A 144,179-nucleotide genomic window follows, 5' to 3' on the forward strand; every position below is an offset into this window, starting at 1 on the left:
CAGGGCTTTGTCAAGCCTGACCTTAAAAATTTCTAGGGAAGGAGATTCCACCACCTCCCTAGGTAACCGCATTCCAGTGTTTCACCACCCTCCTAGTGAGAAAGTTTTTCCTAATATCCAACCTAAATCTCCCCCGCTGCAACTTGAGACCATTACTCCTTGTTCTGTCATCTGCTACCACTGAGAACAGTCTAGAGCCATCCTCTTTGGAACCCCCTTTCAGGTAGTTGAAAGCAGCTATCAAATCCCCCCTCATTCTTCTCTTCCGTAAACTAAACATCCCCAGTTCCTTCAGCCTCTCCTCATAACTCATGTGTTCCAGTCCCGTAATCATTTTTTTTTGCCCTCTGCTGGACTCTTTCCAATTTTTCCACATCCTTCTTGTAGTGTGGAGCCCAAAACTGGACACAGTACTCCAGATGAGGCCTCACCAGTGTCGAATAGAGGGGAACGATCACATCCCTCGATCTGCTGGCAATGCCCCTACTTATACATCCCAAAATGCCATTGGCCTTCTTGGCAATAAGGGCACACTGTTGACTAATATCCAGCTTCTCGTCCACTGTAACCCCTAGGTCCTTTTCTGCAGAACTGCTGCCAAGTTGCTTCCAGCCTAACTTCCCACCTTCCCTGTTCCACTGGTGTCCCATCGAGAACAGTTCCTCTAGGAAACATGGGCCCTCTGACTGCAGTTCCACTGATCATGATACAGTAACCACCCTCCAAGCTCCATCACCCATTTGTGTGAACTGGTTGCTTATTCACAGTTTTCTCACAGTGCCCTGGGCAGAAGATACTGCAGCTCCAGAACAGTAGTAGCTCCTGTCTGGGAGGAAGAGAGGCAGGAAAAAAGAAGACCAAGACCAGGATCCATCCTCCATTCTCTTCACTACAGATCTTTAGGAATAAGGTATTTCCCTTTGCATGATTTCTTAATGTATGGAGTAAGTATTACTATGCATTTACTGCAATAATATTTTCCACTTGGTCAGAACTCCTTATGCTTCATTCTTTTTATTTATTTTATTCTAAGAATGATTTGCAAAATGATTATTATTATTTTATTATAAATAATAACAGTAATACTTAATAATAACACACACACCCCAAGCCCACCAGATCTACTGTAGTAAACAGAACAATTTCCCAAAGGGACAAACAATAGAATTTTAAGGCCCAAACATTCTAAAAGCATTTAGTGACCGTTACAGGTTACAAAACTGGATCTTCCATCGTAAATCACTTGCTGTCACATACAGTGCTCTGTTTTATAATTAAATCAGTCATATAAAGGTTATTGCAACTTGAAAACTTAACTCATGCAACATTATGGGAGCATAGCTATCCATTCCAAACTAGCTGTAAATTCACCATATGCTGTGATACAATAAAGGTTAAATTCTTCCCTTGAATAGCATTCACAGTGGACAGCCTATGGCTCTACGTGTTACTTCGTCAAATACATTTCATTCATTTTTATACTACATATAATCTCATAGAAATCAAGATATTTTATTTTATCCTCTAAATGGTTTCATGAAATGCTGCAGGGTTAAATGTTGATGTAAATTTTATCACAATATTATTAAGCCAAATATTTGAGGCTTCCTGCTCAGTATGCCTCGTCAAAGCCTTAAAATTTGATAATTCATGGATTTCCTATCTCAAAATCCCAAATGAATTTACATTTAATCTACCTTTTAATAAAAGTTTGGAAATTATGGGTTAGATCCGCAGCTAGCGTAAATTGGCATAGCTCCATTGACTTCAATTGACTTGAAGTTATGAGAGTTACATCAATTTACACCAGCTAATGAGCTGGTGCTTCATGTTTACATATAGTTATCATTTTATACATAGAACATACATTCCATGTGGCAATTTGCCAATAGTTCTCTAATATTCTTCATTCTGCAATTTGCTAGATTCATTCATGAAACCCAAACTTAGTTTCTCTGATGCTGGATTCTCGGAATATTTCATTTTGCATCCCATCAGGAAGAGCTCTGAGAAGTATAGCCCAAGAATTTGTGTGACACAGCATGGTACATCAAAGAGGACTGGGCCAGCAGATCCAAAGTCCACATCATTGGCTGATATAAGACATAAGACTTTTTCAACCATAGATCCCAAAGCACTCAGAAAAGGTGGAAAAACTGAATTGTTACCACTTTAAAGATGGGAAAACTGAGACACAGAGAGATAAAGCTAATATTTTCACATTTGGATGCCTAAAATCAGGCCTCTCTATATATATTTCAATACCTAAATTTGTAGTCCGATTTTCAAAGGTTTTCAAAGATTTTCACCTTCACCTTTCACTGAAGAAAATGGGCCTACTCATGAGGCTAAACAGCACTCATGATAGTGAGTGTATGCATGACCTAAATGCCGGGATTCAAAATAGGATTATACATGTAGATAGATAAGGAGAACTTTAGTTTCATTAGATAGGATTATAAAAATCAAATTGTAGTTGCTTCCAACCTCCAAATGAACTGGACTTCAAGAAATCTTTCCTGTGTATTGAGCGTGTCACTCCATAATAGGTGAGAGCCAGGTTTCTGACAGCTTGCAGTGAGCCATCTATGTCGAGCATCAGAGGAAGGCACTAGTTTAAAAGGACCACTGGATTAATCTAGAATGATATTATTTATATTCCTGAGCAAATGTCTAGCAGTTGCACCCTAGCCTCTCTGAGAGAGGTGTTGATGGTCTCCACTGATCCTGGACTCTATCAGATTGAATTGCCCATTATACCAGTGAATATTGAGAGTAACTCCATGGAAGCCTATCACAAAACCAATATAAGTGAGAGGAGATTCTGGCCCATTATGGCTGTTAGATTTCATTAAGCAAGAGAAAGAAGTGTCTAGTTTGTGAGTGATGAAGTGAAGTTTCTCAAACCCCACATCTGGAACAGAAGTCAAGGCTAGCACTCAGAAGATCTCATGTTTGTGCTTCTGCCCCAGAAATGATTCTGCTGCCGAGGGAATAAATTTAAAAAAAATCATATTTGAATAACAAAAGTTTAAATTAGAGGAAAGAAAATGTTGCAAACTTTTACTAGCTCTAAAACCAGAAAATCTATTTGAAGAGGCTCATGAAATCTCCAAGTTTGCAAGCTTTGCCTATATCTATTTTGCAAGTCAATGTTTAAGTTTTTTTTGCGGAAATGTGTGGTAGAAAACCAAAGAAAAGAAAGAATAAAGAAGAGAATACAGACTAAAGAGATGGTTTATGTTAAAGCAGTATATTTCCAACTGAAGTGTTCTGCTGAAAACAGACATAAATTTATTAAGCCCCGGAATTAAATATCCCATCTGAAAAGTTAATCACAATGTGAAGCTAATCCTGGATATCAGGATTTTCCCACCAATAATCTCTATGCTATAAAATATAGACCCTACTGTAGCACATCTATGCTTTACATGCTCATACTTGAACCCATATAAATCACCTTAAGGTTTAAAAAAAAAGAAGCAAGCAAGAAAGAAAAGGAAAGAAAAGAAAAGAAACACAATAATCAGCATTTAACCTAACACAGGAGCATGAAAGGATCTATATAATCACCTACTTAGTGGAAGCTGCTTGTAAAGTAATTCTCAGTAAGCACTGGCTCCAGAGGTCTCTCATAAAGCCATGAACATTTCTCATAGATGAGAAAACTATTTCCCATGGTCAGCAAATAAAAAGTTGCAAACATAGCCATAATTATTGTTAATAATTTTGAAAAAAAATCCTTCAGTTAAAAATATCTATGCTTTTCATAGGCAAATTATAATGATGCAGATTCTTCCTGAATGCTTGTTTTACTATAGAGATTCCAAACCCTTATCTCCTTTATAAACATACTGTATTAAAATTCAAAAACGCCATGGCCAATCTTCTCTCCACTCCAGGAAGATCTTGGGATGCTCTCGCCATGCAAAGCAGCTCCAGCATAACACAGGAGCGGGACCAATATTTTCAGTAGTCTTTCTGTGGCATATTGGGCTATAACTTAAGAATACTATACCCATACAAATGCAGAAGGTGAATAAATTAAAATCAAACAATTTAATGGGCCTATTCGCTGGTCAAGGAACTCACAGTCTTCTATCTGCAGTTATGTTATTGCTCTGTGTTTCTTTCTTGGTCAACATTAGGCTTAGCAAGCCACACTAGCAATAAGTAACTTCATGGTCAAAGCAACTAGAATTTTAAAATATCTCCAATGTGACTTTATTTGATTTTTAACACCACTTCTAAGATATATGTTTTCTTTTTTCCTGATCCTTTATGTGGTTATTCAGTATTGGTCGTTGAGGCTTCACTGCAATGATTTTCTAGGAATATTTTTTTTCCTCTTGAGCTTTGATGGGTGCTTGTCTGCTCACAAGCTCTAGAAACTACTGCAGATTGACAATTTCATCTTTCTCTAATATCAGTTTTGCAGGCTATGCCATGTAGCAGTTTAGGGATCTGAAAATAGAGTTTAAAGGGTAGTTTTTTTTTTTCATTGCTCTTATTTTGTAAATGATGGGGTTAAGTGTGCACTGGGGATTTGGTGTACCAGGTTCAGGTATTAGGGGTTTAGAACATGTGTTGTAAATTGGATAATTAGCTTTTTGATGAGGAAGCATGGAGGATAAAAAGGAGGCATCTGGGAGCACAAAGAGGAAGTTTCTGAAAGTTGTAATGTCAATTGGAGCTGGACTGTTGCCTGGAACGTGTCCCTGTTCAATGATTAGTTTATGAACTAAAAGGGGGGAAGGGGAGATTACAAAATCATTTCTAGATAGGGCAACCAAAACCTGGCATTTAAAAATTAATACATTTTTGAGAGTGTGGAAGGTGAGTGAAGGGCACTGGCTACTAGTGCAAGGTACTCAGAGGGGAGAGAAATAGGGCATTTATGCATTGTAGCCAACTCTCCGAAGGGATGTGTGGAAATAGAGTATTTCTAGTATGCCTACCTTTAAATTATTAGCAGAACTATACAAAGGCCAGTGGATTTGTTTCTCAGGGGCGTCGCAAAAATATTTTTCTTTGGTTTTGAACCTCATAGGCCCACACCTTCTGTCTCCTTGCTATTTCCATTCCTCTCTTTGAATTTCAACTTGAAATGAACTCAAAACTCAGTCAAATTATTCACTTTCACTATGCTTTTCAGTGGATTGCAAATTAATGGTTTCACAGTAAAACCACGCAAAATATACTCAGCTTCACTCTAAAATTTGGCCATGTTTGTGAACTTTTGATGAACTGCTCTAAGTGTTAAGTTTCTAATAAATTATGAATTCAGGTAAATTTTGGATGGTTTCAAGTCTTGATCTAACGGTTATCATTTTTGCATAGCAAAGAATTGTTGGATATTACAGAAATAGTAGGGATTTAAGAAATAAGGGTTTATATGCTCTCCCTCTCTTAATATATGAACTACAATGCAAGAAGCAAACTTGCTTGCCTCTCCCCCAAATCTGGCTAAAAAAATATCCTTTGCCTTGGGCTCAGATTCTACAAGCAGCCTTTTAGGTAGCCAGATGGCTTCTGCTAGTTAATAGCATGCACGTTTCTTTCCCCTTAGCTAGAACCATTTTAGATATAATTAATATACAAGATCACTCATTTCCAGCCCTTAAAAATATATTGCCCATTTAGTTACTAAAACAGCTTTCCTATTTGGGGAGCCTTGACACACAGATAATATGCATAATGGACAAACTTTTTTTTCTGTTGTATTGCTGCAATTCTGTTAACTCAGATAGTAATATCTTCCCTCCTCTGATTTTTTTCTCCATATAATTCCTTCCAGTATTCATCGATTTTTGCAGCCAAAAGGAACCATTATGATCCTCTGCTCTGATCGCCTGCATGCAATGGAATAGTGTTAATCTAGAGGCTCTCTTTCTGGTTCTGTATGACATTCCTATCTTTGCCTGTAGGGAAGGACATGGTTAAAGAACAGGCAAGGCTACTAGGCACTCCTGAGTTCTAGTCCTACTATTAATGATTATCTTTGTTGCCAAAGTCAAGTAATTTGATCTCTCTGCTTTAATTTCCACCTCTGTAAAATTCTAAGAATACCTATTTTTGGGAGGAAGGTGGTAAACACTAATTAATTAAAGTTTACAGAACTTTTAAAAGGCTGTTTACAGTAAGGGCTAAGCATTATTTCATGCAGCTTCTATACTTTTTAAAGGATGGAGAGTGAGACTTTCAGTTGAGGAATAGGTGAAATTTCATTCATTGGGCTGGAGTACCAGTGGTCCACATCTCAACTTCAGTAGTAGTCCACACTTACAAACACAAGGCTGGAAATTGCACACAGCTAGAAGTCTGGTGTTGATAACACAGTTTCACTCAGTTGGGTTTGGATTAAGAAGAGAATTCAAAGTGAACTCAGTTATAGGAAAATCTATGGCGCTCCAAATAGAATGAACCTATGTTTTTAGTGAAGTTGCTCTGAGAAAAAAGTGACTGCACTATGGGGTTCAGTGAATGACAAAGGTGTTTCCTAAGTGCACCATACTATATGTGCTTTGTGTTTTTTGCACCAGATCAAAGCTTTCCCATGTTGTATCTATGGACTCCACTATTTGACCTGGCTAGTGTTCTCCCTCCATATATTTCTTAACAGTCTACTGACCATGTAGGTTTATATGTAACTACTTATATGTTCCTCACCACCACAGTACCAGATCCTCTTATAGCCGTGAATAGCCTTCTTTTGATGGGAAATGCAGTTGCACTTTTATAGTATAGGGTGGCTGGACGCTTTTTACTTGTTTATCATTTAATGCCCGCAGTGGGTTTTTATACACGGTGAACTCTGTCATTAGACTTTTGCTTTTCTTATTTAGCCAATTGTCCTGACTAGCCTTTCCTAACAGTTTTTCAAGAATCTGATGTTACTGTGTCAGAAGGATATTGAGTCCTGCATTTAAAACAATAGCTCTTCTTATATTTGTCAGTATATATATGAACGGCATCTTGTGCCTTGCAAAGGGAAAATGAAGTTCCATGTTATTTATTCATTAGACTTTAAGCAGTTGAGCAGTCAGGCAGATCCAGCTCTGAGTGTGTTTGACAGTGTGGGCTGCAATGGTATATAGACCTAGCCAAAGTCTCAAATAGCTTGTTGAGTTTATTTTCTTACTGGTCATGCTTCATGGGAATTTACTGTTCGGAAAAAAAAAAAAAGATTTTCTTCCTGAACAGCATGAGGGACTCATCAGTGGAAATGCTCTGACCAAAAAGTGCACACCTGGTAAAATTGTTCAGGCCAGTAGATCAATAAGTAGGTATAACTTGAAAAGCTGAAACTGTTGGGATAGTCTCTGGAGAGAGAGCCTAAAAATTGTAATATTAATGAGTGAATCTCAGGAGCAGTAGATCAGTGGTTCCCAAACTTGTTCTGCCACTTGTGCAGGGAAAGCCCCTCGTGGGCTGGCAGGTTTGTTTACCTGCTGCGTCCACAGGTTCGGCCAATCACAGCTCCCAGTGGCCGCAGGTCACTGCTCCAGGCCAATGGGAGCTGCTGGAAACAGCAGCTCCCATTGGCCTGGGAGCCGCGATCGGCCGAACCTGCGGATGAGGCAGGTAAACAAACTGGCCCGGCCCACCAGGGGCTTTCCCTGTACAAGCAGCGGAACAAGTTTGGGAACCACTGCAGTAGATTCATGCCCTACATACTGCAAAAGAAAATCAGAGAGCTGGATGGGCTAATCAGTATCAAGAAATATTATTCCTTTTTATTTAGATCACATCTTGTGCCCGACCTAATACATTATTTCAAAAATGTTTGCAAGGACCCATTTAACCTACAAAGGATGGAATATGATACTAGATTGTTCTCATTTTGCATTAGCTGTTACACTGAAATCTATACACTCTCTCAGTAATGACTTACTTTCTGATGTTCTTTTTATGTATAACAGAAAACACTACGGAAAACTTCAAATTCATCTCTATGTTTGTGAGTTCTTTGTCTAACTTATTTGTGAATTCTTAGATCGCCACTAGTGTCCCTGAACATATTTGCGTACCCTGAAAGTTTTGTCATTCTCCTGATAAAGTTTGTCCTCCGATCGAGGAGCAGCTATTCAAATATTGAAAAACAAACGGTTGAAATCAACAGTTTGTGAAAAATCAGCACTCTGAAAATTATTCATCTGATCTCTTTGGTGGATACTTACAAATAGCAGATATTTGTAATTGGAGAATATTCAACTCGGGTGAGAGGGGTTTCAAACTAAAATTTTGGTGACCGCTCAAGTGATTTAACTTTGAAATCCTGCATGTTGTCTGGCTCAAAGGAGAACTAAGAACCTAACTTCTTTGGATCCTGTGTCATCTCTAGGGAGGGCTAATCTCTCTGTGTTGTTCAGTGGGTCCCCCTTCCCCATGCTGACACAGGTCATATAGGAGTCATGCTGCCACCTACTCCTTCATTTGCAAGTGACCATTCACCAAAGTGTCCTGGAAGCTGCAGAAGGGAGTTACAGTGGAGTGGAACACCATTAATTACCATCTGAATTTCCTCTTGGAATTTTTCCTGGTTGCTGAGAGAGAATGACATGGGGGGACTTGGTGGGGAAGGGGCTCAGCTCTTTTCCTTTCATCACATTCCATCACACCTCTTCCCACAAACTTTTGAACCCCAAGCACATGGAGGAGTTTCATCGATGATTAGAATTTATCACCACACCTACTTTGAGACTTAACCCACATTTGAGTGGACTTTCTGCTTTGATCCCTTTTGCAACAGGGAACCCAAAAAGCTCTAAGAAAAGGTACACACAGTTAATGGAGAATAAAAAGATCATCCTCAAAAATGCTGATGGTGCTCTTTATTTCTAACATACAGCCTTGCTCCTATACTGTGCCCTTAACTTGCACTTGTTTGTATTTCAAAAAGCTATTCATATGCCCTCATGGTCTAGTTCCTGTGGGGAAAAAATCATCATCAACAAAAGCAAGCAGTTGCATTACTTTGACCTGACTTTACAGTGATCACATGAGAAAAAATGTTCAGTGTGACCTACAGAAACAGAGAGGAGACCTAGTCAGCTCAGATGAAAACAGCGTTTTTAGTTTAATAGCTGTATTCCCCTGAGGTGCTAAGGAATTATGCCTAGAGCTACAAAAATTAACTGAAATGTTCCAATAATGCATCAAAACCAAAATATGTATGTATGTAAAATAAGTGAGAAAGGCACTGGACTAGAAATCAGAAGACTTGGGTTGTATTTCCAGCTCAGATGCTGAACTGCTGTGTGACTTGGAGCAAGTCATTTCCCATCCTTTGTCTGTCTAGTGTATTTGGATTGTACAGCCTTCAGGACTGGGACTGCCCCCATACAGTGTGTTTTCACAGTGCATTTCAACTGAGACAACTGGTCTTTAGTGGGGCTTCTAAATGCAACAGTAATACAACAAAACAATCATGAGATCAAGATTGTCAGATAAGTGTGGTAGAGAGAGATGTTTATGAAATGAGTTTTAATTGCTAAAATAAACCATAGAATTTGTTTGTTGTAATTTTTCTGTTTTTTCTCAAAAAAAAAAAGTTTGAACACTAGCCCTCGAAATAGGCCTCAAATGTAAAAATAAAAGCATGCTTGGTTAGTTCCTCCCTAATAAGAATTATTAAACCTTGTTAAATGAACTGGCTGTGTGGATGAGGGGAAAGCGGTGGACGTGTTGTTCCTTTACTTTAGCAAAGCTTTTGACACGGTCTCCCACAGTATTCTTGCCAGCAAGTTAAAGAAGTATGGGGTGGATGAATGGACTATAAGGTGGATAGAAAGCTGCCTAGATTGTCGGGCTCAACGGGTAGTGATCAATGGCTCCATGTCTAGTTGGCAGCCGTTATCAAGTGGAGTGCCCGAAGGGTCGGTCCTGGGGCCGGTTTTGTTCAATGTCTTCATTAATGATCTGGAGGATGGCGTGGATTGCACCCTCAGCAAGTCTGCAGATGACACTAAACTGGGACGAGAGGTAGATGTGCTGGAGGGTAGGCATAGGATACAGAGGGACCTAGACAAATTAGAGGATTGGGACAAAATAATCTGATGAGGTTCCACAAGGACAAGTGCAGAGTCCTGCACTTAGGACGGAAGAATCCCATGCATCGCTACAGGGACCGAATGGCTAGGCAACAGTTCTGCAGAAAAGGACCTTGGGGTTACAGTGGATGAGAAGCTGGATATGGGTCAACAGTGTGCCCTTGTTGCCAAGAAGGCCAATGGCATTTTAGGTATGCATAAGTAGGGGCCTTGCCAGCAGATCGAGGGACATGATCGTTCCCCTCTATTTGACATTGGTGAGGCCTCATCTGGAGTACTGTGTCCAGTTTTGGGCCCCACACTACAAGAAGGATGTGAAAAAATTAAAAAGCGTCTAGCAGAGGGCAACAAAAATGATTACGGGACTGGAACACATGTCTTATGAGGAGAGGCTGAGGGAACTGGGATTGTTTAGTCTGCAGAAGAGAAGAATGAGGGGGGGATTTGATAGCTGCTTTTAACTACCTAAAAGGGGGTTCCAAAGAAGATGGATCTAGACTGTTCTCAGTGGTAGCAGATGACAGAACAAGGAGTAATGGTCTAGTTGCAGTGAGGGAGGTTTAGGTTGGATATTAGGAAAAACTTTTTCACTAGGAGGGTGGTGAAACAATGGAATGTGTTACCTAGGGAGGTGGTGGAATCTCCTTTCGTTGAGGTTTTTAAGGTCAGGCTTGACAAAGCCCTGGCTGGGATGATTTAGTTGGGGAGTGGTCCTCCTTTGAGCAGGGGGTTGGACTAGATGACCTCCTTAGGTGCCTTCCAACCTTGATATTCTATGATTCTATGAAGACAAAATCCTCCTTTTATGCTAAGAGCTTGAAGATCTGGACTGGGCATATGAGTGGTTCTAGGGAAGAAAGAATCTTCCTTTTCAGCTCATGCAATGTCAATGGAACTATATTATAGTCACATGTCCCCTTCTGAAGAGAGTGGGGAATAGCTGGTGGATTTGTGTAGTTGTGCATTGATTGTCCACCCCACCCTAAAAAACACGTTTGCTGTTGTTAAAGGAAAGTACATGGGGGTTGGGGATGGCATGAGATCCCTACATCCTTCTCCCACTCCACACAACAGAGGGAGAGCAGACTTGGTTTTGGTTTTGGGGTGATTTTCATTACAAAATCATATTATCTGATGGTGAAAAGAGAATTTGGTCCACAATGTGATGGTGTTTAAAGAAGGGCCTCTTCACTGTGAATCCTCCAGGGTAGCACTGGGTGTGGACTAGCTGCATAGGGGCCCTCTGCACATCCTTTGTATCTGAAGTGGGTCTCCGAATCAGCCAGCATGCAGAAGGCCCCTGGAAGTAGATTGCAGATGCGCTTACTGCAATTAAATACTATCCTGTCACCTGGAACCTTTGTTTATTAATGCAGAGGGGCTGTAACAGATGTTAGGTTAGAATAACTGTTGCTGAGGTCCAAAATTCCCTTTGCAAAATGTGTCTGTGCTTTGTGTGGGGATGGGGTGAATTTACTCCTAAAAAACTGTACTTTGTGATTATTCCATATTTCTTCTCATACCAATTTCATTAGAACTTACATAGGAGTAAACAACATTAGTTTATGTATTGGCCTGTATTGACCTGTATATTCACCGCTATATTATAAAAGAAAACAATACAGTTTTGAAACACAATGTAAAAGTTTCAACATTCAGATAGCACAGATTATTCTGTTGTGACATCTACTATTGTAGATCACTGTTGATGGCTGTTAACGTTCTCTAAAGTAGAATGTCCTCTCACTATTAATGCTTCCCCTTTTTTTCAGGTGCTCTTCATGCCTGCCAATGCCTGTAGATTTGGATTTGAACCTCATACATGGTCTTGATCGTTGTTATATCCCTTTACATCTTTATGGGTAGAATTCACCCCTGTGCCAAGGGCCAGCACACAACCAGTGCACCATTTAATTTCCCCTGACCTCTTGCACCCTATGTGTTGAAACTGAGAGGAGAATGTGAAGGATTAATCTTTTTTTGATATGTGAATATGAGATGTAAATTACTACTGTGAAAAGGAGTCTAACCTTACATAAATAATACCAGACCATATTTTTATGTATACATGCTTTTACTGGCATGTCAAACAATTATGTGTTCTATTCTCATGATTTGTGAGCCAAGGGTAAAACTCATTCTTTGCCATATGTAATATCATATAAACTCTCTTAACTCCCACTTCTAGAGTGGAATTTTCAGAGAAAAAGTGTGCATTAAAACTACTTTAAGACATAATAATATATACTGTCTGTTGAGTCCTATCTTCCTCTTATTTGACATGGTTACCCTGTACGATTAAGTACGCATGCTAAAACAACTGTATTTCCAATGCAAATTTAGCAAGCAAAGCTAGTATAAGAATGACAGTATTTATGGCAGGAGATGTGGATACATTATGTGAATTAAAGATTATCTCTAAAATGTTGGAAAATATAATCTCAACTATACACACGGAATTATGGGGGTCTACATTAGCTGTTAGCACTCAAGAATTATATCTTGAAATCATTGTGTATAGTTACATAAAGTCATCTGCTCAGTGTGCAATGGCAGTCAAAAAAGTTAAGAGAATATTAGGGACTATTGAGAAAGAGAGAGATAAAAAGACAGAAAACATCACAATGCCAATATATAAATCCCAAATATGCCCTCATCTTGAATACTACATGCAGTTCCGGTTGCTCCATCTCAAAAAAAGACGTATTTGAATTGGAAAAAAATATAGAGAAGGGCAACAAAAATGATTAGGAGTATGGAACAGCTTCCATATGAGGAGAGATTAAAAAGACTGGGACTGTTCATCTTTAAAAAAAGAGACAACTAAGGGGAATATGATAATGGTCTATAAAATCATGAGTGGCATGGAGAAAGTAAATAGGGAAGTATTATTTATCCCGTCATAGACACAAGAATTAAGGGTCACACAATTAATTAATAGGCAGCAGGCTGAAAACAAATATAAGGAAATACTTCTTCACACAATGCAGTCAGCCTGTGAAACTCATTCTGAGGGGATGTTGTGAAGGCCAAAAATATAACTTGGTTCAAAAAAGAATTAGAAAAGTTCATGGAGGATAGGTCCATCAATAGCAATTAGCCAAGAATGTCAGGGATGCAACCCCATGCTCTGGGTGTTCCTAAAACTCTGACTGTCAAAAGTTGGGACTGGGTAACAGGGGAGGAATCACTTGATAATTGCACGGTTCTGTACATTCCCTCTGAAGCACATGGCACCAGCTACTGTCAGAAGACAGAATACTGGTCTAGATGGACCATTGGTCTGACCCAAAATAATATTCTTGAGATTATTTTTAGCAGCAACCAAGAGTTTCTCAGTGTTCTGATCATAAAAATACAATTTGAAATGCAAACGAAGGCAAATGACACATTTTTTGGGAAGTGAATGAGCAAGACTTTTTCTCCCCTTGAATCATAACAATGACTCATAAGTCACAATGTGTTAACACATAACTTTTGCTTCACATTGCTTTGTTATACCAAATTTATAATAAGTTTACAGATAGCCTGTATTTCCTTATATTCAAAATATAAGAGTATTCCTTATATACCAAAGTGTGAAATCACTACAATATCAGAAGTTAGATGTGGAAAAGACCTATCATTAGGTCCTCTAGTTCAGCAGTTCTCAAACTTTTCCAAATTGTTACCCTATGTTACAAAAGAATATGTCCCTTAGAGACATGAAGAATGGGAAAGTGGTCATGATTCTTCTGAAAAATGTTTATAATCTTCCCATGAGTCACGAACTCCAGACTAGGAATTAATGACCCCCTGCCACTGAAGTATTGTTTGTTATGCACCTATTCAACTGAATTGTCCAGTCTGATTTTAGATGACCTAAGTAATGGAGGTTTTCCTTAGGAGGACTATTCCAGGTGGTGTTTTGATGACTAAGTTGGAATTGCAAACTATTGCTTTGAGTGGGGGTGATTTCCTGTTCATGCTTGCAGGATAGGGGGCTCTGTAAGAAAGCATGCAATCAGACTGATTATGGAAAGAGACAGCCTAGAAAATGATGGGGTGAGTTGTCCATCTCTGCTTTAGGGGGAAGCCTGCTCTGTCTCTTTTGTGTTTTCATGTGTTATCATTCTGGATTATAAGAAATAGGGTTAAGCTGCAACTTTTCCATCAAGAGTATTTATGTTTTTATCTAACTGCTCTTTGTTTATGCTGTGAACGTAACATTCCATAGCGTAAGAGATCTCACAATGAGGAATTATTTCCTGGTATTCGGCCTACACTTTCTCTTTATTAGTTTCATCCCATTATCCTTATTATATATCCCTTTAATCTATTTAAGTAATTCCTGTCTCTTCTTGGTGTTTACATTCTTATATTTGTAGACTTCTAATAATATCCCTCTTTGGTCATTGCTTGGCCAAACTAAACATGGTTTACTTATATAATGTTTGATCATGTCAATATAGGAACACAGGATTTGTTACAATTGATCAGACCAGTGATTTGCTGATTTTTTTTTAATCATATATAAATATGTGTCCACATGATTGACCCTGGGCCTCATTATCAGAAATCTTGTTGAAATCCACTCCAGTGCCAACTTACAATGACGGCTGCTTACTGTGGAATTTAACTGCAGGACCCTCATGACTAGAAGCATGGTCCTCTATCACTTGAGCTAAAGGAGTAATTTCTTTAGCTGGTAACAGTAGTAGTCTCTTACCCTTTTATGTGAAGCAGCTACCAGAACAGGGATGGCCAACTTGTGGCTCCAGAGCCACACGCGGCTCTTCAGTAGTTAATACGCGTCTCCTTGTCCAGGCACCGACTCCGGGGCTGGAGCTACAGGCGCCAACTTTCCAGTGTGTCTGGGGGTGCTCGCTGCTCAACCCCTGGCTCTGCCACAGGCCCTGCCCCCACTCCACCCCTTCCCGCCCCCTACCCTGAGCCTGCAGTGCCCTCGCTCCTCCCACCCATCCCTGAGAGTCTCCTGCACACCACAAAACACCTGATCGTGAGGTGCGGGGAGGGAAGGGGAAGTGCTCATTGGCAGGGCTGCTGGTGGGTGGGAGGCGCTGGGAGCAGGGTAGGGGAGCTGATGTGGGGCTGCTGACATATTACTGTGGCTCTTTGGCAATATACATTGGTAAATTCTGGCTCCTTCTCAGGCTTAGGTTGGCCGCTCCTGTACTAGAAGGAGATATATAACACAATGAACCAATAGGACACAGTTAAATAATTTTGTAATTATTACATGAATATACACTCAAACTGGATGATATATGGAACACAACTTCAAGCAGGATGAAAGGCAATATCAGCATAATCATGGATTGTATCCTAGTCCCCTGTCTGAACAATTGAACAGTGATCATTTTCTCACAATCCATGTTGAGATGCAGAGGCTGACATCCTTCTTCATAATGAATGCTATTCCATTCCACAAGGGGTTCAATTAAAGACAATGGGACCAATTGTGGAGTATGGTACCTCTTACGGTTTCAGAATCTGGATGTTGATATGTACTCCCTGTAAAAGATCTCCCTTATGTTTTTCTCCCAGATGGTGGAAGACACTCACTACACCCACTTATTTACACTGGATGGTTCATGCAGAGGGCCCAGTTTTTTACTTCTTGCAAGGGGACTCTCCCCTTTGTGGACCTTCTTAAGTGCCTTCTGATAGAGGATTCTAAGGAAAGTTAAATGCTCCAGCATACCCCAAAATAACTTTTTACTAGGGCCATTCAAATGGAAAAAGTCCAAAAGTACAGCATCTGTGCAATGGTTTTCAAGGAGTCCCTCTGGCGGGGCTCCTGAATTAGGCTCATGCTGTCATGCTTGCCCTGGGAGTTTGCTGGACTCTTCATAGGGTCACAGTGGAGATCTTCTGGATGGGAGTTCCCCCCTGTGGAGCTGCTCCAGCAGTTTCCTGCTAAGGGTGATCTCTCCTCTCAGCTGACTGCAGTTTATTCCTTTTTAAAGGTCACCTCCCTCCAATACATGGTTGGCAGGACCAAGGGGTGGAACTAGCCCCACACAGAGGGACTCTGGCACTTTTCTCATCTGTGTGGGTTGTATATACCCCGTCACACTCCCATCCCACAAAACAAACAAATACAAGCTCATGTGTTGTCTCATTCCCATTCTTTTCCATGGAGCTAATGATTGATATGCACAATATTATCTAACTAGAAACCTTTTTGTCACATCTGTCTGCGTCCCATACAAGCATTTGATCTATTATTGCAATGCTTAACTGACATACATCTTTTAAAGTTACTCTGTGACAAATCTTCTATGGAGGAACTTAGCATTGTTCTCACAAAAAAAAAACAAAACCCTCAACTTTTCCCCATTATACATGTGCTGGTTCATCGGCTGCTAGTCACATGCTTGATAATATTGTTTCAAGAACAAATAGCATCCATAGTTTTTTTTCTCTGGACTCATACCCCTTTGTGTCCTAATTCCCTTACTTTCTCATGTGTTTTATTTTTAACTTGCAGGTATTTAAAGTGTTTCTGTACTGGCATTTCTGCTTAGACTACATCCCTTGTTTTTCTTTAATAAACAAACAATTGTACAAGCTCTGTGATGTTTGCTATGCTTCATGCATTTTCATTTCTTGTATAAGATATGCCTAGCTTTCTGTAATTCAGTGGAGCTTACCTGAGAGCTTAAACAAAAAAGCTAATTGCTTTTCCTCTTCCTGATGCCAGCTTTCAGCTGTTGAAATGTTTCAATTGATTACATGTTGCAGATGCTGTAAAATAAACAACTAATGGAAAAAATGGTGAATAAATATAAGGCAGACCCTTCCTCTCTTAGTCAGCATTTGAATATATTTGATGGTTTTTAGAACACTAAATTTCTGTTGATCCACCATACAGATAAGTGAAAGGGAATAGTTCTGAGACAATTTAATACTCCCGACAGACTGTGTAAAAAATACAGTGGGAAATTAATTTTGAAGTCTGACTCGATTCCTTCAGTATGATGTGGGATCATTTTCTGAAGAACCGGATTAACATTAAAGTGTTTTATTTTCTTATTATCTAATGTTATACATCAAGTTTTATATACATCAGCTTAGCATTTTAAAGATCTTTAATACTGTTACAATAAAATTGAGTACTGACGCTAATTTTATATTCCATAATAAAAAATATCTGTGCTGGGAAATCAGTCATCTTTTAAGCTCTTATAAAAGGGGAAAAGCCCAAATATGAATTGTATTTGATGCTATGCACAGTAAAATGTAACATGGTTGATACTACTCTATATAAGTTGAATATTGATTCAAACTTGAACCTAATACTTTTTGTCTTTTATAATTTTTGAATGCATTAACTGAGAAATTAATTAAGAATTTAACACACTTTCCAGCAGTTTAATAAAAATTCAAATTTAATAGTGAATAAATGTTGACTGTAACAGGCCTTTATTTCTACACAGCTAAAAATGGTATTTGCTTTAATTTTATGCTAAAAAAATAAATAGAGGACTTTGTAAGTGTTTATGGCAATCATTTAAAATATTTCTGGTGTCTACATTTTTTACACAATAGAATTTATATTACCAAACATAATACAAATATGCAAGCTTTAACTTTGGTTAATTAATATAAACAAAAAAACCCTACAAGTCAGCCTTAATTTTGAAAATAGTTGTAAAGCCTAAGCTAGGTCGAGTATTTCCAGGAACCATAGTTTTTTTGTTTTTTTTTTCCTGTACTTGTGGGACCTGTTTTAAGCACCCACCATTGGAACTAGATTTTCAAAGAAGTGCAGCTTGTATGCAAGCAACTGAATAAAATCTGACTTTCAAAATTGCTGAGCATTCAACACTTCTCAGAGTGATGCTCACGGGCAGATTTTCAAAAGGTTCTCAGCATCCACTATCCTTTTGAACTGCTCTTCTTGAAAATCTGGCCACTTTTTTTGATGCTTAAATTGGTCTCATTTTCAAATCCAGACTTGATTTTGATTTGAGTACTTTTGAAAATGTGGCCCCTAGTGGCTGCTAATCCGTTGCACTCTTAATGGGGTCATACATGCATGCTAGTTGTTTAAAGTCTGGCCCCCGCTCAGTAAGATAATCAAAATTCTCATCCACATCTGACATGCTTGATCCTAAAGAACTGAGGGATCCAGCCAGTGAGCCAGTCCCCTCAAATGCATATGTCTGAAGGGAATCGTATGGTGGAACAGTAGGATCTGTATTAGCTTCTTTAAGCTTTTCTAAAATGAATTCCCTGAACACAGCACTGTCAGGACCAACTTGCAGAGATTGTCTGTAAAGGCTTTGGATTTCTGTTGTGATGTTTCTTCTAGACTTGTGCTCTCTCATAACAGTACGAGTCCTGAGTGCTGAAATATCAAAAGCCTCTGTGTCCTCCTCTCCACCTCCTTCATCATCATACCTGACAATGTTCTCTCTGAACTCTTCAGGCTTGTCAGGAAATAGGGACTGCTTCCTCCGTTGCCTTAAAACCAGCATTGCCAAAAAAAACACTGACACAAAAAAAAAAAGAAAAAAGAAAAGAATCAGAGACTTTTTATGTGTTTGGAAAGTCTTAAGGGTAATAAAACTTCCTAATGTTGAAGCATATGCAAACTCAAGCAATCTAGGTGGATTTGTAGAGCTGTGATTTTTGTGGATTTATGGTTGCAAGATGTAGTATTTTTGGTGGGGAAATGGCTACAAAGGGATTTATAAAATGGGTTAAGGAAATGGAGCAATTTGTTTGGCCAATGAGAGTTTGGAGCAGTGAGGGAATCATGGGTTACTTGTGCTGTTTGAAACTCGTTTGTTTTATTACATAATATATCAATGCTCCATTCAAAATTTCATTTCCTTCTCCCAGATCAAAACCACTGGAAGGGCTGGGAAATAAAAAAGTAACATTATTGGGTTAGATCCTCTTCAGTTGGTGTCAATTGCTTCAACTCCATTGACTTCAATGAACCTAAGCTAAGCAGGTGAGCATCTGATCCAATAGTTTCTAGTAGCAGGTCTTGCACATTTGAGAAATAAGATTTTGGGGATGTTGTACCTCATATCTGTGCACCAGCAAGCTCTGTCTGTAAGAATGCCTTCTTTGTAACTGACATAAAAGCTTGAATTGTAGAATGACTGGCTCAGATAGAAAAGATTTTCCATTTGTTTATTTTTTTAAAATAAGCATTCATTTCCCCCCTGCCACCCTCCCTGCACCAAATCCTGGCTCACTTCATCCCAAACTGAAGGGTCCATTTCAAATACACAATGGGATCCAAAATGATGCATGATTTCAATTTGTAACTAATTAGAGCTGAAAACTGAATTCAGTTTTAAGCTTAAAAAATAAACCAAACAAATTTGATTGACAATTCTGGAAACAGCAATTCTTTATCCAAAACACAATATTGCACAGTACACTTGTGGTACTTAGAAACGTGGCAGTTTTACCTCATTTAAATAGATAAGGTTACTGCAATATTCTTTGTACTTCCATATAATTGCTAGAGATAATACTTTGAATACTGCAGATATTAATTGATACTAATAGATATTAATATTATTAATTAATAGCAGATCATAAGCCCCAGTCCATTTATCTAAGGCAAATAGCAAGAAGGTCAGACTGAGAGTCAGAAAATGTCACAGTACAGGTAGGGTGGCTTAGATCCAACTGCTGTGAATTGGACCCAGGAGATTGAAGCTGAGATCAGAGTAAGGCCCATAGTCTTCATTTTCAAGCCTCACAGCTCTCCTGTGATTAGTGATATCCCACTCTTTGTTGTACAAAATAGGCTAGCAGAGGTTTTATTTTGTAATGAGGGTAAAATAAAGTGTTTATTTTCTCATGATATGCTTCACTTGAAAATATGTAGGGCTTCCTTAAGATGACTTTGTATTCACTTTCAACAATTTAAAACAAAGTTCTAAGACAAGAAGAAATAGTTCCCATTTATTTTGACCTCTTTAGCTAAACTCGGGCAATTAAGAAAATATTTATCCATAAAGGTTTGGGTTGTTATTTTAAAAAATATATTGGAACATTTTTAAAATTATTTTTCTCGTTTCTGATGCTACATCTTTGGGGATAGTTTTCTTAGGAAGCATTCTGAAGGGTTGAAGAACAAGTACAATTCATGCCATAGCTGCACGATTTAGAAAGGTAACACCTCTTCGTTATCATGCCCTTTGTAACAGTGGAATCAATTTTAAATTGAGATTCTACTCATTTTTTTAATTAAAATTTCACTTCCAGTGAAACAATTATGTTTGCCTAACTTATGACTTTTAAATCACACCATCTGTGAAATAACTCTAGTGCTGGTGAGTTTATATAGTTCTGATAGTAGCTGATAAGAAGGCACTGAAAAAGTTGTCCTTGCTTTTGATGACCCACATCTTTGGATGATGGATGGTGTTTTGCCCATGTCATGCTATCAGAAATTGTAGCATGTCAAATGATGTGCTATGCCAATGTTACCATAGGAAACACGTTCTTTAACAAGCTCACAGGGGTTGATGCATCCATCTAAGGGAATGCTAAATGAACACTCTAGTGCTAGCAGGGATTACTGTGCATTACATTTAGATGGAAGTGCAGTGTCTGAGTGGTTACTGCAGGGTTTCATAAATTATTTGCCTGCGTGAGCCTATTTTGAGGCTTATTGTGTCCTTTGACTTAAGATAGCAACAAAGCACCACAGCAGCCAAGGAATCCAAGGAATTTACGCATTAAGTATGTTACTTAATGCTCTTTGTGATGCATGGGCTTGCATATTGTGACACAGCTTCTTCATGTCCAGCAGTGAGGTAGAAATTGCACATCTAATCTCTGATGTGACATCAATGGTAGATCGATACTGAGACTTGACGGACACGAATGCTGAATCCAGCTTCACAGAAATACATGCTCGTGAATGGCACTATCAGTTCTGAGGTACTTCTTGACCATACATAAGAACATAAGAATGGCCATACTGGGTCAGCCCAGCATCACATCTTCTGATAGTGGCCAGTGCCAGGTGCTTCAGAGGGAATGAACAGAACAGGTAATCATCAACTGATCTATCGCCTGGAACCCATTCCCAGCTTCTGGCAAACAGAGGATAGGGACATGGTTTTGTATCACTGTCTACCATGGCTCGTAGCCGTTGACCAACCTAGCCTCCATGATTTATCAAGTTCTTTAACCCTTTTGTAGTCTTGGTCTTCACAACATCCTCTGGAAAAGAGTTCCACAGTTTGACTGTGTTGTGTGATGAAATACATCCTTCTGTTTGTTTTAAACCTGCAGCCTATTAGTTTCATTGGGTAACCCCTAGTTCTTGTGTTATGGAAAGGAGTAAATAACACTTCCTTATTTACTTTCTCCATACCAGTAATGATTTTGTAGACCTGTATCATATCACCCTGTATCATATCTCTAAGCTGAAAAGTCCCAGTCTTATTAATGTCTCCTCATACGGAAGCTGTTCAATACCACTAATAATTTTTGTTGTCCTTTTCTGAACCTTTTCCAAAGCCAATATATCTTTTTTTTTTGAGATGGGGAGACCACATCTGCACTCAGTATTCAAGACACAATATGATATTTTCTATTTTATCATCTATCCCTTTCCCAGTGATTCCCAACATTCTGGTAGATTTTTTGACTGCAGTTGCACATTGAGTGGATGTTTTCAGGGAACTATCCACAATGATCTCTTTCTCTTTAGGTCCCATAATTTTGTCTGTAAAGTTGGGATTATGTTTTCCAATGTGCATTACTTTGTATTTATCAAGATTGAATTTCATCTGCCATTTTGTTGCCCAGTCACCCAGTTTTGAGAGATCCTTTTGTAGCTCTTTGCAGTCTGCCTGGGACCTAACTATCTTGAGTAGCTTTGTATCATTTGCAAATTTTGTGACCCCACTGTCTACCCCTTTTTCCAGATCATTTATGAATATGTTGAATAGGACTGGACCCAGTACAGACCCATAGGGGACACCACTATTTACCTCTCCATTCTGAAAACTGACAATTTATTCCCACTCTTTGTTTCCTATCTTTTAACCAGTCCAGTTACAGTTCTATGAGAGGACCTTCCCTTTTATCTCATGACAGTGACTCAGAACTCTGGGAAAGAATATTGAGTATATGTTCCTTGCAGGAATCGATAACAGGAAATTTCTGTGCTGTTTGATTTCAGCTGCTGGCAAACCAATGGCATCAGCCTTGCTTTGAAAGGGGCTTCATATCTAATCATACTTTGTCATGTCCAAGTTGGAGAAAAACGATACAAACTGGTCCTTCAGCCATCTGAGATACTCAGCCATCACCTGTGTGTCAGCCAGGAACTTGCAAAGCTTGAGGAAGGATTCACAGTTTATGTTCAGCAAATTATTCTTCCTGAAAACAATTTTCTTTGTGAATCCTGTGTTGTGATCACTCAGCTGAAAGATGTGGTGTTCTTTCCTTGCAGACATGTATTCAATTAATTCAGCTGTCGTCCCCTAATGCTCCTACTCTACTTGTGCTACATTGATGACATCTTCATCATCTGGACCCATGGAAAAGAAGCCCTAGAGGAATTCCACCATGATTTCAACAATTTCCATCCCACCATCAACCTCAGCCTGGACCAGTCCACACAAGAGATCCACTTCCTGGACACTACAGTGCTAATAAGTGATGGTCACATAAACACCACCCTATACCGGAAACCTACTGACTACTATTCCTACCTACATGCCTCCAGTTTTCATCCAGACCACACCACACGATCCATTGTCTATAGCCAAGCTCTACAATACAACCGAATTTGCTCCAACCCCTCAGACAGAGACAAACACCTACAAGATCTCTAACAAGCATTCTTACAACTACAATACCCTCCTGCTGAAGTGAAGAAACAGATTGACAGAGCCAGAAGAGTACCCAGAAGTTACCTACTACAGGACAGACCCAACAAAGAAAATAACAGAACACCACTAGCCATCACCTTTAGCCCCCAACTAAAACCTCTCCAGCGCATCATCAAGGATCTACAACCTATCCTGAAGGATGACCCATCACTCTCACAGATCTTGGGAGACAGGCCAGTCCTTTCTTATAGACAGCCCCCTGACCTGAAGCAAATACTCACTAGCAACCACACACCACACAACAAAACCACTAGCCCAGGAACCTATCCTTGCAACAAAGCCCATTGCCAACTGTGTCCACATATCTATTCAGGGGACACCATCATAGGGCCTCATCACATCAGCCACACTATCAGAGGCTCGTTCACCTGCACATCTACCAATGTGATATATGCCATCATGTGCCAGCAATGTCCCTCTGCCATGTACTTTGGCCAAACTGGACAGTCTCTACGTAAAAGAATAAATGGACACAAATCAGATGTCAAGAATTATAACATTCAAAAAACAGTTGGAGAACACTTCAATCTCTTTGGTCACTTGATTATAGACCTAAAAGTGGCAATTCTTTAACAAAAAAACTTCAAAAACAGAATCCAACAAGAGACTGCTGAATTGGAATTAATTTGCAAACTGGATACAATTAACTTAGGCTTGAATAAAGACTGGGAGTGGATGTGTCATTACACAAAGTAAAACTATTTCCCCATGTTTATCCCTCCCACACACTGTTCCTTAGATGTTCTTGTCAACTGCTGGAAATGGCCCAACTTGATTATCACTACAAAAGGTTTCTCCCCCCCCCGACCCTCCCCCCACTTTCCTGCTGGTAATAGCTCACCTTATCTGATCCCTCTTGTTACAGTGTGTATGGTAACACCCATTGTTTCATGTTCTCTGTGTATATAAATCTCCCCACTATATTTTCCACTGCATGCATCTGACGAAGTGAGCTGTAGCTCACAAAAGCTTATGCTCAAATAAATTTTTTAGTCTCTAAGGTGCCACAAGTACTCCTTTTCTTTTTGCGGATACAGACTAACACGGCTGCTACTCTGAAACCTGTCAATTAATTCAGTTTCCCAGATATGTCTGTTACATAGGACAGAAGGCATATCTTCCTTTGGTCACCCAGAAAAAATCAATGAACTCAGTATTTTTTGCAATCCATTACATAGGCATGCAGCTTGTCTCTCAATTCAAAAAATCATCCCAGTACTTTCCCTCTCAAGAGCCAAAAACCTTCACTGTCAAAGAACAACACATCATGATTGGATTCCATTTCTTCACACAGGTTTACAAAGAGGCACACGTGAAGAGGCTGAGTCTTGATGTAGTTCACAATAGATGAGACCTGCTGCAAAACTTCACATAGCTCTGGACTCAGAGCTTTAGATGCTAGTTTTTCTCTTTGAATCATACAATGAGTTCACACAGCAAAGGAGCTACTTTCTCTACCAAGGCATGCACACCTGCTTTGTGGCTTGCCATAAACAGAGCTCCATCTGTGCAAAAGCCCACCATGCAATCACACCATAATTTTTTGTTTTGCATGTAGCCATGTAGCACATTGAACCATCTTGCACCATCTTGTGTCCTGGAAGAGGAAGAACAGAATGTCTTCAGAAACTACCATCTCATGTGTATTTCACAAAAGCCAAGAAATTTGCATCACAACCCTCAGTGCTCACATCAACTTGAAGAGCAAAAGAATCTGTGTTTTTCAGATACTCCATCAGTATGTTTTCTTGATCTGCGGCTGTCACTTTGATCCTTTGCTTCACTGTGTTGTTGGAGAGTGGTATGGATTTGAGCTTGTTTGCTTCAGTTTCCCCAAACATTATGTTAATCACATCAGTTGCAGCTGGCAAAATCAAAGTTTCTCCAATTGTATGAAGCTGCTTGGCCTGTGCAACGTGGTAACTCACCTCAAATGATGCCTTTTGAGCATGATCAGAGATGAACATGACTCTTTTGAATTGCAATTGTTGACGTGAAAGTTTGTCTTTCTGACACTGGAAAAATATCCTTAGTTTGTCTGTGTGTTCCATGTGAAGGGTTTTTAAGTGTTGTTTAAGCTTCTTAAGCTTTATGCTTTCTCTAAGTGACACTGTGTTCTGGCAGGCATTTTGGCCTTTCTTCTTTCTTGATCAAATCACTGGTGAAGTCATAATCAAAGAAAGCCTCATTATATTTTTCAAGCATGTTTCTTGGACTCTTTTTTTTGTTCATAACTGCACCATTAGATTCACTGCTGGAGGCTGAAGCAGATACTCTGGGTAAAAAAATGAGTCCTCTGTGTTTCTTATCACAAATCTGAAAGAGGAATTCACTATTCAGCAAATGAGGCCAGGACTTAGGAAGGCCCTGTGTGGTGATACTAGGGCAGCAAAATGATTCTTTATCCTCAAGTGACAAGGGTACTCAGGGTGGCATGAAAGAAGATACGGACCCCACCCTAGTGCAGATTCCCATCTCAGAAAAGCTTAGCACAGGTTCCTACTAGCTCAAGCAGAGAGGAGGCTCTCTTGTTGAGGCTGCTACCCACAGATAAGGATTTTCTGCATTCAAGTCCCTCAGATGGATACTTGCACAGCTGCATGGTGCAAATGGCCAAACTGGTGTCTGCACAGCAATCTCTACACAGACAACATGTCTGAACCTGCTTCACAAATGCCGCAACAAGAGCCCAATGTTATACTCTACAAAATGGTGGTCTCCACAAAATGTGACCTCACATGCATCATATATGCTAGGTTATGCTGCAAGGTTGCCATTGTGATCTAGAAAATGACAACTTCTGCACAGCATGACCTCGCACGCACTGTATGTATGAGGTTATGCTATGTGAAGACCTCCATTTTGTAGATCAAAATGGGGGCTTCCTGATGCAGTGTTTGTGGAGCAGGTCCAGACATGTTTGGGGGCAGATGCATCACAGTTTGGCAACTTGTGAGTTAAGGCACTTGATTACAGTCCTGAAGGTCTGTATTTGAGTCTCGCTCAAACTCACACTGAAAGTTTGGACGGACCAGATCACTGCCCCTTGTGCTCTAGATCTACTCTGAATGGGGGTGGGCTGAGAAAAGAGCAGAAACAAACAGTTTCTGCACTCAGAGTGCAAGGAGTGCAGGGCCTGCTACTGTGAGCAGTCCTTTCACAGCAGGGCAAAAGGGGAAGCTTCTTGCTTGAACCTTCATCCCTGTGCAGGCATAAGGGGTTAACACACTCTATCCCTATATTTATAGGGAATATATCTCAAACTAGTAGAATCTGTCTAAATGGAGGAAACATTTTAGTGCACAGACTGCATATGTCACATCAGGCCTAGCACTCTGCTTCCTAAATGTGTATCAACAGACGCGGGGGTAGGGAAGAAAGGGGAAGAGTAACATAAGAATGGTTGTATTTGAAGAAGAGACTATGTAAATATGTCACTTTATTATTCAACAGATCAACTCTGTATTCAGAGTCATAGCAGCCTCCTTTATGACAAAAATAAATAAAAAGAAACAGTAAAAAATTATCTTAGCTCTACAGAACCACACAGTTATGGTGGAGAGAATTGGATTCTATTCCTTCTCATGCATCATCAGTAGAACTGTCAGCTAAATTTCAACTGTAAGGCTAAATTCTGCTTTAGTTTTATGTGTGCTAAGACAAGATTTTAGCCTTCCACATCTTTACGACAGCTGATGATAGATGTGCATACAGGAACACACCTACACTTTGGCCAGATTTTCAGGGCTGGCAGTTACAAAGACTTTTTTTTTTTTTTTTACTTGTAAACTGAACCAATTTGATTTGTAATCAGTGAAACACAATAAACACAACAGCATAATTAGCTCAGCCAAACCAAGGAACCTCTATTCAAATTATCAAGTCTTGCATATAGCAGAAGAGGGCAGTGGGACACATATATAAATACTAAAGCCATCTCACTTATTTTTTCTTACCTAATATTATTAGTATGCAAGCCGAAACTGCAACTAAGGTTTCTATGCTGAGACCCATGGAAAACATGAAAGCTCCAAATCGACAAGACTCGGCACTGGCTTCAGTATCACAATCACAGACGCTGACAGTTAGGGTGTTTGTGCTGGTAAGTGAGGGGGTTCCATTGTCCACAATTAGGACTGGCAGGAAGAAAGCAAACTGCTCTTGTCGACTGAAGCCATTTTTTGCTGTAAGAATTCCAGCTGTGTTATCTAGAAGATGAAGTATTTGTATCAGATATTTGTCACTTTAACAAAAATAAATAAATAAAAAAATCTGGCTAATAACTTATCCTTATTTGCAATGAATGACATTCTGAAAAGGTCAGACTGAGAGTCAGAAAATGTCACAGTAAAGGTAGGGTGGCTTAGATCCAACTGCTGTGAGTTGGACCCAGGAGATTGAAGCTGAGATCAGAGTAAGGCCCATAGTCTTTCATTTACACAGGAAAGCGAAGTGTGGGGAGGACTTTACTGATTTAAATGCTTTTATAAATCACCAAAACCAGGTAAAATGCAGGATGTTCTAAGCAAGATGAGATATTTCAATTTTGATAGATTAACAAAGCATCAGTTATAATGCACCATGCAAATCAGCTTCCAGGGACAACTCATTACTGTTTTATACAGTAATTTTCTTTAGTAAATTAATATAAAAATGGGCCTAATACAGAGCCATTTATCCAAACCTTCTGTACTTTGCAATATAAATATGGCTGATCAGAACAACCCCCAGGCTTTGTTTTGTAAAACCAGCTTTTCAACAAAGTATGCAAAACAAATGAACAAATATAAACATTCAGTTTTGTTTGCCTGCATATCTGTGGTTGTTGGTAACCTAATGTGTGGAGGGCAAACTCTGCTCTGTGTTACATCAGTAGATCCAGAGTAACTCCATTTACTTCAATGCAAGTATTCCAGAAGTGATGGCAGAATTTGACCAAGAACTTTGTATTAATGTTCAAACCCAAAAGTGGGGAAAAATACCTACCCCATATTCAAACTGATGAACTGATTTTTTGAAATGGACCCATGCAACCAGCTACCATCCTGTCCAGCTGTTTGTAGAGCATATTGTATAAGTGGCTAATCAAAAGGTTCAACATTCAAAGGATGGCTTTCTGATAGGTGGGGGGGGGGGCAGACAAACTTGGTTGTGAGCATCCACAACCTCAAAACAGGGGCCAAGTGTGCTCCTGCTACTTTGGCCAGGGACTTCAGCTTAGAAACACTTTAACTATGTAGCTTGTTGGAAAAATATGCAGGGCAGGTGGCAGGGTTGTTTGGTTTTGTGTGATTAGAAAGTTAGCGACCCTACGTAGGATTCCACCTCCTAGCAGTGGGTCAGAGGTAAATGAAAACCAGAAATTTAAATATGTATTAAAACATTGCCTTTCCTTTTGGAGACATTAAGAAAACTAGTTTTCCTATAGAATGAACTTTCCAAAAGTTAGTCCCATTGATTTATTCACCTAGCCAGACATTCAAATAATTAGCAAAATCAATATAAGTAATGTGTATTTTAGTTGAGTTTGAAAGAAGCTCTTCTTCTAAGTCTCAGAAGACTGACTTTAACTGGTCATCTTTCCTGTAATATCACCAGCTGTTAAACTTAAGTTTTCCCTTCAGATTAGTTTCGATTGGTGACCCCCTAGACCATTCTTTTGAAGCATCTGGATCAATACCAAAATGGTACAGCATTAGGATATGCAGAGAAGTCATTCATATCATGTCATCAGTAATCAATGCATACAGTTTTAAATGTAACAGGATGCAAAGTTACATAATTGTGAATTGTGCTTCTGTTTATAATTCTATTTTTGCTGAACTGAGTAAAAGAGTGAACCCCTATTAACAGCATCTCTCTAATATTCTTTTTTTAACACCAATATGTGACAATTTAGGAGTTAAAATTATGCTCCATAACGTATACTATATTTAACTATCTATTAAGTAATATAAATCTATTTTTCTTGATTTTGTGCTAAGTATTTTTCTCTCTTCTATAATACTATCTTTTGTTGATTAAAGTTATTTAGATTCTAAAAGGACTATTTATTCTACATGAGGTTATTGGATTATATTATTATTAAAGTTTGCTCATGATAACTCTTTTGCCCTATTTCAAACTTAACACCAAACATTTCTCTGTATGGCTGGATGTGATGGTGATGTGAGCACTATTAAAGCATGAATATTTCATGAAGGGATTTTTAAAAAGCTACATGAATGACACTACCTTGATTATCTCTGACAGTAAAATTTGAGTTGTTTGTGGCCTCCCGAGCCAGATCGAAGTAAAAATGATGGCCTTCTACTGAATCATCTTTATCCACTGCACTGATGGTCTGGATTAGCTGCGAATAAACATGACTGTTTAAGAATAAACACTATTTACTTTCTTTTAACACAATAAATGTCAGCCATTATAATGAATTGCTGAGGCTACAAATTCTGCAGCAAATAAATGTATATAATTGTAACCTTGTTGGGGTTATCGGTTTTCTAATGTATTTTTAGTGTCCTGCCATTATGCCATTTGATTTTGTGTTGATTTGAGGGAGATAAGCATTAAATGCCTAGGATAATGTAAATGGCTTCCAGAATCAAAATGCAAAGTGTAAATAAAGTTTTCATATGCAAACAAGAATCATATATAAAATATTTTGCCCTTTCCTTTTTCCCACAAGGTGAAAAATATATCATTCTCCATTTGAACCAACCCTCTAGTGCAAAAGCTATTTCCTTCCAGCCCATAAACATAGCAGCATCATTCAACTGATGTATTATAGTGGCAGTAAGTGAAAGATGGTGACAAACCCATGTGCTGAATTGTTGGTTCTGGAAATTATGATAGACTGATTATGGAAGTTTTTGTTTTGGTTTTCAATAAAACAAAACAGGCCTTAGTTACAAATGTGTCAAAGCAGATTGTCATTTGCAAGAGAACAAAGTCAAAATTAACATCTTAGCCCTGAAAATAATATCTTCCATCTACATGAATAAACAACCAAGATGAACTCAATATAATGAGCAATATTTCTGCTTGCAAAGAGCAAGTATTTATCACTATTATCAGTTGCTATTCAGTGAATTATGCATCATCAAGTACATCATTCAATGAAGATCTTCACAGATCACTACAAAAGCCAATTTGTTTCTTTCATTAGCAGAGACTGGTTTCTTAAAAGTATGTTTTAATTAGATAAGGACCCAAACCAAAAATCCAGACCTGAATCTTTGATACTTAGGAAAATGTCATGTCCATTTCGAATAACGTGACTCTATTTTATCAGTCACTGTGTCTTCATTTTGTATATGGATTTGAGCGTCCAGGACTCTGAGTACACTCAACTCCCATTGAACACAGTGAAGCTGAGAGACCGTCACTCTTTTGGGTGCTACAGTGGAGATTTTCAAAGGCACTTAGCCAATGGGAGCCCAGCACCTAACTGCAATTTGTCTTCGAAAATCTCCCCCAATTACAAATATTTTCCATTCAAAGTTCTAAGTAAACATAAAATTCCATTTCCTTTTAGGCAAGATAATAATCATGGGAGTATCATGATATCTGTCTTTTCTGCCATGATACTTAAGGAATGTACGAGGCAAGTGTGAAAGCAACAGGATATGCTGTTGTTGTGGGTGCCCCATATTCCTGGCACTCCGTCTTGTTCATGTGACCAAGCCATCTTTCATCTGTGTAAAGATCCCATGGAGAAACAGAAGTCCTATGTAGCCTTATCTTGGCAGTGCTAGAACACTGATTGCTACTGCATGGGATGTCTCCCACATCAGACAAAAGGGTGTCTTCTACATAACTGTTAGGAATAATGGGATGTTTCCTCTTCTCCCAGAACTAGAGAGTATCTAGGGTGATTCAACTATGCAGAAAGGGGGGAGAGCGAACTAGCCCCAATCATAGCAGGGAAAGCTGCTCTCTCAACACTATTGTGAGAATAGATGCAAGATTATCTTTTGAAAAGTGAATGTAATTGTCACAGATAGTGCAATATTGACAGAACTAGAGAATGAAGCCCTTTGCTTATGCATGTATCCAGTACAGAACTGGAAGCCATGGTCCAGCTTCCTCATGCTATTCTATCATGTACTCAACAAACTAATGTGGCTATCTCAGCAGGTTTGATGGTAATAATCTCCATGCCTATAGCTGACAAACTGTATGGCTGTGTGTATTCCACAAATATTTGCTTAAATTCAAAAGCAAATTACAATTTGGTTGTGTTCATGGCAGTTTCATGGTCATTTTCCATCAATTTTTGAACTTTACTAATGTGAGTTTCAGGAAAAATGAAAGTTGAGCCTCAATGTTTGACTATTTGATTGTAAAATTTGTACCTCATAATTAGCAATTTGTGCTTTATTGGTTAGTTATGTCATGTGACATTCTTTCAATTCCATGATTGGCTAACTATATAGCTAACCAAGATACTGATGCAGTGGTGAGCTCCATACAGACAATGTAGTCTGGTCACATGGAGCTCATTGAAGATTGACATTATCACAGAAACTATTAATTATTTATTTGATTCTGATACTCTCAATTTACAATTGCATTGTGCTGATTAGTAACATAGCCATCTAGTCAGGAAACAAATCATTACAAATCCATCATGTTTGGAATTCTCAAAATATCTGCAGTTTCAAGTCAACAGAGCTGGTCTGCTATTTCACTATTAATTCATTGTGACAAAGTTCCTCCTCTGCCTTGGTGGTTCCTGCACTTATTGGCGGATTTCCTTGCCTCATTGACTCACAGCAGCCCTCTGTTTGGTCACTTTTGCTAGTGGCTCAAACCTGCCATTCACTCAGCTAACCTCATCACTGGCCAGCATGGGGAAAAGAAAGGAGAACAATTCCCACAGTCTCTGCTGGTCCACCGAGTGGATCGGGGGACAGGCCAGGGACCTTCCCCTCTAATGGGACCCACAGTCCAGGTCAGCTCATCCTGTATCCAATAGGGAGTTGGGGGGATGGGCAGAACCCGGGCCCACCCTCTACTCCATGTTCCAGCCCAGGGCCCTGTACATCACAGCTGTCTATAGTGTTTTGTGTAACACCTGTGTGACAGCTACAACTCCCTGGGCTACTTCCCCATGGCCTCCTTCCAACACCTTCTGTATCCTCACCACAGGACCTTCCTCCGGATGCCAGATAGTGTTTGCACTCCTCAGTCCTCCAGCAGCACATCCTCTCACTCTCAGCTCCTTGTGCGCTCTGCACTGACTGAAGTGAGGTCTTTTTTAAACCAGGTGCCCTGTTTAACCTGTCTTAATTGATTCTAGCAGCTTCTTAATTGGCTCCAGGTGTCCTAATTAGTCTGTTTGCCTTAATTGGTTCCAGCAAGTTCTTGATTGTTCTGGAACTGCCCCTGTTATCTTACCCAGGGGAAAGGGTCTGCTTAACCTGGGGCTAATATATCTGCCTTCTATCACTCTCCTGTAGGCATCTGGCCTGACCCTGTCACATCATGTATAGCTAGCTAGCTAAATAAATAATATATAAATAAATGTGGGCATCTGTATATATATTTTTCCATGCAGTATCAGTTATAACTAAGCAAAATGAATACTTCTTTGACAAGTTCATTTTCAGTCTGGAATAATAACAAGCTGACTTTTTCCTTGTTTATGTCTTTGCTATTTAAAAAAAAAAGAGAGGAAAAAATAAGGGAGGGGGGAATGGGAAACCTGCCTCTTTCTGACTATTCTAAGCATATGCATGTATCTTGTGAGCTTCATCCTAGAATTGAAGGAATACTGTCAACATATAGGTAGGGAAATGTCTTAATCTTTATTTCTTATTGGATCATTTTTACTAGGAATCAACATAAACCATATAAGTCTATAAATGATTAAGTGCAACAGAAAGCTCTGATTTTTCTAAGTGTGAAGTAAAAATGATCCAGAAAGAAAGAAAAAGATATATTTTTCCAGTCTCCCTAGTCTTGTTTGCATCTAACCTGGGACAGGCTGGCACCTCAGTGCAGTGCAGTGAAGGCAGCATCACAGTTTGAGAAGTTCTGCACTAACTGCTTGTGAATCAAGATCTACAAATCCTATGTGCGTGATGTCGGGAAAAAAGATAAGGAGGTTAGGTATTGCTTTCATACAGTTGTATAAGATGATTGGATTTAAATCTAATTGCCATGAATTGTGTTACTTTGAAGCTCATTAATCTGGAAGCTCTAATAATCTATGAGCCAATTTGAAAACGTGCATTTGTTTTTAAACTGAAATGTATCCATTATTTCTTCCCCTAGAGATGTGGTTTGGAGTTTTCCTTGGAGTGGTCAAGTCCACTGATTCTTTACACGAAAGTTCAGCTCTTTTTGCCAGATTTATCAGAGGTAGATGGAGCTGTCAGTCTGGATAAACCATGGGCCTGCCAGAAGTGTACTAAATGTTCACAACCTGTTATCCACGGTATTCATTGTTTGAAATTATTCACAAGTTGCCTCCTTAAAATTCATTGAAATTATTTCCACTTTTGGACAACTCTTGTATGAGCACACTCTACCAGATCAGCCTCAACTATGTGGTCAGGAAAAGCTCATGCTTTAGCTAACCATAATTACAATACGGCAACTTGGTCCATAGTTACATACCCTCTCAAAATACCAGAAGCTGGATTCCCATGCATCAGCAGATTCAGTTAGGGCAAGAGGAGGTTTAAATCCCTACACACTACTTCCGTTTTCTTTTATTGTCTATGGAGATATCCCCATTTCTCGTCCTCCCTGTTTTCTTATCACTCCTCTTTATGTGCTACTTGTACATGATCAATAGACATACCAAGGTAAAATAATAAATGTTGTCTTACCCATCAATTTCTCTCTCCTGATTTCAAAAATTCTTTCAAAACATGACTTGTTAGGAATGGTCTATTTTTGCAAACTGCTCATTTTCAACCTGAATCATGTACAGACAGTTCTATATACAACTTGGTATTCTTTGTGAGGGTTTTGTGTGTGTGTGTGTGTGTGTGTGTCTGTGTGCTACAATTCATTTTATAGGAAGCTAATATCACATAAATTCTCTTCACTTGCACTATAACTACTGGCTATTTTATTATATGCTAAGTAGTTGGGTAAATGCATGGCTTTTTCTGATCTCTAACTCAAAGTGCAGATTACGTAGTCTCTGCTTTTGGATCTAATAAGTAAAATTACAAAGTAAACTACAACATCAAAGTCAGTTCATGTGTGATCATCAAATTAGAAGAATTCATGCAAAACAAATATACATTAGAGAAGACAGCACTCATTCAAAATGTAGGTGAACTCAGTGCAGCTTGTCTTCAGCTGAAATCTGCTTCTTGCCTGATATGAAGAAAGACTAGGAGCCACAAGGGGGTTGAAATTACTATACATATAACTGGACACATTCTGGATGCTCAACTCACTTACCCTATCCCAGAAAGTCATTTGATGTAGTACATTTAAATCTCTCAAGCTGCAGTTTTGAGCTAGAGTCAATTCATTAATGCCCAGTGAGTAAGTCTTGCTGGGCTAAATTCATTCTTGCTATGACATCTGTGGTCTTACACCAGGGATGTATTTGGTCCATTTTGCTTACTGGCCATTTTTATAGATTTTGGTATAGAATTCAACGGAGTTTGTAACTACTGTAATAAAAGCAATAAAGAAAAACTGTCACACTGTGGTCAACAAGTTCCCAAAACGGATGAGCCTATTATTTATATATATATAGTGGTAAGGTCAAAGAGATTCAATGTGAATCCAGAGAGAATCCAACAGCCACATGGTTTACTAATATTGTTCTATTAGATCTGATGCTAGCAATAGCTATAATAGGATAGTATTCTATTTTATATAGCACCTTTCATGCTCAGGTTATTTTGAACATAATAGATTTAATACTGGTAGTGCAGTGAAAGTGGTTTCTCGATGTGCAAAAGGAAGCTGCCTTCCTGGCTACTATGCAGTTGATGTGTGGATTATAGGAAGGTGCAGAACTATAAGATAAAATGGAAAATGAAAAATCCATTAAAATGTCTGATAAACCTGATGGATGGATTTGGACCATAGCCAAAAATATCCATCTTCTTTTACATTCTTTTTTATTGTCAAGCTATCTTTTCAGATGATAGTCCCAAGGACCCAAATGCAATTCTTCTATTTGAACCACTTCCAGGGGCTAGGAAACATAATATAACAAGGAAAAAATGAGAGCAAAAGTAATTTGCTAAAAATAGACTGAGAACTTTTTAATAATCTTGGGGGGTTTTCTGCCAAAAAGAAAAGAAAATGTAATTCAAGGTTAGCATTGTTCTTAGATATAAGCTATAGTATCACCCCACTGTCTTTGAGTTTGGCTAAGCAAAAGGGCATTTTATTCTATGTATTGTTATAGTTCCTTTGTTTCCTAAAATATGGCCCTTTTATGCTCTTGAATCATTCACAAATAATGTATTTATATGTATTTGCTTTTTGTTTTCACTTACAAACTGGATTGAAGTCAACAATAAAATCCTCCAAATCCCAGAGCATAAGGAACTTTTCCCCTTCAATAACTCCTCCCCATTCTGACAAACCTGAGAATACAGGGTAAGCTTTGCAGTGCCCCATGAAAGTAAACAAACTCCAGCTCTCTTAGGCTAAGGAAGGAAGCAATTTCCAGAGGTAGGAGCCCTTCAATGAAAATACCCCTCAATACCTTTTTCAGACATAAATAGGGGGGAAGCTACCTCAAGCACTCCAGCTTATCATGATGGCCTCAAAAACCCTGATCTACCATTGCCATTGTGTGGACAACCCTGGGCCATCATAGAGTCAGTTGAGGAAAGATGGCCAAAAAGAGGGGTTGTATTTGACTGACTGTTCAAAGCTGACTGAAATCAATGGAAACCTTTCCACTGATTTCAGTAGTCTATATATCAGGCCCTTAGAGTTTGAAAGAGCTCCATTGCATTCAGTGGGCTATGGATTGGAATCTGAGTTAGGCAGGAACTAAACCATTTAGAGCTTCATAACGTGAAGCTTACAACTTTAATTGCCTTGTATTAATTCTCACTATATATAAATTCTAAAATCTAAATTGATCTGTTAAGTGATCATCATAAAAATACTAATTTTTATCTGTAGACTCCTTCTGATGAAAATATAAAAACATTAATAATATCTATGTATCTATATGGAAAGCCTACAAAAACAGTCTGTTAAAAGTAAAGGAAGGTAAAATTTATATTACACATCAGCCATAACAATCTCTTTTTTATACCATTAAGTTAAGTAAAACATCTTAATCATTGACTGTGATAATTATGCATTTCAGTAACAATTTCTTATTATTCCTTCCAAGAGTGTTTGGTGTTGAGCAAGTGACTGAACAAATCTCTGTTCTATAGTTTTGCCACCTGTAAGCTCTGATAAATATTATTTTCCTACTTCAGATAGGTGTGGTGAGATTCCACTCATTAATGTGTATTATTGTTTTCAGCAGTGCCTTTCTTCCTAGAGGATTCCAGAGCACCGTGGAAATTATATGTAAATTCAGAGATTTCTTCACCTACTCCTGAAAAGAAGTCATCTTTGGGGCAGAACACAACAGCAATTCATCAGCACACAACAACATTATGCAACAGTAGTAACTTTAGAAAAGAAAACCAATGTCATTTTGAATTATGAACAAATAAAAAAATATTGATGATATAAATATTTGTTTGTAAATTATATTATTTACTACAATGATATCATTGCATTTTTAGTTAAAGCATTAAAATATGCTAATAGCACCCGAAAGACTTCATTTTACTTCAATGGGCTTTTGATCAGGGTACATAATTAAAGATTTAAACCTTACTGTATTCTAAAAGACAATGAATAATCCTCTCAAAATGCTATACATAATTGCTGAGAATCTCAGTCCCAATAGGATTTTGTCTCTGTGACATTAAACTGTACTAAAATTGTGGTGTTTTTTTTTACCAGTTTCCTTCTCTACCCATCTAAGATTATGTTTTCTTGTTTGGTTGCCAGGGATATTGTTCTTATTGGAAAGAAATATTATACTCTATGCGATTATCCTGCATTTGTAATATCGAAATAAACTGGGTTCAAGCAAATAGCAATACCATATGCCAAATGTCTTAGGTCACTGAAAAGGGAAACAATATGGTTACACAACAACTTTTCAGCCTCTTACCTGTCCAGATCTTGCATTTTCACACACATAAATCTCATAGTGTTTTGGGAATTCAGGAGCATGATCATTAACATCAAGAACTTGAACATACACAGTTACTTCAGAAATTTGTTCTGGATTTCCTAAATAAAAGGAGGAAAGGACATCAAGAATCAATGGTTACGTTCTAACCCATTGCATGTTTTCAAGAAATAAGGGTATTCAAATTTTCTATTAAGTGATGACAATCTTCAGCTGAGAAGGAAATCCTTACTGATGCCCACAAATATTGCCCAAAATATTAATTGGTTGGGGTATTCCTATCCATTGCGCTGTAAAATTATTTTAGCAAGGTAACACTTCTGATTATAAGATTGCAGCAGCAACCAAGAAGATTTTCTGATATTGTATTTCATTTCGAGAAGCAGACAAAATTGTAAAGCAGAATCTCTCTTTATTATTATTATTATTATGATTATGATTATTTTCTGTTAATCCATTGTCTAAAAACACCCTTCCACAAACCACCATATTTTTTTTAAAAGGCAATTTTAAAATCATCCACAATGCTTTCGTTAAATGTTGGATTTGTTAATTCATCCATTGGATTATAAATTGATTTATTTTTTAAAAGGAAGCTATGGGACCTGATCCTACAAGCTGGTCAATGCATGCCAACTGTTGTACCAGCACAGAGCTCCATAGACTGTAATGGGGCTTTGCCCATGCAGAACACTGTAGAGTACTGGAGTCATGGATGCCACTAGAGCTGGTCTTAGTTGACATTTCAGAGGTTTGGGCAAAAACAAATTTCCCCAAAATTCCCACTGTTTCAAAAATATCCAGCCAGCTCTAGCCATAAACCAATCAGGATGGATGCACCATCCTCTGGTTCATGCCCACGGGTTGAGAAACTGTATTCTACAGAAATGAGGCCCATGGGTGACAACATATCCATAAGCCTCCAAGCACACAGATGGGTGCAGAAACCTGAATATTTCCAAACTTTCCCAAACTAGCACCTTTGTTCAAAATACGCCTACATATAAAAGGATGACCTCTTAGGTCTTGTCTACAAGCCTATGTTGTATCATTTTAACTATATTGATACAACCCGTCTGGTGTGGATACAGTTATATTAGTATAGCTGTACTAATATCTTTCTCTGGTATGGAAAGGGGATTTAGCTACACTTGTATAGGGCATCTTTTATTGGTATAATGGTGTCCACAGTAGTGGGTTGTAATGCTTCCCAGGGGGTTATGAGACACCTCGCTACCACTTGCCATTAGCATGAGGAAGCCTTGTTTGTGCCTGCCATGTGTCAGCTCCCTGACTCCTTTGGCCACAGGAAACACAAGCACTCCCCTCTTAGCCAAATCAGGCTCTACTGTCTAGTGATAGGCTTGCTACAACCCCTCTGACCATCTCCCTAGAGTGTCGAAGACTTGGTCCATTAGAAACAGACTTCACAGATTTGCTACTTCCAAAGTAGCAGCTTACAATTTTCCTCTTAGATCACAGCACTCCTTAACACACAACACTTAGATACGTTCATAGCGAAAACAAGCAAAAGTTTATTTAACAAAGAGTAAAGATTCAAATGATAGCAAGTAGAAATATTGGAAACAAAAGATGATTGCATATAAAATAAAATCATAACTCAAATTCTAGAACTTAGATTTATTTAATTTTCTACTTTCATATTTTACAGATCAATGCTCACCCCGAAGACCTTGCAGTGTTTTTCAACCAGGGTTGATCTTTCATTCATGATATAAGTTACGCTGCCAGTTTGCCTCCTCAGTGAGAGATGCCAGGGGGTACCTCTGCTCCCCTGAAACACTCCAACAATCCACTGTCTTTACTCGGAAACAATATTCCCTCCTGCTGCTTTATTTCTTCCTGTAAATATCCTCTCTCATATAGTTCACAATCTCTTGCTTCGAATTTTAGCTCAGTATGTAAATAGAGTTGTACTGTGAAGCAGACAATACACAATTCCCAGCCAGTGAGATAGCTTCTATTACCCCCTGCCTGGAAGGAACTGGTATGAGGCATGTCACCATGTTTATCTAAACTCCAAGGCACTGAGAATATAATTTCCAGTATAGATGCCCAACTCCTTAGGTGTTATCTGTACATTCATTTTGAGATAATTATGATACCCAGTGAGCTACTGGCTCTCAGTAGAAATCTCACATGCCATCATTTTGTGAATTATTGTGCATATATTTGACCCAGGGGATCCCTTTAAAAGTCCATGGACCAGCCGCCCATTCCCTCACCCAGTTGGCACAAAGAAGTTCCTGGGCCACAGGGTACTGATATAACTATTCCAGTAAAAAAAAATCACACCCTACTCAGAATAGTTATACTGGTCCACAATCTGTATGCAAATCAGACCTAGACATATTCTTGCTCATTTATTAAAAGATTCACAGAATGCCTCCTAAAGTCAATAGGAGCACGGCGGTTGAGGGTGATCAACAACTTTTGGAAGCACTCTTCACATTACTGAATCAAACCTCTACTGAGAGAGACAGTACAAGAATGTACGTGTCACAGGCACCCTAATAAACATACCACTTTGGCCCCAATACAGCAAAGCACTTGAGTACATACATAGTCCCACTGAAGTCAACAGGAATACTCACATGCTTAAACTCAGGTGCTTTACTGGATCAGGAGCTGAAGCATAATATTTTCCAGTGAATAGAACCATTGTAGTACATTCTTGTTGATGAATGGCACAACCTGGTCTGTCAGTACAGCATGATTGATATTGGCAAGACCCTTCACAGTAGTTGACAATGTGTGCTAGCATAAACTGCCTGGTGACCAGCCTTCCCATCAGGCTGCTTCCTCTACTCAGGAAAACGAGTCAAATGGATCATGAAGATCAACAAACACTGGAATCTGAGCTGATGCAAGAGGGAACGGTATCAGAAATAACTGTAAATAAATCAGGTCAGATCTGTAACTGGTGAGTAGCGGCAGAGCCCCATTGAAACCACTGGAGCTGGGCTGATCTATGGTAGGCATCAATAGTAGGCATCAAAATTCATGATAACTCCTTATATTAACCTCTTCATATATTTCTTGAAAGATTTCTTTTTGAGATGAAATTTCTCATGCTTAATGTTAATAAGAATTGATTGGGAATGTATCAATAAAATTGGTTGGGCTATTTTTTACATAACACAAGCATGGAAAAAATAAGTATCTTAAAAACAATTTTGACACTGCAGCCCTCACCCTATTTGATGCAGGTATGTGGTGAGGAGATTTGGCTGGGATGGCAGAGGGAATACATCTCTGAATTCCTGGCTAGTATGGGAGGGAATAGCAGCGCCTCCCCGCCATCCCTCTTGACAGCTTCATGGACAGAGCTTTAGTGGAGTGGGCTGATTTTAGTTCCTGCCCTCAGAGCCTGATTGGCCCATTTATAGACTGCATGGACACTTCATTGGCCTGATGGCACCCTCTGAAAATGTGAGTGTCGGAAGTTTATATTGCTCCTCCTGGCCACGAACTACCATTCACACTTGTTTTCTTTCCCCAGTTACCCTTCCATTTGGTATTTTTAGACATTTCTCTGTTTCTAATGGTAGATTCCAAACTTTTCTCTTAGCTTTTGGCCAGAAACCCCCACATAGCTAGTTAGCACCTTCCTCAGAGAACACAAGAGGTTTTTCTTGAGATGAAATATTGTACTATTGAGTTATTTGTCACAACTGTGTAATATCTGTCCAGGGAATGTTAACTGAGGTAGCAGGGGGAACAGAGTTGCTTCTGCAGTCCTTGGCACTGGCCAGGTGGCATCTGACTAGACCCTTGCTGCACATTGCATGGTGAGGGAAAGGGGTCAATACCTATGCAGAAAGACGTACCTCTTGTCTCACCACTTATCACTTGCGCAAGAAAATGAGGATATCTGGATCTGAGCATAGCTATTTTACTCATTGCCTATGATACGATAAGCAGAACATTTACTACGCAGAGCACAGTCTGCATGAGAGGAAGAGGAAGCGGAGAGACAGCTAGATTCCAAGACAGTAGAAGATCCACAGTAACAGAGTGGCTGGTGTCTAGGAAGGTTCTTTAAGAAGAAATCAAGGTTGTAGCAGTAATTATTGGAGACCAAACTGGCCAAATCATGCAGAAATCAAAACAAAGTTTGCTAATGTAATAATGTGATTGTCCCTAGTGATAAAATCCTATCCAATAGGTGCAGAAAACTAAAGAAGTTCTGGACTCTCAAAGGCCAATCCAAAGTGAGGTAGGAGAAAAAAGCCTAGGACTAATCATGATGCCAAGAAGAATATGCCCTTGGGAAGAAACAGAGGCCTCTCAGAAAAAACAGAAGTAATTTATACTCAACATAACCAAGTAAAGGTATCTCAGTCATCATTGTGTAAACAAAAAAAGATTTCAAAGTAATTCATTGTTATTAACTGAATCTGTAAGAGAATGAAACAAATTTATGACACTGCAGATTCATTTGGGAAGAGTATGAGATGTATTGTAGCAATTCAGCCAAGGCAGACGGGGTGGGCTTGCTTCAGAGTAGCACAGAGATGCACCACACCATGGCTGAAAGAGGATGTCCACTATTTGCTAGAGTCATTCCAGAGCGAGAAATAGTTTGTGAGAGAAGAGCAATATGGGGAAAACTTTCCAGTGTCCTCTCTGTTGCTGTGACTGACTGGAGTCACCCTATGTGTTGGCAGTGACATTTTTTATCAGACTAGGAGGAGTGAGGTTGTGTGTGTATGTATGTGTGTGTAACAGGAAGCAAACAGGTTTCAGAGTAACAGCCGTGTTAGTCTGTATTCACAAAAAGAAAAGGAGTACTTGTGGCTCCTTAGAGACTAACCAATTTATTTGAGTATGAGCTTTCGTGAGCTACAGCTCACTTCATCGGATGCATACCGTGGAAACTGCAGAAAGTCTGCTGCAGTTTCCACGGTATGCATCCGATGAAGTGAGCTGTAGCTCACGAAAGCTCATGCTCAAAGAAATTGGTTAGTCTCTAAGGTGCCACAAGTACTCCTTTTCTTTTAGGAAGCAAACAAAAGAACAGTGTTGGGCTAAAAGCATTAATTAAAATGAGAAACAAAGAAAATGTTACAGATGGAATCCTGGCCTGACTGAAGTCAATGGCAAAATTCCCACTGACTATTATAGGGCCAGGCTTTCACGCTGCGTATTGGGCTGGAGGGAGTGGAAAGTGTTTCAAAGATAGAAGCGTGATTTAAATGGCAAACATTGTATTTGGAATTATAGGAAGATGCCTAAACTTAGTCTGAGTAGCTTGGCTTTTATGAGTACCGAGCACCCAGCAGCTCCTGTTAACTTCAGTGGGAGATGCTGGTTTCTCAGCCTTTTTGAAAATCAGGCCACACATTTAGGGGCCAGAGCATATCTGTAAGCATCCGTTTTTGAAAATATTGACCTAAATAATTATACTATGTGTTGAATCAGGCATTGAAATGTGAACATTGCTGGGAGAAATGCATTAAAGTGGACGATCAGTGAAAAGAATTCCTCGAAAACCTAAAAGACAAAAAGAGTCAATGAGTATTTCCCCCCCCCACAATAAGCTCACTTGTAAATAAAATTTAAATGGAAAAAAAATCAGATCACTTACTTGATTAGCTGAGCCAGGTTGTGACTGTGTGTTCTCCCACCTCATTTCCTAGTGGAGATGAGCAGGAAGGAAGTATTGAATGGTAATGCTAAAAGCTAAAAATATAAAAGAACTGTATATAAATTGAAAGGCTAATCAATAAAATCACACTTATCAGACAAAACTGGAGAGGTGAGTTAAATCCTTTACCTTCCATGCTTACGAACTGGAGAGAGTTGTGAATTCTGTAGTCAAAAGAAAATTCTGAAGCTCAGTATAAAAGGGGGGTGGTATGCTGAACTATTCAGGACAGATGGTGCTTTCTGTTATCTCTTGCTGGTAACTACTTAGAGCTGGTAGCGAACCACACCTCTGGGCATCCAAAGAAATAGCAAATTAGAGTCAACGTTGTCCCATGTTTCAGTCAGCTGTCACCATCAGAAGTACTTGATGGAGATGTATACTTCAATTGACAGAACTTGGAGGCAGACAACATTTTGGCCCCTAATGACCTTCCTTTTGTGAATGAACAAATCACCTTCAAGTCAGTCTGGTGGCTCAAGTTTTCTTGTTCTGTTTGAATTATTAGAGTGCTATTATTTCTGGTTTGGATTGTGTACTCCAGGGATCAGCAACCTTTGGCACGTGGCCCGTCAGGGTAAGGACCCTGGTGTGCTAGGCCGGTTTGTTTACCTGCTGCGTCTGCAGGTTCGGCCTATCATCGCTCAATGTGGGCTGCGGGAAGCAACGCAGACCGAGGGATGTGCTGGCCGCCACTTCCTGCATCCCCCTTTGGCCTAGAGCAGTGAACTGCAGCCAGTGGGACCGCGATTGGCCAAGCCTGTGGACACGGAAGGTAAATAAACCGGCCCAGCCCGCCAGGGGGCTTACCCTGGCAGGCCATGTGCCAAAGGTTGCCGATCCCTGGTGTACTCTATATAGGCAGATTAGCACCTACCAAAAGACAGAAAATATTTGGCTTGATTCACTGTTGCATTGGAACTCCACACAGTGCATGATGGAAGAAGGGTCATTAGGCATCTGGTTCTGGCTCTGAGAATCTCAAGGTCAGACCTGGCACAAGTAGACATACCATATGTTGTGCCACTGATGTATGCTCCTTAATGCAACTTACATCAGTGGAGGATTGCCGTGGAACTCATCCCTGTGCCCCTCAGCCCCCTATACTGAGAAATGGTTGGGGATGGAGGCATGACTATGGTGCAGATGCCAGGACACTTACTGGATTTGAAGCTGGATTTATGCCATCTGGTTGGTGCAAAGGGACTGTAACCATACATGGCCCATATGGGATGAAATCCAGGTTCCACTGTTATCAATGGTAGTTTTGCCATTGGGGTCAATGGAGCCAGAATTCCACCCATAGTTTCTTTGTTTTTCAAGAAAATATTGCTTTGTCCACAGGATAGACATGATGATTATTATTCAGGTGTTAAATGTTATTTATTGATAAAGTAAATCATCTTCAAGGATATCCAAACCAATGTGAAACACCTTTAATACCTCTGGATATCATCTTATTAAATGGTGACCTTATAATCATTAAAGAGCTGGAGAATAAATGTAGCAAAATGAGAAGGGCTCCCTCTTCTTACAATACATATCTTAATATTTCTTGACATTGAAAGCCTTGGCATTTCTTCTGGTTCAGGAGACATTTATTCAATTGTAATGTGTGGGTCTCTCCCTTTTTAGTGTTTAGCTAAACAGAAAAGTCACAATCCTAGACTGAAGTCATCCTGCAATGTTTCCATAGACCTATTCAAGATATGACAAAAATATGCCAGAGATGCTTTCCATTACACCATATCACCCGCCAGCTGTCCAATAAAGTGAAAAAGAAGATACATTTGTGTTAAAAACCTCATAGATAAACCAAGAATTCAAACAAGACTATCAGTTCACAAATATAAAATGAGGGTTGCAGTAACTATTGCCACCAACTTTACTATATTAAGCTCACTATTGCATCTACTATTCTGATATATACATGGGGAATGCTTTCTTATGGGGAATCTATTGGATTAACATATAGCTAAAGGTTGTCTTTTTCACCAGAGACAAGAAGCTGGTCCAATAAAAGATGTTACCTCACACACCTTGTCTTACACATATTTCTAAATAGTCATCATAAAAAAACAAATGTATATGACACAATGTCTAAACCACATGCTAGTTATTAAAAAATACATGGCAATAAGTAGTTCATCCATTGATATCCTCCTATTTTGTTGACCTTTTCTCTTCCTATGGATGATGTGATTAATTTTAACTGAGAAGAAACACATTTTGCCACATCCAGTTCCAAATTAGCAAGCAAGCATTTTCCGTAATGTTGTCCCAAAGATAGGGCAGCTGGATAACTGAAAGCACAAACAGAGGCAATTTGCATTTGACTTTCAGACAAAACTGACAGGTGAAATCTATATAAAGGATAATGCCCAGACTTAACTGTCACTGTAGAGAACTCTAGCTGATTTAGGCCCCACATTAACCATTAATTTGAAATACAGGTTTCCTACTGGTGTTAAATTAGACCCTGGCTAATTTTACACTAGTCAAAAATCTGGTGTGAAATTAACCAGGGTCTAATATAACATAAGATCTTGCACCAGGGGAGCAATTCATATGCTTCAGTATAACTTGAAAGTGTTAGAGTCTTCATCTCATTACAATTTCTTTTCTTTTCTTTTTTTTTTTTTTAATAAGGTCATCTTTTATGAAAGAGCACAAGACCTTGGAGCTCAAAAACATCCTGCTTCCACTGAACTCATCATTTTAATAATGCTCCTTAATGTAACAAGAAACAGCAATATAATGAGAAATTAGCATGTATTCTCCATTTTAAAAAAAGGATGTTCAGATGATAATTACACTAAGTGCATGCAGGATACAAAACATAGTGTTCCTTAAATTCTTACTCACTTGTTTCTGTGGCTGTAACAGTTATGTTGTGCCAAGCAGCTGTCTCTCGGTCCAGAAGCTTAGTTATAATGATTGTTCCACTGTGTGCATTGATGCTGAACAATCTCTTTAAATACGTGCTGTGGACAATAGAATACCTGCACCAAAAGAGTAAAGAGGTTGCCTAATACTGAAATGTTCCATCTTGCAGCTTGGACGTATAAAGCTATTGTCAGTCGAGAAAACAGAGCTGTGCATATATACATATAAATGTGTGCAGCAGCAGCTCAGAAATTATGAAAAATGTACACTTATAAACATTTAAAATTCACTGCTGCCAAGATCAAAGCTCTTCTTTTCATAAAACTAAATATGCCTCAGATCTATATTAATGTGAACTGAATCTAAAATGCATTATTCATTCTTATTTCTCAGTCGGTCTCACAGCAGGTGAATGACTTGGTTGAAAAGAAACAGCAAAAATGCCTTGTGAAATGAATAACACTGGAAACTAAGTAGAGGTATAATGGTAAATCTATTTTATTGTTGCTGACATGTTATGATGTCGAAGGAATGAGCATTAGGGAAAAAGAGAGGCATCTGGCTATCTGTAATGAGGTGTCTGCTAACCCCAGGTACAAAATCCAAAAGTGAAAAATGACTGCAATGAGCCCAACTTGAAGCTCTATTGCAACAGCCATCATTTGAAAAGCTCTGTGTGCCATGTTCATATGCAAACATACAAAATGCAGGTGGAATGATAGTTACATTCTTATCATTGGCCACATATGAGTGACTATAAAAAGGCAGAGAGTGAAGTCAAATACATAAATTAAAATGTCAGAGATTTTTAAATGATTGGATTTTTTTTAAAAAGATAAAACTAAATGTGTGGCTTTATTCATAAGGTACAGTAGGTGGCTGGAAGTGAAATTTGCGCATACTCAGAAAGTCTGCATTGGTCCTGTGCAGAATACCCATACTTAACAATTCCCTCTTCTTCTTCAGCTTTCATTTTGCTTGATAAAGTCTTTATATAACAAATTGACACTTAAGACTCTTCTCTGATAGCCCTTATTAAATGCCAGTGGTTGGATGACTCTCTAACTTTTAATTTATAGTTACCATGCATCCTGTGTGAAAATCAGCAAGATACTAAATCCAAGAACTACCATACTAGCTTGTAGTCTGTTCACTTTAGTTTAGCAAGAGACTTGTCAATGTCTCCTTTATAAACTGCTATTTCAGGGATTTATAACTCAGCTTCAAACATATTTCATTTATGAGAATATCTTCTCATATTCCCTCCCCACGCAATCTTTTCTTGTTGTTGTTTCTGTTTTTTTTTTCTGATTTCAGACATTTGTTTGTTTTAAATAAACTTCATTTATTATAACATATATTGCTGTTTGCAAACTAGTGTCCATAATGGCAATCAGGCCTGGGTTTGTTTTGTTTTGTTTTTGTATTATAAGAAAACACTGAGAGCTGAGTTGTTGTTAAATAATTGGCTGCATATGCATATACTTTCCCAAAAACATACATATATATGTCTTAAAATCATAGTTGATGCACACTGTAAAATGAAATGTTCCATCTTAAAGGAAGTCTATGGTGCAACAACCCTGCTTAAACATTGCTGGTTTGGGGCAATCGACACACATTTACATCACAGCAACCCCTAGAGTAATATTTTATTTTGAAAAAATATACTATACAAATGTTATAAATATTCACAGTATTTACATGTTTTGGTACAGATGCTATAATTCTCTGAGAAAAAAACACCAAGTGTTTTGAAAAATTCTGTACATATATTTGTACTTTTTTTAACTTAATTTTACCCCAGACTAAGTCTTAAAATAATATAATAGGAAACTAGTATTATAAAAGACAAAAATATTAGAAATCTATAGTATATTGAAGCATAAATAATAATAGAATATATCATCTACTAAGAACTTGATAATGTAGTCCACACTAGTGTATTATTTTGCACCAAACTAGTTTATACTGTACCTTAGGTTGTCTAAATTAAGTGATGTTCAATTATATCAACTGACTCTACAAGCTATTTTAATTATAAATCAAATGCTAAAGATTAATCAGCTGTGCCCTGCCTTAAGATACATTAAAACTATATTGTGAAATACATAGTTTGTAGAATTGTTCAGTATAAAATTTCACTATTGGGGCAAATACCAGTCATAGAAGGCTGAAAGAGAAGGAAACTGGTACAATTATGTTACACAGAGCTAGCTGGCTAGATCCTGGCTGTTGGAGTGGACACTGTTCCTACCCAAGTCTAAAACATAACACAGCACTACAATATTTCCCTCTGCCCCTCTGTAAAGGAGATTTTGGGGAGCAGGCTGGAGTAGGGATAGGGGCATAGCCAGTGGATCAGCAATTATTCAGAACACCCTGACATCTGTGCTACTGCAGGCCTGAGGTTTTAGCTGTGAACATGGCACCACAGTTCTGCTGTTGCCCCATATCCTCTACAGGGCCACTATTTGATCTATTTTTCCATCCACTGGCTACTATGAAGAATTGATTTACAACACCCATTTATTCAGGCTTTGTACAGGGGTCAGGATTAAGCCCAGAGGGAGGAAATGACATTTTACTATTCCAGACTATTTGGCTTAAGGATATCCAGGCTATCATAACGTAGGTGAACTTTAGTTCAGTCGTGAAGCACAGACCTGTGTAATGGAAAAGAGTCCCCTGGGAATTTTTCTCACTTGAATAGTCTTGGGGCCCCTTTGATATCTCAGCCCTGTTTTTTAAATCATTTCTTCCTAGCATACCTATTTACATTGTACGGTGTGTACCTGATGGGACTGTTGGCATTGTCTGGATCTCTGGCAGTGATAGCACCAACCAAGGAACCATTTGTGGCCCCTTCAGCGATTTCCATCACATAGTTCTGTGAGGTGAAAACTGGAGGCTCATCAGCATCTTCCACACTGATCTTGATAATGGTTGTGTCTTCAAAGGGCCCTTCCTTCATAAAACGGCCATCCATTTGCCTGTTGACTGCTTTTGTTCTAACACTGTATCTCCTTTTGCTCTCATAATCCACTCTCTGTCGACAAACAAAGTGGGAAGTGGAATATTCCTTCTTCTTTTTTTTTTTTTTAGAATTTTAAAATTAATAATACATTAATGACTGATGTAAGATTAAAGACAAGAAACAGTGGTACACTTCTTTTGGGAATGTTTTAAAAGCAGTTACACACACACACATATACACACACTGCAATAACAGTTTAATTATTAATCTGTCTTACTTTAGTTTGCTTTCACTATTAAAGATTGATTTCCTTGGCTTGCTCTGATGTTATGATTTAATAGTATTGTAATGGATAGCTTCCTTTACTTCGTCACTTATGTCTAATGTAGGTTTTATGTTCTTAATGCCTGTAGAGTTAACACTATACAATACATCATATGAATTTTCATGTAGAATAAGGGGAATTAATTAATTTTCAGATGCTCAGACTGAGTTTATTAAAGTTTAGTCTTCAGAAAAAATAACTCTGCCTCCCCTTTAAAAAAACAAATGAAGAATAACTCTCTGACCATACTGTCTGTCCTACTATCTGTTTAGTCAGGGTTAGTAATACAAACTATAACAGGAAATATTAGCGAAATAGCTTCCTTTCCTTGTAACTGTTCCAAATGGGCAAAAGACAGCAACATAAAATTCTTTAGTCTCCCATACTTCACAGAAGTGCTGACATTGTCTGAGTAAATACCTTGTGCTCTCTAGCTCCATCACAGAATATTTTTTGGCTTTTCATACCATGAGAACACAGGTAACCAACTCAGTGAACTTACTTTCTGTCTTTTCCCTCCCCTTCAAGGTTTAAAATGAAAACTTGTCATCAGTTCAATTCTAGTAGCTAACTCTTTTTCTCCCTATGTGATGCTAAAGTAAGTCCCATATACAACTGAAGCTTCCTGAGTATGTTTCAGTGAAGAAATCATAACACTTTTCACTAATACACAGAAGTACCTTCCATCTCAAGATCTTAACATTCTTTACTAACAGTGAGTTATGCCTCAGAACACTCCTCTCCAATTATTCTTTCCATTTTACAGGTGAGGAAACAAGGCACAGAGAGATGAAGACATTTTCCCACAATCACATAAAGAGACAATTACAAAGCTGGGAATAAAACCCAGATATCCAGACCCCAACTGCTTGAGCCACAAACCAAAAATATCATTCTACTTTCTAAGCTAGTGAGGTTGTTTTTCCCCACATCTTTCCAGATCCTACTTTCAGTCAGATTATTAGTGCTTAAAGAAGCCAGATAGAAAAACATGGAGACAACAACATGCAGTGTTGTTGTTTTAGTAGTAGTAGTTATTATTTTATTATTTTAAAAGATTATGATATGTGTCATTTTAGTGAGTTTTTTAATGCCTCACCTCTTTTAATATAACAATTCCTTCTTGGGTCTCATTGTTAGTAATGATGTCAAAAACAAGTGACTCATCTCCTTCGATGACATAATTCATGGCTGCATTCTCCCCTATGTCGCTGTCTTCTGCCATGATTTTGCCTATGGTAGAGCCCGCTGGTGCTGCCTCAGAGATATTCATGTAGTAGAACTCTTAAAGAAACAGCCAAGTACCTTTAGATTAAATATTGTCAACTTTGTCAACAGTAACAGTTGAAAGCAGTGGTGTGCAACCTGTGGCCTGGGGAATAGTAGTGGCCGTTGAAACACTCACCTGAGGCCATGGGGGGGTGACTATTTAAGAAAAAAATGTTTGCCTGAATATAAATTGAAAATATGTCTCCTGAGCTGGGTAATGTGAGTTTCAAAGGGAAGTGTTTGAATCAGCATCATTCCCATGAGGAAGCACTAGGGGGCAGCAACTCCATAACTGCATCACAACTGCTCCCCTGCAGCCTGGGAAACCACTCTGAGGTGAGCTGGGAGCAGATTCTGTCATATTCCTACTAGAGCTGCTCAGCAGTGACCCTGTTGCTAGCCTGCTACTTTGCAGGAATAGGGATCGAGTAAGTCCCTGCAGCTGCAGCTGCTCAGCACTCCTGACACCCTAACAAGCCAGCTGGGATGCCTGATGAACTGCCTTGCCTGATTCGTTGAGGAAGCCAACAGGCTGGTTCTTAAACTCAGCAGCAGTGGTAGCTCACTGGTTGCTCAACGCCCACACTCTCTCTGCCTCCCTGTGCTTGTCTCTCGCCAAGCCCTGCTCCTCTTTTGCTCCTCCACAGCTCCAGTCCAGATCCTACCCTGCACCAAGCATTGTTCCCCTCCTGTCCTCCTGCTCCTAGCAAGCCAGTTCTGACCTTTGGCTCTGCTTGCTGGTTCTGGCATTTGGACTCCGACCACTAGCCCTGACTCCCACTCCAACCACTAGGCCTAACTGCCTACAGCTCAGTTTCCTGGCCAAGCGAAGGGAGGAGAGAGAAGATTAAGGTTCTACACTTCCTGTTTTCTTGCTAGATTGTGGGATCCATAGGGAGGACAGCATAGCAGCTCAGTTGCCTATGCCTGAGCAGAGGGAAATAGAATATTGATTGTGGCCCTGTGGCCTTTTTAAACTGCTGGATGAAATCTTAGCTCAGTTGAAATCCATGGCAAAGCTCACATTAACTTCAGTGAGACTAGGAATCCAGCTGTTAAGTTTAATTCTAATGCTGAAAAGTTGGACCCAACTGGTTTACAGTATTTGAATGGTGTGCACTTGCAACATCATTATTATTTACTGTAGGTTTCTGAATAAAAAGTATCTAAGTCCAAATTATTTCCCACCACTTCATTCTGTAACCACCTTTGTTTCCCACACTTTTACAATTAACCTTTATTTCAGATCAGTGACCACAGGGTGCAGAAAACTAGTGGTGTGAAAGCTCCTCTCTACATATGCACACTCTGGGAAGACTGCCATTAAAATATAGATCTCTGTATTAATCTAGCATAGTGTGCTTCTTTCTCCTGAATGCAGCTGCATGCTAGATAGCAGTGGCGATGCATAGCTTCCCTACTAGTTCAGTTTGTATTTATTGTTTAAGTAGTCAGTCCTGAAAGAAAGAATTTTTATCCTCAGATAAACATAATTTTACTGTTGTCAATATATTAACAGTAATAAAGAAAAAATATGCCCTAAATCCCAAGAGAAAAAAAACTCCTTTTTTGTATTTAACTTCCCTAAAGGTATCTTTTTTATCTCAAAACTATAACAAAACATAGCACTGGCTTGAGCTCTCAAGATATTTAGTCCAGGTTATTTTTTTTATGGAAAAGTTATTGGTTTATCAATCTTTTATTTGACTATATGAGACAAAAGGCAAAATGTAGATCTGATCTAAATGGGTATACCACTGAACTCACTGACATTGCACTAGGACTAAATTTTCCCCACCGTTTCTTGTGTAATAATAAAACTTCTTGGCATTTACTCACTTTGTTGAAATTTGGGTTTGTTGTCATTGATGTCAGAGAGGTTGATGGTTACAGTTGCTGTTCCTGAAAATCCACCCATTTGCCCAACCATATCTTTGGCTTGGATAATGACAAAATATTGCTCCTTAGTTTCTCTGTCCATTTGGGAAGAAATTCTAATGACACCTGGAAGATACAGTTAGCTAAGCACATTATTTACAATATCTGACCGGACATTAAGAGTACAAAAAGAAGCACCAGATTTGGTAGCACTAAGAGCTCTCACAATTCATAACATCTGCAGGCTGAGCTTATTCTTCCATTCCCACACTCCCACCCATGTGCCACCGTCCCATCATACTTTATTGCAGGGGTTCCCTGCACCCTCCATCCCTTCCCTCATGCCAAGGGCTCTGGGTGATGCCTTTCCACCATGCAAGAGTTTCCTATTCCCCTATGCCAGGGCTCTGTATGCATCCCCATTCCCCCATGCTAGGGATTCTATGTGCCCCCTCCCCATTTGCCCTTCCCCCACACAATGTCCCCCATTCTCTGCTCATGCCATTTTAAATTTTATTGGGAGGATGGACAGAAATGGGATATTGTTATGCTCAAAGGCATTAATTGGTGCCATCAACCAGTGGTTTAATCATTATACAGTTGCAGAGGTACTTGAAGCTGGGTTAAACAGAGTAAAGGGGGCTACACATGTCCCTCGTGGTCCCCCAAACCAATAGGGTTCTGCTCATTGGTTCATAGAATATTCCCTGAAGTTTTGGAATTGATCAGATTCTGTGTTGAAAAGCTGTTGTGTTACATACAAATAGACAGACAGACAAACAGACAAATGCCATCAAGTTTTAAGTAGATGGCCACAGCCAACAATATACATACTAATTAGTTCATAGCACATGTGGCCTTGTGCTGGAAGTTAGGGCTTCTTGTTTTATATATCTTGGGTATCCCACTGTCTCACTTTCACCTTTTAGCAAGTCTTTTAACTTTCTGTGCTTCCGCTTACTCATCTCTGAAATGAGAATAATAATATTCCCTACTTCAGAGAAGTATTGAGGCATAAATAAATTATGCTGATTAAATTTTGTTTGAGGTGTTAAGCATAAAATCTTATAGACTTGGGAGTATTATTATTATATGTCCTGGAATTTAATGTTTGCATCGTGACTATTATTTGAACCAGTTTTATATATGTCTTAAAAATAGAGAGATATCTGAAATGTCTCGCAGGCTGAAATTTTCTTAGATTTATGTGAAATGTATTCCATTTTATTTAATGAAGTGACTATGGGCGCCATCCAAAAACAACTGAAGTAAATATGACTCATTCTATTGACTTAAATGGTCTCCAGATTGGGCCCTAAGGACTTGATCCTGTATTAGTCAAGTCAATGGGAGTTTTTCCATTGACTTGAGCAGGAGCAGGATCAAGCCATAAATCAGGAGACATTCAGATACTACAGTTGTGGGTGCTACAGGTAGGTAGATTGTCTGATCTGAGGAAATTATATTTGTGCTGTCTTGAGAAAATAAGATTACAATCTATTGTAATTTTTATCTGACACACAGCTATTTTAGGAGAGTTCATGAATTAAGCTTGGGTTATAGGAAGATCTAACAATACCTGTCTTTGGCTCCACAGAGAAGTAGGGCTGTCCTTGCAAAATACTGTAAAGCAACCGGGCACTATTGCCATAAGCAGGATCATCTCCATCTGTAGCTGTAACCTGTATCACCGAAGTACCTGAAAAGAAAAGAAGTGAACTAAGAAATTTCTTATATATATATATACATTTGTTTAAAATGAAATGACTGTTTGCCATATAAATAACATATAAATCTCTCGTGGCATATCTATAGCTTTTAACCAGTGTCTGATTCTCTCTTCTTGTCTCATCTTTGTCTACATCTTTTTTTTTACCCATTTAATATAAAACAATTCATACTGTATGGAACCCACCCTAGATATTCAGTACTGGCCAACTACCACCCAGTGTCAGACGTCTCATTCCTGAGCAAGCTCATAGAGAAGCTAGCAAAAGGCCAACTAAATGCTCATCTAACTAAAGCTAACATTCTAAACCATGCATAATCTGGATTCAGGTGAGGACTTGGAACTGAAACTGCCTTAATGGTACTGATGGTTGATCTTCTGCTGTCAATGGATAGAGGACAGACAACCATTATCATCCTCCTGGACCGCTCTGCAAGATTCAACACTGTTTACCACAAGATTCTGCTGTCTTACCTGAGAGAGATGCAAGGGTTCAGGGTAATGCACTAAGATGGTTTGAGTCCTTCCTGGAGGGATGCACATAATGAGTAATGATGGGAAACTGCAACTCCACCACTAGACCTGTTACTTGTACAGTCCCAGAAGGATCAATTCTTTCTCTGGTTATTTTCAGGATTTATACACAAACACTAGGTGAACTAGTCAAATCAAAACTTAAATGACAGCAATATGCTGATGATACACAGCTGTACCTATCCTTCAACACATCTGACCATATCACAACCACCACCAAAAAGGCCCAATGTTTGGATGAGATCAGCTCTTTGATGAAGAAAAGCTGGCTGAAGCTGAGGCTGATCAAGACGGAGGTGATGCTGGTGGGCAGAGGACAAGATTTCAACGAGTTTGCAACCACAGTGTACCCACAATTGGTCAATTCAGTCCGTAAAGGAGTACTCTTATATTCCTTTCTGAGGTTGAGCTCTCACATATCAGCATCTACAAATAAGATTTTCTACCATCTCCATCTTGCTTGGAAACACCATTCCATCTTGGTGCATGAAGACCTGGCCTTTGTCACCGCTCCACTGGATTACAGCTTCAAATACAGTTTCAATGAAGACACACAAATGAGGGTCATTCTTGTCAGTTGCCAGCTTGTGCAGATCAAGGAGTGACTGGTTCACATTCTTTTCCAGGTGCAAGGCACACTCCATTGCTGTCAACCCTGGTCATGAATCCTTCAGCACTTAGGAAACTCCAAGTAGTTCAGAATGTTGTAGCACATCTCCTCAGCAACAAAGGCTGCTACAAATACATCAAACCCACCTTCCACTCTCTATAGGCTTCCCACATAATTTAAAAACAAGTTAAAGGTCTTTGGTCCTTATCTTCAAAGCACTCCATGGCCTAGGCCCAGGGTGTCTAAAAAAAACATCTGAAGCTCTGGGACAAAGACTGTGGTTGACAACTATGTTCCTGTGACACAGCTGGACTCTCAAAATTAAGAGTAAATCTTGTCTGTGCAGGAGACAAAATCTCCAGAAACTGTCTAAGGCTGTGGAATTAACTCCTCCAGGAAGTAGGGACTATTACAAACCACTTCACATTTTTGCTCCAGTGCAAGGCTCATTTCTTTGATCTTGCCTTCTAACAGAACTACATAGCAGCAGTATGTGTGTATATATATATATATAAGGTACACACTGCCAAAACAAGACACTCTACTGGAGAGCAAATGAGAAAACAAACCTGTGATAGATATGTAGTCATGCTGCTTAATGCAGTACTGGAAGGTGCTCAGGTACTATGGTGATGAGTGTGGTATAAAAACCTATATAACTTAGAATAGAATAGTACACTGTACCTTACTTCTAACTAGGGTGACCAGACAGCAAGTGTGAAAAATCGGGATGGGGGTGGGGGTTAATAGGAGTCTATATGAGAAAAAGACCCCAAAATCGGGACTGTCCCTATAAAATTGGGATATCTGGTGACCCTACTTCTAACCATTTCATGTACCCAGCTATGTCATCCTGCAGTTCAGAGAGAGAATGGAAGAGTGTATATTCCAAAAATAGGCTCAATAGAAGGCTTAATATTTCTTCTCTTCTTCAGCCTCTGTTCTGGTTCCATTCTCCTTTTCTATTTATATTAAAAAGAAAGATTAACTTGCGCCTTTCCAGTGGGATTTTTATCTCTATATTGGCAAATACTGTATATTGTCCTCAGTTTTTTTCTAATTTATGATATGTGAATGGGCTACTTTCAGATTTATTTTCCATTGGATATGTTTAAAGATGTTTTATTAAAGTGTTCCACATAAAAAACAAGCCAAAACAAAAGACGAATATTGTATGAACCTCTAATTTAAAACCTACAGAGGAGCTGATAGAAAAAAAAAACCTGTTAACAAGCAAAGCAGCCAGGAAATAGAACAAGACTCTGATAGCATTTTATATCCTTGAGGCCTTTAATGAGCCTTTCCTACTGCAAAAGAGATAGCAAAATCAATCTAGAGAACATGATTTCATCTCTAGTTGGGAGTCAGTCATGTCCTAGATCCAAAATTGACAACATCCCCATGGGCCATCCATGAGGATATCCTTGCAAAGAAATATTCCTCAGCATCATCATTTTATAAGAAAATGATTATGTTTATCTTATTTCTTACCTGATTTCTATATAAGAATACAAATAGCTACCTCACTTGAGGAAAAACAAGACCTAGAGCCACTTTCCATGACTTTCTAACATATGATCACATTATAACATCTTATCATAAGACAGTCTCTCCCATTGCATGTTTTCTCTGATAATTAAGTCAGCAACACCCAGAGGGTCTGGGGTCATGAGTGTAAAATACAGTATCCTCTCAACATATCTTGCTCTGAGTGGAGGCCACTCTCTGGATACTAAAATACTCTTTTAGAAACTTCTCAGACTAAAGAATCAGTAACTTGGCTACTCTGAAGCAAAATGCTGTTCCTTTGCTGTTGACTTCAAGAGCAGTTCTGTGTCTAGAGCAAGTACAGAATACCACCCGCAGAACATGCCTATAATATCAGTCTCAGAGTGAAACTAATCGGGGTGGGGGGTGGAGAGAAGAGAGATCCCCCCCACACACACACACATTCTCATGGCCTTTAGGTGTATATGTGGCACTTTTTCAAGCGTATTATGCAGAATCAACTCAACCTATAGGCAGACTAAACAGCTGCCTAGGTCTGCAAATTTTGAGGCCTCAGATGGGCAGAAATGGTATAAATGGCAGTGGTGATGGCGTGGTATGAAGATGGTAGCGCTGCCCAGTGCAGGGGGTGGCTGGGGCTCTGAGCAGCCAGAAGTGGCCCTCTACTGCACTAGGGGGAAGTGCTCCTGCCCCTTTCCCAGGGGCTCCAATGAGCAGGAAGCTTCCCCCAAATAAGCTGTGCCTGCTGAGGAAGCACTCTTGCCCCTCCCCCCAGCCACTCCCCACCCCCCTAGCAAATAAGATCATGGGTACTACCAAGAGCAGCCCTGAGCTGTTCGGCACCTGTGTCTGAGATTGGGGCTGTGGCTACAAATGCAGTGACCCACCTGGCTCTATGTTGGTGCCAGCCTGCACCTGCTGCTCTGCACCCAGTCTCTGTGGATCTTGCTGCCCCAGCTGCTGCTGCCACCACTCTGGGCTCATGCTACTGCTGCTGGTGGGGCAGGCAGGGGAGGGAGGCTGGGGGTGTGGAGTATGGGGGGACAGGAAGGGGGTCCCATTGTGGTTGAACTGAGCAGCTCCAGGGACAGAGTTGCAAGGGCTAGATGTGGAGTGTGTCCCTGGCCCCAGGGGATGGAGGAGACCATGAAGCATTTCAGGGAACAGATGGGGAATGCTATAACGGTGCAAGCCAGAGGGGAGGTGCAGTCAAAATCAAGGGATGCATCAACCACACTTTTTCGACCCATTATCCCCCTAGTTGCAAAATCCAGCTCTGCCACTGATCAAACTAGTGATATATACATCTTTCTATTGCTGGTGAGAAATTTCAAAGATAAATTGACAGGTTAATCTTCAACAACCGCAAATATTTGAGGCTTTCAACTTCAGAAGCAACACCCTTCTCAAACATGACTGATGAGTAAGGGGTGTATATATATATATATACACTCAAGTACATAAATGTTAACTCAAAACAAACTGTGATCTAGAAACAGAAGGTCACCAGAGATCAGTCTCACTGAACCACTCCTGCATATGAAAATCACTGTTAAGCATGAAAATAATGCAGCCCTTTTGAAGTAACTGAGTATTAATATTGACAAAAGCTACCACTGTGGATAATCCAGTGGATACAGTGTATGATTAATGCCATCTCTGAAACAGGAACCAAAATATAAAAAGTAAAGCTCAGAAATGTGCTATTTTATGGGATTATATTTAATAGATCGGGGATATAGACACACAGAAAAAGAGATTGCTTATGTGACTGCAATATGATGATTACAGCCTATTGGATCTTATTCAGTTAAGGCCATGTTTTATTTTCTACTCATTTTATTAAAAAATGAATACTTGAAGCTGTGATTTGTAGTACTACCCATTTGGGCAGCTCCAGTCCAATCCCTCTGGTTCTGTGTTGGGTCTGCTGAGGTATAGAAGCAGGCAAGGAAGGGCTAAGGAGCATGGAGCTCATACAGGTGGGCTCTGCCAGGCCTAGGTGCAGGGTATAAAAGGAGAAGTAAGCAAGTGGTGGTAATCTGATAAAGAGAGGCCAGGCTCAAGGCAGGGGTAAATGCTCCTCTCCTTCTTGAACCTCAGATGGAGGAGAACTTCCATTTTAAAATGTGGAATATATTTTTGAAAGGGATGGGCTTTATTTTGGGATTGGCTTCTCACATCTCCCAAGAAATGAGATTTCACATCATAGATTAAATGTGGACTTGGTACTAGGCAGCCCAATAAGGAGAGATTCCTTTCCAATTTTGAATTGCTCACCTCAAGTGGAAGATGTTTCTGTATGGGTATTACCATACAAAAGCAAGAAGTTACCTCAGTGGAATAGTTCTTCATTAAACGTGTCAACATGAGCAGTTATGCCTGAATAATAAAAAGTTGCCACTGCTACTTAGCATCCCTGAAACAATAGTATAAACAATACTTTCAGCTTCCTCTTTGGAATTAAAAAATAAATCAGCAAATACAAATGTTGTACTTTATACTAATGGGCTCACACATTTTTAAGCAATTTTCTGAAGTTCCAGGAGTAAAATGACATAACTGATGGCCTAATTGGTATTGTTCAGAGTTATGATACCATTTATGGAAGTATCATTTACGCAGGAATGGAAGTTTGGAAAGGACAATGAACTTGACTTTAGTATGCCGAAGATGCAAGTTACTCAGACATACCCATCAGCTTTCACACACTTGTGTCTTTGAATACAATACAGTTAGATTACACAATACTGATAAAACAGTTCAGACCCAAATATGTGTTTTATGTGTTCAAACATAGATCTAGTTAATAAATCAATTTACACTTTCTTTATGATACTACTTTACCATCTAAGTTGGGTACACTGCTTTCCGGTATGTTCTCTTTAAAGATAAAATTGTTCTCTTTATTATTGGTGCCTCCTATGGTGCAAACATCAGAGTCGTTTACCTATTATAACATATTAGGTAGCTACAGGAGAGTCATATAGGAAATATCTTTTTGTTTTTCTAACTAGTCCCCAAATAGATTAAAAATATTACATATTGATATATCATTGAATCTGACTCCTACCCATTCTATAAGATGTACTGCATTTGTAGGAGTTTAATAGCGCTATGGGAAGCACTTTATGTAAAATCATACCAAATGCCTGAGGGAAAACCATAGTCTTGTACTCCCAAAAGAGTCCATTTACTGATACATGTTTCATTTACTATGACACTTGCATAACAAATCCTAATAAAATTTAAATCCCGCAGATGTGGGAGATCTTAGAAAGCATACTCTTATGCTAATTTTCATTTATGTTCATATAAATATTAGTACTTGAACCTAACTTTGGGCTAAATTTTTCAGTGTATGTGGCAGGTCAGTGTTGGGGGCGAGGACATTCTGTGTCATACTAGGAAAAGTAATGCATTATTGTCTTTGGCTAGGCAGTGCTTTCTGTCACCTTATTTTCCTTGGTCTGTGCTTGTCTGCCGGCAGAGAACTCTTTCCCAAATGCAGAAGATGAGCACAGAGCCTTGTAGTGCTGTTTCCTCACTAGGTGATGCCCAGATCTGAAGGGAACCTAAGCTAAAAGATAAAAGCAAACTGACATGCTTAACTCAGCCAAGGGAAATTCTATGTCTGCTGTGAGAGAAGAACTGGTTTGCTGAACTGATATGGGGTTGATATCACAAAGCTTTGCTGTTTCCAGTCTCCATCTGCTGGCAGGTTAGAGGACCCTTTACTGGAATTAATGTTTTAGGATGCCGAGAAACTAAGGTCTTTGGCTTGACTCTACTTGCTTTGTCCAGATTCAGGGTGCAGTCTCTACACACGATGCAGCAACTGGTAGCCAGTATTTAACACCACTCTGAGTTCTAAAGAGGGTATGAGTGAGGGTAAAGGGGCATGTTCAGCCAATGTGCGTATGAGAGTTGTCTGTAGCAGTATAACTCCTGAAATGACCATGTTGTCAGTGCTGCAGGGGTTCCCACACCATGGTGCACCCCAAGAAAGCTGCTTCATGTGGGTGTCCACAGATCTGCAGGCTTTCACCTAGATTTATGTTCATGACTCGGGGCGATCAGAAGACCATGAATCTATCACTTCTGTAAACCAAGTGTCTCTCCAAGAGGGAAGCATGCAGAGAGTCTCCTCAGAGATCACCCATTCAGGTAAGGTTGGGGGAGTTTACTTTTGTACTTTCTGTGCTAAGGGGAGGATATAGGCTTTAGATCTGTAAAATTTCCCTAGCACTGTCGAAGTACAAGTGCTACATGATCTCAGAGCAGGGATTGGCAATTTTTGGCATGCGGCCTGCCAGGGTAAGCCCCCTGGTGGAATGGGCAGGTTTGTTTACCTGCCTCGTCTGCGGGTTCGGCCGAACACGGCTCCCACTGACTGCAGTTTTCTGCTCCAGGCCAATGGAAACGGCAGCCAGCATATCCCTCAGCCCGCGCCGCTTCCTGCAGCCCCGATTGGCCTGGAGCAGTGAAATAAGGCCAGTGGAAGGTGAGATTGGCCGAATCTGAGGACATAGCAGGTAAACAAACAGGCCCTGCCCGCCACGGGGCTTACCCTGGTGGGCTGCGTGCCAAAAGTTGCCGATCCCTGTCTCAGAGGAATATCTTAGATTAAAAGAAACCTTTAACCAAATGGAATATTTAATTCATCTTATTCTATAATCCTGTGATATTAGAATGGAAATATATAATAGATGACTCAGGGGATTGGTTATAGGGTTTTGAGCCTTTCATTTTATGTGGTCAATTTCTATCCCAGGTCACTAATTATTTTAGAATCATCTAAAAGCAGTTTGCTGGACTATTTGAAATAAGATGAGGCTTTAAAAAAGGTTTCTTGGGAACATGTCTCCACATACCCTCTCTCCCCACACACACATATCACCACTACAATTGGCCCTAACTGTCACCCTTGTTGGCAGGCTCAGCCAAGAGGTCAAGGCCCAAGTTTATTCCTGTGGAGATGTAAGTGTCAAGGTTGAGGTTAATTGACAGTACAGCGCAAGAAAGCTTTCACAGCTGCACCCCATGTTGTAGCTCTTTGAAGAATTATAGAAAAATATTGAGCCAAAACTCACATGATATAAAGTGGCATTGCTCACGGGCTCCATAGCTGAGGATCTGGCCTACAATCTCTTGATGTGTCACATCAGCACTTTTCATGGACAAGAATTTATCTGTCACATACTTAATGGAAACAAATATACAAATAACACTTAATGTTAATGTACACATGTAAATTCAGAAACCAAAGGGAAGTGAAACATTTTGGTTTAGCCGTTAATTCCTTATTAATTCATCTTCCACTGTGGCATTTTCTAGAATATTTACATTTTAAAACCATTTTTCTTGGGTTACTGATGCCTGTTTATGCTCCTATTTTTATGTTAATTCAATATTCGTATCATGTGTATAGTCAATTCTAAATATCAATTACATAGACTAAGGGCCAATTCTAGGTTTATGCCTGCCTCCATGCAACCCTAAATGGAGGGGTTTTAAGGCCAAAATGTCTGCCAGGACAGAATTCTGTGGCAGTGAAGGGCCCAGAACAGGCCCCAAAGTGATCATCACTGTCAGGACATGGGTATAGCCTGGTGGTGGTAGATATGCTGATTAAGTGGATCTGCCAGTAGCATCTGCTAGTGCGGTCTTATGGATCCCTGGCTATAGAATGAAAGTGCTCCCTCTATGGGAAGTCCAAATGAGTGTAAACTGGCCTCTCAGAGTAGGTTATCATGTTATAATTTGAAATACATCCAAGGGTCACCCTATCCCAAAATCACTGACCATGAGATGAGAGCTGGGGGCAGGGTGTGGGTGTTACACCATGATAAATGATTATTTAATGATAGATAAGATGGTTGTCAAAAAATAAACGTAACAGGGATTTTATTTAAATCAAAACAAAAGCATCTGGTTTCCATCTACTTCCAATAACATTAAATATATGAAGAATGCATATAATAAAAAATAACTATTTGAATAAACACACACACTTTAACTTACTACTAAGTGTACCTAACTAAATATAACTCTCTAAATAAAGAAAAAAACCTATATCTATCTCAGTATGCAGAGGCTATTATCTTATAGGTTATTGTTATTATTATTATAATTATTATTAGTTCTGGGCTCCCCTTTCCCCAGATATCTCACTGGGTGCTGTCTAATACTCAAGACAGTCTTTGAGCCCCATGTGCCTCTCGTGACTTCCTGAAAAGATGGACTTGATTCCAGTAGTGCTTACTTGTGGTGGTGCACATTTAACCAGACCCACGGGATCTGAAGGACCTTTGGTTCTCCTGTTCTAGATCTCTGGGACATTATGAATCAATGACAGGAGATGACCAGATCCAATGCTCAGGAACCTACAGGAATGGTTGCTCAGGAACATGCCATCAAACACAGACTGACTTGACCAGCCAGCATTGAACTCAGGGGACCCTCTCCTACACAAATGTCTGTTCTGCTCATCCTCAGCTTCTCCACTTACTCACGGTTTCTCTCAGTCCTGGTTTCCCTCTGTCCATCTGTCTACCCTTCCCCTCAGCCTGTTTCTCTCAGTTTACTCACTGACTTTGTTTCTGTCTCTCTCTCAGGTTCCCCCTGGCCTGCCTCTGTCCCTCCACCATCCACCTCTTCTCCTCCAATTGTCAATTCCTCTCCTCCCACTTTCTCAGAGAGAGGGGATAGGAACAATGACAGTGCAATCACATTGAACACACTCTAAATCATATATCCCAATACTGGGTCAAATCCCTTTACTATATTTACATGAGGGAAGTACTGCCTGCTGGCCTCTGGACTAAATCTCTCCTTCTTGGAAGCTGAGATCCAGACTGGCACAGGAAGTTGTAGTTTACATCTCGCTGTGAGGCTGTGAGGCTTTCCTTTTTTGACAGTATGGCATCTTTACTTATTCGTTCAGTACCAACCTTCCAGACATATTCCAAATCCTGGTCCAAATTCTGTCTGGCCCTAACATAGGGATGCTGGGACAGAGAGGGAATACAAATTACCTTCAAGACCCTTCCCCTCTAATGCAGCCTATCCAGGGGGCAGGGAAAATTTCTGTCTCCATGCTTAAGGAATACAGAGGTGTTTCCCTTATTGCACCTCCAGAGCATAATTCATTCTAAATGGAGAGAAACTGAGTGGGCAAGGATTAGGGAACAAGTGCCGCCAGTCTAAAGGATGGTGAAGTGTGAACACTCTTACTGCCAGAAAGTTTGGGAAGGAATTGTACCTTTGGACAGTGCAGCTCCACGCCACCCTATTGCATCCGCACACAATCCCCAGCATAAACCAGATTAGTAAACTTGAAATCTGGCACTAAGGGGAAATACTGACTACCCATGATGTGAAAGGCACTCTTTTCTGTTCCATTTACAGTACATGGTGTGTTACATGGAGTGTAATAAAAGCTTATGATTTAATCATCATACAGAATCAGAGTAGCCTGAAAGAGGTGATCAAGTAATTTTCATTTAGTTTGAGCTTACATTTATGTACTTAAAGGAGTCAATAGAGGTTATAGGCCTTTGCAATTTAAATGTATAATGATAGATTTCCATGGATATAAGCCTGAAGAACAGACATGTTGTGACCAGTAAACATGATAGTGACACTTTTTGAAAGATTAGAGGATTGGTGTCCTAGCCAACTTTAAATTTGAATGTTAGATTCTGTTTCCCTCGCTTCTCCTTTGCAACCTCAACTTGATACAATATTCTGCCTGTCTTGAAATGTAATGTTGCTGTGTCCTGATATTCAACACTACTATTTTCAAGCCTAGAAAGTTAGCTGTGTTTCATTGGTGTATGAAGGGATGTACCATAGTTATATATCTGCTCATTACAACCCTGATTTTACAGAGACTTATGCACATGGAGCTACTCACATACTTAAAGGTAAACATGCCCAGGGGTTCAATAGGACTACTCACATACTAAAGTTAAGCCTGCATTGTAAGTCTTTGCAGGGTTAGAGCTCCCCTTTGGGAAAATGCTCTAGAGCCCTTCTGGAGCCCTTTATAGAGTGTCTTCTGAATGAAAGGCAATCTATAAAATAGGATATAAATATTTTAAAATAATATAACTGTCGAGCAACCTGGGAAAAAAAGAGTTGGTTCTTGACTTTCTTTTACCTTCAGGAGACATCTCGGGAACAGTGGCTTCATAAGGTCCATCCAAGAACTTTGGTTCATGATCATTGATATCCTGAACTTTGATGATAAATTCTGACTCAGGTTCGACGGGCAGCTGGGTATTCCTGTTAATTGCCTGTGCTCTTAGAGTGTAGAAAGGTTTCTCTTCTCGATCAAGCTTCTGTGTCACATGAATTGTACCTGTATACTCATCGATAGTAAAAATGCTTCCCGCTCCATCCCCCGTCAAAATGTATTTGAAAGTGCCATCATGTTTGTCGGAATCAGACTTCAGCTACAAGGGAAAAAGATTACTATTTATTTTCTGGGTAATAAATCAAAAGAATTATAGCTTTTTTTGTTCAGACCTATATGAATCTGGTCAACAGTGAGCATTCTTAGGATCTTATACAAGGCTGAGGCTACAGGGTATTGTAATAGATCCATCCAACCATGCAGTAGTTGTTGTTGATTTATGGCCAGAATTGAACTAAACATATAAGCACCTGCTTTACTTTAAGCACATGATTAAGTTCAGTTGACATCAATGTTTGATGTTTGAGTGCTTTGCTGAATTGGGACCTATATATCTATATAACAGGGTAGTGAAGGGGTGAAAAACTGTTCTTCCTTTTTTCATATATAGATATAGATATACTATTTCTCTCTCTATATATACTATATACTATTTCTCTCTCTATATATATTATATATATTTCTCTATATTATTGTACTATATACTATTATACTATATACTCTTATACTTTTGTATAATATACTATTATACTAAACTATTAACAATAGTAAATCTAAATCTGAACAAGAGTGGCACTGTACCTATACAGTAATAGTAAATGGATACAAAGCCATTTGGAGGAGGGTGGGAGGAGTAATTCTGTGTTATTTATTTTGAAATAATTGATTGCTGTTTCTCCTTTCTTTACAAAGTGGTGGTCTATGTTCCTGTAGCTAAGATGAGGTTTGCTCTAATCATGCTGAGCCACAGGGACAATTTTGGTCCAGCCACATTTGTTCGTGCTGTCATGATTATTTTCTTAGTATTAACAGCACTTTTGTCACCATTTATGCAGTTCTAATTTGCCAAAGATCTATAATTATGGTATTTTGAGAACACCAATTTCCAACATGTCCTTTATTTTATAATGTTCCATTTATTTCCTTTTGATTTTGAATCATAATCAGTGCCAATACACAACCTCTGAGCACACTGCCAATTATATAAAATTAAAAATCCAGTCTCAGTCATTTCATTCCTTCTATCAAGCAGAAGCTCCCTCCAAATACAGATCTCAACTCATTAGCTAGTGCTTCACTGTTCCCTACTTTTCTGTAAAAGTCAGTGAAACGAATGGGCTCTATATCACACGCTGAAAGTTGGCAAATCCACGCTATTTGGGACCAGGGAAAAGAAGGCACGTCAAAGTTCCATCATGACCTTGTGAAGAATGAACTGCCAGCCATCTTCTCTTTTCTATCAAGGGGGATGTTGAATCAGGACCTCTGCTGGCTGCTACTGTGGCAGTGTACCATGAGCAGAGAGATAGTCCCTCATGTAGGCTCTAATTATGGTTATTTACTTCCCAAAAACTTCATTAATGCACAGTTACAGTTAACTGGCAATGTCTCATAGCTTTCCAGAATGTCAAGTGCACCCATATTTAAAACTCTAAAAACCAGGAAACAGAGTTAAGGTACACACCAGCCTTGTCATTTCTCACAAGCTAAACTCTGCCCTCTCTGGAGCTGGCAAGAGCCACTGGGGTAACACTGTAAGTATGTTTCAGCCAGGGTTGCCCTATGATTAGGGCCCTACCAAATTCACAGTCCATTCTGGTTAATTTCACAGCCATAGGATATGAAAATTAGTCAATTTCACAATTTCAGATGTTTACATCTGAAATTTCACTCCCTTGTAACATAGGGGAGGGGTTGCAAAACTGTTGTAAGGGGCGGATCACAGGATTGCCACCCTCACTTCTGCACTGCCTTCAAAGCTGGGCTCTGAATGCAGCACCCCCAGAGCTTCCTGCAGCTGCAGGAGGGTCCTGGAGGTGGAGGTGGAGGTGGGTCTGATCTTCCCCATGCTGCTGGGAGCACCTCAGCCAGAGGCTCCTAGCTGCTAGTTCTGGCCAGGCTGAGGAGGCACAGGACTTGTTCTTCCCCTGCACGGAAGAGCTTGGAAGGAAATCAGACCCACCTCCAGGTACCTCCCACAGCTGTAGGAAGCTCCGGAATTTGGCAGCAGTCTTGGAGCTTCCTGCAGCTGCAGGAGGTTGCCAGAGGTGGAGGTGGGTCTGATCTCCCCTCAGGCACAGCCGTGCAGGGGAAGAGCAAATCTGGTGCCTCTCCAGCCCAGCTGGGACTAGCAGCTAGGAGCCCCTGGCTGGGGCACTCCCAGCACCATGGGGATTATCAGACCCACCTCTGGTAAGTTCCTGCAGCTGGGGTAGGTACACAGAGGTGGGTCTGATCTGTTCAGGGGAAAAGTAAGTCCTGCCCCTCCCCAGTCCCCTTGTTTCAGTGTTGAGCTATGTAGGCTGTGCAAGCAGAGGAGCACAATAGTGAGTTCTAGCCATTGGAATTTGTAACAATCTGGTTGTGTATGTGACAGTGCACTACAAGGCAGAAGTAAGTGCAGGTAATGTTCCAGAAAGTCCTTAGTATAATGGCCAAAGGGTGGTAACATCTGGTGACTAATGAGTGGTTTGTTCAGTGTAGGGGAAGTGGTTGAGTGCAGGCCAGGCAGATCCAGTTGGTTTTCACTAAGCTTGCTTTAAATGTGACTTTTGCCTTAGTGGGGATGTGGTCTGACAGTTTCTCCTACTGTATCCACATGTTGTGTGCTCTGCCATGTTCCATATCATATGGAAGGATAAAATGCTACAATGTCTCTTGGGGTAGATTGTGGCATCACTGAAAGAGGACAGAGTTAAGCTTATGGAGGTGGGGATGATGTGAACCTTAACTCTGTATTTTCTGGCTTTCAGAGCTTTAAGTTTGTTTTGTGAATTTTCCTTAGGGAAGCAGTGGTAATGAGAGGGGTATGACTAAGATGCACCTGTGGGGTACGCATAGACACTTTCTGAGAACAGTTCACTGCACTCAGCTATCAGATTGGACTTTCTCCTTGCCTCTCTATGGCCCCAATAGGGCTGAGAGGACCATGGGGAGGAAGGAAGACGGTAACTGAAGGATTGTAAGTAGATATGTGCAAATTATCAAATTGTCAGTTCAGTTGCTGACCTGGAAAAAAAAAAAAAGTTTTGGGCCAACCTAACTTTTTTTTAAAATTTTTCAGCAAAACAGTTTTAAAAAACCATTTCAGGTCAAACTAAAGATTTTGTTTGATCCAAAATTAAACATTTTGACTTTTTTAATCTTTTAAAGATCAATACAATCCAGGTAAAATTTAAAATGAAAAGCCCTTTTGAACTGAAAAATCATTTTAACTTTTTTCAGATTTTTCTTTTTTTCAGCCACAGCAATTATGCAAATTCAACATGAATTCATTAAATATTTTGTCTAACCAAATCTGCATTTTTTTAGAAATGAAAAAAAGATTTGTCCACATTTTTTTACCTAGCTCTAGCTGTGAAGAGCACATCTTCCAGCTGTAGTCAGCAAGGAGGGAAGACTCAGACTCTATACTTCTCTTCAGGGGCAGTGCAAAACCCTCTGTGGTTCTCAGATGAATCACAACATCCCCTGGAGGTGAATACAGCCCGACACAACAGCTCTGAGAGATGTGAACTGACCCATTCATCAAAATGGGTGTTTTCCTTCCTCCTTTCCCAAAGTCCACGTGTTGTGGAATACCAATTTTCAGGATAATCTTGGTACGCATGTAGGTTTTACTTCAATTTGAAACTAAAATCAACAACTTATTGTGGGGGCTATATCTGAGAAAGCCGTTGACCAAATTACCACAATTTCAACTAACAACTTCAATGTTGGCTCTAATGTGGCACAACAAATATTATGGATGGGTAGAGTTGCTACTACAGTTAAGGCTGCACCAGGATTTCCATTTGTATAGGGAAGAAGATGAACTAAAAGTCTGTCTTTCAGGTTAGAATAGCATTTTTGAATGTTGATTGTCATTTTCACACTGCTTGTTTTTTTCTATAGGGAGGGAGAATATAATTTGAGATTTGTTACAACTGTTTTTTAAAAGGCTATGTGATTTGTTTTCTATTTGATATTTCCTTTGGACCCCCTTTTTAGAAAAAAAACACATCACTTTGAAGGGTAAAATTGATAGGCATGAAACTTAGGTTTATGCACGTTGGATGAATTCTTGTAGAAACTTGGTTTGCAGCTTGTTCAGGGGAAGACCCTGGTGGGCCGCAAGACGCTTTGTTTACCTGAGTGTCCACAGGTACGGCCACTCGCAGCTCCCAGTGGCCATGGTTCACCGTTCTTGGCCAATGGGAGCTGCAGGAAGCAGTAGCCCGGGGATCCTAGTTTTCCACTACTAAAAAAAACAAAGTTCTCCAATAAAAACATAACATAAAAAACATAAAAACCCACATTTTTCCATGATTAAAATGAAACACTGAACTCTAATTTTCCTAGCCACAGTATATACTGGTATCAGTTGAACACAATGTTTTATTGATACAGGGGAACCCTGTTTATCTGATCTAAGTGGGACTGGGGCCAGATCGGATCATTAAAAAAATCAGATAATTGTAGAGCTTCAGACATGGACGAAGGGGTCCCTCTGTCAGCCCCAGTTCAGTTAATACAGAAGAATGGATAATGGAGTCTCAGATAAATGGGATTCTATTTTATTTTTTTTTTCACAAAATATAAAAACGAAATATTCTCTCTAAAAATGCAAATTCCATTTTTTTCTGCATTTTCACCTAATTATAAATAAATTTCCTGATTCTCAACAACATCTTTGATCATGCTGACATTGATGAAAGTCACAGCTATTTGCTTTCCTTTGATCACATGCAGTCCCCTTGTTCACAAAATGATTGAGGAGCACATGCCATGATTCCATTACCCTAATGCTGCTGCTTGCTAGAGTCTTTCATTTTCTTTCTATTTACATAATGGTACTTTCCTTGATAATACTTCTAAAGTAAAATCTGAGTGTGCATATGAATTTCAGAGTATTTATAATATCAGTTGTTAAACCAGAAGCTTTGCTCTCAGGTCAAACTTTCAGAAGAAGCCCTGCAGATTGCAGGTATACACATAATACACATTCTCAGAAAGCTGCCAAGTGTAGGATTCAGCGTCTCAGAATATAAGAATGACCATAATGAGTCACATCAGTAGTCCATCTAGCCCAGTATCCTGTCTTCTGACAGTTACAAGTGCCAGATGCTTCAGCAGGATTGAACAGAACAGGATAATTATTGATTGATGCATCCCCTGTCATATTTGTAGTGCTATACTCTTATTACTCTAGCGTGTGATTTCCATCCATAGCGATTATATGGTACACTTTGTTTCATTTAAGGTTTTTCAACTTTTAACTCGATGCTTTCTTTCACATATAGTGCCACTCCCCCACCAGCATGACCCTACTCTGTCCTTCCTATATATTTTGTACCCTGGAATTACTGTGACCCATTGATTACAATTGTTCCACTAAGTTTCTATTATGCTTATTATATCAATATCCTCATTTAACATCAGGCACTCAAGTTTATCCCATTTTAGTATTTAGACTTCCACTATTTGCATACAAGCACTTAAAAATTGTCAGTATCTAGTAGTCTGCCTTATTGTGATATAACTGAGTGGGACTCTTTTTCATTTGACAGTTTCTCTTCAGGTTCCTTCCTGTACTTTATCAGCTTCTGTCCTCTTCTCTTTACTCAGATATATAGTATCCCCTTAATACGCCATCCCCTAATGGATGTCTCTGTCAGAAATGTGTGCTCGCCTGTACCTGTTGGCTGTACTCCAGCCGCTAATTTAAAAACTCCATTATGACCATTTAAAATTTACATTCAAGTAATCTGGTTCCATTTAGGTTTAGGTGGAGCCCATCCTTCCTGAATAAGATCCTGTTTTCCCCAAAGGTTCCCCAGTTCCTAATAAACACAAATCCCTCCTCTAAACACCACCATCTCATCCACACATTGTGACCCTGCAGTTCTGCTGGTCTAACTGGCCTTGCATATGGAATAGGTTTCAAGGTAGTTGCTCAGGTTCAATGAGTACGGCAGGTCACCTTGAGCCACACACTTACTTTGAGATCAGGTTACCTACAAACACTAACTTGCAACAGAATAATAGCACTGCTGCACATGTGCAAATAACTCTGGAGCATCATCTTGGCTCTAGCCACAATGTAGACCCAACTTTTACCTGGAATGACTTTTTTAAATATTGCTTCCCCACAAGGACACTTGCTTCCCCACAACTAGGTGCCAGACACTAACTGAGATCCGTCCTGAGTAGGTGATATCAGTTTGAAGAAGATCAGCATAATAGTTTGAGCTCCAGGTGTGTTATAAGAACCAAAACATGTTGATGCCATGTGATTATTTTTAATGGGGCTGTATCTTGCTTAAATAACCTCACATTTAGACCATTAACTAGAGATGATCAGAGGATGAACATTTTGTTTTGTGGCAACTTTTGAGGTTTCACAATTTGTTTTCATTCCACCTTGGAACAAAACCGAGACTTTTTATATATTTTTTTATGAAATGTAATTGGTTCAAAATGTCTGGTTTTGGACCACAACCAGATCTTGTTGATTCAGTACATATGTATATGTCCAAGTGGTTAGGATAACGGTTTGAGATATGGAAGACCCAGTTTTAAGTGCCTGTTCTGCCTGTTTCTGAGCAGAATCCTTCATCCCAGATCAGTATTAGCCTTATAGAGACTTGGACCTAGATTTCTTACATCCCAGGCTAGTACCGTATCTACCAAGCTATAGAGTGTGAGAGACTCTTTTTCTCTCTTCTCCTCCCGCATTCCCAACAAATAGTTAATCAAAACCAGAATATTGCTATGAAATTCTTCAGCTTCTGTGAAGTTAAATTTCAATGAAAATGTTCCAACCAGCTCTACCACTAACATCACCCCCAGATGCCCATTGAATGCACTGATTTTCAAGACAAACCATGTAAGCAGGTGGATTTTACAGCATTTAGAAAAATCAGCTGTAAAACAATCAGCTGGTCTCATTGGTCATTGGTCTCTTAACCAATGTTGTGCTACCATCCTTGTAACCAAAAGATTGTATTAGGTGACATGACCATATTACATAAAAAGAGGAGACTTTTTATATTGAACATTTATTGCAGATCCATACAAAGGACCTAATTCTTATTTACACTAAGAACTCTTTGTGCTACCCTGGTGATGTAAAAGGACCTTAGAGTGAGTGTAAATTGTATTAAGTCAGAGAGGCATAACAGCAAAGTAAACGGTCCTGTATTACAAATGAGAATTAGGCCCAAAAGGTTTTATGTACTTGGTTTAAGAATATATCTGGGGTTATAGATACATAGATTCCAAGGCCAGAAGGGACCATTGTGATCATCTAGTCTGACCTCTGTATAAGACAGGCCATAGAACAGCCCCAAAATAATTCCAAATGTGATGTTGATGGAGACATACCTTTTCACATATGTGATCACTGCAAAGGGATTCATAAGATTTATTTACATTTGCAAATCTAGGAGGGACTGATTTAAAATTGAAGTTGTAGAATCATAAGATCTGATTGTATAATCAGAGTGTGTAGGGGAGTTGTGAGCTGGAACAAGTGACAGTTAATAACAGAGACAGTCTGTTTTTGGACTCTTGTTGATTCAGTTCCCTGCAGGGCCTTATTTACTAAAAAGACACTGGCTGATCTTAGATTGTCACTTCCCTACTGATAACAGAACATGTGCTTCTTGGTGGAACATCACAAGTAAATGTGGCTGATTTAAACAGCAATAAGTTAATCATAATCCTCAATTACAATTCCATATCAATTTACCTGTATTACTGTGAAGAACAAGAAGGAAAGAATATAAGAATTATATTAAGGGTCAGGGAAATCATAGCATTTCTTTGGCATGAAACTAAATTCCTAGCCACAAAAGCATATGCTGTATCTACACTTGCTCCTTTAGAAGTGAGACATCATACTTCTACATTAGTTACTTTGAAAGGGCTGTGAAAAAGTAATTAATGAATTTTGAGCACTTCACCCTCTGGGCCCAATTAAATTTTAGTGCTAGTTAATTAGTGGTTAAAGTTATTTCAGTTCATTCATCTAGAAAGTGCCTTACAGAAAAGGACACCAGATCTAGAGATTATAGTTATTTCTGGTTGAAAAAAAAAGAGCAACTAAATAAATAAATTATTAATAATAATAATAATAATTAATAAAAATAAATAAGCAGAGAGGGAGATCTCATTTAGAAAATTATCTTAATGCACAATTTTAAAAGAGGTTGAAAAATAATTGCTCATTGTGCTAAAGCTACATTAATCTAATGAACCATGCAGGTTCCTATAGCTTCTCAATGGTAAAAGGATTTAGTATTAAACTGCTTCATTAAAAATTAATGAGGGGTAAATCACCTGCTACTTAGTGTAATAGAAAATCATGCTAAATACTGTTTGTAAACTGCATTGCACTCAGTATGGCTGCTTTCATACAGTGCCAAAAATAGCATAAGCAAATTGCCAGATGTTGATAAATGAGTCCTTAGCTTTCATTCAGAAGATAAAAGGAAAATTTAAAGTCTGATGACAACATCTACTGTGTGTGATTTTACTTTTAATTGCATAATGAATTTGGTGTTGAGGAAGATTAAGGACTTATATTGTAGCACTGGTAAAAGCCTGGTATATGTAGGGCTCCGACCCTGCAATGATCTTCCTGATTGTAAGATTAGGACCATAATAAGGGGAAATGTGCAGACATCTGACAAACCTTTCGGCCAATGCACTTTCCCTCCTGCCTCTGAGCACAGACTTCCAAATCTCTGGAGGTGATTGCTCTGTCGATGGCCAGATTTATATGATGCAAACAGTTGTTAATCAACTTGTTAAGTCAAAATGTTGCACTCTATGTTGCCGTACCTCCCACAGAACGTACCTGGCCAACACACAAAGGCTCTGTTAAAATCTGTTCTTCCAGCACAAAAAACTGGCTCCATACCCAGCCACGTTTGACTCTCTGAAGTGTTGCAAAAGGTTGCTTCATTTTGTGGGTGTTATGGTTCTGCATACTTGGAAGGCAAGGCCGTAGCTGACCAAGTGTTAGCAGAAGAGATAGCCAAGTATAACAATTCATACTGAAACCTCCTTTCAATCAATATTCATCTGTGGAAGGAAAAAAAAAAGAAAAGCTTTTACAAAGTAGCACTTCCCCAGCCCCTTACAAATATTGATTCTATGTTAATCTAACAGATAATTTTTACGATTAAAAAATCTTCTATTCCTAAAAGAGAAGAACCAGAAGAAAGGCAACTTCTGATTAAAAAAGAGAGGTATTTTATTAGGGATTCAAAGGTATAAAAGTCTGCATTCAATTTCCTTTTTATGAAATCCCTTCAGAGGGACCATCTATGCAAAAAAGAAAATCACCCTTCAATTAATTCATCCTCCAAATTAAGCTGGATAATTGTATTGTGTAGACCAGCAATAATTTGATTGGAATAATTGTACATTTCTGCTTAGACAGTGCTCATTTTGAGCTGTAGTTACTGAACTGCCTGAAGGGTGAATAAGTAGCCTGGGTGATCCTAATGACTGACAGCTAAAATGGAGGATTGCCTACAGTTGTTTTTAACCTCCTCATTCCCTCCCTCCTATCACAACAAAATCATCCTGCTAAAAATGCCAAAGGAGCTAGCGTGGTAAGAAGAAGCAGCTAAAATGTGCACATCTCTTCTTTCCTGATCAATAGAAATTAACTGTCTCATCCGATTCTACCTCCTCTGACATTTCATATTTTCAATTAAACGGACGAAAGGAAAATATAGCCTGGAAGCCCTTGGGTTCCACCAGTCAGTTTAACTGATCACACAAAATATTCTTTAGGTAAGCCAAGTCTTTGCACAAGAGGTATGCTATTATCATTTGTTGTGAGTGGATCCTGCATTGACAGAATTAACAGAACTGTCAGTTTGAAATAAAGTGCAATGCTTGACTGAGAATGGCCATCCTCTCTGAGGTGAAATAAAGGATTCTGCAATACTTGGCCACACACACTTGTTAAAGCCTTACTCGTAAACCCAGTCTCTGGGGGCTATGGGGTTATCTAGGTATGAGAAAAAAATTGTTTTATGAGCTGACTCCATGTCCGTCAGTTCTTAGAATATAAGGGAGGTTTCCAGCAGTGACGACACATCTGGCTATACATCCATTTAACCATGAACAACTGTCATGTGTCCTTACCTACCCAGGCACATCTATTCACCTACCCTTAAGCATGATGATATTAATAATAATAGTAATGAATACCAACACAAACTAAAGACACTTGACCTGGCCTGGGGTTGGGGACACATGCTTGCCCTGAAGGAATGGAATCGCACAAGGCTGAATTACTTGGAAAGAAACTGAAATGTCTCTCACTTATAATGCAAAGTGTCACATTTTTAGGTGGGTGTAAAGGAATTTAAGTTGAAGAAATTTTACATGCTGAGGGACGAGAAGAAAAGAAAAAGTGCTAGTAGGAAGATATAAAGAGTTGTATGTTTTAGCTTTTACATTCATGCACATTCTTCTGTTTCTTCCATATCAAAGCTGTAGTATCATAGGGGAGATTTTGAAAGGAAGGAATTGGAGTTAGGTGCTCCATTGCCATCAACTTTCAGTGGGAGTTGGATGCCTACCCACTTTGTACCTTTGAAAATCTCCCCCTCATATTCCTTAACACTCAATAAGGATTAATTTCAAGGCATGTGAGAAGGCCAGAAAAAGGTACACTTTAGCTCCAAAAATAAAGCTTACAGAGGACTTAAGTAGTGCATAGGCCTTGGGCTTTTCTTCACAGAGGGTGAATTTCACCCTCACTGATGTGTGATTTACAATCTCTCTCAATTTGGGCAAAGAAGCCATTGGAATCTAACATATACAGTTCATTGTACTGTATTTCATAGCAAAGGAAAAACATGCTGAACAAAATCAAAACCATGTGGCCTTTTGAGATAATTCATAAAGAAAATTATTTCAATCATGACTTAAATCAACTGACAGGTGTTCAGCTTGTGCTTAGGCTACTTCTGGCTTAACCTGCTTCTGGCTACACATTAGCTTGTGTTTCACCCATCCATTCTGATGCTACCCATCTTACCCATCCAGTTTAATAGTCTCCTTCAAGCATGTTATAAACTAGTATTTCAAGCAGAAGGAAATCGAAGTTTGTTAGTAAACTCATCTGACAAACACTGTATGTATACACATCAACTTAATAAGTATACAGAATAATACTATGTTACTTACTATTGCTCACCCATTAAGAAGGCACTCAACAGCTAGCCATCAATGACAGACAACTGAAAGAACATAATTAATACATTTCTCCTGTATTTCTTATTTGAGATGATGGCTATGATACTCATAGAATAGTATTGTATCTACAGTATGCTGTAATTACTTCCATTGCAAACCTTCAATTTAAGGGGGATAAACATTGTTCTTGGTTTCAGGTGTTGCATACCGTTCACTAAATATGTAAAAATATTAGTCCAGTTTAAAAAAAAAAGTGTGAGATTTTTAACAGTGAGTGGTTTTGAACTCATAAATGATCCTCTTTTATGAGATTTTTAACAGTGAGTGGTTTTGAACTCATAAATGATCCTCTTTTATGAGAAAAAAAAAGAAACAAAATCCAATTTATTGTCAAGTGGAGGTTGTATTTAGGAAGGGTTTGGATGGATAAGCAAAAGGGCTTACACAGATAATTTCCACATGGAGCAAGAGGGAAATAGGGACCAGATTGTACATTTCAACATAATAGTCTGGTCTCTGCCCTACTCTTCAAACGGTGCGGCTACATGTTGCCCCATACTTAGGTTGGATTGCACCTATTACATTGATAAGAATAATAGGAATATCAACTGCAGTAATACTAGACAGGCTGAAACTTTTTAGGGGGCTGTGGTGATTAACTTGTTATGGATTAGGAAGAAATTTACCCCAAGGACATCATATTGCACAATAGTCTATTTCTGGAGTTTGTGACACAGAGGCTACTTATCAAAAGTCCCCCTTCTTTGGAAACAACTCTCCTTCAAACCTGAAAAACTCACTACACCAAACTTTCACTACACTAAACATCTTACAGGATATTTATTATGGAGAGTAATGCAGAGGTTCCCCAACTTTTCTTATTGCATACACCCTTCCAGAGCTACCAGCTGCCTACACTTCTCATGACTCATACTTTGTGTGTTCTTCTTAACACTAACTGTCTTTAGCCAACTATCCATGTTTCACTGTTATGTACAGATATAGTTATAGTGCAACATATACAACTGAAAGGAAAACCCTAAATTCTGAGCTCAGTTACACTGAACAGTTGCTGGGCAACTGAACCCATGCTGGATAGTGATTGGAAGTGAGGGCTCTGTATGTCAGCATCTTTGTGTAACTGTCTTCTCATTGGTATATCTTGAAGTAAATTAACTACTGTATTTTATATAACAAATTCCCAAAGTATTATAAAGCTTATGAAAATTATGAAAATTCAATAAATAAAGAAATTAATACATGAAATCCACCATTACACAATTTATCCCATGTGCCTTCAGAGATGTCTTGCATGCTCCCAAGGGTCCACATACCACAGTTTGGGAACCCCAATGTAATGTATATACAGAGATTCATAACAATTGTGAAATACATGTATGGGTATTATTTAAGTATTTGTATTGAAAGGACTTGGAGTAAAAAATAGTCACGAGGGCATAAAGTGTATCAGTGATAACCCATTCAGGCAGAAGAGAGTTGTTACCCACTATGGTTAGCTCGTGATGCATTGCAAGGCTCATTTGCTTCGCCTTGCACAATACTAAAACTTTGAATGGAAAACCAACAGAGGAAACTGCAAGCAATCAAAACCTCTTAAAGTTAAAAAAAAAAAAGGAATTTTTACAATAAGACAGGGGTTTGCCCTGTCTGTAAACAGAAGCAAAAGACTGTTTTAGTAAAATACAGAGGAGAGAAAGGATCTCTGGATCTATTCACTTAGTAACCCCCCTGTGGAGTAGGGTGTTTTCATGAACATTGAGATCCTGGTTCTTGTGATACCAGCCAGCTCTGCAATGGATGGAACTTGGGGGGGGGGGGGATTTTTACTTTATTAGCTAGGAAAGGTAACTATTGATAATGTAGACCCAGGTTCACATTTTAAGATTTTTTGTGTGTGTTATAACCATTTGTTTCTACCACTCTCTCTTGTTTCTCGTTAAATCTCTATTATTTTTAAAATAAACCTATTTTTTATTGTAAGTGCTCTCACATGCTATGTGTAATGCAGGAGTGATGGATTAAGGTAAAACAGATGAACTGGTGTACACTGCAGCTTTGGGGGCAGAGGATCTGGAATATCTGTGAGTTAGTAGTGTCAGGGGCTAGATATCACAGGGGAAAGATTCCAGGGGGACTAGGGTGCACCTATTGGTAACCTGCAAGATGAAGACAAGGGTGCCATAGACCAGAGGAGAGTGCAAGGCTGGTTGTGTCAGGGAGCCGACAACCAGCTAGGCACAGGCAAGACTTCCTCATGCTGGAGAAAGGGGTAAGAAGGTGGCTTACAGTCCTGGGTGCCCCAAGGACCATCACAGGGTTCTACTCCTTTCTTCTCCACAAATAGCCAGAAACAGCATACTATTTTAGATGTATCACTAGTTGGATCAGGTTTCAAATTTCCTATATTCCTATCATGGTAGTGTTGCCCCTTTTTTGACCTGAGTTGTTAGGTTCGTTTCCACTAGGATTGTTTCCACAAGTAGGAAAAATTGATGATGGAGTCAGGTATTTCTTTGATGCAATCCTGTTTATTTATAAAGAATGGGACAAGTCCAAATTTCTCTGAACACAATAAGAATCAAACTACAGGAGACAGGCTTGGAGCTGTGAGCAAAGAAACTTTTTTCAGCTAGCACAGTACCCAAAAACTTCTCTCGCTAGGCTTTTTCTTAGGGCCATGCTTCCAGTGCTTCTCCTGGCTGTCTCCTTGGCTTTCTGTTCCTTCTTTATGTCTGTTTCTGAGGTGTTTCTCACGGCCTCCCTCAAACACATGGATGCACACAGATCCACAAATCAATGCCCTAGCCTTAGCTTTTGCAATATCAGTCCTCAGGGAAGCACTTTGAGTCTCGTGGCTCAGCTTTTTCTCAAGCTTAGCCATGTCTCTGTGTTTTGGACGGTGCTCCTGTTGCTTCAGCTACCTGGTTCTAAAAAGGAACTCCTTTGCTTTTTACATTTATCCAGAATGAAAGGCAACTGTTAACCTACTAGCTTCACTGAGGTTTAACCCAGCTCTGAAGGAGTTTATAAACCTCACACTGTAGTTGAGGCAGGGGAAAGGATGGAGCAATACAGGAAAGCTCTGTTCCTCAGACATGGCAAAGCATGCTCCTGAGGAAAGGAGCAGGATAAAGAGAGCTACAGCAGCACAGGCTCAGGGAGGAGAGAAGTCATTTCCAGGAGGAGCACAGCCTGGAGAAGAAGACGCTCTTTCCAAGGATGCCTTGGAGTCCCCTCATCATCCAAGGGATAGGGAGGACCACGGATGGGGGAAGCAGAAGGTTCTCTCCAACAGCCCTAAGACTACGAGGCTGCAAAGGACTATAAATAAATAACATGCTACAAACTGAGGCATTGGATGGGTAGGAAGTGGCCCAGGGAAAGGTGTGCAGGAGGTGAGCTGAGTGAAGGCCAAACTGTGCTGTCACAGTTACAGGGCCCTGGGCCAGGATCTGGTAGAGTGGGAGGGCCTCTGTCCCCCTACCCACTCCAAATTACCCAATGCCTAGCCCTAGTATGGGCTGGACTAGAAGGTTACTGTCAAGGAAACTAACCAAGCTGACCCCCATTCAGGGAGTCCTGGGCACAATGAACTGAAAGAGAGACTGGAACAGCAGGGCCTGACCACTAGGTCTGCTGACTGAACAGACAAACCTGCTACATCAGCCAGTGGCAGTAGCATATTATAAATCATATCCATGTTATTTCATTACACAGAATATTACATGTTACATTGCACTGCTATCTAAAATGGGAGAAAATATTCTTTATTGCGTTTGGGGAGGGGATTAAGGCAAGAAATAAACAACAAAAACAAAATATGGACAACTCATATGTCTTTTATAATGAAAATATTAAGGTTCAGGTAAAATTTTATTAGAACAACTTCTTGAATTAAATATTTCATCTGGCGGATAGGTATAACCACATAATATTCAGTTTACATCTGTTGTGTATATTGCTATCAGTGTAGTGAAATGTATCTTTATTTGTAAACTTTCTGAGTTCTTGATAACCTTTATTTTTTTCTTAGTAGGTTTTGAGGAAAAGGGGGTTTGTAAATAATTTTTAGAAGAAGCTACTTCAGTAGAAGACTTTAAGAGTTAGAATACCTTCACAACTTCAGCTATGCATCTGGTATTTGATTATATGTCTTTTATATGACAAGCTAGTGATAATTTTACTATATTAAAATGTAAGCTGTTATATGTTTCTTTGAAAAAAGATTACCTCAGCAAACATGCTACTGTATACCACCAGCGACTTAGGATTCAACCAGTAAGTATGGAATTTATTTGAAATGTTATCTTTATTATTTCTGTAATTCCCAAGGGATGACTCATATATGGATCAAACTATATAATTAATGTGTATGGTTTGTTGTTTTTCTTTGTAACTGTTTTTTTTTTTTTAAGGAAAAAAACACATCTGTGCAATAATAGGTGTGAAATTATTAATTCTTTCCCTGTGTGCCAAATGGTGGACACCCTACTAGATGGCCAAAAAGCCACAATCCCATAACTGAGGAAGAAGGTCATACTGGTTAAAAACTGACCTGCTTTAATGGAAAAATGAAGACAGTGCATTCTCTCTCTCAACACAGATGGGAGAAAGGAGAAGTTGATGAAAATGAATGTAAATCACAAGTTAGGAATAATAGAAAATTGATAAGGGAATCAAAGTGACACAAGGGGAAATCTATGGCCAACAGATAGATAGATATAGGTTCATTAGTAAATGGAGTTGGTAGAGTTGTTAATAATAATTCAGAAAAGGCAAAAGTGTTCAATAGTTTTGTCCTGTATTTTGGATGGATGATGTAGTCTCATTATATGATAACACTCTTTCCATTCCACTAGTATTGCTGAAGAATATTAAACAGAAGTTAGTCAAGTTAGACACTTTTAAATCAGCAGATCCTGATGACTTGCATCTAAGAGTTTTAAAAGAACCAGTTTAGGAACTTGCTGGACCATGAATGTTGATTTTCAGTATTTCTTGCAACACTGGGGAAGTTCCAGAAGACTGGAAGAAAGCTAATGTTATGACAGTTTTTAGAAAGGGTAAATGGGATGTCCCAGATAAATAAAGGCATGTCAGCCTGACATTGATTCCTGCAAGATAACTGAGCAGCTAATATGGGACTTGATTAATCGAGAATTGAGAGGGTAATGTGACTAACACAAATCAACGAGTGTTTATGGAAAATAGATCTGTCAAACTAACTTGATACCCTTTTTATGAGGTTACAAGTTTGGTTGATAAAAGTAGTAATGTTGACATAATATTTTTAGACTTCTTTAAGGTGTTTGACTTGGTACCACATAATATTTTGATGAAAAACTAGAAAGATATACAATGAACACAGCACACATTAAATGGATTAAAAATTGTCTAACGGATAAGTCTCAATGTAATTGTAAATGCAGAATCATCACAGAGCAGGGATGTTACTTGGAGTCTATGAATAATCCAGTTCTTACTACTTCTGTTGTTGAATTCTACCAAGATGGTAAATAGAGACCAATTACAGCAGGCTTGGTGTGATAGAACCTCTTCATTATTATTCCTGCTTTTTAATTATAGCTTTATCTTTTTGGAACCTATGTGAAGGATAGTCTGATGTAACTTTTTTACTCTTTAGTTCTTTTAATAATACTGTGCATTCTACACTAGAAAAAGGAACACACTCAATCTAGTGGAATGAGTATGGCATTGGGAATAAGGAATTCCTTAATTCTAATCTTGGCTCCACTGAACTTTCTTTTTGGCCTTAGGTAAGTCACTTCAGTGATTATTATGCTTATTAGAGCTAACCCCCCACCCCACCCCCAAAAAAGGCACTAGAAATTTTGTAGAAGTTTACAACTTTTTTCACTGAAATTTAATTTTTGACTAAACTTCCCAAATAGCTCTAATATCTACCTTCCAAGGGAATTGTGTGGATTAGTTAGTTAATATTTGTAAGGTAGTCTGAGCAAGTGAATTGTAATATTAACTGCCAAAAACTTTGTTAACACAGAGTAAAGGTTGACCAGCCATGCCTTGTACCTTCCAGAATATGAATATATTTAAACCTCTGAAAACCAAGAAATACAGAATCAAGTTGGCCCACAACCTTAATTCTGCCTCTGGAGAGAAGCCGGCAAGAGAGCTGGCAAGAGCTATTGAAGATATGTTTCAACCAGGGCTTCCCTATGATAAGCAGACATAAGGAATGAGTAGGTAAATGTGCCATTTTTTATGGCATATTGTTGTAACTCATTGTATTCTCTCATTCATCTGCATGCACCTAGTCCGCCCTTTGCTGTGTTATGACCAGCTGAAATGGCTGAGTAAAAGCTAGGTGTAGCCAGATGGAGTTTACTTAACCCTTCCTAAATGCAACTTTTGCCTCAATAAGAACACAGTTTCTTCTACTCTTCTCAAGTGCTGTGTCCTTGCAGTGCTTGATATCATCTGGTATAATATAGGGTGATACAATGTCTGTCATGGGTGGATTGTGGAATCACTCAAAGGGTGCTATCAGGCTGACCTGTGAGTTGTCAGAGAGGAACATTGTTTTTGAAAGATGTAAGGTATCTTTCCTTTTTTTTCTATAACTAAGCTGAGGAGGCCTATCTCATTTAGTTTATGAAATGTTTGCATAATATTTCTAGATTTTCACCATTTCTCCTGTTTTCCATTTTGCCATTCTGTTTTTTCTTTAAAAAAACTATTGTATGGATAACTTTTATGCATCTCTTCCTCAAGAGAGTGAATCCTGCCACCTCTAAGGAGAGGTATACCAGTATGGATAAGCCTTTCGCCAACCTGAGAATGACTAATGTTGATGCACTCCGCCATATCTGAATGATTGTCTGGCAACTGTGTCACAATCTCTGTATACATACAGTGGTCATTAACTGCTGTCATGTTTTGTTTCCTACTAATAAATCTAATTTCTGAGATCTTAGTTAGATGCAACATATGCTTTATTTTAAATGTCACAATATACATTGGCCTGGCATATGTATAATATTTATGTAGGTCCATAACTAATGTACCTGGGTCCAAATCAACCCTTAGTTAAATAGGCACAAATCTGAAGTAGCTCCTTTGATTCCAGCTGTCTGGATTTGCATCTGTGTATGTGATAACAAAACTTAGACCATTCCTGAGGCCTAGTATTCAATCACTGCTCTACAGCTTAGGACAGTGCAAGCAACTACAGTGTGCTGGAGCCCAGAACTTCCATCTCTTTCACTCCACTGCAAGAACATGCATACCAGCCGTGGGGACAGGATCACAGTGCATGACTAGGAGAAAGAGAGGGAGAAAGAGGATAGGCACAACATAACCCTGCAAAAGAGTTAATGGCCCCTTCTAACCATGTCTCAAAATGTATTTTTGCAGGTACTTCTTACCTACTTCTCCCTGAAAACATCATTAAAAATACACAAAGAATTGGTCACAATAGCAAAAGCCAAAGGACTTGATTTAAATGTTAGATATGGTAGAAGAATCAGCATCTTTGTTGTCAGGCTGCACTTCCTACTGAATCCTACATGTGGAGGTGCTGAGAATGAAAGCACATTTGGAAAACTAGTAAAAGACAATATGGTGTGGTGTTGTAAGAGGGGACACTTTCTCCTCGAAATCTTGTTTGGCCACTGCTTTTTCAAAACATAAAGAAAGGCATAGGACACTTCTTGGGACTATAACGAGGACTCAGGGAGACTAATATTGTAAGGAGCAAGTCACTATCAAATGCAATTGCCTTTTAGTGCAACTATTTACATTTTGTTCCTCTTGTTATTTTTATCACATAGCCAGGTGTGTTATCACTTTAATAAATGCTCAGGTCCCTAAGATCCTCCTCAGGCAAGGACTACCCATCCAGAGTCTCCTTCCCTCCAAACCACTGCTCAGTACCTCTCCCTCATTCCCTGGTATCTCCTGCAGGAGGGAGATTCCACAGTGCTCGGTGGGAGGACTCTGGGTAAAAATTTTCAAAAGTACTTATGTCCTGTTTTCAACATGACTTACGCATTTAGGTTTCTAAGTCCCATTGACTTTCAATGAGTTAAGCCCCTAAGCCCCTTTCATTTAAGTACTTTAGAAACATTTACTCTCAGCCATTTGCGATGGTGTTGCTCTTTATGGTAATATGCTGCATAAAGTAGCTGGCCCTTTGTGCCCCTCCCCTCCAACCCAAATTCCAAATTATATTTTCCAACATGTTCCTACTGGTTCTATTTGGCCAACATTTTTTTGGAACACAACAACGGGTCTGTTGATCTTCTGGTTCCTGGGGCTATATGTTCCTGAGACTAGATTAAGTCCTAGGCTCAGAGTTGTTAGGCTAATGCTCCCATACTTTAGATGGGAAACTGAGGCTGCTTCTGTGCCTATCTCTGATGCTTGTCTTCCACCGAGCCAAGGCCACTGCCTCTTTTGCCATTGCTGTGGCTCTGGGGAGGGCAAATGAGGACGAAGATCCTGGGTGTTCTGGAAGGGTAGGACTTCTCTACAGATTGGCCTGTCACTCACAGTTTGAGCCACAGTCTTCTATCCCCCTCAGATTACCTCAATGGCAGATGCCACCATTGTACTTTTTTCTGTCAACATGCGGGAGAACAGGATCCAGTAGCATACCACTGCCATTCTTTTCAACCTCCACCTGAACAGAGAGCTCTGTGAAGACTGCCTTCCCCATCCAAACAGTCATAGGACAGACATGTCATCCATACCACTCCTGCCACATGAGTAGACGGCTCTGTTTGTGGGTGAGGGACATTGAGAGGACTATCGCCAAAGCCAATGGCTCTGTGAGGGTGCTGTCCTTCCCCCACAGACAGTGAGCTCTATGGGAATAGTGGCTCCCCTACCCTAACAGTAGCTCCTATGCATCCTTGCTGCACATAGAGTAGATGTAGAGGGAGTTGCAGGGGGTTGAGGCTGAAAGCAGGCTTATATTCAGGTCAGCCCAAATAGGGCCCAACATTGCCATAATCCTGCCCTGTTAGTTCTTAGAACTATTGGTCTTTCAACTGAAACCAACAGAGACTATTTGAAAAAAAAATGAATAGAGATCAGAAGAAATTAACAGAGGACAGCTGAATTAGTGTAATGGAGTCTGCTGGAATTCCCAGTAGGACTCTGCATGAAACAAGTAGGGGGGAGCTTACACAGGTTCCAGAAAGGTGCTCCCCTCCTTCTGCATTTCCCTAGCCCAAGCAATGCCGGTGCCATACTGTCTGCTTGCAGAAGCAGAGGACAGCCTGTGTCATCAGACTGAAATAAGCAATTTGAATAATCTAATTCGAATGAGGTTGCTTGGGGGAGTTTTTTATATTTATTATTGTGTAATATACACTGTCTGATTTTAATAAAAAAGAAGTAATGCTATTTTTGGCTCATTATCAGCAGTATTTTTATACTGTAATTAAAGAACTGTTGCTTCAATTATATCAAATGCTTGTTTTAAGGAGTTTAAGCCTGAAAACTAAAAGGTTGTTCCAAGCCAGCATCACAATCGGAGCAATACATCATAGCAGTCACACAAAAGAGATTATGCACAGAGTTTATGATATACCTGTAGAAGAGCTCAATCCCAAATCCCCTTGGATTACTTAGCATTTGCCAGCAGATATTAAAATATGGGTAAGAAGTTTAATGCATCTGATTAAACTTCTGATTAAAAATAGTGTTTATCTCTAACACTGACGAATAAATAATTATCTCCTGCTCTCCTTCACAGATTACACTAGTATAAAACCAAACCCTATTTAAATCAAATTGCAGCTGGATGCTACCAAGCTGAAGAAAAATTGAAATCTTTATCTGCAAATTGAATATTATGACAAATTACATTCACTTTTACAGTCATTCCGTAACTATAGCAATTTTATTTAGAGATCTCAAATCAAGAAATCAATTTAGCAAACAGATGCTTGGACTCTAAAAATTCAATTATGTCAATGCTTGAAGTACAATCTACAGACTAAAGTAAGAAAATGTTATATTTGAATTGTAGTTTTTTCTAAGTGTTCTGTTAGATAGATATTTTTGAAGATAGTTTGTGCATTGTGTGTTCAAAAAAAAAAAAAAACCCGACACCATGTCCTTAACATAAATGTTTTGATGATTTAAAAACACCCAAACACAGTGGCAACAACAAAAATCACTCCCTTCAGTACCCAATTTCTATTGTAGAGAAATGGCAAATCCAATTACAAAATATTTGACTCACTGGGCAAATTCTGGAGGAACACTGTCAACTCTTCAGGATATGACTTAGTACTGTAACACCACTTGTCAGCATAACTTTGTAAAGGACCACATTCTGTGACTTAACACACTTGAATCTGTTTTGTCAGATGATTTTCAGGAAAGCACTTCCTGAGACATTCCACTATGTTTCTTTGGGGTTTGGTTCCTTTTTGTCTTCATTCAAATTTGTCTTCCCATGTAAAAACTAACAACATAAATGCCTGAATCTTGCTCACATTGAAATCAATGAGATAGTCTCAAAGATGTCTAAAGCTTTAGTATCCTCAGCTAGGTCTGTCTTTCTGCCTTATCTGACAAATCATGATGGGCTGATTTTTCTTTCACTTACATTGGTGTAAATCAGGATTAACTCTGACGGAGTTACCAATGGGAAACCAGTATGAGATCAGATCTAGGCACTTATATGTGAGTAATATTACATTCCATAGTAATGTAACAAAAGCCCTCAGGTAAACATAAAAAGTAACCATAACAGAGGATGAGATTTTGGAAAATGCCAATAGGATAATAGGAGCAACAAGAGGGCAGAATCTGTTGAACACCTTAGATGCCTATTACATAAATGCAAAGAGTATGGGGAATAAACAGGAAGAATGGAAAGTATTAGTACATAAGCTAAACTATGATTTAATTGGCATCGGAGAAACTTGGGATAACTCTCATGACTGGAACCTTAGTGTAGAGGGGTATAGCTTGTTCAGGAAGGGAGGTGGTGGTGCACTATATATTAAGAATATAGAAACTTGTTATGAGGTCCAGAGGAGATGACAGGCAGAACTGTTGAGTCTCTCTGTAAAGATAAAAGGATGTTTAAAATAGGGTTTATCTCATGATACTACCAAATCAGGAAGAAGAGGTGGATGAGTAATTTCTAGAACAAATAAAAAATATCGAAAAATCAAGACCTGGTAATAATGGAGGACTTTAACTACCCAGCAATATGTTGGAAAAGTAATAGGGAAAAACACAAAATTTCCAGTAAGTTCTTGGAATGTATTGGGGACACCTTTTTGTTTCAGAAAGGAGGTAACTAGGGGAACAGCCATTTTAGACTTGATTCTGAACAAAAGGGAAGAATTGGTAGTGAATCGGACGGCAATTTAGATGGAAATGATCATAACATGATAGACTTCATGACTATAAAGAAAGGAAGGAGAAAGAACAGGAGAATAAGGACAATGGAGTTCAAAAAAGCAGATTAACAAAAACAAACATCTGGTAGATAAAGTCTCATGGGAAGAAAATCTAAGGGGAAAAAGGAGTTCAAAGGAGATGGTAACTTCAAAGGAGACAATATTAAAGATGCAACTGCAAACTATCATGCAAAGGAAATATAGAAAGAACAGTAAGAGGCCAATAGGGCTCCATGAGGAGGTCTTTAAAGATCTGAAAGGGTCAAAAGGGATCCTACAAAAATGGAAATATGGACAAATTGCTAAGCAGGTGCACAAAAGAATAGCACAAGCATATAGGGACAGTCAGAAAGGTTAAGGCACAAAATGAGTTACACCTAGAACAGGACATAAAAAGCAATAATAGGAAGATTTTAAAAAACTTTAAGAGCAAGAGAAAGAGGAAAGAAAGTATAGGTCCTCTATTTAATGGGGAAAGAGAGCTGATAACTGATGACATCAAGAAGGCTGGGGTGTTTCATACATGTTTTGCTTTAGTCTTCACTAAAAAAGATAATGGTGACCAGATACTCAGCAGAATTAATATTAACAACAAGGGGGAAGGAACACAAGCCAAAATAGGGAAAGAACTGGTTAATTGTTTAGATAAGTTGGCAGGGCCTTATGAAATTCAACCTAGGGTACTTAAGGAACTAGCTGAAGCAATCTCAGAAGCATTAGTAATCTTCATGAATTCATGGATAGGTGAGGTCCTGGAAGAATAGAGAAGAGCAATCATAGTTCCTATCTTTAAAAAGGGGGACAAAGAGGACTTGGGGAATTATAGACCAGTCAGCCTTACTTTAATACACGGAAAAATACTGCAGCAAGTTATTAAACAATCAATTTGTAAACACTTAGAGGATAATGTGGTTAAATAATATCCAGAATTGATTTGTCAGAAGCAAATCATACCAAACCAACCTAATTTCCTTTTTTGACAGGGTTACTGGCCTACTAGCTAGGGGGAAAGCAGTATTTGTGATCCATCTTGATTTTAAAAAGAACAGGAGTACCTGTGAGACTAACAAATTTATTAGAGCATACGCTTTTGTGGGCTACAGACCACTTCATTGGATGCATAGAATGGAACATACAGTAAGAAGATATATAGATATAGATATATACACATACAGAGAAGGTGGAAGTTGCCATACAAACTGTAATAAGCTAATTAATTAAGATGAGCTATTATCAGCAGGAGATAAAAACTTTTGTAGTGATAATCAAGATGGCCCATTTAGACAGTTGACAAGAAGGTGTGAGCATACTTAACATGGGAAAATAGATTCAATATGTGTAATGACCCAGCCACTCCCAGTCTCCATTCAAACCCAAGTTAATGGTATCTAGTTTGTATATTAATTCAAGCTCAGCAGTTTCTCGTTGGAGTCTGTTTTTGAAGCTTTTCTGTTGCAGAATTGCCACCCTTAAGTCTTTTACTCAGTGGCCAGAGAGGTTGAAGTGTTCTCCTACTGGTTTTTGAATGTTATGATTCCTGTTGTCAGATTTGTGTCCATTTATTCTTTTGTGTAGAGACTGCCCTGTTTGGCCATGTCAGGGTTCCTTCCCCATTCTGAACTCTGGAATACAGATGTGGGGACCCGCATGCAAGACCCCCTAAGCTTATTTTTTACCAGCTTAGGTTAAAAACTTTCTCAAGGCACAAATTCCACCTTCTCTTTGAACAGTATGCTGCCGCCACCAAGTGATTTAGACAAAGAATCAGGGAAAGGACCACTTGGAATTCCTGTTCCCCCAAAATATCCCCCCAAGCCTTACACCTGCTTTCCTGAAGAGGCTTGAGAATAATATCCTAACCAACTGGTTACAAAGTGAACACAAACCCAAATCCCTGGATCTTTGGACACTTGATTTTAGTAAGGCTTTTGACACAGTCCCACGTAACATTTTCATAAGCAAATTAGGGAAATTAGATGAAATTACTCTAAGATGGGCACATATCTCATTGAAAGAGTATATCCAAAGAGCAATTATCAATGGTTCACTGTCAAACTGGAAGGGAATATCTAATAAAGTCCTTTAAACTTGGCTCTGCTACTATTCAATATTTTTGCTAATTACTAGGATAATGAAGTAGAGTGTGTGTATAAAATCTGCAGATGGCATTAAAATGGGAGGGGTTGCAAGCACTTTGGGGGACAGGATTAGAATTCAGAAGGATCTTGACAAATTGGCTAATTTGTGTGAAATCAACAAGATGAAATTATTTAAAGATAACTGAAAAATACTTCTCATGGGATGGAAAATTCAAATGCACATTTCCAAATTGGGGAATAACTGGCTAGTTCATTGGTGGGCAACCTGTAGCCCATGGGCCGCATGTGGCCCATCAAGGTAATCTGCTGGCGGCCCACCAGACAGTTTGCTTACGTTTGCATGGCCACCCGCAGCTCCCAGTGTCCGTGGTTTGCCGTTCCTGGCCAATGGGAGCTGCGGGAAGCGGCACGGGCTTCAGGGACTATCCCCCCTTAGTCATCTCTTTTCCACTGCTCTGCACCTGGTACAGTCGCTTGTATGGTAGCATTTTATATTTCCTGTTTGCACTTACTCTGCATATATATTAAATGGGAGAATCAGATCCCAAATGTAAATATAGCCAGAGGCTTCATGGCACAAATGCCTCAAAAATTAAAAGCTATTGTTATTAGTAAAATTAGTAAAATAATCAATTTCCTTTTGGGCTGTTATGTTTTTCTGGAGGCAGGTTTAATTCTTCTAAATCCCTACTCTTCATGGTATCTTGGATGCTGGCCAAATATTGTGTATCTAAAAGAAACAGGACTATATCAACCCCATCCTCATCTCTATGATGTGCTCTCTACCCTTCTTCTTTGACCTTACATCCAGTAAATTCCCTGCCCACTTTATCTGTCTGTCCAATTTATCTTCCTTGACTCACTGCAATGCTGAGTCACTTTTTTACTTGCTCTCCCCAGCCTACATAGAATTCTCCCTCCCCTCTCATAAAGATATTAAATCAATTTCTTTCTTCCAATCTTAATTTAAAACCTGCCTGTTTGTTTGGGTCTAAGATTGATCATCTACCTGCTCACTAAAGCACCTGTCAGTTCTATCACCACTACTGTAACTTATCTGCCAGAATACTTTATTGCACCTTGATCCAAGTTTCCTAACTCTCTTCAATCTTTGTATGTCATTATTCCCTCTTTACCTACATGAGCCTCTGTAGCTAACTCTGTTAAATGTTATCATAGCTCTCTGTACAGCTTTTTTGATATTTTGCTTCATAGAACACTATTGTAAAAAAATAAATTGTGCTATATTATGTTGTTGAACTAAAGTCTCTGTGACTCATTCAGAAGGTAATTTAGTCTACCTCAAGAGCTACTAAAACTCTGTAATCTCATTTTTCATATCTCAAACTGAATAGTGTTTGATATCTTCAGTGCTTTCTATGTCACTGTAGTGTTAAAATGCATAATCAAACTGTAGATTTTTAAACTTTATTACATACTTTTCTCTTTCCCGAAGAGATACAACTCAAGCTGAGAAGCCAGCAGAGGGAAAAGATAGAAACAGAATGAGTCCACATTAAAAAATAAATCCTGGCCAGTTTGAGAGAGCGTGAGAGGATTAATGGAGCGGAATCTGAATTAGAAGCAAATGACAAAGAAAAAGTGAGTGACTAGTAGAGGCTGTCCTTCAGAATGCATAACAAAATAAAGTTAACTTAATTCTCCTGCAGTGGTTGGGAAAGTAGCCAGGCACTGAGTTAGAACCTAAATGGAGTTAGAGGGAAACAATAGCTATAGAGGGTCTCCAGCAGTTTAGTCCCTCATTTATTCCACATAGAGCAGTATCCTGTGTCCACAGTCATATACTAGGATACTAGAAATCAGGATGGAATGTTGTCAAAAGTTGCAGTTTTCTTCACCATTTTTAGGACTCATTGGAGATTTTAGACAAAATCTGCAAGGAGTTTCCATGTAGTTTTTGGCTCTGGTAGGGTAATTCAAAATATTATTATTAAAGTGATATTCTGTTGCTGGGTTGAACTTTTCAGAAACCATGCAAGATCCACTAGAAGAGTCCCATATTTTGTAGATGGCAGAACTGTATTTTAAATTTTAAAGCCTGTCACAATTGTCTCAAATTACTAAGCAAAACACTATATATAGGGCTGGCCTTGTTGCTATGTGGTTAGTGTATAACACTGCAGGGTCTGAGTTGATATCTACCTTCCAGATCCAGGTGAGTAAGAGATTGGAGCAGGAAATAAGAGTGTTACAGATGCTGTATGATCAGACCTTGTTAAAAAGGTAGACTATTATGTAGTTCTGAAATAAATCATGCAGCTGAACAACAAGCAGAGTTCATGGGATGCAAAGTGAATCACAGCCTTCCTTCAAAGACAAGGAATATCATTGGGACAGGAGGGATTTGGATGCTGGGTTATCAAGTTGGGAAAACAACATGAGGCTCTGGAAGATGGCAGGATTGTCCTGGGATGTAGGAAGTTTAGGCAGCTAACAGAGAATTAGACAATTTATAACTGTTGTTAAGACTATGTCCTGGGATGGAAGGGGGTTGTTTCTATAAATAGCTGCTCAAAATGTGCAATGAGATGTGCGGATACATAAAGAATCAAAGTAACAAGGCAAAATTTAAAAGAATTATGTGAATCTTGTAAATATATTATTGCTAAAGCAGAGTTTGTGTATCTGCATTTTTTCACATTATCTGGGTTACTGAATAGAAGCTATTGTATCATGTGATTGACAGAACGTAAATCAATACATGTGTGATGTTGCACTCCAGATGATTTTATGAAAATATGTTAATGAATGTGAATATAATGTAACTGGAATATGCTTCATGCAAAAGGTCTCTTGTAAGGTATCATTACAAGCTTATAATCTACTGAGTGTGGTCATCCTATTTTTATAAATGTATCATTCTTGTATCTGAAACTAGAAATATGAAATATAACTCTGAGGTCCTATTGTAATTATGCAAAGTGTGGGCCATTAATGGTGGTATGGAATCTTGATGGCTCCCATCAACTAGGACACTTGGTTGTAAATGGCTCTGTTTTCTTGCAAGCCTTCCTGTGAGTCAGACCAGGAAGAATGAAGGCTTGGGATCTCACAGGACATGTGACCATGTCACCTGGTACTGGAATCCATCTTAAATCTGGTGCTTTTCCATTTAGAAGGAGGAGTGGGGACCCAGAGAGACAAAAGATTCCTGCCTTGTGCCAAAGCCATAAAAGGGAATGGAACATAATAAAGGGGGTTGCCAGTCATGATAAATCCCCTCGTTACCACCTGATCTGGAACTAACAAGAACTGTACCAGGGGAAATTATTGAGCCCAGACTAAGAACGAGTCTAGTCTGTGAAAGAAGCTTATTGAAACATCTCTGAGAGTGAGATTTACCTGTATTCAGTTTCTTAAATGTATTAGGCTTTGACTTGTGTGCTTTGTTTTATTTTGTTTTATTTTGCTTGGTAACTTACTTTGTTCTATCTGTTATTACTTGGAACCACTTAGATCCTAATTTTATATTTAATAAAACCACTTTTGCTTATTAATTAACCCAGAGTAACTGGTTAATACCTGTGGGAGCAAACAGCTGTGCATATCTCTCTATCAGTGTTATAGAGGGTGGACAATTTATGAGTTTACCCTGCATAAGCTTCATACAGAATAAAACAAATTTATTTGGTATTTGGATCCCATTTGGAGCTGAGTGTCTGGGTGCTTGAGACAGGAGCACTTGCTAAGCCATTTACAGTAAAGTCTGCAGCTTTGGGGGTGAGGGTCAGACCTTGGGTCTGTGTTGCAGCAGATTAGCATATCTGGCTCAACAAGATAGTGTTCTGGAGGCCCAAACTGGTAGAGAAAATGAGCTCAGAGGTAGTCTCAGTACATCAAGTGACAGTCCCAAGAGGGTCTCTGTGACTGAACTTGTCACAACATGGTTTTGGTAACTTGTCAGAAAATAATTAAGGAGACTCAGACTAGCTATGACCTGGTTTGCTTTCTCTCATACTGATTTGTAAAGTTCATTTAATTACTATAATTATTATTTTAAGGAAAAGTTAGCATATGTGACTTCATTTTGGTTTGGGGCCCACCATTGTCTAAAAGCAAACACATCATGCACCAGGAGGAGTGTTCCTTAGATATTGCATTCCTGTGAACCCTCTCCCCCACCCCTTGTTTCCAGCCTGTCTTGACTCCCGGTTTCTGTTCTTTGTCTGTTCCTAACTCCCTGCCTCCTGGCCTTGATGCGAGCCTCCCATCCTGATAAGAAAGGCTACTAGTGCATTGCTTTAAAACCATGTTGTGTAGTTGAAGTAATGGTTTAGCACGGGGGATGCACTTAGCAGGGATAGGTGGTAGATAAGGGAAGGGTTTGTCTATTGGCTAAGGTTTCCGATGCACGAGGGCAACATGCTTTGCTAAAAGGTATATAATATCTGTATAACCTGCATTCGGGGTCCCCTCCTGATTAGCAGGGGGGCACCATGCTTGAGCGTAATAAACTTAGTATCTTTGGGAACTCTGCAGTTGTGGACTTTGTTCGTGTGCCTCAGCCTAGACTCGAACTGTGCGTGACCTATCGGGTATAATTCGTAGCAGTTCCTGTGCGTGACCTATCAGGTATAATTTGCAGCAGTTTGTGTCCATGACCTGTGAGGTATAATTCGTAACAATTAATAAAATATTTATATAACACCATGGAGTTCAATCCACAGTGAACAATAATCATATTTAGAAAAGGACTCTGCCTCTCAAAAATTATTGTGCTTGTGCAGGGCTTTGCTCCAGAAAATATTTCAAACTCTTAAAAAATATCCTATCAGGGGGATAGTGTTTATGAGCAACTCTATGGAAACACACTGGTCTTTGTGAGGAGGTCAGTAAATTCTGCATGAGGAAACTGATTTAATTTTCAAATGAGTTGTTATAAACAATAGTTGGAAGAAAATACTTTCACAAGTATGAAAAATATTCTGTGTCCTCTAAATGGTTGATATTACTGGTGATTAAGAAAAATGCTATTTGCATGCTGATACTGATTTTTTATATAAAAATGGGAATCTGTTACATAAGGAGGCCTTAAATTCCCTCTCTCTTATACATTCACTTCTTCCACACTCTGCACAAAGCTTAAAGTGGACTTTGTGTAAGGAGCTATGGAGGACTAGATGAATAGAAATTACTTCCCAGTGTTGGGCAGGATTGTAGGAGGTAGTTCTTCAGCCCTGTTATGTCTACAGCTGCACCCTGAGCTGACTCAAATGGTGGTCATGAACTTCAGCAGCCCTCTGTATTTTTCTGACAATTGGATTTGTGTAATTGTGGACCTAGTGGTCATACTTCTCCAAGCTCCACCACTACTCCTGCCACAGTGACCTATGCAAAGCTGCACTGTAGGAGACCCTGCTTCTGTCAGGATCCTGGACAAAGGTAGTCACTTCTAGTGACAGGAGCTCGGTAGGTAGGAACAACCATTGGGGTTGAAGTCAGTATTAGGGCCAGTAGTCAGACCTATGATCAAGCCAAGGTTCAGACAGAAGGGTAAGACTGGAGACAGGTCACAGATCAGGCCAAGGGTCTATACCAGTTATCAGGTCAGTTGGGTGTTGTTTGGAAAGCCAATTAGGCACCATGAGGCTGCTGTCTATTGAAACCCTTGAGGCAGGATTGCCTGTGGTCTGTGACTGCAGTCGGGCATGGGTAGGGAATTGTGAGCCGGTTAGAGCTGCCATTGCGTGGCAGTGTTTGCATGGCAACTCGACAGGCCTGGGTTTGAGACCTTCTGGGCCTTACAGCTCCAAAGCCCTTTGAAGCAAATGGGTATTTTCAATCAACTTCAAAGGTGTTGGGCCAGACTCAAAGTGTAACATCTCCCTGTGGTCCTGCCTTGTAGCTACATCTGTCCCCTTTCAGCTACTGTGCTGCATTGGGACATTCTCTGGCCTCTACACTGATGGCTGACTGTCATCCAAAAAAACTTTGACACACATATAGGTGTATGTAAATATATATGTATAAAACACACAAAGATGGTTTTAATTTTGATTGCCTTTTAGAATTGTTTACAATTGCCTACAAAAAGTAAACCCTGACAACAGGAAAACAATATGAAATTAATTTCTCCATATAATCTTTCTCCTTTAAAGTTGGTTTTCCCCACATAATTCTCCTTCTTGCAAAAATCAGGGATCGTGACCACTGAACACAATTCATCGTGAGCTGGACAAAATTGGGCAGGCCATAATGTTGCCATAGTAACTGATTGGACAAGAATTAATTCAGTTGTCTGGCTGAGCCAGAACTCAGATTCAGCAGACAGTAGAGGTTTTTAATTATTTATGTATTATCTATAAAGTACACTGAATGTGTAATGAAATGTGTATATATATATTTAATAAATAGGTGCCAGTTCCTTAATAGTAAGAGATGTGTTTTGATTGTCCCGTACTGGCACAAAAGCACTTTGTGTTTGATATTCAGGCAATCAGGAGGTCAAGATGGATGGATAGGAACAGGAGAACACAATTCAGTAACACTAATTCTTTTCATATTAAGGTACAGAATGTGATATGTGTCATTAATTTATTAGACATTTATTTTGATAAGCATAGTAAAAAAGGTCTCAGAAGTGCAACAGTTAAGCTCTGTAAAAATAGCGTGGACAGTGTAGTAGCAGGGGGCAAAGTGCTTCTGGTTTTGCAAGCTAATGAAAATTGGTGGGCCAGTCCTCTGTTCTCCCTGCTCTAGTTCACAAATATAATTTGTGAAGAGCACTGTTTGCCCAAATAATGAGCAAGCTGTGCAACCGGGCAGGGGAAAAGGCTTTTGGAAAATATTTGATGCATTACATCAGTATGTCATGAGATGTGCCATTTATTTTGATGTATTTGAATTCTGTTATGTTGGAATATGTGTGATGTGATGCAGTCATCTGTTATGTTCTGTGATGTCAAGATGGAATGTGTCAAAATTAAGTAATAAAAAATGACACATTACCATTAGTTCAGAGAAGTGGCTTGCTTCTCTATGTATTTGTCTCTGTGATGAAGCAGAGAAACTGCCCACCAGCATGGCAGGAGTTAAAGAGAGTCTTTGGGCCCAGCTAGCCCTGCCCTCTTATACATGCAGCCAATGCCAGTTCTGGAGGGGGAGAAAAGGAGAGAGCCTGGCTTAGTTCATTGCTGACTGGTAAAGAGGTAGGAGCTACCTGCCTGAGCACATACTGTCCCCCTAGCCAAGGGTGATTGTGGAAGATACCTAGGAGTCTCTGTAACTGAAGCCCAGAGACATTGTGGGGTTTGGTCTCACTAAATTTGCAGCTTCCCTGCCCAAAGGAGCCTGTCCCACATCTGGAACACAGGCCTGGGGTCCCCAGACAGTTGCCACATCCTAGCTTCCACCCAATGGCTGCTGAAACCAGTGGGCTGTGAAGCTACTAAGGCTATAGTCCCAGCCAAGACACCACCCACAGGAGCTCTGATTGGAGGATCACACTGCTCCACCAATCAGTCCGACTGTGCTACTTATACCAGAAGGAGGAACAGGAAATTTGAGCAACAAAGTAGTTTCCTGTTGTGGCTGTATTGGACTTTGCTTGTACCTGCCTCTTGCACTCAACCTGCTCTGTGCCTGCCTTACTCCTGCCTGTGCTCCTGTTTCCATTGTGCTCCTGCTCCATAGTTGATCCTTGCGTCTCCTCCTGTCCTTATGACTCACATCCGATCCTCAGTGACCAGTCTTGGCTCCGACTCTGACTTCTGATCTTGACTCTGGCTTGACACTGTGCTCTGGCATTTGGTATCTGACCTTGGCTCTGACCCTCATTATCAATTCCTGGTTCTGATTCTGGCTTGACCCCTTGCTCTGGTAACTGACAGTTGACTCTGGTGCTGACCCTTGCCTTCATTCCCCAACCTGGATGCCTTCTCTGCCTACTACATAGGACTCCTGCTCTGATTACTAGGCCAGACAACCTCCCTCCCAATCCATAACACCATGGCAGGGTGACACCCAAGATCCATGAGAGGACGCTATAGGAGGAAAGCCACCCCAGCAAATTCGACTGAAGGGTCCATGCCCCAGACTGAAGAGACATTGGAAGAAAGTAGCCCAGGGAGCAGGATTTAGACTCCCTGGTGGTAGGGCTCCCTGTTCAAGGGTTGACTCATACAGGCCCTGGGCAGGGACCCAGAGGAGAGGGTGGGCCCGTGTCCGCTACCCCACCACCTACAAAAATGAGGCAACTCAAGGAGGGAAACAAGGGGCCAGAGGTCAGGCATGCCAATTGCTAGGTAGCTTGGCCTTCCAAGCAGCCTGTTATAGTCTCTAACACCAGATCTTTGACTATTAATTGTATGGAGGTCACACACTAGTTCTGACCACTTATCACTTATAAGTGTGTTCTTTGATCTATGCATAATTTCATATGTGAGAACTGGGTTCATTTCCCTGCAGTCATTTATAACTGTGATATGTTTAAAATGCTACCATTCTGATTGGTTAGCATGTGAAACCGACTTCCCATAGTGTAAACCAGTGGTTTTCAACCTTTTTTTCATTTGCAGATCCCTACAAAATTTCAAAGGGAGGTGCGAACCCCTTTGGAAATCTTAGACATAGTCTGTGGACCCCCAGGGTTCTGCGGACCACAGGTTGAAAACCACAAGTGTAAATGATTACACTAGGTGCAAAAGCAGTGGAGAATATAGGCCACTTTGTTTTAATTGCCCTAACTTGTTCTAACTATTCATAATCTTTGTATATAAGATTAAATGTACGATTGGAACCAACCCTACACTGGCAGGGAGATGGACTAGATCAGTGGTTCCCAAACTTGTTCTGCCGCTTGTGCAGGTAAAGCCCCTGGTGGGCCGGACCGGTTTGTTTACTGGCCACATCCGCAGGTTTGGCCGATTGCGGCTCCCAGTGGCCGCAGTTCGCTGCTCCAGGCCAATGGGAGCTGCTGGAAGCGGCGCGGGCCGAGACTTACTGGCCGCCGCTTCCAGCAGCTCCCATTGGCCTGGAGCAGCGAACCGTGGCCACTGGGAGCTGCGATTGGCCGAACCTGCAGATGCAGCAGGTAAACAAACTGGCCCAGCCTGCCTGGGGCTTTACCTGCACAAGCAGCAGAACAAGTTTGGGAACCACTGGACTAGATGATCGATTAAGTCTTTTCCTATCTCTAGCTTTCATCATTTTATATAACCCATACTATAAAATCTAATAGCCTAGATGTGTAATTTCATGGGACCACTAGATTCTCCCATGGAGCTATGTCACTTTCTCTTGGGGTTTCTGACGACTCCACTTACTTTAATATGGCGTGCTTGATATGGGTAGCAGAGGTGGGGACCTGAGACTATTGCTTTCATTATTTTAAATATTCTAACCTTACTGTCACCTTGTGTTCACAGTTTAGGGTGAGCTGTACTTGTGATCTCTCTCCATTCCCTCCCCATGAGAACTTCTTACTGTTGACAGACCAACACCTACACTATACTCTTAGCGTGGAATCCCGTGATTCACCCCAGTTTAAGGCTGGCTCACAAGACAACAGCACCTTCCATTTCCCAAACATATTCTCTTTGCATAAGAAGATTTTCAGGGTAGGAAGCATAGATAGAGAAAAGGGAGGATTACACTATGGCAGTCCTCCACTGGTGGAATGGACTGTTGGGGTCACGTGCAATGGAAATCAATTAGAGAAGACCTTCAGATGCTTTCAGGTACACCAGTGTCCCCAGTCACCCTGAGAACTGAGGGGCAACAAAGGCGGTGTACCTTACCCCTAGCACAGCTTACATGGATCAGTTGTTGGCCTCCAGTTTTGGGTGCCTCTGATTTCAGGTGACTAATGTTAGATATGGACAGCTGATTTTGTGAGCACCCACAAGTCAGCGGGATCTGTGAACCGTCAGAATCTCCTAGTGAAGGTCCTAAGGGTTAGATTCTGTTCTACACCCCTTCCTCATTCCTTCCCACCCACTACATGCCTTCTATGCTGGAAACTGCAGGAGATGATGTGCTTCTTATACTGGCTCTATGCCCACTCAGGGCTACACCACTGTGTAGGAATTCCTATCTGGGGAGATCTCTTAGAGATATGCTATAGGCCCTTCTAGATTTCTGATCCTGTCTCACTATGGAGTTTATCTCAAAGAAAAAGTCTGGCCCAGGGGGTCTACAGTTGGATGCTCATAATTAGATGGCACTTTTGAAAATTTTGACAAGGATTTTCCCAAGCATGCAGCTTTGGCCTGACCACTCCAACTGACATCATAGTAATTCCCACTGATGTGAATGGATACAAAGTTTTTGAAAATCCCACCCAAAGCGTTAGGAGATGTGCAGGTGCTCTTGGTAAACAATGTAGAACTCATGCTCATCAAGGCCAAAAGGAGCAGTTAGCTGTACTTTCACAGTACATCAAACATTATACTGACGCTTTGCTGAAGCAGATTGAGGAGAGGGAATTTTAAATGACTATTCTGGAATAAATTTATGCAGAGGGACAACTTGAGATTTAGGTCAATTGTTGGTCCTAATGTGTTTTGCCATCAAAAAACACAGGGTCCTGAGAGAGAATTAAATACATTTTGGGTTTAGCCTCCATTCTGGATGTTACCAATATTCTATTTTTCTGTCTTAGGCATTATTGTACTGAGTGTCTTGCAATCACTAATATAGTTATCCTCCCAGCACCTCTGTGAGGTAGGAAAGTTCTATTATCCCCACTTTAAAGATGGGGAACTGAGACACAGAGACCAAGTTGACTTGCCCAAAGTAACACAGGCATAGGCAGCGAGTTATATTGGCCCGTGGTGCCTGTGATCCATCAGTATTCATAAAGGTGGGCCCGGCTCCACCAATGTTTGGGCCACAGGCCCCGCACTTTGTGGGGCCCCGTGCCCTCGGTCAGCAACGTGGGGTGCTCTCACCTTGAGGACAGCTCCCCCACCTCCCCACAAGCAGCTTCCCCCCCGCCTCCCAGCATCCCTGTATGTCAGCGGAGGTGAGTCTCAGCGGAAGTGAGTCTCCGGCTCCATCTGTCTGTCCCTCCTCCGTCCCCAGTGCTGACCCAGCTCCTGTCCAATGGGAGCTGTGAGGGGCAGGTGCCAGAGCTGCCTGGACACGCCTCCACAGCAGGGAGGGGGAGGGAGCCACAGGCAGCAGCTTTCAGCCCCGGGCAGAGATAGCAGCAGGAGTCTGTCACTGTCAGACAGAGATGCACAGACACAGCCGGGGGGTTGTGGGCAGCGGCGTATTAATGCCTAGGCCAGCAAATTTGCAGGGGCAGCAAATTTATAATAGCAGCCAGAGGCCGCTTCCCCCGGCGTGGGTTCGTGCCCTCCGCCCCCGGCCCCGCCCCAACTCCACCCCTTCCCCACCCCCATCCCTCGCCCTCTCCCTGCCCCTATTGGTCCCCTTCCCCAAATCCCCTCCCTGGCCCCACCTCCTCTCCTGAGTGCTCTGTGTTCCCCCCACTTCTCCCCTCCTTTGTGAAGCTGTTTCGAGCACAAGCACTGGCAGGGAGAAGCAGGACCCAGCAGCGCACTCAGGGGAGGAGGCAGAGGCAGAGTGGAGGTGAGCTGGGGCGGGGGGGTCGGGAATTATTTCAGAGCTTAGGGGCGGCAAAATCTTTAATCCGCCACTGGTTGTGGGGACAGAGAGATGGAGCCTGAGGGAGGGGAAAGGAGCAGCAATGGGCACGCAGGGGCTGGCATAAAATATAGAGTACAGAAGGGGATTCCTTGGGGGGCTAGAACAACAGTCCCGCCCCCACCACAGAGCAGACCCGGGATGCAGCTGGCTCTGTCCATCAGTCCCCCCCACCACCCAGAAACCCACACAAGCCCCTGCCTCCCCAAAAGACACCCACCAGCTCCTGTGCCCCCATCACCCCTCTCCAGAGAGCCCTCCCTTTGAGCCTCCTGAGACAGCTCCTTTCCTGTTTCCTCTGCTCCTGAGCTCCCTACAATCTCTCCCTTTGCATTCCCTCTCCCCACCCGAGCCCATTGGCCAGGAGGCTCACAACCTATTGCCCACCGCGGCCAATGGGAGCTGCACCTGAGGCAGGGGGCCTGCTTGCAGATGTAGACCTGCCTGGCCATGCCTCCACAGCACGGGGAGGGGACACCACAGGTGAGCAAGCCCTGGTCATCATCATCACAGGCACAGCAATTATCTGGGTATTTAATTTCACAGAGGCAAGTAATTCAATCTACTCTTCCTTTCCAGACACTTTGTGGCTTTTCCTGTAGGAAAACTTACAATTTCTTTGCAAAGAAGTCCATTTAGTTTTTCACTTGAGAAATATATTTTCTGGTTGTTCATAAGCTCATTTATTTTGTTAACTCAGTTTCATAGGCAATTTTAAAAGTCACTTGAATTGCACCTGTTTTTTTTCCATTTGTCCAAAAACACATGGAAGATGTGTAGATTTTTATTTCTGTGCGCCAAACCACCCTATGTAGAAATGTAAATGTTGGAACTAGAAAAGTTCAGCAAGAGTAAGAGTCCCTTCAGGAAATTGTCTGTAAGTTATTCATTCTTCTGGGCATTCCATTCTATTGTTCCCTCCTATAGTGATAGTGATCAGTGCTTCCACCCACAGGGGAGAGGCAGAAGACTGGGTCAAACCTGCAGCCACTCTGCCTCTACTCTTGTTCTCTGTCCATTCCCTCTACCACGCACGCACGTTGACCTCCCTAGGATTCTCCCTACCATTACTCCATCTGGGTCTTCTTTCTCTGGAGCGTCTCATGAAGTAAAGTCTGTCATTACAGGTTCTTATCTCTGCAATGTATTTAATTGTGATGCATTGATTAAGTGTTAATTAATGCACTATAGGAGTCCCCCTTCAGCCCTCTGTATAAATTGATCCCCTTCTTTCCATATGTTTTGCCCATAGGGTTTTCTACAGCCCTAGGGCAGCCAGCAATAACCCCTGTGCCTTTGCAATGGAGTGAGGGAAGGGGACCATCGGTTCCCTATTTATGTGATTTGCAAGAAGTCTTATTATTACTCAGGGTACCAAATGTGTTTAAATGATATAAGTGCCTTGTAAAATCCCAAAGCAAATTCATTTTCGTTTCTCATGTAATAATCTCATATACAGTATACACACATTTTTTATTAATTATGAGTTGAATTTATTATCTATTATTATTATTAGATAAGTTACTGGGTTTTTTTCAGTGCGGAGCAGAGCGGAGCGAGGCAGACTGGGGCCGGGTTGCTCACTGCTGCCAGTGCCAGGCCCCCTGCTAACTCCCCAGGCTGCCCTGGACCCCGCATCCCCCCTCAAGTGTGGGCTCCCCCAAAATGTGGGGCCCAGGATGGTTGCCCCAGTTTGTCCTATGGACAGGATGGCTGTGCTTGAGCACCACCAAAAATTATACAAACCTGGCACCCATGCACACAGGGAATTTATGGTGGATCAGGGGCTTGAACTCAGGTGTCCTAAATCCAGGCTAGTGCCCTACCCAATAGATCATTGTTCCTCTCTCATGCAATGCTTTTTGCCATGCCTTTAAAACAGATTAAAATTGACTTTCTAAATATGGAAGACAGGCATACCGATTGCTAAGAGGCTCTTAAAATTGTTTCAGTGGAAAGTAACAGTGAGATACCATTCACAATATATATTTATCAGGAGAACAGAAAGACACTGGGAATGGACAATCTGCTAGGTAGATTCTGTAACAATGTGGCTTGCCGGTGGACTGAAGAGCCTCAGGCTAAGCCAGTCCTGATTACAAGATGAGCCCAACCTGAAAGGTATGACCTGATTATATAAAAGGCAGCTGCAGGGAAGGGTGTGGATGAGAGAGTAGCTGAGAGCATGGGAGGCAGGAAGCTAGGAAACAAGCCTGAGAGGCTGTAGCTGGCTTGAAGAAGCAACTTCAGGGGGGCAAGATATTGAGCTGTGACCCACCGTTGGGAAAGAGGGCTTGGAACAGCCTTACATACACCCCTGCCTAATGCAGAAAGACATGTGACTGGAGCCTGAAGGGCCAACGTGTACCTGAGGACTGAATAAATTGAATCCAGGTAGGAAAAGTTTTAATTTTTCTTTGGACTGTGTAGAATTTGTTGAAGGAGCCCTGTGAAGGAGAAAAACAGGCAGGGCACTGTAGAGGTGCCCTTGGCCACAAGGGGGTGCTCAGTAATTGGTCACTGTGCTACAGGCTCTAATAGGTATACAATATGGAGTAGGTACATGCATATAAGAGTTCACTAATGCTGTTTTGTCAACCTTGTCCTGTTTAAGGATTTTGGTGGTAAGGAATTTAATTGTTTATCTGACTTCAAACCAAACAAAATTTGATATAAACTAATGTTTGTAGGGGAGAGGAAATGTGACTAGAGATACCCAGATGTGATGACTGAAATACACCATTCATGGTGGGAAATACATTATATTTACTTAGTCCATGTTCACTCTTCAGGAGAAAAATGTTACGCTTGTCATCTCCCAACCTCTACATAAGGGCCCAGCTTCTGTACTATAAAAACATTTATCCTGCAAAAACTATCCCTACATCTGGTATAAATGTCCTCGGACTGATCATCCTGATGTAGGGAGCTTCTTAGGTGGTATAGGGATGCTCCTAAACTAGCCTTTATGACCCCAATACTTTTGTAGGGACTTTCTGTCTAACTGCCATGTATCTCCCTGAGCACTTGGCTAGCTGGTATAAAGTAGACCAGAATACAGGCACTGTGTCCATACCCACCCAGCCCAAGACCAGTTAAGCAAAAATATGAGCTTTATGCCACCTTTGCACCCCTACTTTCCTTGTTGCCAGTATTTAGGCTAATTATGCCAAAATGCTGCAATCAAATACCTGATACCTGAAGATTAGCTATCAAATAGGCTTTTCCAGAACACAATATCCAAATAATTTTATGGATGGTGGAAATGAGATCTAGGTTCAATTCCTCCTTCTCGGCCAGAAGGGGGAAAAAAGAAGTGAACCACCTCTCCAAGGGGTACTCTAACCATTGAGCTATGCGATATTCTGAATTGGGTTTCCTCTGCTGAAGGTGTTCCACTGTGGATAAATAACAAAAGAGTGACTGGAACCGGGAGACTGGGCCCCGGGTCTCCCACCCCCCAGGAGAGTACTCTAACCATTGGACTGCAGAGTCCTATTTTCTTTCTCTCTCTCTCTCTCTTCCCTGCCCCCCCCCCAATGATTGTTCCTCTCTGGATAAATACTTAGTCATCTTGTCTATCCCCATGCTAGTGAAATATTTCCTCCCTTAGATTAGCTAGTGCTTTATCCAGTCCTATTTTAAATGACTCAACCTATTTTTTTAGTGTCTGATTCTGATCTCCTTCCTCAAATTGCATATCTCTTTATTTTAAGCAGTCCCACTTACTTCAGTGTTTATAATAATAGTAAAGAAGACCATAATTTTTAAGATGTTACTCTTTAAATTAGAGTTTAAACCTGGGTAGTTCCTAGTTTATACCTTATGTATATCATGTATCTCAGGTAAAGATGGATAAATCTGTTCAGACAAATAAGAATGGGAAAAAATGTTACCCAAATCCAAGTTTGTTTGTTCTTTTTCTCCAGCTTGGGAGAATGTTTGGTGACTTAAAAAATATTATTTTGTTGGCTACATTATTTCCTAGCTCAGTTTTAAAACTGAAGATGTTCAGATAAGATTTGGATAAACAGCTGATCTCTTGGATGTTTTTCCTGAATTGAAACGCTAAAACAATCAACCCTTCCCTTTTCTCAAGTATCAAAAGAATGGAAAAACGTCTTTTTTGGACAAGACTAAAAATCCCTTAAGTCTGTCTTTTCATGTTCTTATTTTTGTGTGTGAAGGAATTTATCATGTTAGTGTCTCAAGCCTGTTTAGTGCAATATTTCCAGTAAATCACAGCAGATTGTAATGCTGCTGCTCTTACTTTTGCTGGTGGTTAGTTCAACCCTCTGCCCCAGCACTCCCCAAGATCAGGAGTATGTGAAAGGAAGTGTATCCCTCCCTTTGCAGAGGTATATATGGAAATGTGTCCTCAACACAAACATAACAATTTGGTCTGTGTAATGCTTTTGCCGGAGACAGAACAGGAATGGAGTCTTAGAATTTAGTTAGTAATCTAGCTAGATATGTGTTAGATTATGATTTCTTTAAATGGCTGAGAAAATAGCTGTGCTGAATAGAATGAATATTCCTGTCTGTGTGTCTTTTTTGTAACTTAAGGTCTTGCCTAGAGGGATTCTCTGTTTTGAATCTAATTACCCTGTAAGGTATTTACCATCCTCATTTTACAGAGGTGATTCTTTTTACTGTTTCTTCTATTAAAATTCTTCTTGTGAGAAACAGAATGCTTTTTTCATTGTTCTTAAGATCCAAGGGTTTGGGTCTGTGGTCACCTATGCAAATCGGTGAGGATTTTTACCAAATCTTCCCCAGGAAGTGGGGTGCAAGGGTTGGGAGGATTTGGGGGGGGGGGGAAGACATTTCCAAACCACGCTTTCCTAATAAATAAACCCAGATAAACGTTTGGTGGTGGCAGTGGAAGTCCAAGGGCAAAGGGTAAAATAGTTGGTATCTTGGGGAAGTTTTAACCTAAGCTGGTAAAAGTAAGCTTAGGAGGTTTTCATGCAGGTCCCAACATCTGTATCCTAGAGTTCAGAGTGGGGAAGGAACCTTGACAGAGATATAAGAGTTTCTGTAAAGATGCCTCTTGCTTTGTTTACATAGCTGCTGTTACAGCTGTTAACATTATTGCTTAGTTGTTCCAGTCAGACATTTTGTATATTTAAAATAATTCAGGTCAAAAAAGTGCAATGTACCTGGAAAGACTTTGAAAAATATGTGGAGGTGTTTTCTTTAAATTATGAAATCTCTAGTATTGTCCAAGTGTAAAAAGCTTGCTAACTAGGATCAAACTGCCACCACATTATTCCTAAGAGTGAGCAGTTACTTGCAAAGATAATCCCATTGACAATAACAGAATGATTTAGGTAAGTAACTGCTCACAAATGTGAAAAAAGGGCTCACAACCTGACCCCCTGGATAAGCATCTCAGGGTTCACTGAGCTTCCATTAATGATATGGTTACATGCAGCTTATAACACCACTATCTATTATCATATTTTTATATACCTTTCTTACAATATTCTGTATTTTTATATAGCTGTACTTCAGGTTCAGGTCTCGTTTTCCCTTAAGCTTTCAAAGGAGAAAAGCTTTTCACAAAAGGATAACTGAATGATTAAAGACTGAGCTAAAGAACTGAAAAGCATAATATTTTATACACAAAACACTACTTGTCTTATGCTGTTCAAAAAGGCCTTATTTTATAACATTAGCATATTTCTCAAATGCACACATGAAAAGCTGAACCATCATCACAGTCTGTCTCCATGTGATATTTCCAAATGCTTTTTATATATTTCATGGGTCAGTTTCTTTATGAAAATAGCCCTGCACATCAGCAATCTAATCTGGCCTTTTGAAACCAATTCAATTTGTTACATTTGTTGTTGGGGGGTGGGGGAGACAGATTTTCTTTATGTAGGACTGGCTAACATCTTTTTAATTTGTATGGAATTTGTTTTTATTTTCCAGAGCTATACCATGAATGAAATAAAAAGATGCTAACTTGCCCACCGTTAGGGCCAAAATATGGCCTCGCTAACATCTTGGCACTTGGAAAAAGCCACAATTTAGCCCTCGATCACGAATACGAAATTTTTGAAAACACAAAATGTAGGCTACAAGTGTGCCTTAAGAAATGTTGGGAGCCTTATTTTAAAGCATTATTGAGAATTCAACAGAAAAGAAGATATAAGAACTTAAAAAGCAGCAGCAGAAATCCAGTCACTGAAAAAATGTTGGTACTTTAATTGACAATGTTTTCTATCTCCCTCAAGTAAAGAGTCATTTTGTATAAAGAGATTGTGGCCACTTCTATTGCTTTAAACACTCTGGGAAAAGAGTTCAATTTTCCACGGGCCTTGAAGACATACTGTAGCTGAAGCTATTTCATAGTATCAGAAGAGGTAAAATGAAAACTCTTCATCTTTCAACATTCAAAAGGGAACTCTTTTTGATGTTTTGTGAATAACCATGGTAAAGTTTCCAGTGGCATTTTTTAGGGATTGATCCTGTTACTACTGAACTCATTTTTGCTTTCTGACTTCAATGCAAACAGATCTGGGCCCTAAACTACCTTTACATAACGTACAAAAGGTTTGAGGAGTGCGTGCCCTTACATGTGCATTTAAAGTGCAAGCACATTCTCAAATAATTTAATTCTGATTTAATAATGTAGATACTTTAATAAGTACACTAAGATAGATTGTGGGTTTAGCACAAGCTCTGGAAAAGGGGCAGCCCAACCATGGATGGAAACACAATACGATCTCTGGTTTCCCCCAGGCTCCAGGAAAAAAGGAATCTACACTAGCCCGGGATCTGGTGGAGATTACTTCCCACGCTGCAGCAACACAGTTGTGATGGCTTGTGCATTGGGGGAGGCAGAATCAAGTCACTGTCTATTCCTAATTTACGCTTATCGACGCCTCTCACACTTGCATGGGAGGGTGAATAATGGCACCACATGGGCTCTTCTGTCTTCCATGTGGCAACCTGCAATATGGGTAGTTCATGCAGGGAAACAAGAAAGCTCTTCATACCTGCCCCCCAATTATTCCTCTGTGCTGGCATGTACTGTGGGACACAATTGTGCCCTCTAAAGGTATGTCTACACTTCGAAATTAGGTCGATTTTATAGAAGTTGATCTTTAGAAATCTCTTTTTATACAGTCAATTGTGTATGTCCACAATAAGCGCATTAAGTTGGAGTGCGTCCTCACTACCATGGCTAGCATAGACTCATGGAGTGGCGCACTGTGCGTAGCTATTACACAGTTCCCGCAGTCTCTGCTGCCAATTGGAATTCTGGATTAAGCTCCCAATGCCTGATGGGGCAAACACATTGTCGTGGGTGGTTTTGGGTACATGTCATTAGTTGCACCTCCCTCAGTGAAAGCAATGGCAAACAATCATTTAGCGCCTTTTTTTCTGTGCAGATGCCATACCACGGCAAGCATGGAGCCTGCTCAGCTCAGCTTACTGTCACTTCTGCTGTTGCGTCCTGGGTGCTGCTGTCAGCAGAAGGAGCAGTACGACTGCTAACCATCATCCACTGCTTCCGCTACAACTGTGCTCTCCTGCTCTTGTAAATGAGCTCAGTCTCAATAGCAAATTTCTCCATGTTGTTGACATCCACCGCTTCCGCTGCAACTCTGCTCTCCGGCAGACACCATACCATGGCAAGCATGGAGCCTGCTCAGCTCACTGCTGCTGTTGTGAGCATTGTAAACACCTCACGCATTATCCTGGAGTATATGCAGAACCCGGCTAAGACACCAGCACAAGGACGAGTTTGATGAGGATATGGACACAGATATTTCTGAAAGCACAGGCTGTGGCAATTGGGACATGATGGTGGCAGTGGGGCTGGTTGATACAGTGGAACGCCGACTCTGGGCCCAGCAAACAAGCACAGACTGGTGGGACCGCGTAGTGTTGCAGGTATGGGATGATTCACCATGGCTGAGAAATTTTCGCATGCGTAATACCACATTCCTGGAACTCTGAGTTGCTTTCACCTGCCCTGAAGCACAGGAATATCAAAATGAGAGCTGCCCTCACAGCTGAGAAACAAGTGGTTATTAGCCCTGTGGAAGCTTGCTATGCCTGACTGCTACCGGTCAGTTGGGAATCCATTTGGAATGGGAAAATCTACTGTGGGGGGCTGCTGTGATCCAAGTAGCCAATGCCATCATTGATGTTCTGTTATCAAGGGTAGTGACTCTGGGAAATGTGCAGGTCATAGTGGATGGCTCTGCTACAATGGGTTTCCCTAACTGTGGTGGGGCGATCGATGGAACGCATATCCCTATCTTGACACTGGACCACCTTGCCAACCAGTACATAAACCACAAGGGATACTTCTCAATGGTGCTGCAAGCACAGGTGGATCACAAGGGACATTTCACTGACATTAATGTGGGATGGCCAGGAAAGGTGCATGACGCTCACATCTTTAGGAACTCCAGGCTCTTTGAGCAGCTGCAAAAAGGGATTTACTTCCCAGACCAGAAAATTACTGTTAGTGATGTTGAAATGCCAACAGTTATCCTTGGACCCAGCCTAACCCTTGCTCCCATGGGTCATGAAGCCATACACAGGCAGCCTGGACAGTAGTAAGGAGCAGCTCAACTATAGGCTGAGCAAGTGCAGAATGGTGGTAGAATGTGCCTTTGGATGTTTAATAGCTCGCTGGTGCTGTTTGCTGACTAGGTCAGATCTCAGCTCAACCAACATTCCCATTGTTACTGCTGCTTGCTGTGTGCTCCATAATATCTGTGAGAGTAAGGGGAGACATTTATGTGGAAGGTTGAGGCAAATCGCCTGGCATCCTATTTTGAGCAGCCAGACACCAGGGCAATTAGAAGAGCACAGCAAGGCACGCTGCGCATCAGAGAGGCTTTGAAAACCAGTTTCATGATGAGCCAGGCTTTGGTGTGACAGTTGTGTGTATTTCTCCTTGATGCAAACCCTCCCCTTTTTTGGTTTTTAATTCTCTGTAAGCCAACCACCCTTCCCCCTTCAAAATAAAGTAACTATTCTTTTGAAACCATGCATTATTTCTTAATTTAAAAAAAAAAAAAGAGAACTGACAAGGTAGCCTGGGTAGGGTGGGATGGGGGAGGAGGAAAGGACAAGGCCACATTGATTTGTAGTGTGGCTACAATAAGCAAAGTGTTTCAATGACAGCCTTCTATTGCTTGGGCCGTCCTCTGGAGTGGCTGGGTGCCCGGAGCCTTCCCCCGCCCCACTGCATTCTTGGGCATCTGGGTGAGGAGAATATGGAACTTGGGAAGGACGTCAGGCAGTCATAGATTGGATGCAGTGGGGGGTCTGTGCTCCTGTTGGATTTCCTACAGCTGCACCAGATGCTTCATCATGTCCATTTGCTCCCCCATTAGCCTTAACACCACCTCCTGCCTCTGCTCTTCGCACTCACTTAATGCTTTCCTAGCCTCTAACACTGAATGGCTCCATGCATTCAGCTGTGCCCTATCAGTGTGGGAGGACTGCATGAGCTCAGAAAACATGTTATCGTGAGTGTATGGTTTTGTTTTTTTGTTTTTTCCTGCCTTCTAATAGGCAATAACCTCAGGGACAGAGATGATAGGGGGAGCCTAGAAACATCTGCACGTGTGGGGAGATAAAAAGGGAGAATAAAATTTAAGATACATTTCTGAGAACAAAAAGGAGACTCTTGCACAGTGAATCAAGCAATTCACAGCAGACAGCACATGTGCTTTAGGTACAAGGTTGCATTTTGCCTTTTATATTGAGCACTTGACAGTATGGTGACACATTACATACAGCTGGGCAACAGAATTTGGTTTCCATGCAGCAGCCATGGTAAGGCAAAGGGTACGTGGGGTTGGCTTCTTATGCATAACATGTGGGAATGGTTTCAAACTGCAGTGCCATCCTTTTCCATAGCAAGCAATGGTTTTGGCCTTCACATTTAAAAGGAGGGGCTGTGGTGTTTGGGTGGATGTGCAGCACACACCTCCCCCCCCACCCCCAATCCCATCTCTGGGAAGATCCCTTTTAGCCAAGCACAAACAGACCAGCATGAACAGGGTCCTTTTTACTGTTCCCTTACAAAACTTCCCCTATTTCAACCAGGTGACCATGAATGATATCACTCTCCTGAGGCTAACGCAGAAAGATATAGACCGAATGTTGCTAGAATATGACCAAAACCCAGGACCATTCGCTGCCATGCTTTGTGCTGCAATGAGTCCAGAATACTTTCAGTGTACCTCCAGGAGAGCTTCATGAAGAAGTCCCTGGAGGATTCCCGCTCCATCTCCAGACATGTGAACAGACTTTTCCAGTAGCTATACTGGCCACGAATGCATCCCAATGCTTCGGGGCAAATTAAACATTATTTCTTTTTTAAACCCTGTAATGTAGTTACAAATGTGCACTCAACAGAGGTGCCTTCTCCAGCTTCAGGGTTGGGGATCCAGCATTTGGAGGGCATTGGCTCCAGGGTGATGAAAAGGTCCTGGCTACCAGGGAGAATGGATTCACCGCTTGCCGGCTGAACATTATCCTCTTCCTCATCCACAAAATCCTCCTCCCTGTTTGTATGAGACTCTCCCCCTTGCAGGTGTCCACAGACAGTGGTAGGGTAGCGGTAGGGTCCCCCTCCTACAATGGCATGTAGCTGATCATAGAAGTGGCATGTATGTGGCTCTGATGTGGAGTGACCATTTGCCTCCTTTTTCCTTTGGTAGGCTAGCCTGAGCTCCTTAACTTTCATGCATCCTGCTGTGTGTCCCTGTTGTAGCCTCTCTCCAACATGCTCAGTGAGATTTTGGCGAATATATATGCATTTCTTCTTTTTGATCAGAGTTCTGCCTGCACAGATGCTTCTCCCCATACAGCATTCAGATCCAGTGTCTCCTTTTCGGTCCATGCTGGAGCTTGTTTGCAGTTATGTGGGGACTGCATGGTCACCTGTATTGCTGAGTTAGCCATGCTGACCAAACAGCAAATGAAATTCAAAAGTTCCTGAGGCTTTTCCTGTGTACCTGGCTAGTGCATCGGAGTTCAAAGTGCTTTCCAGAGCAGTCACAATGGAGCACTCTGGGATAGCTCCCAGAGGCCAATACTGTCCATTTGCATCTGCACTACCCCAAATTCGACCAAGCAAGGTCGATTTTAGTGCTACTCCCCTCATGGGGGAGGAGTACAAAAGTCAATTTGAAGAGCCCTTTAAGTCGACAGAATGGGGTTGGTTGTGTGGATGCAGTCATTTTAAAATCGACCTAGCACGGCTAAATTCGACCTAACCCCATAGTGTAGACCAGGCCTCAGAGTGTATATGTGAATTTATTTCTAAACATAACTTGCTACACCTATTGTAATATTTATATTTCAGATCTGATAGATTAAATATTTTGTTATATATACTACAAAATATTGAGATTATTTTATTTATATACACATAAAATATAACACTAGGAAACATAACCCCTCTTTCTCCCACTCTGTTTTTTCAGTCTTGTTTCCTAGTGCTCTATTTTGTGAATAAAGACCATACATAATATTTGTCCTGTGATGCCTGGCTATCTTCTGGATAAAATTCAGGGTGCTGCTTATCTACAAATCTCTGAGAAATGACCACTAGTTCAGTACATGTTCACATTTCTCATCTTTTAATATATCACAACATTTTCATTGGATTGGAACTCTTAAGCTAATTTTCCCCAAGGTGAGAGTCTAGGGGACTAGGACACCAAAGCATTTTATGTAGTATCCAAACCTGTGACCGTACCAAAAATACATGTCAACCTCAACTTGAGTACACTGAGAAAATGCTATATAACACACCTCTTTGCCTTGGGTTTTTTTGGTTAACTTTTTTTCCTGAGATCTAAACCTGGTAAATTTCAGTATTTCTTCAAATTATTGAAATTTTTCTCAATCATGTTTCTACCAGCTTCTACTAATATCCCTGGAATTCAATCTATTGGCAGGATTTCTGTAGACTCATAGTTTTATTTATATTTTTAAGGCCAGGAGGGAGCATTATTATGATCCAAGATCAAAGAACGTCCCCTAATATTTTCCCCCCTAACTTCTGTTTCAAATATAGCATCTCTTTTAGAAAGACATTCAGCCTTCACTTAAACACTGCAAGTGATGGAGAATCCACCATATCCTTAGCTAAGCTGTTCCAACAATTAATTATGTTCACATTTTCCAGTCTCCATTCTGTAAAGTGGCTGTGTTGGAAAGGTATGCTGGCACCCTATGCTATATTTGGGCAGTTTTATTGCTTGCAGTGTAGAGGACTTAGACTGCAGATTGTATGGTGGTAGGTGCTATATAAATACCTGCAAAGAATGAATAAATTAAATATGGTCTATACAATCTATATGACTGAGGGGGAAAAGGTTATGGTGCCATTTTACATTTAGGGTTGTTACTCATTTTTAATACATTTGTAGGAATAAAATGTTCAGTTGACATGACCATGAGGAATCTAACTTCAAGGTAAAAGGACCTAACAATTGTTATCCACACCAAAAGTAAAATCCCTGCAAGCTGCATGGAAACTTTTGAAAGAAACCAAAATAAAGGCTCAACTTAAATGTATATCCCAAATTAAAAAAACCTACTAAGAGAACCAAAAAAGAACCCCCATGTCTAAACAACAAAGTAAAAGAAGAAGTGAGAGGCAAAAATGCCTCCTTTAAAAAGTGGATATTAAATCCTAGTGAGAAAAATAGGAAGGAGCATAAATTCTGGCAAATGCAGAGTAAAAATATAATTAGGAAGGCCCCAAAGGAATTTGAAGCACAGCTAGCTAAAGACTCAAAGTAATAGCAAAATAAATAAATAAGTACATCAGAAGCAGGAAGCCTGCTAAACAACCAGTGGGGTCACTGAACAATCAAGATGCTAAGGGAGCACTGAAGGATAAGGCAATTGTGGCAAAACTAAATGAATTCTTTGCGTCGGTCTTCATGGTTGAGGATTTGAGGGAGACTCCCAAACCTAAGCCATTCTTTTTAGGTGAAAAATCTGAGGAACTGTCCCAGATTGAGGTGTTATTAGAGGAGGTTTTGGAACAAATTGAAAAACTAAACAGTAATAAGTCACTAGGACTAGATGATATTCACCAAGAGTTCTGAAGGAACTCAAATGTGAAATTGCAGGACTATGAACTGTAGTCTGTAACTAACCATTTAAATCTGCTTCTGTACCAAACGACTGGAGGATAGCTAATGTGATGCCAATTTTTAAAAAGGGCACCAGAGGTGACCCCGCCAATTACAGGCTTGTAAGCCTGACTTCAGTACCGGGCAAACTGGTTGAAACTATAGTAAGGAACAATTGTCAGACACATAGATGAACGTAATTTGTTTGGGAATAGTCAACATGGTTTTAGTAAAGGGAAATCTTGCCTCTCAAATTTATTAGAATTCTTTGAGGGGGTCAACAAGCATGTGGACAAGGGGGATCCAGTAGATATAGTGTACTTAGCTTTTAAGAAAGCCTTTGACAAGGTCCCTCATCAAAGGCTCTTAAGCAAAGTAAGCTGTCATGGGATAAGAGGGAAGGTCCTCTCATGATTGGGAACTGGTTAAAAGATGGGAAACAAAGGGTAGGAGTAAATGGTCAGCTCTCAGAATGGAGAGAGGTAAATAGTGGTGTCCCCCACGGATCTGTATTGGGTCCAGTCCTAGCCAATATATTCATAAATGATCTGGAAAAAGAGGTAAATAGTGGGGTGGCAAAATTTGCAGATACAAAAGTACTCAAGATGGTTAAATCCCAGGCAGACTGCAAAGAGCTACAAAAGGATCTCAAAACTGGGTGACTTGGCAACAAAAAGTTAGCTATTACCACTCAAGAAAGAAATCTTGGAGTCATTACAGATAGTTCTCTGAAAACGTCCACTCCAGTCAAAAAAGCAAACAATGTTGAATTATTAAGAAAGGGATAGATATTAAGACAGGAAATATCTCATTGCCTCTATATCAATCCTTGGTACACCCATATCTTGAATACTGTGTACAGATGTGGTCGCCTCATCTCAAAAAAATATATTTTGGAATTGGAAAAGGTTCAGAAAAGGGCAACAAAAATGATCAGAGGTATGGAGCATCTGCCATATGAGGAGAGATTAATAAGACTAGGACTTTTCAGCTTAGGGGGGGGAAAGATGACTAAGGGGGGATATGCTAGAGGTCTATAAAATCATGATTGGTGTGGAGAAAGTAAATAAGTGTTATTTACTCCTTCTCATAACATAAGAACTAGGGGTCACCAAATGAAATTAATAGGCAGCAGGTTTAAAAGAAACAAAAGGAAATATTTTTTCACACAACATACAGTCAACCTGTGGAACTTTTTGTCCGATGATGTTGTAAAGGCCAAGACTATAACAGGGTTAAAAAAAGAACTAGATAAATTCATGGAGGATAGGTCCATCAATGGCTATTAGCCAGGATGCGCAGGGATGGTGTCCCTAGCCTTTGTTTACCAGAAACTGGAAATGTGTAACAAGGGATGCATCACTTGATGATTACCTGTTCTGTTCATTCCCTCTGGGGCACCTGGCATTGGCCACTGTCAGAAGACAGGATACTGGGCTAGATGGACCTTTGCTCTGACCCAGTATGGCTGTTCTTATGTTCTTATCTTACTTCATGCTGCTCTGGGTAAATAAGCTGATCCTTAAGGGAATTAGGAAACGATGGAACAAAGTTGATTTAGCAGAAGAATTTTAGCCTTGCTAGAATTGAATTATCCTAATAATGAATGCATAGGGCCAACACTTCTTCTCACCAAAGTCAAATATTGTGTTGCTATTGACTTTAATGGGAATTGGATTTTGCTCCTAGTATGCAATAATTCCATACCAAACACACAAATATTTTTAAGTTACAATGTCAAACATTCAGATGTTAGAAAATGCCAAAATTAAAGTTGCCTCTGCAAAAAGAGTTTGTGAGTAAATAATTAGACTGTATCATAATGCACAAGGGGGCAGAATTGAAGTTGTTTGGGCAACCTTAATTCTAGCATTTCTTAACTTGATTTTGCATCCTTAAATACCAACCAAAAAAAAATGCAGATTTTTAAAATTTCTTATGAGATTTAAAAAAGAAAAGAAAAATCAGTTGGGTAACAACTTCCCACATGGGTCATTAGCATGGTTTGATTTACCTCTTCACCTAAATGAGTAGTAACTCAATCAACTGATAGAAATAGGATATTATGCCCCATGTACATCAGTCATTTGATGGCAAAATGACACACTTTTTGCCAGTTGGTCACACAGTTATTCGCTAGACACCAGCACAATGCTGAGACTCTGGATTCCTGGATTCTATTCCTGGTTCATAGAGAAGAGTGATACAGTGATTAGAGAACAGAGTGAGAGTTAGGGGTCCTGAATGCTTTTTGTTAACGAAGCTTTCATTTATTTAGCCCTTATCATTTGTGTCTTTCAAAGGAAGTATGTAGGAGTAACCCCATTTTAAAGATACCATAGCTAGTTGCATATATTTGTCATATTCATTTCAATAGGCAATATGCTTAAAGGAATAACATATGACTCTGCCATATTAGAAACTTGGGTTGTATTTCCAATTTGCCCAGTGCAAGATCTTCTGCAAGCTCTCTGATCCTCAGTTACTTTCTCTGTAAAATGGGGAACATATGTTTGCCTTATTCCTAAGGTAGGGGCATGAGCTAAGGGTTGTGATTAATGCTAGTAACCTGGGGTCTTGTATCCAAGTCCAGTGCCTCCTCTTCTAGGCTAAAGAGTATTTTCTTGGGATAAAAGTGTTGGAGAAATAGCAGTAAGTGGAGGAGGAGGTAATCTTTGGTTGAATTGTTCCCCTGGCTAGAGCTCTAGCTTTGTGTGTTGTAGGTATTCACTAAGAGAGGCTCTATGGGGTCTGGGAACAAGGTGCAGTGCAGTTGGAACATTCACAAAATGAAGGGACAAGTGTGGAACAAGTTCTACTGCACATGTGGAAATGAGATTTTTCTCTGGCATATAATCCTGACAGATGTGTGGTCTTTCTTGGGGACAGACTGAATCTCTCCAGTCTCAGCATTGCCCCCTTGTACATTTCAAATTTCTGTTTCAAACCACATAAGCTGTAAAGAGGTTTGCAAATATTGCACTAATCACATTCTTGGTAATGGCCAAACATTTTTTTTGATCAAACCTAATATAATTTAAGTAAAATTGAACTTGAGACAGAGACTACACATGGAAAATGTCAGCCCAAATAGTTAAAATTTATAAAGTTACAAGCAACTGAAAACACAGCATTAAAATGAAAAGTGATCGGCAACCTTAACTATAGGCATCAATCCAGCTCCAACTGTTAAACATAGCACATATATTGACTTTTTATTGAATATAAGAGAATATCAAGATTTATTGATCTTGGTCAATATTTATCACTTGGGTCAATAAATTCTCAGTAGTCACTGAAATAGGAAGTCATTATTGTGAGAATTTGTGAAAACTCTAAACATTGGTCTGCACAGATATGAAATCAATGCTGCATTTCATAGAATATCTGACATCGCTAAAAATAGTTTAAATTGCAGTTCTAATAATAATCCAAATGTACTGATTTGTTTTAACCTCTTCTATTATGTATGGCTCTCCTCAGTGTATGTTGATACCCCAAGTGATATTAAACTCTTTCCACTCCTCCCTTAATTAAAAATGTCTCCATGCATGGATTTCATTGTCCATTAGTTGGCCATAAGTCTGATGAATTAATGTGAGAAAAGGCAATAAAAACAGAGCTCTATAGGCGCACACACACCACATTATCTGTCTGGTTCAATCATGTACAACAGAGATAAGCCAAAGTTTTTAAAATACATCTCTCCAATCATTCTTGGTTGAGTCCACAGACAGAATTCTGTATTTAGTTATACTATTGTGACTCTTAACACTATTGTGACACTGAAACTAAGTGATTTTTTGCATAGGAGCAGAATTTGTCTCCAAGTTATCATATATTATAGTGGTGAAATAATAACCCATATATCTCATAATACAATGATGTTTAAAGTTCAACACACTGGTATACATTTTGCATTGAAATGATGTATTTTCAACTATTAAATACCTCTTCTTTTTTTCCTGCTTGTCTTCTTTAGTCCAGTCTAACCTCAGAAATGTTGTACATGAAAGAAAAGCAAAATACCCCACCAATATTCTTGGAAATTTTACTTCTGGCTAATAGCGGGTTTACAAAGGAAAGCTCAGTTAGAATATATTTATGGTATACTCTATTAATGTTTGAAAAATCTTGTTTTTCGGGCAAGCACCATTTTACACGTGAGATCTAATAAAAACACAGCAATAACTTTCTGCAGCCTGAAAGGCATTTTGATTGTCAGATATAGAATTATAAAGTGAAATAGGATCAGATATGTGCATGTACAGCATAGAAGGCTAAACATTTCTTATTCCTACAGTAGGATGCTGAATTGTGGAACAGATAACACTTCTAAGTGTTTCTTCAAGACAGCAGGAAGCTTTTTCTCTCATTTCTGTAGAGTCACAGAAATTGTGAACATATTAAAAGAAAATCTCCTGGATGACTATGGAGTAGATGTTTTCATAAACTGTCAGGAGAGAATGCCTTTCAGGACACAGACTGATAATCAGCAGGAGAGTTCTAACATGCAAGGTATACAGAACAAGTGTAGTCAATGACTCCATCAGGTGAATCAGAGTAAATAAAGTCAAGTTTCCAACAATTACAAGATTCCCAGTAAGTTTTGAGAAAAGAGTACAGAAGCAGAGCCCGGCTACTGAAGGGTTTTTTAGTGGCTTCTGGTTTTGCCTTTGTAGATCTTTCAGATGTATACTAGAGGCACTCAGTTAAACATTTTTGCATTTGATTGGTACAGATAATGAAGAAAAAAATATCACAAACATACCTGAGGCCTCCGGGCCCTCCTAGTCTTAAAGCAATGAGTAGTATAAAATCAGATTAAACATCTGATGAAGAAAAGGAAGGAATTCTCTTTTAACTTCTCAGCCTCCTCCTCAGAAAATTTTAGAAGTTACAGCTTCCTGCCAGTAAGACACTTGTGCTTTTAGTTTTGAAAACTCACAGTATGTCACTGCTTACTGCGTGCTATTTTCAGTGCCGGAAGTAAAAGTATGAACACAGGCACTTTTGTGCTAAACATCATAAGGCCCCTCTGAAGTTCACTGAGAGTCCAGAATTAAAATGCAGAAGGATCCAGCAAGCAAAATACAAGCTTATTATTTTCTATTTTCTAGTGGAAAATAAAGTACTTCTTGGCATGTAACCGAAGTGGTAAGAAAGTAATTCATCTTGTGTGAGAGTATTTTGCAAATGAAAGGGACATGCCGTCTGTTTAGGGAGTAATCAGGGAAGCAAATGATAAATTTAGAGCAGTCACAAAAATTATATAAAAGAGGAGAGGGTTTCAGCAGTCTGTGTTTTTGCTCTCCAGCAATGACTTTTCCGAATCTTTTCCTTGTTTCTGAACAGAAATGATACTGTGAGAGAACCATATCCATAGTATAGCTTTGTCTTGCCTCTTGTTTTCTGACACTTTATGAAATGTCTCATTTTATCTTCCTTGTAACTGACTAATAAAGCTAATTTTGATGCTTAGTTTTCACAAAAACCCCAAAACAAACCTTAGTCTACCATAATAGAGAATATAAAATGATTATAATTTGGGCTGTCAAATTATTTTAAAAGATAATTGCACTTAATTGTGAGATTAAAAATATAGTAGTGATTAAATCAGTTTTAATTGTACTATGCCAATTTCAATTTATTATGCATGTTTTTGGATGTATTCTACATTTTTCAAATATACTGATGTCATGGTAGGGGACTACTGTACAGCACCTAACTAGGAAAACACGAGGCTATTTTTAAATCAACTAACAAAATCATCCAAAGCACGGGACTTGGTGTTGGTGGGGTATTCAAACTACACAGACAGCCGGTACGGCAGGGTAGATTATCCAAACAAGTTCTTGGAATGCATTGGAGATCACTTTCTCCATCATTTGTAATACAAAGAAAAAAAAGTTACTGTGGGAGAGGCTCTTCCTCCTATTTGTCAGAATCAAATCTAGAACTAGTTGAGAATTTGAGGGTGGAAGGCAGCTTGCGTGAAAGTGATCATGAAATGATAGTGTTAATGATGCTGAGGTATGGTAAGAGGGAAAACAGCAGAATACAGACAATGGACTTCATGGATGCAGACTTTAGAAAACTCAGAGAATTGGTAAGTTCCTATGTGAATCAAGTCTAAAGAAAAAGGTTCAGGAGTTTTTATAAAGAGACATATTATTGAGGGAATAAGAGCAAACTATCTCAATGTGTAAGAAAGTTTGGTTATATGGTAAGAGACCACTCTGGCTTCACCAGGAGATCTTTAGCCACCTGAAACACAAAAAAAAGTTATACAAAAAAATGGAAACTAGGTCAAATTATGAAGGATGAATATAAATAAACCCACCACCACAAGCATGTACAAAATTAGAAAGGCCAAGGCACAAAATGAGATTAAATTAGCTAGGGACATAAAAGGTAACAAGAAAACATTTTACAAATACATTAGAAGCAAGAAGAAGCCTAAGGGCTGGGTAGGCCATTAATATGAGGAGAGAAAGATGATAACAGAAAACATAGCAAATAGCCAAAGTGTTAAATGCCTTTTTTTGTTTTGTTTGTTTTTTCACCAAAAACTTTAGCAGTAATCATATGATAGTGCAGTGAACATCAGTTTAAAAGGGGTAGAATCTGAAGCTGAAATAGGGAAGAACAAGTTAAAAATTACTTAGAGAAGTTAGATATGTTCAACTTGGCAGGGCCTGATAAAATACTTCCTAGAATACATAAGGACCTGGCTGAAGAGATCTCTGAGCCATTACTGATTATCTATGAGAAATTGTGGAGGACAGGAGAGATCCCAGAGAACTGGAAAAGGGCAAATATAGTACCCTATATATAGAAAGGGGGAATAAGGACAACCCAGGGAATTATTGGTACCCATAAACATAATGGAGCAAATAACCAATCAATTTGTAATCACCTAGAAGATAAGGTAATAAGTAACAGTCAACATAGTCTTGTAAAGAACAAATCACTCAAACCAACCTTCTTTGACAAGGGTAACAAGCCTTGTGGATGTGGGGGGAAGCAACAGATGTGGTTTTTCTCAACTTTAGAAAGGTTTTTGATACTGTTTCACTTGAACTTCTCATAAACAAACTAGGGAAATACAGCCTAGATGAACCTACAATAATGTGGATGCACAGCTGGTTGGAAAACTGTACTCAGTAGTTATCAATGACTCACAATCAAGGTGAGTCTCTAGCTCTATTCAATACCTGCATCAATGATTTGGATAATGACAGAGTACACTCATAGAGCTTGTCGATGATACTAAGTTTGGAAGGTTGCAAGGGCTTTGGAGGACAGGATTAGAATTCAAAATGATCTTAAACTTCAGAAATGGTCTGAAATAAGTAAGATGAAATTCAGTAAGGACAAGTACAAAGTACTACACATAGGAAGGACTAATCAATTGCACCAGTATAAAATAGGAAATGATGCCTGGGAAGGAGTATTGCAGAAAAGGATCTGGGGGTCGGGTAACCAGATGTCCTGATTTTTATAGGGACAGTCCCGATATTTGGGCTTCGTCTTGTATAGGTGTTTATTACCCCCCGCACCCTATCCCAATTTTTCACATTTACTATCTGGTCATCGTATCTGGGGTTATATGGATCACAAACTAAAATAAACATGAGTCAACAATGTCATACTGTTTGCCCCCCCCCCCCAAAAAAAAAAAAAACATCATTCTAGGATGTTTTAGCAGGAATGCTATAAGCACAGATTAGGCCTCAATTGGAGTACTGTGTCCAGTTCTGGGCACCACACTTCAGGAAAGATGTGGGCAAATTGGAGAAAGTCTCAAGGAGAGCCACAAAAAATGATCAGAGGTCTAGAAAACATGACCAACAAAGGAAGGATTGAAAAAAATGGATTTGTTTAGTCTGAATAACAAAAGACTGAGTGGGGAATATAACAGTCTTCAAGTACGTTATAAAGAGGAGGGTAATAAATTGTACTTCTTGTCCACTGGGAACAGGACAAGAAGTAATGATCTTAAACCACAGCAAGGAAGATAAAGGTTAGACATTAGGCAAAACTTCCTTATTGTTAATAATTGAAATCAATTACAGAAAGAAATTGTGAAATGTCATTCATGTTATGTTTTTAAGGGCAGGTTAGACAAACAGCTGTCAGGGATGGTCTAGATAATACTTAGTCCTGTCTCAATGCAGGAGACTGGACTATATGATCTATCAAGGTCCCTTGCTGTCCTACATGTCTATAATTTCTATGACTGTCTAATTTGACCCATGTAGTTATTTGGGTATGTGATGCACTGGATGAGGTACACCAAATGTTGTGGCAGGCATGCGTCAGATGCTTAAATCTTGAAAGGTGTGTAGTAGGGGGTACTAATCAACATAGCAGTGGAGATTAGGGCTGTTAATTAATTGCAGTTAACTCACGCAATTAAGTTAAAAAAATCAATTAAAAATTAATCCCGATTAATCACATTGTTAAACAATAGAATACGAATTAAAATGTATTTAATATTTTGGATGTTTTCTACATTGTCAAATATATTGATTTCAATTACAACACAGAATACAAAGTGTACAGTGTTCACTTCATATTTATTTTTGATTACAAATATTTGCACTGTAAAAAAACAAAAGAAATAGTATTTTTCAATTCACCTAATACAAGCACTGTAGTGAAATCTCTTTATCATGAAAATTGAACTTACAAATGTAGAATTATATACAAAAAATAACTAAATAAAACAATGTAAAACTTTAAAGCCTACAAGTCTACTCAATCCTACTTCAACCAATCGCTCAGTCAAACAAGTTTGGTTACAATTTGCAGGAGATAAAGCTGTCCACTTCTTGTTTACAGTCTCACCTGAAAGTGAGAACAGGCGTTCAAATGGCACTTTTGTAGCCAGCATTGTAAGGTATTTACATGTCAGAAAGGCTAAACATTTGTATGCCCCTTCATTCTTTGGCCACCATTCTAGAGGACATGCTTCCATGCTGATGATGCTGTGACTGAACTCCTAGGGGGAGAATTGTATGTCTCCTGTTCTGTTTTACTTGCATTCTGCCATATATTTCATGTCAGCAGTCTTGGATGATGATCAGAACATGTTTGTTTTAAGGACACTTTCACAGCAGATTTGGCAAAACACAAAGAAGGTAACAATATGAGATTTCTAAAAATAGCTACAGCACTCAACCCAAGGTTTAAGAATCTGAAGTGCCGTCCAAAACCTGAGAGGGATGAGGTATGGAGCATGATTTCAGAAGACTTAAAAGAGCAACACTCAGATATATGGAAACTACAGAACCCGAACTACCAAAAAAGAAAATCAGCCTTCTGTTGGTGGCTTCTGACTCAGATGATGAAAATGAAGCTCTGCTTTGGATCATTATGGAGCAGAACCTGTCATCAGCATGGACACGTCCTCTGGAATGGTGGTTGAAGCATGAAGGGACATATGAATTTAGCGCATCTGGCACGTAAATATCTTGCGGCACTGGCTAAAATAGTGTCATGTGCACGCCTGTTCTCACTTTCAGGAAACATTGTAAACAAGAAGTGGGCAGCATTATCTCCTGAAAATTTTTACCAAATTTGTTTGACTGAGTGATTGGCTGAAGTAGGACTGAGTGGACTTGCATGCTCTAAAATTTTACATTGTTTTATTTAGGGTTTTTTTTTGTACATTCTACATTTGTAAGTTCAATTTTCATGATAAAGAGATTTCACTACAGTACTTGTATTAGGTGAATTGAAAAATACTATTTCTTTTGTTTTTTACAGTGCAAATACTTTTAATCAAAAATAAATATAAAGTGAGCACTGTACACTTTGTATTCTGTGTTGTAATTTAAATCAATATATTTGGCAATGTAGAAAACATCCAAACATATTTAAATAAATGGTATTCTATTGTTTAACAGTGCGATTTAATTGTGCAATATTCTTTTTAATTGATTGTCAGCCCTAGTGGAGCTATATCTGGAGGATTTTCATCTGTTTTGGCAGGACCTATGGGGCAGGGTGATGATTTGGGTTGGTGTTTCCTAGTCTGTGGGGAGCTTGCTTTTGATGTGTTTTTTTTTTTGCGGGGGGGGGGGGGGAGTTGAAGGCCAGAAGAGTTCAGGAAAATTTTTCGGGACATGGTCATCATAGATACAATTTTTTGTACACAAGTGGTTGAAATTTTCTCATCAACTAGAGAGAGCATAAATTCCAAGATATCTATTTGTTCTCTATGTTCATTTCATCTGGCTTCATTTGGACCCATTTTAATTATTTTGTGAAGTGAAACATTACCTTATGGTATTTTTTTTAAAGTGGGTATTTTGTAAATAACTGCATTTTTTTTTTATTTTTACTTATTTATTGGCAGCTAATTTTATATAAGGAAAGGAAATGTAAATTACTATAATTTGACTGCATTATTTCTGAGTGAAACTCAGGTTTAACAAACCTGGTTAAGGTCTGAAAAACTTGCAAGGGGATTATTTTCTTTCCCTGCATAAAGCTACACCAGCAATTCAGTGTTTTTGTTGTCGTTGTTTGTTTCCCCCGGCCCCGGCAAATTTAGCCCTTTATTCTGTTCACAAATTGTCCACGTATCAATTGTGGATTTTTATCATTTTGGCCCTGCCCTGCAAAGTGTTCTGCATGGGTACAGAGGTCCTCCTATACAAAACAGCTTGCGGAATTGTGGCCTTGTTCATTACTTGCATTGGTGTAATTAATCATTTGTGCAAATTAATTTCTAGATGCACTGACAGCAAAATATTCATTCAGCTATTCACTTCTGATGATTTGATATTTGCACTGTGAGATTACTAACTTAAATCACACAGAGCTGTTTTTATTTCCTGATCAAATGACCTGACTTACATGTCCCTATCTTTTTTTTTTTTCCTTCAAGAAGGATGTGTCTGTAGATTTTTTTTACTTTAACTAGTCAATGGCTAACCCTTCATCTGAGGATCAAGAAGTTGCTCTGGATTTAATAGATTTCTTCTTGAATTTGGCAATTCCATATTTTGCAGGTTCCTCATTAGAAAATGAGATTACAGGATGCCTATGCTGGACTTGGCATAAAATTTCTTCTTCACCTGATAGCTCGTAAAAGTTACTTTTGACAGAAGTCTCCCCTGAAGATGATCAGGAGGTGAAAGGTTTTCTGTTGATATGCTTAGGTTCGCTTCTAGCCTTTAATTTGACCCATTGAGCACATGCTAAAATACAACTTGCTTTGTCCTGACTAGAATTCAGAGCATGTTGGAGTAAGTTAACTAATGTGAGGTTTCAGAGTAACAGCCGTGTTAGTCTGTATTCACAAAAAGAAAAGGAGTACTTGTGGCACCTTAGAGACTAACCAATTTATTTGAGCATAAGCTTTCGTGAGCTACAGCTCACTTCATCAGATGCTTATGCTCAAATAAATTGGTTAGTCTCTAAGGTGCCACAAGTACTCCTTTTCTTTTTAACTAATGTGATCTAACATCACACCTTTAAAGTTTAGGCTAGACCAAGATTTAAAGTCAGATTTTCCTTCTTACTTCTGAAGTGGTAGTTCTCGGAAGGAATTGTAACTTCCTAAGAAATGTGAATCTGCATCGGATTCAGAGCATGTGAATAGGTGCAAAATACCATCTGACGACACAGACTTTTTAGAGCTTAAGATGTCTGTCTCCAGAACTGTCTGTCACATCACAGCACTTCCTTAAAGAATAAAGTGAGAGGTCTAGCCTCTAGCAGATGACCTGAAGGGCTACACATGTAAGACTATGCTGTGAAAGCCCTCTTTCTGTATCTGCAAAGAGTGGAGATATATGGATGGCATGACAGTGGTATGATGAGATTTGCTGCATTAGAAATACTTTTGCTCTTACTATTTGTGTCATCCTTCATTATTTCTCCAGTGGAGATGAAAGTTAACTCAGAACCAACAATAACGTAGAAATAGGCAGAACACAGCAATATCCTCACTCATTGAGGAGATGGGAAAAGGCTGTGGACAGAAACTGGTGATGGGAATTTACCTAGGCTATCTACACAGACCTGCAGCCAGGAGTCTAAGTTGTTCAGGGCAACTATATCTGCATTTCCCCTTTGTGGTTCAGCAAGGGCACTCTGTCTCAGACTTCCAGCTCCTAGTCATTGCCTTTTTTGGGTAGAGACCCATGTCTGTCTCTCTTCTGACCAGAGTATTTTCAGGATAAATGGTTCCTTGCCTTGACTGTGTTACTCTGAACAAAAGATGGGGAGCCTAAACAGAGACTAATAATAGCATAACTGTTGGCAATTACTCCATCACAAAGTACTTCCTATGCATGCACATTTATTCTTAGGATAAAAGCATTACAGAGAAAATATATTCAAAGCAATAAAAGAATAAGCTTACCAGAGTTCTCTGCAACTGTCTCCAACTTGGGTTCTTAGACCTCACTCCCCTCCAAGGGGTCTTTTCTATGGTCACAACTCCATAACACCCTCAGGTCAGAACTACAATACTCATGAAAAAATTAGCCCATCCTTTACACCATTCAGGGGTCCTTTTCTGGAGTTTTCAGCAGCATGTAAACAGTAGGCAATGAGTTTTTCCTCAATGCACAGCTTCAAAACTTAGAGGGGGGTCATTTGCATTGACTTCAACACAAATATTTCTTAGGAAATCCACTTAACAAATATTGTTCCAAAATCCTTTCAAGGTCCTACTCCTTCCCAGAGATTGCATTAGTCAATCTACAGGAGAAGTTACATATTTTCACAATACAATACACACAATTGTGTTTTTAATACAATGGACCCCAAAAGTATTAAGCTTAGTTAAATAATGTTTATCTTAATTCCATAAGGTTTGTCCAAGACACTGCAGAATATTGTCATATCTGTTATATGCGCATCAAAGTTGTATCTACTCTGTGTAAACCCTGCTGCTGTAGTGTTGCTGTGTTGAACTACTAGGATTATGTTAATGTGAACTAGGTACCTTTTAGTTTGCTCTAGCAGGGTCTACATGGGGCAGTTACAACACACTTTAGTGCACGCTACAATTCATACTCCCATAGTCCTGACTGTGAGGCCATGTAGATGAGCCGTAAGTAGGGCATGCTAAGTGCATACAGAAGAGAAAGGACAATAGGAGGCTACTGGAAGTTAGAGGTTAACAGGAAAGAAAGTAGAACTGATTAAATGGACTGGCCAGCTATGATAAGCACACCTATCCCATGAAATGGGGAACCATTGGCCAGAAGCAGATAAGCTTGCAGCAATAGATGGCACAGAAAGATGGGCTAGGGTAAGCTGCACTGTGTGCACAACTTTCAAAGCTATGAAAAAGTTAAGCAAGTTTTTTGCTGCCTTAAAATGGCCATATTGAGAGGGAGAGGGCTTCCCATGATTGTGAGAGGAAATCTCCCAAATAATTTACTCTGAGGAGAACAGAACATCATCTCCCAGACTGTGGTCAAAGCAAATTAGCTCAGCGGCGACCACCAAATTGGGGGACGACTGATTGTATGAGAAAATAAATGGAACATTAAAGTAAGTTCTTGGCAATAAAGGGTAAGAACCACATAAAATCACCCTGGCTATGTGTTTGGCTAGTGATGCACATCCCAATGTGTTTTACTGATGTATAGATAGATAAAACAATGATTTTTAATACATCTACTAATTACCACCAGAACTTTTTGTTATAAACATTCAAAGTAAATAATTAGGACTGCCATATTGTGACAAATAAAATTACCCTGATATCTTTTCCCTGAATCTCGCAGGTCACAGTCCACTACTTCCAACAGAGAGGTATCTCACAGAAAGATGGTACCTTTCAGCAGACACTGTCACCTTGACTGTTGTCACAGCTTCCCTCCAAGACACATGAAAGACCTAACATCAGCTATCTCTACAGGGGAGAACCTCTGCTTGCTGACAGTAAAATCTGTATCACAATCAAAAGGAATAGGCAAACTAGGTCAGCTACAGTTAAGCAACAACCTGAACATTTGCCCATCACTTTTGAAACAAATGTTTTTGAAGGTTGGAAGAAGCTGAGTTTAAAAACAAATGAAATTTTAATTTTCATACTAGTGAATATTACCTGGGTATTTGGGGCAGGGGCTGGGGGAGGGGAGAGTGACAGAATTCCAGCTGATTTTTTTTTCATATTTTTACCTGGCCAGAAGAAATTTTATATAGTCAAGAGCGCTGGATATTTCCATTAGGTGCTTATCTGGATAGTTAAAATAAGGTGCCAAAAATGGGTACTTATCAAAATCACTAAATAATTTTGAGGTTTTGCCCATTAACCAATCTTTCTAAACAACCTGCAATTCAACCTCATTCCACCCTTTTGCCAGGGAGTTTAGTATTGCATTACTGTTTAAATATAATGAAATGAGACCTTTTTAATGTTTTTATTGTGATGGCTTAGTGGGTTAGGGTTAGTGGAAGAGAATTGCAGCAGAAGTTTGTTTAAATATTCAGAATAGAATAATTACTCTGTTTGAAGAACTCAAGTTGTTTTCCCCCGGTTAAACAAGCATTGGCTATAACACTTTCTTTTGATGAAAGAAAATGACAACTGGCAACCTTTAAAAAAATAAGATTTTAAAATAAAACAAATTAAAGTAGGACAAGCTCTCAATTTAGCACAATAGAGGGCAGGCATCACTGAAAAACTGCTTTCTAATGATACCACTCTGGTAGATTCATCCAGCTGTATTAGTGGTTGTGATGTTTGTATACCCCACACTGTAGAACAAGGGGCTAAGGAGCAGATCTGGTTCAGGCAGTGCTGCTGTGCCACACCTGCAGAGACTGCACAAGCTGGAGGTGAGGTTCAAAAGAGAAGCAGAGCCACTTGGAGAAGGCAGGGGGTAGAAGGAAGCTCTCCTCTGAGGTCAGGGGAAGTACTGCCTGGAGTTCTCATTGCCTGACATCTGGCAACACAAACCTCATATAGCTTGCAGAGGAGAGACTAGTGAGACTGATTGCGAAGGTCAGAAACTTTCTTTGTGGTTCTTTAATTTGCTGTGGGAGAAAAAGTTATTCTGCAAGTTTGGAGGGTCTAAGCCCATGTTAAACTGGGACCTAGGGCTCTGAGCCCAATTGCTTTCCTGTGTGCCCAGGGCCCCAGCTTGACTAGGTTCTGGAAGTCCTCTGGTTGTATCCCAAAGTTCCCTGTGGCAGAGGAGCAGCACAGTTGGCCAGAAGTGCCATTACTGCCTGGCTGAGCATGTTCCCCATTCCTGCTCCTCTCCTGGTAGCAGCAGTTCCGGCTTCATCTCCTCCCCACTGCTGTGCAGAGCTTGCCCAGAGCAGGGAGCAATGCTGACACATGGGAGGCACCCCTTAGTTGTACTGAGCCAGGAGCCTTGCCATTCCCCTTTCCTGCAAGGCAGCTGCTTGGCGCCTGCTCTGCTCTCTGGCCCTTGCTCCCGGCCTTCCCCTGCCCCTCTTGGGGCTGCATATGCAGAAGCACTTGGGCTTTCAGGGCAGTAAATGGGAATCAGCCCCAGTTAGATATATCCAGTTACAGATATATATGTAAAGGGGAGTTCGTCAAGGAGGGAGACAACTTGTTGCTCCCTCGCCTGACTACTAGGCAACACCGATAGTGAGTGTTCCCCTTTACAGTGGACTTCAGAAAAATCTGTATGTATTCCTTGCCCATTATGTGGAGGTTTCACCATAGTGAAGGATGTCTTAATGTGGGAATTTTTGGCATCCCAAAGGAGAAGTCAGACAAATCTTTTTTCACCTTCAGGGCAAAAAATGTGATTCAAACCTTATAATTTTTCTTCTTGCCTTGTTTAAAATTATCCTTCTAACGTACAGAATGGGCTGACTATACAGAGAGAGAGGCTTAAATTGGATTTCAGTGATGGATAAGCTTTGTGCTGGGCCTCTGTACAGAGTTGAATTTTACACACTGAACATAAGAACCCTGAAACTAGAGCAGAGTATGGAAAAAGAATGAGTATTGCACCACAAACAAAGCTGCCTTTTTTTTTTTTAATTTTAGGAAGATTTATGGATCTTAGAGAAGGTGAAAAAATAAATCACAAGTGCAGCATGGTCATTAAAGGGAGAGAGAGAAAGAGGGGGGAAAGAAAATAATCACTTTGTAAAACTACTGAACATTTTGGCAAGAGGTTAATGGAAACCAGTCAAATGGCCTCCAAGTGTCCCCATTGCTGGCAAATTGATGTGTTTTATGGCACTGCTCTATAAATGAGATCTGTCTCTAGAAACGCAAATAGTTGGCTAATAGATAAATTGTCAATACATACTGATCCAGAATATATTAGCATCTTTCCTGGATTTTGAACAGTGCCAACAGAATGGGAATGTGGTGTACACTGGAATTGGCTTCTTGTGTGTATGTCTTTACATGGTGCTTTTATCACTGTGCAATGAGCAGTATTAGGGAAGGTTATCTCTGGGAGTTTCATTCTTAGAAAGGGCTTTAATCTGATGAATTCTCAGCTCATCAATGATACCAAAAAAAAACAAACAAACCTCAAACAAAAAAAACGCCCCTACATATTTATGTAACCTACAATTTAATAGAAATAGTATAAGAAATTGAGGGATATTTAGATACTGACCTAATATGCAGGTTCAACTTTGTTCAGATGGATGCACAATAAAAGGAAATATATACACACACACATTCCTGTTTCATATATTGCAGGCAGTGGACACAGTGGAAGTCTATAAGTGTAAGGATTACTTCAGGCTAGAGCAGCAGTCCATGCTTTCCAAGGATAGGGAGGGAGAGGACCCTACATACAGACCAGCCAATGGGTCCTAGCAGAAATAGTGGGAAGGTGCATTACAGCCTCTTTAAGGATTGTGTAGTGGCTGTCTTCCCCTGGATTCTAGTAGATGTTGAGCCTGACCCTAAGTCAACGAGAATCTCTCATTGGGGTGTACATAAGAATGGCCATATTGGGTGAGACCAATGATCTGTCTAGCTGGTATCCTGTCCTCTGACAGTCACCAGTGCCAGAGGCTTCAGAGGGAATGGACAGAACAGGACAATTATTGAGTGATCCATCCCATCATCCAGTTGCAGCTTCTGGCAGTCAGAGGCTTAGGGACACCCAGGGTTTCACTCCTAATCATTTTTGTTTTCCTTCTTTGTACTTTTTCCAGTTCTAATATATATTTTGAGATGGTTTGACCAGAACTGCACACAGAGTTCAATGTGTGGTCATACCATGGATTTATATAGTGGCATTAAGATATTTTCTGTTTTATTATTTATACCTTTCCTATTCGTTTCTAACATTTGTTAGCTTTTTTGACTGCCACTGAACACTGACCAGATGTTTTTAAATATTTACCTATGATGACTCCAAGATCTCTTGAGTGGTAACAGTTAATATAGACCCCATCATTACGTATGTATAGTTGGGATTATGTTTTCCAGAGTGCATTACTTTGCATTTATCAGCACTGAATTTCATCTGCCATTTTGTAACCTAGTCAGACAGTTTTGTGAGATCCCTTTGTAACTCTTCTCAGTCAACTTTGGACCTAACTATCTTGAGTAATTTTGTATTGTCTGAAATACACTGTTTACCCCTTTTTCCAGATTGTCTGAGTATGTTGAATACCTCTGATCCCAATAAAGATCCCTGGGAGACCCCACTATTTACCCCTCTCCATTCTGAAAATGGACCATTTATTCCTACCCTTTGTTTTATGTCTTTTAACGTGTCACTGATCCATAAGGATCTTCCCTCTTATCCCATGACTGCTGACTTTGCTTAAGAGCCTTTGATGAGGGACTTTGTCAAAGGTTTTCTGAAAGTTCAAGCACATTATTATATCCACTGGATCACCCTTGCCTGTATGTTTGTTGACCGCCTAAAAAAATCCTAATAGATTGATGAAGCATGATTTCCCTTCACAAAAGTTGTGTTGATTCTTCGCCAATATTTTATGTTCATTGATATGTCTGATAATTCCATTCTTTACTATAGTTTCAACCAATTTGTCTAGTACTGAAGTTTGGCTCATTGACTTGTAATTGCCAGGATCGCCTCTGGAGCTTTTTTCAAAAATTGCTGTTACATTAACTATCCTTCAGTCATTTTATACAGAGGCTGATTATCTATCATATCATAGTTATCTATCATAGTTAGTTCTCCAATTTAAAATTTGAGTTCATTCTGAATTCTTGGATGAATACCATCTGGTCCTGGTGATTTATTACTGTTTAATTTATCAATTTGTTCCAAAACTACCTTTAATGACACCTCAATCTCTGATAATTCATCAGATTTGTCACCTAAAAAGAATGGCTTAGATGTGAGAATCTCCCTCATATACTTTGCAGTGCAGATTGATGCAAAAAATCCATTGAGTTTCTCCTCCACTGCTTTGTCTTTCTTGAGTACTCCTTTTGCACCTTGATCATTCAGTGGTCCCACTGATAGTTTGGTAATCTTCCTACTTCTGATGTACTTAAAAAAAAATTGCTCTAAGCTTTTGTCTTTTGCTAGTTGTTCTTCAAATTCTTTTTTGGCCTGCCTAATTATACTTGTAAACTTGACTTCCCAGAGTTTATGCTCCTTTCTATTTTCCCCAGTAGGATTTATCTTCCAATTTTGAAGGATGCCTTTTTTGCCTCTACCCGCCTCTTTCAGTTTGTTTAGTGATTGTGTTTTGGATTATGGCCATTGTGCTTATCTGAGATACACCATCCCAATGAAATCACTGGGAGGCATTGTATCTGTGCATCTCCCTTTCACAATATAGCTTGAAGCCCTTATGTTGAATAAAAATATTTCCCTTTTTGCCCTTTTGTTGGTAATGACATCCACACAGCTAAATCCTACCTCCCCCATTAGAACTATTATAAGCAACAAGTATTAACAATAAATCCAGAAACCATAAATTGGTCAATTATCTTTAGCCAAAAGGTGTGCATACAATATGCAATATCAATGGATGAATAACACAATAATCCCATTTCCTTATAGATAGGATAATTGCTTTAAGTAGCCACCACAAGCTGTAACTTCCCTTTTGACAAATCGGACCCCTTCCCTTGGTAATCGTGACAATCAATTTCATTATCTGGTTTTTAATATTGTTCCTTAATTGTGTGCATTTATGTACTATTTATGTTTTTCCTCCTCCATCTTTGACTCTGCATTTCCATATTGTGGAATCCTTTTTGAATGGGGATAGGAGTTTAATGAATCACAACAAAACATAATTACTTTGGGAAAAGTGTAGACTTAGTAAATGTGTGAAAATTAGTGGAAATGGTGCATAACCTTCTTAATGAAAATAATCTGAACATTATAGTGTAGTCATGCCTTTCCAAAGGTGAATCTTTCTTTTTCTAAACAGTGCAATTAATATTGCTATTATGGAGTGCATTGTGTCAGAAAGAGAACATACTCAAATTCTGTCACTCTTTCCATTCATTGCACAGGCTAAAACCCAGGGGAATGGGCTCAGGGCAAGGGAATCTCCTGAAGAATCCCCTTTCAGAGGGGATCCCCCTCTACATTTTTCTGCTAGAGGTTGATACCCCCCCCCCCGCCACACACACACCCTGGAATATGTCACAGAGCCAATTTGGGACCCCTGTATATCCTAAGATAGGCACCAGAGACTAGAGTAATTCTGCTCCACCACAAAAGTTCTGGCCCCTGGTTGTTCCACTGCTTCCTGGTGGTAGAATTAAGCCATGCTGCCATGAACTCCCTCTGGCTGCAGCAGCTGCACCTGCACCCAGATGCCTCCTTAAACAGGGATCCCTACTGCTGAGTTGTTTACTAAGTTGGACTGATTGTAGTTTTATTTTCTTCACAAAGGTTACCACAATGAGTTAATTGAAACTAGGTTTATTTGATTTTTACAAGAATTAGTATAGTAATTAGTTTTGTGTGTGATTAATCCCAGTCACACTTGAGAGCTGGGATTTCATTTTTTTTTACCCAGAAGGCACATCTTTAAATTGCTGCATTCTTCATACCTAGTTCAAACTGAAAAGATTACTAGTTGAAAGCAAAGAAAAATAAAGGTTGAGATAAACCTGTTTCCCTATTGGAAACAGGCTAAGTGGGATTATTTCAAAGGAAAGAGTTAACGCTCACACTCTTTCTGCATTAGGCTACCTCCTACACTTGGAGGTAGGATGTTGATTCCCACAAGAACAAATGAATATAAACTGGTGATTGGGAAGTTTAGACTTGAAATTAGATGAAGGTTTCTAACCATCAGAGGAGTGAAGTTTTGGAATAGCCTTCTGAGGGAAGCAGTGAGGGCAAAAGATCTATCTGGCTTTAAAATTAAACTTGATAAGTTTATGGAGGAGATGGTATGATGGGATAACATGATTTTGGTAATTAATTGATCTTTAAATATTCATGGTAAATAGGCCTAATGGTCTGTGATGGGATGTTAGATGGGGTGGGATCTGAGTTACTACAGAAAATTCTTTCCTGGGTAACTGGCTGGTGAATCTTGCCCATATGCTCAGGGTTTAGCTGATCGCCATATTTGGGGTCAGGAAGGAATTTTCCTCCGGGGCAGATTGGAAGAGGCCCTGGAGGTTTTTCGCCTTCCTCTGTAGCATGGGGCACGGGTCACTTACTGGACGATTCTCTGCTCATTGAAGTCTTTAAACCATGATTTGAGGACTTCAATAGCTCAGACATAGGAGAGAGGTTTTTTGCAGGAGTAGGTGGGTGAGATTCAGTGGCCTGCGTTGTGCAGGAGGTCGGACTAGATGATCATAATGGTCCCTTCTGACCTTAGTATCTATGAATCTTCACATTAGCTTTCATTGAACTAGTGTGCTAAAAATAGTAGCATAGCCAGGGTAGCATGGGCAGCAGCTAGTGGTCGCACAGGCTACCTGTGAGAAGTACACACCCATGAGGTTCAGGTGGTCTTGCACTCAGCATAACTAGCTCATGCTGTTGCTCACTGCTGCCTATACTACACTTGCTACAGTACCATTTTTATCACCTTCTCTTGATGAGAGCTATTGTGAGTATGACTACACGAGCTGGGAATCACATCCCTAGCTCTAAGTGAAGACCAGGGATTGGCAACCTTTGGCACATGGACCATCAGGGTAAGCCCGTGGCAGACCTGGATGGTTTGTTTACCTGCCGCAGTTCGCTGTTCCAGACCAATGTGTGCTGCGGGAAGTGGCGCAGGCCGAGGGATGTGCTGGCCGCCACTTCCCATAGCCCCCATTGGCCTGGAATGGTGAACTGCAGCAGTAAACAAACCATCCTGGCCCACCAGTGGATTTCCCTGACAAGCCGCTTGCCAAAGGTTGCCGATCCCTGGTGTAGACATACACTTACAGCCAAAGTAATTAGCAGAGGTGGGAGTAAGAAGTGCCCAAAAGAAGTTGTAAGCACTGAAAATAGAGTTTACAGAGTGAGCATTATCTTAGATTTCATTTTCTGTTTTTTTCCCCAATTTAATTTGCCAGCATCTCTACCACCTCTTCCTCGTTGTTGTTTTGCAAGAAAGGGCAGACCTGGCTTGGACATCTACCTCTAGATGGGGGGGTCACAGAACCTAAATGCCAAGTGTTGCAACTCTGAGTTTAAGTTCCCTTTGTGGATCTAGTGTCCCATGACCAAATGGATTTGAGCTTCAGAATTCTGGCTTCACCCTTGTAATAATTAATAGTAATATTTTCATGAATGGATTTTTCATTCTGATGAATGTCATTGCAGAGATCGTTACTAATGAATTAGCATTGGCCAAAGTTTACCACAAAAATGAACCTGAAAAACCACAAGTTTGCCCTGTACTTATAATAGATTTAGAAATAACTGATATTTCATATACCACTGAGTAATAACTGTTAACAGATGCTGCCATTTGAACAATATAGGTCAGATTCTCAGATGAGGAAATGTTGGTCTAGCTCCTTGATTTCAATACAGAGGACGCTGCTTTAAACTAACTGAGGATCTTGAAATAAATGTGTATATAGTACAACTGAGATGCAGCAACCTTAAAGTTTCCAAAACTAGATGTCCAAATATACAACACTGCACAATAGGAGTAGGGAGGGAACATTCTGTGGCAAACCCAGGTGAGATGGGATCTGTAATAATAGAATAATCATCCACATCACCTATATAGTGTTTTGCATTTACAAAACATATAATCATGAACTATTTATTATCAATCCAAAGGAGACAAGACTTTGGTTTTACAGATATCATTCTATTTTCTGGAGTTTGAATGGCTAGAGTCTGTTTTCATGTAATGCTTACAAAGTGACTATGTTATAATAGGCAGTATTTTACCAACAGAGGGGTGAAAACAAACAAATGAACAAACAAAACAGGTGTATAAGGCTGATATGGATGTTTTGGAAAAGACCATGAAGATACAATTACAATATAAGACGGATTCTGTAGCTGGTTTACAAAGGACTACAGCAAACTATTAATGGAACGCTGCATAAATGAGGAAAGTGACAGTAAAGACGAGAGATTCTTAGGTGGCTCTTCTGCCAGCTAGAGCAGAACAGTAAAGAAACAGAAGAAGAGGCACAGAAAAAGAGCCAGATTCAGTCTCTGCATTAGGCAGAAATCAAGCCAGAAATAAGTGAGGATATACAGTAGCAAGGCTGTAGGAGGAGTGTGTGGGGTGACTATATTAAATTATCAACAGACGGCAAATCATTCCAAGAATAAACCAGATGGAGAAGTTGCAAATGGGTCATCTTGGCCACCAGCCAGATGGAGAACCAGCTAGCGTGGCAGCCAGGAGTGGAGGAAACCATGCTAGAAGCAAAACAGCAAGGTCCCAATCAGATTAAGAGCTAGCTACCCAGCAGCAAGGTCACTCCTGTCTTGGGAGACAGCCAACTAACCACCAGCCAGATGGAGAACCAGCTAATGCAGCAGCTCGGCCTACTCAGTTCCACAGTCAGTCAGCCTACTTTGCAAACAGCAAGGTCAAGGGATTGCAAACAGTGGAAAAGCCTGAAATGAAAAGATGGCTATTATTATTGTTAAGCAGGTCTACTTCAAGATGTCTGAAAGGGCATAGGGATCCAATTAGCTAAAAACAGTATGATGCTATTATAGTGTGTTGGTTCAAGCAGGACATAGGCTATCAGGAGTCCTGGGCTCTATTGCCTATTCTGCCAGTGATTTACTGTTTAGCCTTTTTCAGGTTACTTGTCTGCCTTATGACTCCTGAACTGTAAAAGCAGGGTAATTATATTTACCCATTCTGTAAAGTACTTTGAGAATCTCAGATAAAATTCTTTGTGGGCTCAGTCCAAAGTCTGAAGTCAGTGGAAGTCAGCCCTGTATAACTGCAAAGTATTGTTATTGAGATTTCTTTGTTATTCTAATAAAGATTCTGGACTTCATTAGAAAAAAACAGATTAGCACAAGAATTTATCTCAGTTTTTCCTTAAAGACAAAAGGGTCTGACTCTGCTCTCACTTATTGTATCTAATGCAGTGGAGTTACTGGTGTAAAACAACAACAGAGCAGAATAAAGCTGAAAAAATAGCTCTAAAAATAGAAAACTTCACATTTTCTTCCTAGAGGAACACTGTTCTCTCTTTCTATTTAATAGCTTATAAAATATTCACACTTAAAGATAAACTTTTCCTTACACGCACATGCGTGCACACACACACACACACGTTGGGATCCACTTAACTTCGACAGGAACCTCTGCTTATAACCAAAGGTAGAATTTGCACTCCGTGTCTCACATTGATGCAAATTTGTACATATCTTTAATCCAAGGGTTTTTTTTGCTTTAAATTGTTGCTATCACTGATTTGCAGTGGGTTTCTTATGAGGGAAGTAGTGGCTTACAGGTGTAAAGCTTCAATAATTCCATGGCCTATTACAGAGAACAAAATGGAATGGCATGTGCCAGTCTAAACTCTGCCTTACAAATATACCTTAAGCCTGACCTGGAGAAAACACTGCTCTAATGTCAGTCTATTTGCTGGTTCAAAAGTATGATAGTTTATTGGATAGGGTCTGGTCCGGAAGGCAGGCAACCTGGATTCGGTTCCTCTCCCACTGACTTGCTGAATGGCTTTCGACGTCTTGATTTGGCTAAGCAATTGCTTAACTATAAGCATGTGCTTAAGGCCATCCCTATTCAGGAAAGTATTTAAGCGTGTTTTAGTTTAAGTGTTTTGCCTCTGTGCTCCAGTGTCCCAGTCTACAAAATGAAGACAATATGTCCCTCTTTTGTGAAGCAGTGAGATATATGGATGAGAAGAGTTATATAAATGCTTAAGTTTTGTTGTGGTAACCTTGTTTGGTCCTCTAGCAAGGTTGCTAAAATTTTATTCACATGCATGCACTCCCCTTCCTGCCCACTGCCTCAATTTCAAAAGAGACGATTAGTCTCTAATTTCTGTTCAGTTTAGAGATTCAACAGAGAAGTCAGAGATATTTATAGGGACAGTGCTTTAATCACTTGTTAGATTAAATCATACACACCACATCTTTATTGAGAAAGTATAATTCCTTTGGTAATTTTTAATACCTGAATTATAAACTAAATTCTCTGAAATATAGAACATAAACATTTTTGCTCATGTCCACTGATTCAAGTATAAAGTGTTCTTGTTTTTGTTTTTTGGTTGGTTGGTTGACTGGTTGGTTTCCGCCCCCCCCCCTGATTCATGAAGTTTTTCTGCACATCCCTAAAGGAACATTAACAGCTTTTAAGTATTTCTGCTTTAACCCAATCAATCAACAAATAAAGGCAGCTTTCACTGTTAAACTGACATCTCCAATGAAAATTACACTGTTTTGTCCCTGTATATTCCTGCTAAAGAATCTCTGCAGCAATGCAGCAAATGAATGCACAACTAACTTGGCTCATTTCAAAAACTACTGTGCCTATGTAAAGAATTTTACTTCAGTAAAACCATTTATAAAAACCCTGTAATACACAGTGTTTGTGTGCTGTTCCCAAGAAGTACAGAGTCACCTCACAACTACTTGGAGTGAAATAGTCTTCTGTGTCTGCTGCGGATCAGCTCCCTAAAACGAACAGCCTATTGCAGCACAGCACTCCCTTACAAGACTTTGTAGACCTTGCACTCTCTCTGTACGACCTGTTAGGTAGTAACAGGTTCCTAAGCCCCCAAACCCTCAGAGCATTTCCTGTAATGTCCAGCCCCTTAGCTAGGGTTTCCAACTTTCTAGTTGCACAAAACCAAACACCCTAGCCCCTCCCCTGCTCATTACATTCCCCCACCCTTACTCACTTTCGCCAGGCTGGGGCAGGGGGTTGGGGTGTGGTAGGGGGTGAGGGCTCTGGCCTGGGGGCACTGGTTCTAGGATGGGGCTCAGGATGAGGGGGTTTGGGTGCAGGAGGGGGCTCCATGCTGGGGAGTGGGGCTGACAGATTTGGAGTGTGGGAGGGGGCTGCGGGTTGAGGTGAGGGGGTGAGGGCTCTGGTGTGGGGCTAGGGTTGAGGGGTTCAGGTTGTGGGAGGAGGCTCTGGGCTGCAGCAGGGGGTTGGGGTGTGGGCTCTGGGCTGGGAATGTGGGGTTTGGGGTGCAGGAGGGTGCTTCAGGTTTGGGGGGGTCAGGGCTGGGGCATGGGGTTGGTGTTTTGGGTTGGGATGTGCGTGGGCTTACCTTGGGTGGCTCCTAGTCAGCGGCACAGCAGGGGGGCTAAGGTAGGCTGTCTGCCTGTCTTGGCACCACGCTGCTTGCACCCTAGAATCAGCCAGCAGGTCCAGGTCTTGGGGGCGGGGGGGAGGGGGTCATAGATTATTCTGAAAAAAAACTTTGCACTCAGGACACTCAAGCTCCTGGAGTTTCTGCTTGATAGCATATCATGATAGACTGTTTATCAGCACTACAGTTATTTAAAAGAACACAGAAACGGCTATATTGGCTGAGGTGAGTGGTCCATTTAATACAGTCTTTGGTCTCTAACAGTGGCCAGTACCAGGTGCTGCAGAGGAAGGTACAAGAAACCCTTTAGTAGGTAGTTGTGGGATAACCTGGCTTCCTAATCCTCAATAGTTAGAGTTTGACTGAAGCACAAAGCCCTTCCAGGTTTCATAGGCCTGGGCCTGAACAGAATGCAAAGACAGAAACTCTTTGTGGGGAGTGGGATAGATCAACTGATTAATAATGGACCCCTTCCAATAACGGTGAAGATGTCAGTTCAGATCCCACCTATAGTAAATCAGTAGTGTCCTAAAGTCATTGTTACAATCTGATGGCCTCTGAAGTGAAATGAGTTGGTGTTCTGAACCACATCTTAGTGGATAGATGGTCAGTTCATAAAGACTAACATGACAATTGGTATCTTTGTTTGTGGCCTCAGGAGAAATCCCAAGACAGAAGTGGGCATTAAGAGTCTCCCACTTGGGAAGTGCCTCTAAGAAAGGATTGACATGGACATATTGCAAAAACTTTGCATAGGTTGAATGTTTACTTCCTTTTTTATTTTGAGCCACACTGGGACATCCATTGCTAGCCATCAGAAGTAGGTTTCTCAACTTTGACAACATGGTACACTGATTATGTGATTGTGGTTAAGGCTCTTCAGCAGACTGAAGAGTGCATGTCAAGATACTTGGAATCAGAAGCAGGAGAGGAAGCTCTGCTCCAGTGTGATCTCTTTCCCTTGTGGCTTCTGACTTCCTTTCCTCTTACTGCACCTGAGTCTCCAGCCCATCTGCCTTCTACACAGTGATTTTTTCCCCTGCTTTTTTTTTTCTCAAGGGATACCCTAGCTCTGGAACTCTGGCTAAGAACTGGATTTGTGACCGCAAAATAACAACCTCCCCAACCCCAAATATCTGATGCGCAAGATTAATGGGAGCTTTTTATTTGTTTCGAGAGGGTCTTTATCAGATCACTAGATAGCTAGATAAATGGAGAATCAATAAAAATACATTAGTGATGTCTGCAAGGAGAACCATGAAGAGCTTTACTAATGTCAATGGGATTCTGAAAAAAAATAGTTTCTGCAGAAAAGGACGTAGGGGTTACAGTGGACGAGAAGCTGTATATGAGTCCACAGTGTGGCCTTGTTGCCAAGAAGGCTAATGGCATTTTGGGATGTACAAGTAGAGGCATTGTCAGCAGATTGAGGGACGTGATCGTTCCCTTCTATTCAACATTGGTGAGGCCTCATCTGGAGTACTGTGTCCAATTTTGGGCCCCACACTACAAGAAGGATGTGAAATAATTGGAAAACGTCCAGCGGAGGGCAAAAAAAATGATTAGGGGACTGGAACACATGACTTATGAGGAGAGGCTAAGGGAACTGAGATTGTTTAGTCTGCGGAAGAGAAGAATGAGGGGGGATTTGATAGCTGCTTTCAACTACCTAAAAGGGGGTTCCAAAGAGGATGAATCTTGACTGTTCTCAGTGATAGCAGATGACAGAAGGAGGAGTAATGGTCTCAAGTTGCAGCGGGGGAGGTTTAGGTTGGATATTAGGAAAAACTTTTTCACTAGAAGGGTGGTGAAGCACTGGAATGCGTTACCTAGGGAGGTGGTGGAATCTCCTTCCTTAGAAGTTTTTAAGGTCAGGCATGACAAAGCCCTGGCTGGGATGATTTAATTGGGGATTGGTCCTACTTTGAGCAGGAGGTTGGACTAGATGACCTCCTGAGGTCTCTTCCAACCCTGATATTCTATGATTCTGTATGAGTACCGGGATGTGCTATGCAGTACTCTTGGCAACTACTGACCTCAACAATAACCTTCAAGATTTGGGTTCAAAATTACTCTAGTCCACATTGATGGATCAGGTGCCACATTAGTCCCAGGGGACTGAAAAGTTTTCAAGTCCAATGTATGTAAAGTAGTGAAAAGGTCCCTTACCTTGAGCTATAAGCTCTCTGCAACTAGAAACTACAGCAGAGGTGCTGCTGAAATTTAACTTGCTTACACAGTTACAAAAAATGAGAGCAGTCAAGTTGGCCACATGTGTGTCAAATCCATAACAAGACCCCATAACTAGGAAATTAATTACTTTTGCTCAGCACTGGGTACCAGGGGGTTATTTACAACAAACGTCAGTGTGCCTATAGTATGACTAAATGCAATACTGATACCCCAAATTCCATTAGAACCAAACTCCACGTAGAATTTGGGGATTGTTTTATTTCTTATTTTACAAGTCTTGAAAATGTTCTGATACTAAGAAACAAAGTCAACCAGTGGGTCCTAACCTGGTGAAATGTTCTGATGTCAAATATAGCCTGAGACTGAATTGAAGTGTTGACAATAGACTTCTTTTTAAATTTTGTAATGAATTAGGAAACAGTGAGGAGTATATTGGTATATAAAATACCAGTGAGGAGCAGTTGGTATATAAAACGAACAGATGTTAAATATCATTATTACAACATTGCCATGGTTGTAATAATATTTATCTTGTAATAAGCAATATATAAATAAAGAGTACTGCCAGAACGAGAAAGGACCTGTGCAGAAAATGTTCTGATTCTTAAGGATAGAGAAAAAAAGTTCTAGATAAATACTAATTGAGATTTTTGAAAAAATGGTATGTGCCCATAAATCATTAAAAGACACACCCAGTTTTTCCTCATTAAAAGGAAAGTAGAGATTGGTACCATTAGAACAGAGAAGGAACCTTATGTACATAAATCAATGCAAAAGTTCACTGAGCCCTCAGAATGTAGAATTAAAAACTGTGAGAATGAAGAGTTATTGCATAGTGCTTAATGGGAGAGAGCAGATCCCATTGGCAATGGAACAGATGACAAACATCATTATTGTGAACATCAGTATCATCATGCAAGTTATATACACATTCTAACCGGGCAAAGGTGAAACTCCCAAAAGGAAAAAAAAAATCACTCTTCTGCTAGCCAAGAAGGGGTAAAGAGCTACATTTCCCATATTCAACTGTAAATGTATTGTCTTGGATTCAGTGTCCAATTCAATAGAGACTTCATAGGAGCTATGCCAGTTTACATAAGCTTAGAATCTGACCCAGTGCAGGACTAATAGCAAAAAAAAAGATAAAATTCTCCAGTAGAAGAAATTTCTCAGTGGAAACTCAGAACAGAAGGAGTGATATCATACTGAAGTCAATTATGATTTTTCCAGTGACTTCAATGGTGCTAGGATTTCATCCAACCGCTCAATCTGGCAATTCTACAGTAGAAAAATTGACAAAACAGGTGGAACTCCTCACCAGCCTTGAGAGAGAATTTAGGAAAATGGTTTGTCTTGATTCTTCAGAGAGATATTCATTATTCTTACATACGCTGCAGTTACCTGTTCTACTGTATAACAACATTGGCAACAAAAGAGAATATTTTACAAGAAGAGTGTCTTTTAGGGAACATGCAGGGTAATAATATATTTTGGTAAAAATGATCAGATAACAGGAAAAACAACTTAGTTACTTTTTTAATAAGGCTTTCCAAAAAAGAAATGCATGGCATTCAAAATTATCGTAGGACTATACAGTCTGCTGTTTGGAGAACAATGTATCTGATGTAAATCAGCCCCATTTACTTCAGTGCAGCTTAGTCAATTTACACCATCTGAGGATCTGACCTATTTTTCCAAGGATTAAATATCCCTGAAAACCTTCAGCATATTATATGCTCAGGATTTGGTGCGATATCCCAATATTTGTATTTCTTCCCATAATTTTTAGTATTATTCTTGGTAATACAGTTTTATTTCACTTTTGATTAAAGGACAATACTTTACTTTCACTGAAGAAGCCA

At 39.8% G+C, this 144,179-nt stretch overlaps 1 protein-coding gene across 1 annotated transcript; it reads right to left on the minus strand.

Moving 5' to 3' along the window:
- Positions 1 to 17,590: 17,590 nt before the first annotated feature.
- Positions 17,591 to 119,321, minus strand: CDH19 (cadherin 19). Its single transcript, XM_084621030.1, has 12 exons — positions 119,227 to 119,321; positions 73,795 to 74,021; positions 64,698 to 64,992; positions 53,731 to 53,850; positions 52,113 to 52,277; positions 50,104 to 50,288; positions 48,498 to 48,751; positions 45,682 to 45,818; positions 37,125 to 37,246; positions 29,177 to 29,294; positions 26,899 to 27,150; positions 17,591 to 18,552 (listed from the first exon to the last, which is right to left on the minus strand). The coding sequence occupies exons 2-12, from the start codon at positions 73,990 to 73,992 to the stop codon at positions 18,062 to 18,064; spliced, it is 2,337 nt and encodes a 778-aa protein (XP_084477156.1). The 5' UTR covers positions 73,993 to 74,021; positions 119,227 to 119,321; the 3' UTR covers positions 17,591 to 18,061.
- Positions 119,322 to 144,179: the final 24,858 nt, after the last annotated feature.

This window comes from Lepidochelys olivacea, assembly GCF_965140295.1.
Source record: "Lepidochelys olivacea isolate rLepOli2 genome assembly, chromosome: 2".
Taxonomy (NCBI): domain Eukaryota; kingdom Metazoa; phylum Chordata; order Testudines; family Cheloniidae; genus Lepidochelys; species Lepidochelys olivacea.

Bases quoted from the DNA above. Each gene is read 5' to 3' on its own strand.
- CDH19 (XM_084621030.1), bottom strand. From the start codon at position 73,992: ATGAATTGTTATACTTGGCTATCTCTTCTGCTAACACTTGGTCAGCTA. The intron at 27,151-29,176 runs GTAGTGTCATTC...TTCATCTTCTAG, and splicing joins TACTGTCAGAGATAATCAAG to ATAACACAGCTGGAATTCTT. The intron at 18,553-26,898 runs GTAAGAAAAAAT...TTTTTGTGTCAG, and splicing joins TTGCATACTAATAATATTAG to TGTTTTTTTTGGCAATGCTG.